Source organism: Cylas formicarius, unplaced genomic scaffold (genome assembly GCF_029955315.1).
Source record: "Cylas formicarius isolate icCylForm1 unplaced genomic scaffold, icCylForm1.1 PGA_scaffold_1__22_contigs__length_36826433, whole genome shotgun sequence".
NCBI classification, from domain to species: Eukaryota; Metazoa; Arthropoda; class Insecta; order Coleoptera; family Brentidae; genus Cylas; species Cylas formicarius.
The window spans coordinates 34,253,843-34,398,021 of NW_026844264.1; the positions used below are offsets into that span (position 1 = coordinate 34,253,843).

At 36.8% G+C, this 144,179-nt stretch overlaps 4 protein-coding genes and 1 long non-coding RNA gene across 12 annotated transcripts; 4 read left to right on the plus strand and 1 right to left on the minus strand.

The window, feature by feature from the left end:
- Positions 1–1,155: 1,155 nt before the first annotated feature.
- Positions 1,156–18,110, plus strand: LOC132696230 (uncharacterized). Its single transcript, XR_009618006.1, has 2 exons — positions 1,156–1,479; positions 12,378–18,110. It is a non-coding gene; the product is annotated as an uncharacterized LOC132696230 (long non-coding RNA).
- Positions 18,111–19,776: 1,666 nt separating this feature from the next.
- On the plus strand, positions 19,777–20,706 carry LOC132696808 (DNA-directed RNA polymerase II subunit RPB7). Of its 2 annotated transcripts, XM_060661849.1 has the most exons (6): positions 19,777–19,868; positions 19,925–20,034; positions 20,094–20,253; positions 20,307–20,357; positions 20,412–20,549; positions 20,607–20,706. In XM_060661849.1, exons 1-6 carry the CDS (start codon positions 19,857–19,859, stop codon positions 20,655–20,657), a joined length of 522 nt encoding a protein of 173 aa, XP_060517832.1. In that variant the 5' UTR covers positions 19,777–19,856; the 3' UTR covers positions 20,658–20,706. The 2 variants fall into 2 exon arrangements, with proteins under 2 accessions (XP_060517832.1, XP_060517831.1); XM_060661848.1 differs by lacking the exon at positions 19,777–19,868 and having other exon boundaries at positions 19,878–20,034.
- Positions 20,707–21,250: 544 nt separating this feature from the next.
- On the minus strand, positions 21,251–46,792 carry LOC132696082 (S phase cyclin A-associated protein in the endoplasmic reticulum). Of its 7 annotated transcripts, XM_060660662.1 has the most exons (9): positions 40,635–40,860; positions 31,548–31,625; positions 29,749–29,933; positions 29,487–29,672; positions 28,823–28,969; positions 28,584–28,724; positions 26,009–26,161; positions 25,765–25,905; positions 21,251–23,109 (listed from the first exon to the last, which is right to left on the minus strand). In XM_060660662.1, the coding sequence occupies exons 1-9, from the start codon at positions 40,708–40,710 to the stop codon at positions 23,032–23,034; spliced, it is 1,185 nt and encodes a 394-aa protein (XP_060516645.1). In that variant the 5' UTR covers positions 40,711–40,860; the 3' UTR covers positions 21,251–23,031. The 7 variants fall into 7 exon arrangements, with proteins under 7 accessions (XP_060516645.1, XP_060516646.1, XP_060516647.1 ...); XM_060660663.1 differs by lacking the exons at positions 31,548–31,625; positions 40,635–40,860 and adding an exon at positions 46,614–46,792; XM_060660664.1 differs by lacking the exon at positions 28,584–28,724.
- Positions 41,105–44,475, plus strand: LOC132696083 (uncharacterized). Its single transcript, XM_060660670.1, has 6 exons — positions 41,105–41,249; positions 41,304–41,363; positions 41,415–41,592; positions 41,648–42,094; positions 43,946–44,325; positions 44,375–44,475. Coding segments are annotated over exons 1-6 (1,152 nt in total). The 5' UTR covers positions 41,105–41,247; the 3' UTR covers positions 44,460–44,475.
- Positions 46,793–47,681: 889 nt separating the features above from the next.
- On the plus strand, positions 47,682–51,120 carry LOC132696481 (zinc finger protein ZFP2-like). The gene is made up of 4 exons (XM_060661320.1): positions 47,682–48,075; positions 48,131–48,887; positions 49,830–50,033; positions 50,711–51,120. The coding sequence occupies exons 1-4, from the start codon at positions 47,962–47,964 to the stop codon at positions 51,064–51,066; spliced, it is 1,431 nt and encodes a 476-aa protein (XP_060517303.1). The 5' UTR covers positions 47,682–47,961; the 3' UTR covers positions 51,067–51,120.
- Positions 51,121–144,179: the final 93,059 nt, after the last annotated feature.

Genomic DNA, 144,179 nt, shown 5'->3' on the forward strand with positions numbered 1-144,179 from the left:
TTTTTCGCAATTGTTACCAACTCCTTTTTTGCAACCATAATATCAAAATTTCTCTGCGTATAATTTTGATACAAAATAAATGTCACTGTTATTATTATATACAATACATGTATAATTTATGTTTCAATTTTTTGATTGTTTTTGAAACGAATTTGTTCCATAGCCCTTTGCTGTATATGAAAAATTCAAAAAAAAATCGCGCAACTTTCCTATGTAACTTTTTTGCTTCTATCCTATCCGGGTTAAGCGGTTACGGTATATTATTTCGAACACACCCTACGGTACGAAAGCGATATTAAATCGGAATAGGGCTATATACTTCGACCAGAAATATAGTGCTTTTACAACCGACCCCGTGATTAACTTTGTCTACTGTGTGCTGTAACCATTCCAGGACCGTCCTAGGAATTTATGTACCCACACTAACAAACATAAGTACGTTTTCAATCTTTTTTGCCGAGCAATTCTTAAAACATGTACATAAAGAATAGTACAATATTACTTTCTATTTCATTGCATTTCACTTAAAAAACCGTCACTATCGCTACTGTCATCACGTTTATTAATTGTTTGGAACTAAAAATCCATTTTCTTCAAAAAAGTACGCAGTTCTTCTTCTCCTTCTGAATTTCTTATAAAATTTTATACATTCAAAACAATTTGTTTAGCATCCGAAGACACATGGATCCGTTTTTTTTATTTGCTGCATTAGTTTCGACTACCATCACCACTTCGTCTTCAAATTCTACGATGTCTTCCATCTGCTTCATTTTAAAAATGTTAAAAAACAGGAACCTCTCTTAACTCTTAAAAATGATATATATCACCTGATGTTAAAATAAAAAAAATTCAAGATTCTACAAATATTCGTAACAGTCCATCTCAGTCATTGCAGAATATATATCTGTTGGGATACTTAAAACGTCAAAGCAATAAATGCACTATATTTTTGGTCGTAGTATACACGTCCGGGAGTGCGGTACCGCGGTACCGTTCCGATCGAGTCGTCGCGACGACCTACGACTATGACTAATAGCGACGAACCGTGGCGATGGTGGCGATGGTGGTGGTGGTACCGGGGCCGCCGCAGGAGGAACTATACACAGGTGCAATGTCCTGGCCCAGGTGAACGCGTCGAGGCAGAGGCGGGGGTATTCCGTAATACCTGTCGAACGTTGGTCGGTCGGTGGTACCTCGCAGTTCGAGTCGATACGCGGCGACGTAAGCACGCGGTACCATCGTACCCATCGTACCGCATTCGCCTGCGAATGGCACTAGAAGAATTCACGGGTCCGTTGTTTGCAATCCCGTGGACTTGTGGTGCCATCCCCAGAGCAAATGGACCCAGCGAGACGTTCCACGCGATTCGGGTTCCGCGAGTACGCATGACGTCACCCTTGTCGGTACCGGTGCGCGAGTGCGAGTGTCCAGAAAGGTCGACGACGACGACGACGGCGACGGTTTTGCGCCTCCCAAAGGGTACGTAGTTGAAATTCACGCGCTATATCGAACGGTATAGTTTGACCAGCGATCTATCGAGCGCCGCCGACGAGAGACACAATTCGGTTATTATGTCACTTATAGTGACGTCATCGAAAACGGTCCGAGTGTCTTGGCGTTTTACTTTAATTCTGTTCGCATAAAATACCGAGTATCCCATTTTGAGCACTTTTATGGGATATCCCGGGTTATTTTTTAACATAGAAAGTTGGGGCTTACGCGACACTGTGTCATTTTTTTGTGAAATGTGAAACGTTTTTGAGATACAGGATTATATAGGAAATTATATATTTTTACATGGCAATTGTTTCGACAACACCGTGTCTTTATCAAATGTAATATTTACAAACTACCTGCTACTATATCTACTATCTGCTACTAATTGATCGTTAAGCACTATATTTGAACGTCTTATTTTGTTAATCTCCATAGCTTCCAATAAATTTAATTTTCTACCTTTTGTGGCTGAATGTAAAATATCAAAATTGTCGTCGAAAATGTGTTTTTCCGTGTTTCGGATAAATAGAGTTTATTGTTGTCTGGATTTGTTTTTTTATTTATAATTTTATCTATAATGGACGGATTGTAGCCGTTGTTGTTGTAATTTTCTGTTGGGAGTGGCGTATTAAGAAGTCTGTGTATAAAAGATTGAACTGCAGCCATTGTGTGTGATTTGAGGTGTTCTGTAGGACTGTGTCCGTGTCCGAAGGTTTATGATAAATTGAAAAATCTAATTTGTTTTGCCCTTTCGTAATAATTAAGTCTAAAAAATTAATAGAGTTATCCTGTTCAATCTCGATAGTGAATTTTATAAGCTTATGTAATGAGTTAAGGTAATATAAAAAAAAATCAATCCACGTATTTATACCAAAATAGAAAATTTTTACGTAAAGATGTTCTAGTATGATATTTTCCAAATTATCCATAAAAATCTCGGCTAACAAAGGACTAAGTGGGTTTCTCATAATCAAACCTTCTTTAGAGATGTAAATCTGTCCATTAAATTCTATTAAGCAATCTAATAAACCTTGTTTCACCAATGGGTTAACCTGTTTCCGAGTTAGGGTGAAATCTACTCAATCTATCACATCCATAGGTGGAATACTGGGAAATAAGTTTTGTACATCAAAAGACAATAGTGTTGCGTTAGAAGGGATTTTGATATGTTTAATTTTGTTGATTAATTCAAAAGAATTTTTTATTGCAAATTTTGGTTTAAAATCTGCGTGGAACTTTAAAATATTTACTAATTTTGTTGAGAGTTTAACTGCTGGAGCTGTTACATAAGACACGACTGGCCTAATGGGCATATCCTATTACGTAATTCAACTAAAGAATATAATTTCGGCGGTTGTGGATTCACATTGTTAAAAAATATTTGTCTTTGTCACTAAATAGTGTGGAGTTAGTAATTACTTCCTTGACTTTTCTTTGATATAACTCGGTAGGATCGTGTTTGATACATTGGAAAAGTTTATGAAATGTAAAAATATATAATTTCGTGAAAATCTGAACTTTTAGTTCTTATTTATTTTGATAAATGGATTTTCATCAAGTAAAAGCCACCTCAGCTCAACTTCACATTAACTAGAAATAAAATCCTATTGTGGAGAATTTTAAATACGTTCATATAGGATTTTTTGCTCTAACCGATTTTTAGTTATAAAGCAAACACATTTTTTTAAAATCGTTTAAGCTTTTCATAGCATATTATGAAAAAAGTGCGGTAAACAGACCGTCGTAGAGAAGGTATAGTATGCAACACGTTCGGTAATAGTATATTATGCAACAAGTACGGTAAACGTCATATGACTCACCAATTTATTTGACACGAGCGGAGCGCAGCGGAGCGAGTTTTTCATAAACGAGTGAGTTAAAAAGTTTACCGAACGTGTTGCATGCTATACTTCTTCTACGACCGTTAGTTTTGGGGTACGCTTTCGCAAAACAACATGAATACATTCACTGATATGACCGTCAGAATTCACTAACGTCAAAATGTCAAAATGTCCGAAGTGACTCAAATTCATGGGAAACGAAACTGACGTAGTAAAGTGACGCTTCCCGCACGCTAGATCGGTGGGTAATTAGGTATTTTCCAGACGGGAGTAGAAAAAATATGTATATATTAGTATAAAGTTTTTTTTTATTCGTATCAGTAGGCCATAGTAAATCGACTAAATAAACTAAAAATGAAAATATATGATTTCGAAATAATCTTAATGAGCTAAATATTATGTAATTATAATTTTGACTATGCCTCGTTTATTAAAAACAAAAAAACAAATGTGTCAAAAATTTACGAGACTGTCAGTTTTTAATTATATTTTTTTACCAATCCATTTCTTCTTTACATCTTTATTTCATTTTAATTATAATTTTTAATAATGGCAGTGTATGAAAATTCTGAAAAATATGATGTTGGTATGTTAATACAATGTATGTTTGTTTTTCACTCGCTTTAACCGTTTTTTAGTTATGAAGTAAACAAAAATCGTTTAAGCTTTTCAATCGACAAGCTCGAAATTCAATTTTTTTTCATTTTTACTTTATTTGCAGCAGTAGGTCATGGTAAATCAACTAAATATAAGATAGATCCAAGCAGTTATTATTCAAGGGACTTAATTTCGAAAAACCAGGATGAAAATATATATTTTGAAAATAATTATGTCTTATCAATATTTAGTTTAATTCAATTATTTAAATGTGCTTTATACGTTATGAACTACTATTTATAATAATTTTCAACTAATTAAAGTTCGTTATGACATTAATTAATACTAAATAAGAATAACATACTACCTAAAACTGTTGTGCAAATTCCATTTTCTCGAAAGCAAAACTGGCACATTTTTCATATTTTTGCAATGGCATTTCGAAGAATCATTGGTCCCCTTGGAAAGTTAAATCAATTGCTCCTCGAAGTTCTACTACAGATTCGTATAGTGTTTTATATACTTCATTTTGCACAGAGCCCCATAAAAAGAAATCTAAAACTGAAGGATTCGGAGATCGCGGACCGTCATCTTACAGGGCCGTTGGTACCCTTCCATTTTCTAGGGAAATCTCGAGAGTTATGGCTCGGGGCACAGTCATTAGTCAATTCGACCATTCGTTTTTAAAATAACAATGCTCCGATATTTTAAACACCAAATTAATAAGACGCGACGAATTGAATTTAAAAACTGATGTACGGACACAGCCTACTAAAATAACAAGAAATAATTATAAAGATTCCAAAAATACAATTACTTAAAACCGTACATCGAATTGAAAAAAATCTAGAAATTAAATTTCTCTAGAAATCATTGGAGATTAAAACAAAACATTATCAATTTTCTGCCATGTAACCCCGCATCATATTTCTTTGAATGGAAAATATCTTATTCCGATTGCAATGATGTAACACACTTAATATTTTAATCCACTCGTTTTTGGAAAAAAGGCAAAAACGGGAAATTTTTACATATTAGTAAACGGCGTTGATGGTTGAATTATTGTCCAAGTCATTATTGTTAACATGATTTTTTTAGTGTGCTTCAAGTAAACTTTCTGAATAATAAAAGTGCAGCTCGTCGCCAGTATATTACACTTTATCCAGAGCGCCTGATATTTTCAAGGCTGACAAAGAAATTTGCAGAAAACGGCAACGTATTAAATGCCCAAAAAAAGTATGCCGCAATCGTAATGTTTTAAATGAAGAAAATAAGGCAAACATATTAGGATTCCATGAAGGACATCCAGTTTCCACTATTACCAGCGTATATGAAGAGACAGGTATTTCTCGAGGATCAATCCACTCGGTTTTGAAGGAATATAATTATAATGCATTTAAATTTCGTCAAACTCAAAAACTAAGTGCAGAACAATGTCAAAGGAGGATGCAGTTTTGTTTGGATTTTTTAAATAGAAATAATGAGAATAATAATTTTTTGAAAAACATTTTGTGGACTGATGAAAGTTCGTTCACTACAAGAAAGGGTTATAATAGACATGTTGGACATGTTGGACAAATACACGAAATAAAAACCCAGGGGTTCCAATCAATTAATGTATGGTGTGGTCCGATATTTATAGATCAAAAGGTAACATTATTTGCAACTCTTAGAGCACCACATAGAACAATCTATAGAAGATTTACCCCTAAATATATCAGCGGTAATTATACGGCAGCAAGGCAGTGCCCCTCCTCACAATGTTATCCCAGGGGTTAGACAGGGAACGGCGGAACACATAAAAAATCACGTGCCCAGAACTCCTTGTATTAGTGGCGTGGAACTTCCGTGTATAAGAAATGTGTGCAGGAGAATGGTGGTCACATGGTGGTATCAAAGAATTTGTTATTTTTAGTGTTTTTGCTCTACTATAATTAGTAAATAATTATTGTTGTTCCAGTCAGTCAAGGCACTCTTTGAAAGTATATCAAAGTTGTTGTCGGTATGTCAAAAACAAGTGGACTCAAATAGAAAGTGTGTTACATCATTGGAATCGGAATAAGATATTCAATTAAATACATATATAATATACAGGGTGTTCCATTAAAAAATATATGATGTAGACTTGTGTGTCAGAAAATTGAGCGTTTTGTTTGCGCTTGCGCTTGGCGACTAACCCTGTTTATTTGTTTACCTTTATATCTCCAAAAACAAAAAAGTTAAAGCCAATTAAAATGTTATCAAGGTAAATTGAACCCACGGTACATGTGTGCCAGATTTCATTAAAATATCTAAATATATTAAAAAAATTATGTTTCATTTTTGAAAACTTGACCACCCTGTATCTCAAAAGGACATACTTTGGGACAAACCATACCATAAGACGTTTCCGTAAGTTGAATCCGTAATATGAGAATTTATTTTAATATTAATTTGAACTCTGAAATGCAGCAATCGGACGTCGATTTTTCCCGGCAGTCTACGAGGTGTGTCAAAAAATACGAATTTTACCTTTAAATCCGACAATATCGAAAAATAGTGAAAAAATTAATTCCGCTTTTTTTTTCTCTATTCCGCTCGGGCGATCGAAACGGCACATTCCGGCAAGAGAGGCTTTTTGTTCGCCATCGTTTCAACTTTCAAGATGACTGCACACTTTTAACGGTTTGTTCACCTGTTCAATGTCCCTATACGACTCTAGTTTGCCCATAAACAGAGTTACGTATAAAACGTATTTAGCATTTTACGAATAAATAATAATAATAATAATATACGAGTAATTTAGTAAAAGCAAGTAAAAAAATAAAAAATTGAACCAGATAAATTTATGCGACAAACAAATTTGTCGTAAAAAAGTTATATTTCTTGCTTGAAAATGATTTCAAGTTTCTCGCCAGGCTAGGCATCTTATCAACCGATACTACCCCACTGAATGAAAAAAAATGCACAAGCATAAGTTTTCTATGAACGTTCGCGACGAGCGTAACGACCAAAAATGATTCCGTGCACTTTTTTTCCACTTGCACGGTCTCTCTAGGGAAAAAAGTTCAACAACATCCCGATATCACCACGTCGGTTCCGTCGATAACTGCGTGAAATGAATAACAAAGCGGCTCCTATCGTCAAATTTGAATTTCGAAAATGGACGATACGCGAGTCCCGATAACTGCACAGCCGGCGTTAAAAATATGTATGTATATTCTCAACTTCTAATAAAATGGAGGATAATGAAAAACAACAAAGAAATTAATGCATTTTTCAATTTAATAAGAAAAAGTTCAGAGGAATTAAATGCGGGGATCGCACAGGCCGGTTCTGCAGTTACGTGAATACGTTAATTGAAATCTGAAACAAACAGTTATGAATACTCCATCAGAAGTGGATTAATATCAAACGCAGTATACCATCAGATGTTACTACCATTTCAATCGCATTAAATTAGCAATGATTAGACGGAAGCCTCAAAACACGATGGCCATTTTAAAATGCTTCTTAAAACATTATATTACTAAACGAGAGACTGCCTGATCGAACATTGATAAGGTATTGCCTTAGCGAGTCCACCTTTTGAAGTAAGAGTTAGTTTTCTCCAAAGTATATCAGTATTGACGAAATGAGAGTTTCCGTAGGCACAAAACTAAAACTTTTCCCATAAATAAGGAATATAAGTAAGACTGCCATTTTTAGAGGCAGCAACAATTATTTCAACACAGATTTACATTACTGATGAGATGAAATTAAAACCAACGAAACTGGCGTTGACAAAATATCTCCCATTTATGCTTAAGTTATACGGTCATTTAGTATTATTCATTCTTCTATAAAAGGAAACTATTTTTCAGATGGCTGGAAAAAGTCAGTTTTAATGACTTAGCAATAATATGTACAGTTACGGATATGTATAATTATGGAAGTTACCTGGGAATAAAGCTCGGGTTCGGTAGGTATTATTGGAAAAAAACATTAAGGACGGACTCTCAAAGGTTCTAGTAGCAATGGCAATTTTTTTGACGTTTACTTGAAGGTGGTAGACACTGATTCAATAGAAATACTAAAAGGATATCGAAGTTCCATTGTCTTTAAGGTCGTTTACTGCACTTGTTGCATAATATACTATTTCTAACAATTTATCCATAACAACACTGTTATTGGGAATATTTTTTAAAATATTGATTTGAAACCAACTTTGAAAAAATTAGACAATTGTATCCAAGTTGGAACCCTTAATATCCTTCAAACAACCCCAAGCAGTTTGGCACAGATCCGTGGTCTGACCCAGCGTGTATTATGGTGATGCGTTCAACCCATCCTTTGGATACGGTGTCGTGTGTATCGAACCATGTTTTATTTCTTGAAAATAATTAAAACTCCATGTATGTGATTGCATTATTTGCAGTTTGTCTATTTTTTTCTTCTAGCTTTTTTTCCAGCTTATCCCAAATATACTTTCCTTCTTGTTAAGTGCTGATCACTTTTGTCTAAACAGTGAGTTTGCAAATCATTCAAGTTTCCCAACGACATCGAAATAATTTTCAAAGAAAACAACCTTTTCCTAATTTAACAAACAAAAAGCCCCCAAGGACGAATGACGCGATTCGCCTGGGCAATTTGGAATCGGCGTGATTGTCGGTTTCCGGCCGTGTAATTTCGTAGGTTCCGAAATATCGGATCCGGTTCGCGGGACGCCATTACGGCGACCTCCAAAAACTGAGGTGGTAGCAAATGGTTAGGTTAGAACCAGCGATATTTTCTATGAATGAACTTACTAGGTTAACATTTTATTACTTTGTTAAACAGGAATTCAGTTAATTGCGGGTAGTAACCTCATAGGGTTTAAAATGCAGGAACACAGCCCCTTGAATAGTTTCCCACGACGACTTTATGTATTATTCACGCAGACGGTGCAACGGATGAGGAAAAGTTGATTTAATATTTTACAGCAGCTCCCAAAAAAGGCATTTTTCCTGTTTAGTGCAAAACCGTCGAATTTGAAGATCTTGCAAAATGCATTTGAGATATAATGCATAGAAACAAAATATCAAGCATCAGGAAAAGTTATTCATCCTAAGGAAACGACAACATAATCATGAACACCTAAAGGACCAAATACAAGACAGAAAAAGGAGACCGAAAGAGTATAGTAGACTTGCGACAAGTTAAAGAAGTTATTACTATTAAAAATATTTGTAGGACTGTAATTTGTAATTTTAGAAACGCCTTACTTCGTTCAACTCAGTATGTACCTCTATACAGAGGTGGAGACCATCGAATATACCTGTAGAACTGGAAGATTTGATTAGAGTTCTGGGAGCAAGCGAGTGATCAAGGTATTAGTCTTGTTATACAGTTTGGCACAAAAGCTTGGCATGAGCCTTTTCTCTCGCCAGCCCCTATATGAAAAGAATCAAAAAATGATTTTACATTCATTGGTGAACTTAGGCAAATTTTTGAACCTACAGTTCATCAAATATGGGCATAAATTTTAATTTTTTCTGGGATTAGCAAATATTTTATATTTATTTTTATATTTTTTCGGTAGGTAACCTCTAGCTTTGTATAAGTTAGTAGACGCCACCGTTAAATGTTGTGTGTGTTCGAAGTGTTTTCGGAGCGCGAGCATTGAAGATGCCAAGTGAAATCTTGGCGAAACATCTGCAGAATTCCAGTGTGAGTTCAACAAACGAACGGATGATATCCCGGAATATATTGTCATCACATTTTCGGAACCAATTCGTTCTTATGCCATTATATTCAGACCTAATGTCAAGTCTAATACTAATTAAAACTGCTCCATATTCGAAGCCCAAGTCCAAATCACTTCGATTTTGAGGCAAATTAGTTTTTTTTTTCAAATAAAAGCGAGTTCTGGCTCCTAAAAAAGAGAAAGGAACGGCCGGTGCGCCAAAAGGCCGACACGATCTAATCCGCAAATCGCAAAGGGGTTTTAGAGAACGTTGTACGCGAAGCCTCATAGAGAAACCATCACGGCGAAAGGTTAACGATCGCAATTGGTCCAGCGGCGCGCCACCCGTTTTCTCCCGTTAACGCGATAAAAAAAACACCACACTTTGACGTATTCATAAAACATCAACCACAGAAGATACTCGCAGATCTTGCTACGTGACGCACCCACGCCGTCAAACTTATCCGGTAACCGTGGCAACCGAATGGAATTATTACTACGCGTTGTAAACTAGTGTTAAAGCGCGCAGAATGCGCGAATTTCGCCATAAACATACGAAATTGCGTCCTGTACGTTAACAAACAAAAATTCATATCTCAGGCACGTTTCGACGGTATTTTTTCGACGATTATTGCGTCGAACTTTGACCCGGCCGACACGCGTCCGTAAAACGAAAAATCCGTGCGCGTATTTACCTGTCCGCATTTCCCACGATTCCGGTTTTCCTCGACCGACGTTTCCTAAAAATTAAACCCGTTCCGCTCGTCCTGTCACCATTACGACGAAATTATGGATGTCGCCTCGCCGGAACTTTACTTAAAATTATTATAACAAACGCGCCGGCGTCGCTTAATCGTCAAATTAACTGAGTCGTTAAAACGGATCGTCGGACTCGAAAGCGACGACATATTTTTGACGTCGGCACCAAGGAACACCAACATTTAACCACGGTTTACCGATCGTCGGAACAGTCAATAACATTTTTGAGGTATAACAGCGCCCTCTTGTAGCTGCAACATCACAATCATTTGTAGGGCGGTTTATTCATTTTTTTTTCAATGTTCAGTTACTCGAGCTTAAATTCAGCGAACTGATGTAAATTTATCGCTTTCACTTTATTTTGAAAGAAATAAAATGCCTAAATTTATACTACCTATTCGTTTTAATGTTTTCATTTAGAAATATCAATAATAGTCCTTACACTACAATAGGAATAATTATCGTAAAATACTTTTGAAAAACTTGTCCCATTATACAAAAATTAATAAAACACACATATGACACAAAGCACAAAAAAATTATGCTCAATTTATTTGCAACCTTTAGAGAAATATGCCTGCCAAACTACGTACGCATATATCATACACGTGATCTGTGCATTTAACCTTATAACCGGCGAATAAAGAAGAAGAAGAAAAAGGAAGGAGTATAGGCACTGTTCGCAGTTTCTGTGGGTAGCATTGCACGAGGCAGGTTAATTCCTGTCCGTTAAATACAGAATCTGAGTTTTTCAACGTATTAAAGTTTAAACATTGTGTAAATTGTTAACACTGCACTGATTAATGTTGAACCATGGTACTAAGTCAGCGAATGATCATAGCAGTAAAGAAGTAAAGGTAAAGAAGAAGAGAAGAGGCGCTGTTTGACAGTTAATTGGTAGACCCGGTACATTATAGGTTATAAACAATGCTCCGGACGTTTCGATTCGGTTTTTTAGATTTAAAGTGATACGGGACAAATAAACGTGTATGTTTCGACATAAATCTATGAAAGAAATTTACTGTGCCCTATTTATTTATATTTTGATACGTCAGTAAACGTTATAAGAAATGCTGGCGGTGTACTTCAGAGTGCGCGGCATTATGAGAAAAAGAGCTGAAGCGTGTATCCTTCAAGGTTTAGGACACTTTCAACGATTTATCTAGTTTCTCTGTTCTACTTTTTTTCAAAAAGGCTAGTATTGATTTTTTAACAGACAATTCTGTTAAAAATTATTAATAGCAGGTAGTGATTTTTTTAAATAAGGACGGTTTATTATTTTTCTTGTTGTTAGGATGTTATGTTATTACAATAAAACTGTAAAAGTAAAAATACCAGTCACAATAAAAAGTAAAAATAACAGCTAATTGGTAACTAAAAATTAGATATTTTGTTTTAGATAGATATTTTTCACAACAAAACATAGTTAATAAAGCTTGAACGGAATAAAATCATCACCGTTACGGTCAAAATGCAAAAAAAAAATCCCAAAATGGTTAACACCATCGAAATGCAATGACGCGATGCTCATTCAGTACGATTTTACTATCATTTGTTGCGACGCTAGCGACAAGCGTGTTACGGTCGTATTTGAAGACTATTTTATGCATAAAAATTTCCTATTTTTTCTATTTTTCATTCCTACAAAATAAATAATGAAAGTTTATTTCTTTAAAAAAAAAATTGGAATAATACTACTTGGTTATCCATCATACCGCAATGGATTGGTTTCGAACAGGTAACGGTACAACTATTGTCGTAATTTCTTCCCATTTCTAAATCTAAAATCAGAAGTAAATAAATAAGTCTAGTCGTGTCTTATGTTGAGAGTTTACAACTCTAATTAATATATTGGTCAATTTTTATTTCACAATTCGCTTCATCTCCCGAAAACATCTTCCGTTGCGTTGTTTGACATTTCGCTAGATTTGCATAGTATTTTTAATGGCCGAGCTGGGTCGCAGAGCTCAAAATACAACAAATTTGTTCTCCCGTTTCAGTTAAACGTCCAGTTCTGTTCTTTATCTATGCTGCCGGTTCGACAGTTGCGGCCCGTCAGCTGGACCTCAACTCCGTAGGCAAGATGCGCGTAACGGAACCCGAGATGACGCGAACGCGGCCGTAACTCTGCGAGACGACAAAGAGCCGTTTCGCAGGAAGCTCTCGCTACGACGCAGGAAGATGACCGGAGCGTAGCGGAAGAAACTACGCCCTCCCCTGCCTAGTATTAATTTTGTTTTTCGTTTTTTAGGCACGGTCTCTTTAATTTTTCGGGCGACATAACGGGTGGCGACAACTCTGTAAGTACACACCTACATTGTCTATTAATATTGAAAAAAAAAATTTGTTTTAGACTGGTTATCGGTCATTATTTTATACGATTTTTTTCTGCAAAACGATCATTTACAACTGTATATTACTTCGAAACGGATCTAGCCTGTCCTATATAAAATTTCAACGACTTTTCGATGAAATCGGCAACGTCGCTTCATTGAAAACCTCCATGCGGTTAATTTTTGCCGAGTGTACCTTCTCCCTGTCTCTCCCATGTATAGTCTGTCTCAATCTTTGTCTAGCCATTAACAACAAATATATTTTTTTCTTTCTGATATATTTCTTAACTTAACTTAACCTCACTTTTTGAAAATTTTACTAAAATTGCAACGATATATGCCCTGTAGTTTTAAGTGGAAGAAGCATTCAGTCCGTCAAGGTTGCCAGGTTTGCGCTGGGCCTCAGACGACAAAAAATAGCGGCTGCTTTGTCCGTCTGATAATATACATATAAAAAAGTAGGTAACATAAAATCAGCCGACCACGATTTCGAGAGACTAAAGTTCCGTTTCAATTCGGGCGATACGCACAATCGATCAACCACCATACTACGTCTGGAAACCGTTAATTGACAGCATGCACGGCCTGCTTTGACGAGATAACCCTCGCGTAAATTTTCAAACGTAACGGGAAAACACGTTATCGGAATAGTATCACGTGTTTCTCGACGCGATTATGTTTCTGTGGTCTGCGATCGCGGCCGACTACCTGCCCGTAGCAGAGAAAAACGAACCCGTAGAGAATCAACGTAGCTCGTCGGGACCTGTGACGTTCGGGCAGCCAGTTTTGGTGAGCGTGATTGAATCGAGAGAAATAGCTTCGTATAATGCTAAAATACACATATAGTAGAACTGACGCGGCGAACCACTGAATAAAATACAAATGATCCGAAAAATGAGTTTTATTTATTTCGTGGCTTGAATCTCTTCAGTCTCTTTGTTCAGTGCACTGAACAACGGCTACAATCCGTCCATTATAGATAAAATTATAAATAAAAAACAAATCCAGACAATAGTAAACTCTATTTATCCGAAACCTAATACAGAATACGAACACTTTAAAACAATTACAAAAATCAGGTGTCTACAGGTTGAAATGCGGATCTTGTCCTAAAATTTATATTGGACAAACAGGTAGATTCTTCAAGAAACGCATTAACGAACATAAAAGAGCGTTTAAAAGCAATAGTCTACACACAATACACACTTAAACACAGAGAAACACATTTTTGACGACAATTTTGATATTTTACATTCAGCCACAAGAAGTAGAAAATTAAATTTATTGGAAGCCTGTACTTTTTAAAAACTTTATCTCTCACTTTAATCATAACTTTCGCAGATTTTGTTAACCATGATGGTCTTTGCCTATTAATTTTGAAAGAAGCTAAAAAGTCAAAGATAGTTTTCTTCTTCGGGTATTGCTCGAGTATTAACAATTTGTTGCAAGAATCAATGCAAGAAATAAAATCCTGAATACTCTTATTTTCCAAATCTGTCAAATTTAAATTGAATTTAAATGAACAGATTTACCAAAACGTATCAAATATTGGGCTTAAACATGCAGCACAAGAATATTTAAGTATTGTAAAAAAAATATCAGTTGCTTATTATATTTTGCAGAGAAAAAATGCTACTATCTCAGAAGCTATAGCGCAGTGGAAACATTTACAACATATCTTCGAGAATGTTGTAAAATTACCTTTATCAAAAATACAAAAAAATCGAGATCAATATAAGCAAGTACTCGCGCCATATCATATTATAGCATATATGTTAAACCCACAAAAGGAAAAATATGAGTTGACACCCCAAGAATCCTTAGCAACAAATTAACAATTTAAAAATTATTTAAAGCCAAAAGTAAATATAAAAATCTACAAGCGTGTGTACTATTTAATTCAATATGTCAACCCAGATTTGTAAACACGCCGAATGTACATTTGGTCAAAGTATAATGCTTCCAGGCCTCGTATAGATGGCGCTCCATCCATTAGTTAGTGGCAGAGACCACTAATTGTATTCCGTGGTTATTAGTTATCTGTGCCGGTCGCTCTCTGACGTTTATTCGTACGTCGATGTGTATCGTGCAGCTTCCCGCTCGAAGGAAACATATTAATTAAGAGCACGTAACTAGGTTTAATTAATCTCAGGCCTATTTAGTAATTGCGTTAGCGGGTTAATTAAGACTTACCGCGGTATATAGTTTCGCGATCGGTATCGAAGGAGAGCGAGCTTTAAGAGATTTATACCCGGTAGCGGACTCGCGGCCGTCGACGTCAAAGACATTAAAGCGAGACGCGGCAACGTCGCGTTCTGCCTGACGTAATCACGCGGTTTACGTATTAAAGGCGGCCACACGCGCGCGCGCTTGTCGTACGTTTTTCTTGCACAGCGTTAAATCGTAATGCAACCCTGAACATCGTCAATTCCAGACGTTTTTTCATTCTGGTCTATTAAATCAAAGATGGCTGTTCTCCGACAAACTCGGAGCTCCTTCGTATCAGATGAAAACATTGGGTACTGACTAGTATTTGGTTTCAAATTTGTGCAGTTTCAGTTTCATTTTTAATCTTATTTTATTTAGTTTAGTTTTTAGAGGAAAAAAAAAATATTTGTTAATAAAACATTTGTTGTCTTTGCAACTTGCATTACGAAGCAGCAACTTTAAAGTATTATATAATTTCCCAATTAAATAGGGGAAACATAACAGTTTGGCAACGCTGTACCGCCGTATTTCATTTGGCGATCACGGGTAAAATTTCCGCATCCGCTATGCTCGAAATATGCCAAATATTTTTCAACAGTTCCTTTACTTATGTTGGGTGCTTCGAAGGGACTGCTAGTAACTGTTTTATGGAACTAAATATTATACATAAAAAAGTTTTATTATAAAACCTGTTCTAAAGTGAACACACAATAATAAAAATGATTTTTTTTTGTTTACTTTGCGTACTTCGGGTAAATGCCAATAGGTTTTGTTCTTATTTAAATTGATTGTGGGAGAACTGACATATTGAAATGTTCGAACTCCAAAATTATTAGAGCTATGCATTTACATTATTATTATTATATTACATTTGTTATTATTATTATATTGCATTATTATATTACATTTACGTAGACCACAAAAATGGAATAATATATGTTTCAATTTAATTCTTTTATGTGTTAAAACTGACGCATACTTTATTTATATAATGTCTCCAAATTTGAGTATCGTCAATAAGGTATCGTCTTTTGTTTTAGTTCAGTTTTTCTAATTATAGTAAGATTATAGTAATTTTAGAAAAACGCTTTAAAATCAATGGTGAGGTGCAAGTGTAAAATTTTCTTGTTTCTCAGCGATATTCATCTATGTTTGGGAACAGTAAATTGTCCCGGCTCCTAACCTCACTTTTATACATTAACTTATAAACTGATGGAAAGTTGGAATTAATTTTAGAATAGGAAATGATATCCACTGGATTTGGCTTTCTCTGTAATTAATTATGGATAATTTGCAAACAAAAACCCGCGGTGTTACTTTCTAGGAGAAAATGCCTGATTACCAATCAGAAGAAACTGCAGTGCTACAGAGAATGAAGTGGGAACATAACTGAAAGAAACATAATGCTTGAAAGGAAATGAAATTTTAAAAAACAAAAAATGCGCTCTGGTTTCGCAAGATTGAATATAGTTTGCTAGCTTGCGTTTTTAAGGAAACCGTGATACTGTTGCATTCAACGTACAACTTATTATTTCAAGTTTGATGAATATGAATTTATAAAATATAAATATTTTTTAATAAAAATGTCCATTGCCAAGTTCTGAAATATGTATTTATTGCCAAAATATTGACTACTTCTCATACATGCTGGTTTTTGTAAGTATACTAGTATAACATTTTTATTACTACATAAACCTACCTAGACATAATATCACAAAAACTAGCGGTCTGATATCCTACATACAACAAAAATAAATAAGTAAGGTAACGATTGTATATCGTTTTCACTAACTGAATTGCCACTTCTCAGCTCACTCTAAAAAGAACAACCAAAACTAAGGGGGTTTGGATAAAGGGATCATTGATACAAAACAACCGACAAAACTTCCATGATGCATGAAGAACGGACGATCACCTGTTCTGACGATTGACAGTTGTGAAAAGTCAGTAGCCGTGGTCCGTGACCGTCACGATCAGAATTTTATTTTATACTTTGTAGTAGGTTATGTTTTATTTACTTATTTATTACGACGATTCTCGAAAAAGATCCTCGAACCAGTCTGATTAACAGGATATTTATGTAAAGACAGTGTATCTTTCGGTTTGAATCAACAATCTCTGTGTTCTGTGGCACGTGACTGTGTGTCACAAACAGCTGTAAGAACAAAACGGTCTATCAAATCCATTGGCGTGTTTAGTTTTACGAAAATAAAAGTTGAAATCTTTCTACGAAGCGTGTTTTATTTTCCCTAACAACGACGGCATAACCGGCAGGGGTTCGCTAACGCAGGCGCACACAAAATACGGCATCGCATCCTTTTACGGTCGCAAACAAAGTAACACGCAGTAAACACGATTTTTAAGCGAACCCGGTCGAGCGATTTCATTATTCGAAACGCCGTGACGTTCCGCTTCCTATTACCTCGCTGTTATTACGTTCCACATTAAAACAAAAAACACGCGATGTTATTGTACGGCTGCAAACTACAAACGTTTCAAGGTAAAAACGAATCTCGGACCGCGGTCGACTCGAAACCGCATTTGTCGCGGCCAATTTGCTTTTCATCGAAAATTTCCCATGACTCGCGACGTCACGCGTAGAAATATGGACCGGACAGCGCGCGCACGCGCAAGACAGATGGCATTGTTTACGACGGGGCGCAAATCTGTCGACGGACGGTGACAATGTTGCCAGTGCCTCGCATCGCTGCCGTTTTAGAACGAGTAAAACATACACACCAAGATTTTTAGGTTTAAAAACGTGTAGATGAATTAGAAACTCTGCTCGATTCGTTAGCAGAGCCAATAAACTTACAAGTGCGTCTTTTTTATGGTTGGTAATTTTATCACGTGACAACGTCGCAATGAACAGACGCTTACTCGATTGTGGGGCGGTGTGCCGTGTTTATAAACTAACCAAAATTCTTTTGGAGCAATAATATTAAAAAGACTGACAGTGAAAATGCCGGGACGATGCGAAATTTGCACTAAACTTGGCGGTTAGGGGTGCAGTGTGTCATTTCGCGCGTACATTTGTTATATCGTATAATAACTGTGCACCGTATTACGTATTGTTTGAGATTTTTCAAAAGTTGGGATTCGATTTTCAAATTAATCATATCAATCAATTAAATCTATCAAAATCAAGTTTTGTTGTCATGTCACAGAAATTATATAGAATATATATTAAAAGTGTGGTTTCATTTAGCTGCTAGTTTTGGTTAGAAATGTTTTTTTATTAATCAACAGAAATTACTTTATTTAAATTTACGATTTGTAATAAGACAGAAAATTTTAATCTGGCATGCGAATGATTGCCGTTGCTCCTCTCGCGAATTATTATTTCCCACCTGACGTGGTTACCATAGCAACCAACCAACATCAAGACCCCTCGTCGCACTCGTCGTTAGCCAAAATGCATACATTGTCATCACAAAAGTAGCAATTTATAAATGACTTGTGCGGTCTTTTTTAGAGGGACTTCTGTGGGGAATACCGATGATATTTAATCAGAGTGAAAAATTAATTATGTAAAAGTCCCGATATGCGGTTATGGGCACAGATAAAGATCTATTTATGTCCATTCTTGCTGTGGGCGAATGCCCTTGGTAAGTGTGCCTAATAAAAAGAAGAAGATATGTAACTGGAACTATCCTTAGCATTCTGTGATTATTTTTTATTAATTTATAAAAAACTTGAGGAAATAAATGTGACAATGTGTTTATACTACTTTTATTCTAGCTTTTCAGGAAAATAGCGATATAAATTGTTAATATTAAACATCCTATGTTTCACAATTTGGTTTTTATTGGTGTTACGCTCTACAAGTATTAAAAATTAATTAAACGTAAGTAAATACTGCACATGCAAGGTTTTTAATTACTTCTGTTACAATCATATACTTTTTTTTCTTCGCCTTGTGGGTATGTTCTTCCTGTTTCCATATTATCAAATAATTGACTAGTCTCTTTATTTAACAACTAAGTCAAATAATAATTTTTAAGAAAGCTATACCGTGTGACAAAAATCTAATTGATTATTTCTATTTCGTTTTAAAAGTACACTGCCTTCTGATTGGCTCGGTACTGTTAGAAAATGTACGTAGACTTGTGTAACCGTACGAAATTGAGAAAGGAAACTGAAAAAATGTTGGATGATGCTCGACATACTGACGAAGAAAACTAATTAGCCGCTTGTGCTTAATTATAATTCGTAAAACTGGGTAGAACACCGTACGTAGGTGCGAAACCGTTTCCATTTTCGGCTGTTTCGCTCAATATTACAGGCGAAAACAAACCCGTATGCCATATGCTAGACAAGCGTCGAAAAAAAAGATAATAACGCACGACGCGTTTTAAGAGACGTAAAAAGGCACTTAAACCCGCTATTAATTTTACAAAACATCACGAAACTACAATGGCGGGGCATTAATGCAAAGTTCTCATTCGGATCCGTGAGAATTTACGGCGGAAGCGGTACCCTGCCGTAATTAAAATCTTCGAAGCGGTCGCTAATCAGTTGCAACCGTACGGGAATACTTTTTACAAATTTACGTGAAAAGTAATACGCCTCCAAATAAATTTTCGGTTCCAAAACCGCATTTTCAATCAATAGAATCCTCAATTACGCGGTATTATGGTAAAACCATTGTTCAAATCGGTCGACGCTGGGTGAAACTCCGTAATAAAAAACCAGATTCCAGTAATTACTTCCGCTCAAATCCGCGCTCAATGCTCAGCGCCACCTACCCGAGTAAATTTAAACTTTAAGCGGAATTAAACGTAGATTTCTTCCACGTTGGCGCTGATGTCGCGATTTAAAATCTTCATGTTCCTAGTAATATACTTTACCTGTGGCCGAATGATCCTTCAGAACTTGGCTAATATGAGTAAAAAAAAAGTATATCAGCCGGCGTTTTAATTTGAAATCCTGGCAAGAATGTTTTACCACGTACGAACATCCGGCGTATTATTCGAATGAGGTTGCTCACCTTTGTAAACTTGCAGATATCGTTGGAACACGAAATTTTACTTCACCCCCAATATTTCGGACCGCAGCTCCTCGAGAAGGTGAAAACCAAGTTGTACACGGAAGTCGAGGGAACGTGTACCGGCAAGTATGTAGAGAATTTTTACCGGTGGTCGGTTCGCAGAAACGTCACTTAAATATTTGCAGGTACGGCTTTGTTATAGCGGTAACCACGATCGATAGTATTGGAGCCGGTTTGATTCTTCCCGGCCAGGGCTTTGTCGTATACCCTGTAAAGTACAAGGCGATCGTTTTTCGGCCATTCAAGGGCGAAGTGTTGGACGCGGTAGTCCGTCAAGTGAACAAGGTAGAATTTATCTTTTTATTCAGCAAGTAAGCTATGTGTCTGTTTTTTTTTAGGTTGGAATGTTCGCTGAAATCGGACCTCTATCCTGTTTCATTTCCCACCACGTAAGTGTGTTTTAATCTAGTGAAAGGGCAAGCTTTTACTTAAACAATTTCCAGTCTATACCCGCAGAAATGGAGTTCTGCCCCAATGTTAACCCTCAGTGTTACAAAACCAAAGATGAAGATGTTGTAATAGCGGCCGAGGCTGAGATAAGACTGAAAATCGTGGGGACGAGAGTTGACGCCAGCGGCATCGTAAGCTTTCTCGACACAGAGCAATCAAGTTGATATTTTTCCTTTGTTTCTTTGCAGTTCGCCATTGGAACCCTAATGGACGACTACTTAGGATTAATCAGTAATTAAGTATATATGTCTTGGTTTATATTTTAATAAAAATTGTAATAAAAGTTCGATATTGTTGTTTAATTTCTAGGGAAGGAGAAATAAACACAAACATTGTTTTACATTTTATTAAACAATATTAACATAGAGGAAAACGATCTCGATTTACAACTGGACAAATACTAAAAACAGCAAGAAACATACCGAGTTTATTTTGTTCTCCAAATATGTGTGTATCAAAACACATTCCAAAAATTTGTTATTGCTGTTTTAATCATTAGTTTTGGAGTTATCTTCTTCTTCCGTTGTGTTGGCCAAATTTGCTTGCATCATCTGACCATAGTACTTAAGGTTAAAAATTTTAAAATATTTTTTTGCGATTACGGCTTTTTCGATGCACGATTTGAGGCTGTTTAAAAACACCTCGACAGCAAAGTTAAATCGAAGCATTTCTTGTGATTTTTTCCGAAACGAAATTTGCTCAACATTGTGCAAACAATTTCTCAGTTTGCGGAATACTCAACGTATGGAGGAAACCATTTTAAAAGACAGTATGTAAATACTATGTGGTTTAATTTCGATGGAAGGGGAAATGAAACACAATCATCGATTGTTTTACATTTTATTAAGCAATATTATGATAAAGGAAAACGAATTTGATTACAACTAGGCAAATATTAAAAACAGCACGAAACGACACGGAAAAACGCGGAATTCAAACAGCCGTAGTATTACGTACCTATTACTTTCCGGTTTCTCGAATATACAGGGTGTATCAAAACACATGCGACAAAAGTATGATTGGGACATTTTTTAAAAAAGTTACTGGTGCTTTGACCATTGGTGTTTATCTTCTTCTTTTTTTCTTACATTGGATAGGTGAGCAAAGACTAATCGCCCAAACTTTTGTTGCGTAAAAATATCAATTAGAATGTGTTTTGAGCCACCCCGCAGAAAAAATCGCGAAAGCGTGAGACGGGGATCATTCGAAAGCAGTTTTCTTGGTTTGAAAAAGGGGCCCTCGAAACACTCCCCGTTTAACAATTATTTTTAACACACACTCACACTTAAAGGCAGCTGCAGCGTTTTAATTTTGATCAACGTTAAAGTAGAATTTTTACAAAAATAACACACACTTAGGATTAATATCTCATGTGGTGCAGACATTTTTTGAATTTATTAAAAAACCTCCGCTGAACGGGATGGTCCAATTTAAGATGGAGAAACTATGGCAGCGTATTCGGCAGATGAAAGATTTTCAATAAAAAGATTTCTCAACTACGTTGCATTAAGGCAAGTGCTGCTGTCACGATTCCAGAACGAATCTTAGGTAATGGTCGAATGATCCTGGTTATAATGGCCACTGGGAGGAAAATACAAGCTCTTTTCAATGGCCGAATGATCGCCGCGTTGAGGCCAAGATCAGTAAATTAACAAAAATATCCTTCGCCTTAATTGCAAAAAAAGTTCTTACATTACGTCCCTAAACACTTCCGTTATGGATATACAGGGAGTCTCCGTATTCTTAAAAAAGCTCTTCAAGAGTTTGCCTTCAAGTTGAGTGGTCACTTGAAAACACATTTATAGCAGATTTTTTTGCTAGGTGCACTTAATTGGATTATTACTTTTTTTATTATCCAAAATAAGCTTACCTAGGATATAAAATTGCATGAAAAAAAAAAAGGAAAAATGATTTTTCCTTCTCTGCATCTTTCAAAACCAAGATATAAGTTTATATGAACTTTTTTTGCGTATTTCTACCTGCCGAATAAGGCGCCAAAGTTTCACCACTATAATTCGTGCCACCCTGTATATGATAAATTTTTCTTGAGCGAATCACGGCAAGCGTTATGCTGCTCCGAAAGCGGCCCGCACAAAGACACACCGACCACCCCTCTAGCTAATAATACTATATAATGGAGTATAACCTATCTAAAGTTATCACCGTTATCGGACGCGGATATAATGCACCCAACGAATTACAAAATACGTTCCCTCGCAATTTCCCAAAATATACCTAGCTAAGAAGTGCCCAACTAATTTCAAAATAATAATATATGGTGGTCATTTTTACACAAGCGAATTCACACCGAGCTGGTCCACCAACATGTTTTAACGTCATACGGAAATCGACAAAAGTGGTTGGGATGGACGCGGAAATCAACAAACCAAAACGGATCCAAAATAAACGTTTAGTGAGTAAATTCAAATTAAAAATATTACAAACGGCAGAGAAAATAAAATAAATAGTTAAAACGGAAAAATCACATCTCTCGCGGTCCAAAAAGAAGCGGGTACCAACAACTCGACTACTGATAAATCCCCCGCGCGTTGTAGACATCCGGGGGACGGGGGGGGGGGGGCGAAAGCGGATAAATACATACAACTTTTTAGCTTAGCCGTACGACGGGTACTCCTCTTCCTGGGCCGCCATTTTAGCTTTGTTCAGGCGTACCGTTTCGGCGTGCTTCTCCTGCATCAAAATAGCAACGGGTCAACGCCGTAAACTCGAAAACATCAAAATCGTCGACATTTGCGCAGTATGCGTTTTGGTTAGAAAGAAGTTTTGAAACACCAAGTTATTTTGCTGATTGTGGGCCGTTACAAGTTAAGAAGAATGAAAATATGACTAAATTTTAAGGGGATAAGAGTCGAATACAAAAACCGGAAACGGGAAAACAGTTTTCCAGGTCGCGTTTCACGAGTTCAAATTATATTTCGAAGTCCGGGAGGATTTTAGAAGCGCTGGAACGCGTAAAAACCCCCACCTGCTGCTTTTGAGCCCTGTATCAATAATTCTTGATAGGTTTTATACTGGAGATATATATCGGATCAGATAATGTGCGTTTTCCATTTGCATGCTGTAAATGCACTGCAAGGCAGAAATAAAAGTGTGAGAAACAAATTGAGAAGGACAGAAGGACCTCGCAATGAATGGAAATTGTTGACGTTACGCCAATCATCGAGATTCGTAAATGGTAAAACTCTCAAACACTGGAGTGTGAAGTAAATTCAGAACATTAAAATAAGTCCTTCTTGTCATACGTCTAACAGGCAGAATCACCCTGTATAATACAATGAAATATGTTTTGAAAAAGCGTCAAAGAGCAAAGGAAAGGCGAAAAGTTCTAACAATTTCAAGTGGCCATCCTTCCCAAATATTTTACGTTTTATAATTTTTAATAAGGAACCAAATATTTTTGAGTTTTGCAAAGTTTAAAAAAAATCGCATTCTCGAACGAGAAGATACAGAAGATTTGGCTGGACAAACGTTTATTCTTGACGTTTTTTAAAAATGTACAGGGTGCAAAAACTGAAAAATCGGTTCCTTTTTCAATGAAAATCGACTACAACTAGAAGTTGTACAGGATGTTGAAGATAATTAAATTTGTTTCCGACGACTTCAGATTGGCCAGTGAAACAAAACTGGGAGTAATCAAAACTCCAAGTATTTATTAAAAAATTTTGAAAATTTTCTTTGGGTTATTTTTGCGAAAGATCCATTACTATAACTTTTATTTCGACCATATACAGGGGTTTTCAATTATAGATAAGACCCTTCAAAAATTATTCTTTTCCAGTGTAAAATACTTGCCGAAAATCCAAATTCGTAAAAAATATGGCGAAATGGTAGTGCACCGTTTCAGAAAAAAATTTTTTTTTCTCGCAAACCATTTGCTCTATCGGATCAGAAAACGTGGAAGGTCCAGGACTGCAAGCCCCACTTGAAATATTTTTTAAATAATATACAGGGTGTGTGACTAATTTATTGCTCGTAAAAGAAAAACAGCAAAACGGATAATATGGTTTAGACAGGATTGTAAACTGTGTCCAGAGTTACAATTTTCTATTTCCATCATCATGAAACGAGTATGTTACGAAGGGGTCCAAGAGAAAAATAGCTTTTTAAAAATGGCCGAAAAAAAAACTGACCGTTTCTTAAAAATGTAAAAATAAAAAAAAAATCACAAAATTAAAAAATAAATTAAACCGTATAAAATGCAGGATGTTTTCTAATTGAATGACGATAATTAAGGTGCGAGTTTTGGGTTCATTTCAAACTTGTAACTTCTCAACTTTTGATATACAGGGTGGTCAAGTTTTCAAAAATAAAACATTGTATTTTAATATCAAGTATCAAGAGGCATTATTTATTGTACCACACTTTTAAAAAAATACACCAGTGGCGGGGATACGGAATTTCGGCAGACATTGATGGAACGCCACAGATTTCTCTTGAAACAAAAATTATTCTTATAAACTCCACTCATTTCTAAAAAAAAAAAATAATTTCTTGATTTTTTTCAATCAAATGTAGGGTGTTCGCTTAAAAAAAATAAAAACCTCTTCTCCGCACGGCCGCAGCATACAGAGAATTACCATTATTATTTCATTAAAACACTTAATAAATAAAAAAAAAAAATAAATGCGAATCGTTTATTATTTATCTTGTTAAAACTGTAAAAGTAAAAAGGACAATCTTCTAATATTTTTTGACAAAAAAGTTCTTGTTTAACCAGTGCACCGGCGACCAAATTAACCAAAATATTATTTGCTCATAGGCGGTGAGTGGTTTCCTTAAAAAAAAAAAAAAACAACGACATTTGCGTTCATTTATGAGCACATTCGGTCTCTTAATTTTTTGGTAACTCCCTCGCGCGGGTTTCACTTAAAAATAAAAACTGATTAATATCTAACGTCTAAATATTATATTTTTGAATATTTTACCATCCTGTATATGTATTCATATGAAGTTTTCTTTTTCAAATGGACCCCCTTATTATTTACATTCAACGAGAAGACACCCTGTATATTCGTTAATTTTGAACACTCTATACCATCTAATTCAAATCTCTAGGCCGAGGACCCCTGCTCCGAGGCAATACATTTAACAGCAATTTTTATCTGATCAAATACGCGCAGAAACGGCCGGACCTACGGGGCTTTAGGGCGACTTTAAATCGGTGACACCCGGCCTCGACCACAGACCACAGAATCCAATAATTTACCATTTCTCGTTTGATTCGCTTGGTTGTGGTTGGTCCGTTGTTAGCGCGTGACGTTATCGGTGTCGGAGACAGAATCTCAGATACCGGCGACGAAAAACAAAAAAAAAAAGTATACGCACGTGTTTTTTGATGTTCTCCAGTTTCTTCTGGATCTCCTGTTCGCGTTTCTGTTCCGCCGCGGTCAGCTTGGTCTCGATTTTCGACACCGTCTCAGTCTTACGATTCTCTAGTTTTTGCTTTACCTCGACCAGCTGCTCGTTCTGGATAGGAGATGAAAACGTGCCCGTGATGAGTGATTATGGAGGAAAAAGTGATTAAAAGTTTCGAAATGAATTTTTCGAAAAAAAAAAAAAAAACCATTACGTGTTTCTTGACGTTTTCGATTTTCCGTTGCATCTCTTTCTCGCGCAGCTGTTCCGCAACGCACAACTTGTTCTCGATCAGGTTGGTCACTTCGGTTCTGCGTCCCTCGATCGTCGACTCGACCGACTTTTGCACCTCCAGCGGTTTCGTATTCTGATGGAACGCAACAAAAAAAAAGAAAAAAAAACGGGAAATGAGAAGCGTGAGAGAAACTGGAAAGGGTGATGGATGCGATGAACCCGTCTACAGACCTCTCAATCGTGAGATGGCGCCACATCCACTTTTTCGAAAAATAAATTTTTACAGGTCTGCGACAACGAGGACGACTCACCTTAGGCGCGATGACGCGACGACGCAGGCTTAAATAACTCGATATATACGGAGTGGCTCATTTTCATCCGCGAAATTTGACCATCGCAAAAAAGAACTTTTTTTTTATTTCGATATTCGAAACGAAACACGGCGTATACTTCGAGCAGCGGCAAAGACTACCTACACGGGGTGTTATTAAAATGACGTCATCTATTTTAATAAGAAAATTTAGCCTCCCCATCATAATGTCGAATCGAATAAGGAGAATACCGTTTTTTCGTAACCTTGCCCTGCCAATGTTGCTAAATTATCAGAAAATGTTTGCAAAAAATATATCTGGTATTTAAATTTTGAATGCCATATAATTATAAACATTCTTTCTCTATATCCGATATTTCAATTCGCATTGTCTTTTACTAGAGACTCACGTCAACTTATTTTCAGAAGTTCTGACTTGTTTTGCAAAAATTCTAACTTGTTTTCAAAAAATTCTTGCTATTCAGGAATTCTGACTTATTTATCAAAAATTATAACTAGTTTTTAAGAAATTCTTACTTGTTTGTCAGAAATTCTACCTCATTTTTCAAAAATTCTGACAATTCGATTCGAAATCAGAAATTCGCCAGTTAGAAATTTTGACTTGCTTTATAGAAGTTCTATCGCAATTCTGAAATTGATTTGTTTTTAATAATTTCTTGTTTTTTAGAAATTCTGCCTTACTTTTTAGAAATTCTACCTTAACTTATAAGTTCTGAAATGATGATTTATTTTCCAGAAATTATAACTTATTTTTCAAAAATTCTGAATTATTTTTTCAGAAATTCTGACAATTTGATTCCCATTGTCGTTTGCGAGAGACTTGTGCCAGAAATTCTGTTTTCTTAACTTATGAATTCAAAAATTATGACATTTCTCGGGAAATATAATTTGTTTTTCTGACCTATTTTTTAACAATCCGAAAATTCTGACTTGTTTTTCAGAAATTCTGACTATGAAATTACGGTCCGCCTCATAAATTCTGCCTTATTATTCATTAATTCTGATTTGCCTCCAAGTTATTCCTCAAAAATTTAACTTATTAAACTAAAACCGATTTCAATAAATTTTTTACTTGTTTTTCATAAATTCTGACTTAACTTACAAATTCCGACTATACTCAGAAATTCTGCCTTATTGTTCAAAAATTCTGACAAGTTCTGACTTGCTTTCAAGAAACGAGTTATTTTTTAGAAATTCTGCATAATTTTTCAAAAATAATAATGCTGTTCTCACTGCTTTTTAGAAGAGACTTGTATCAGAAATCCTGAATTGTTTTTAGAAACTTATTTTTTGGAAATTAACTTATAAATTCAAAAATTATGACTGACCTTTCAAAAATTCTGCCTTATTTTTCGGAAATTGTGACATTCCGATTCCCATTGTTCTTTGTGAGATACTTGTGTAAAAAATTCTGACTTGTTTTCAAAAATTCTATGTTTACTTATAAATTCAAAAATTATTGCTGTTTTTAAAAAATTCTGACTTCTTTTCAGAAATTCTGTCTCATTGTATAAAAATTTTAAGTTAATAAATTCTGATTTGCTTCCAAGACATTTTAAGTCATTCGTCAAAAATTTACTTCATTAAAGTAAAACCCTATGTTTCAATACATTTTTTACATGTTTCTCATAAATTCTGAACCTAACTTACAAATTCCAACTACACTCAGAAATTCTGAAATATTTTTCAGAAATTCTACTTCAGCTTACAAATTCTGAAACGATGACTTATTTTTCAGAAATTGTGACTTGTTTTTCTGACCTATTTTTCAACAATTCTGAATTCTTTTCAGCAAATTCTGACTTCAAAATTTTAAAACTAGAACCAATAATTTTTTTCTTGTTTTTCATAAACTCTTACTAGCTTAGAAATTTCGACTATACTCAGAAATTCGGCCTTATTTTTCAGAAAATTACACCTTAACTTACAAATTCTGAAATGACGACTTGTTTTTCACAAATTTTGACTTAGACTCTTCTTAAAATTCAACCCTATTGTTTAAAAGTTCATAAATTCTGACTTGTTTTCAAGAAACACTGTGTTATTCCTCAAAATTCTATGTAGGTTTTATTTTTGTGGTTGCCTTTCAGCTGAGAAAAATGATACGAAACTGTCCAGCAATAGATAATATACGACGTCATTTCAGAAACCCCCCAGCACATAGAGGGAACGGCACCAAGCGTCGAAAAAAAATTTTGGCGAAGCGAAAGGACGAACTACTCACTTTCTTCTTGAGCCGTTCGAGCTGGTCCTGCTCGAGTTGCTCCTTACGCGTCCTCGCCTGCTCGAGCTTATCCTGAATGGCGGCGTCGAGCTGTCCCAACTTCCGATTATTCGAGTCGCGCACTTTGCGCACCTGATCCTCCTTCAACGAAGCAAAATGACGCACATGCAGAGCTCAAATAAACGTACGACAGCGAAGGCAAACTAAAACGGATGCCGCGATGATTCGGAGGTACTTACGTGCTCCTTAAGACGCTCGAGCATCTTCTTGATGTTGCCGTCGCGTTGAATCGACGCCGTCTTCAGTTTGTCCTCGATAGCGACCCGCACCTCGTCCGTTTGCTGTTCCAGCGACAGCCTCGTTTTTTCCACGTTCTCGATATGGTCCTTCGGGAAAAAAAATACCACATTTCGTTATAAGCAACATCAGAACTAAAACAACACTTTAAGCAAGAGTACGACAGTTACTAACCCAAAGAACCAAACATACATGAAGCTCGTTAAAAAAGCTAAAAGACCAAATGCATGAGAACATTTAAAGACCCGATAAGATGTAAGCAAACGATGAGAGCTGCCTAATGAGGGAACAAATATGTAAACACTGAGACCAAAGAATCTAAGGAAAAACACTATACGAGTGAGACTATAGAGAACAAAGTGGAATCCAAGATGGGACAAAATGGGTTAGAATACGAAAATTCTGGAACAAGCACGTAGAGGCGAGGCTTTACTAACGACAGCCTGCAATATACAGAGAGAGAGAGAGACAGATAGAGGGGGAGGAGAGGGAGAGAGAGGCAGAGCGCTATTATTTTCAGCTGTTAAGAATTTCTTTTTCCCTTATTTATCGACATAACTGCAAAAGAAAATAAATACAGTCGAAGTTCGACGTTTTTTTCGTTACCTTTAGTTTCGTCTTCAAGTCAGTGATGTACGCTTCCCTCTTCTCGGTGACGATGCCCATTTTCTGCTCGAGGGCGTCGCGGGTGGCGCTGATAAACTGACTCGTCTGCTCGTCCTTCTTGCGGCTCGCCTCCTCGATCTTTTGCATTTTCGCCGACAGCGCCGCCATTTTGCTAGTCTCCAATTGCTGGAAAACGTGGTCGCCGTCGGTTACGCCCAGAGATCAAGCAATCAAAAACAAAATAGATGAGAGAGAGACGGACCTGTCTGCGTTCTTCCGCCGCTCTCAGCTTGTCTTCGATATCGCGCGCCGAGACGCCGCCGCCGCTTTTCGGCGTCAGCTGCTGCTCGATCTTTTTCGGGGGCGCCGCCTTGACCTCGGGCTCGCTGAGGATGACCTCGTAGCGAACCCCGCCTCGCGTCTTCTCCTGGCATCGAACCTCGGTCGCTGAGGAAAAGGAGAGTTAATTATGGCGGCACACGACGCCCAACGACGGACATATAAACCGCAGGACGCGAAGAGAAACCGTCGTTACACACCGAGGTTATTCCGTAAGCATTTCTCTAGACTTCTCGGCTATCAGTTCGTAGAGCAAAAATCTTCAAACTTACGTACACTTTTTTTTCAATCTTTCTAAACTGACCCTGCAGGTGGGTGTCAAAATATAAATAAATCGCCCCCATACAGTTAAATTAACTTTAAGTTAGGATTTAATAACAATTTTTGCTCTAAGCACAATTGAAGGACGAGAGTCAATAATTTTTCTGTTTTTTTCCTTACAACTACGATTTAGTTTTTTCTCGTTTTCTCGGGGGATTTCCGCAGTGGCGGACCAACACTCACCGTTGCAACTCCCGCGCAGCACCACGCACTTTTCGGGTCCTGTTTTTTCGGGTAGGATTACTGGTCCACCCACAAAAACACCAAATTACTCGGATTTTTATTAACGCGCGACGCGGCAAAGTCGCCGAAACGTTTTACGCCATTTTGACAGAACGAGCAAGCAATTTCAGCAACAACTTAAAAAAAAAAACGTGCACAAACTGCTGTAACAAGCCCGCAACGTAGACGCTAGGCCGACAAAAGCAACCTAAAAGATTGAGAAAAGGATGGGTGTCATAGTTCAAGCTAACACGAAATGTTACGAGGGTCGTTCTATAAGTTGTTAGAAACAGGAAAGCAGGATGAAACGTTACTGTCGATCTTCGAGAGAAAGATACTGGGAAAAATTTACGGGACTGTCCAAGAGAATAACATCTGGAGATGTAGATATAACTCTGCACATCACGAAACAAACACATAATAACAACAATAAAAATTTCTAGGCAAAAAGGAACTTTGAGGCCATACCAACAGGCAGAGGAATAACAGGGCTAAGATGGAGAAACATAGGGTTTGAAGATGGCGATTGTCGATGGTCCCTAGAGTGCCAAAACTGCCCTCTAGAATTAAGAAAATTATTATTCTCAACATATCCAAAGCTTTTCGCTACCAAAACTCAACATTGGAAGTTTTAAAAATAGTTAAAAAGTATTCTAACAATCTTGCACTAATCTACCTACATTGCTTAATTGAGTGGATAGGAAATAAAACGAAAGTAAGAGAGATATTTAGAGAGGATGTGGTAACAACATCGTACGAAAAGTTGACAGATAGAACAAAAGTGTAAAAAACCTTGGGAAAATAAAAGAAATAGAGAAGAATCTCAAATGACATGGGCGACTGATCCAAAAAACAGACTTGGCGCTAAATTTATTCGTCATCGTTTGACGATCAAAATTTTTCACATCATGGTAGAATTGGTTCCTAGTCATTCGATGGATAAAGGTTTACGTCTAACATACGTACGTATAGATTGTATAGATTGAAGGCGATGTTCAATTTTTTTTTTAATTACAAAAAATAGAGACTTATTCAACGACCCTCGTAAAACAGCATTCAGCGGTTGGTCTCATCCTTTTTGGCCTTCCCTTGTACATACCGCTACAAACGGAACATTCGTGCGATCAACTGCGAGTGATGCGATACAAACTAAGTGTTCCATAACGGCGCAATACTTACTGAGGAACTGAACCCTTTTCGGCTGGTTGGTTCTGGGTTTCGTTTTCACTTTCGTGATCGGTACGTTCCTTCTGTGCACTGCGGAATATATTACGTAAACGCCGTGGCAGCGCATTTTTTTTTATGCCCGTCCAAATTCCAATTTATCCAATTTACATTGCGGACGCGGGGGGGGGGGGGGGGAGAATTAGGGGGAATTAGACAGCTTATTTAAGAAATCGAACGAAGCCTTACGCGACAAAAATTTTATTGTAAAAGTTACGCTCCAATTGCCAACTTCGGACCCGTGATTTTTATCATTTACTTAAACGAACTCCGATCTATTCTTGTAAAGGATCACACAAGAAGCAAGAGTAGAAAACTCAAAAACTTCGATCCTCGGTAGGAAAAACAACAAGATAAGTCATGATTCTTTACATCTAACACCTTGCTTTTAATATGCCCGTTAACTTGGCGTTAAAGTTAAAGGTGAGCCATCCAAATAAGCGCACGTGACGTGATTATTCTTCATATGTAACCATCATTACCTATAAGCACACCCTATAAGCATCCGGGCCCCACATCGGGGGCGGCACCCCCTAGAAGGATCGTGCCCCCCGCGCGGGGCGATTTTAAGTTTTTGGGGTTATGTTGTTGCAGGACCCCCTTGTTTATCTACTACCAAGGACGTAACGTTATTCAACTTGTCCGAGAAGAAGGGTCACTATACCTACTGCGGTTTTCACGAATTTTTTTTATAATATACTAACTACATCGAAATTTATACTGTTCAAGAATAAGATTACAAAGCAGAACCCAAACAACAAAAAGAAATGATAGTCCAAAAAGGAATATAACTCGAAGCTTTAAGGTAATCGCGTTATTTAAAAATCGATAATTGTTATGTGATGTGCCTGTGATTTTTGTTATCTTAAAATACATTACTTTTTGGTGGAGTATTTCCAAGCAAAATGTTTTAGATACGAAGATAGGCACTAAAAGAAATGATAGTAACCACGAACTTAATAATTGCGTTTTAAATTTATTTGCGACACTATACATATTGATGCACGCGCACATTAATATTTCAAATTTACTATTTGTTATACGACTATGACAACTTTAATGTCGCATGCCAATGATTCTATAGTTACCATAGCAACCATTATATTTAGGAAATACGCTTGTCCCCTCAAACCCGCCGAAACTTGGCGCTCGTCAGTCAAATATTAACGAAGACACGACGTTCCGTGTTCGACAACGCGACGCCGGTGACGTCAGTCCGATAAGAGGCGCGCGTGAATCATCGGCGTCGTCGTCGTCGCGGCGCCGATCGTCGAGACGCGGCGGTCAGTCGAGTCGGCGTTCGTTCAACCCGCTTCTTATATAGGGTAAATTAAAAACAGGAAACACCTCCATTACAAGAAGTAAGGTTGCTGATGAAAAAAAGGCAAAAATTAATAACCACAAAAAGTAGAAGTAAAAAAAAATTATTAAGTTTTTTATTATTTTTTGTGGCATTTAACTATCAAATCGATTTATTTTTAATTAAATTTACCCAAATTTTATTATATATATATATATATATATATATATATATATATATATATATATATATATATATATATATATTCTCACGTATTGATTCACGGATGGAAAAATGTGATGACACTATATTCCGGGATATCATCCGTTCGCTCGTTGAACTCCGACTGGAATCCTGCATCCGACTGGAATCCTGCAAATCTTGCATCCGACTGGAATCCTGCAGACGTTTCGCCAAAATCTCACTTGGCATCTTCAATGCTCGCGCTCCGAAAACACTTCGAACACTGGGAGGTTATCGGCGGTGCGTGCGGTATTTATACTCTGCGCCGGAGATGGTAACGGTGCTGCTTGTGCGTGGGGGGAGGTGGCTCCGCCCCCTGAATTGTCGCGTTGTTAATTTCGCCCGATCGTAGTTGCGATGTCCCCGTTGGCTGCTGCGCATCGCTCTGCTGTTTGATTATCGTTCTCCACGTGTTGGATAAATGCAGAGCGTCGTCTCTCGTATTGAGGTGTCCGGACTTTTCTATTTCGATGGCCTCTCGTATAATCCTAGTCCTAAAATCAGGAATATTAGCTATTTGTTTGCAAGTGCCGAAATCAATTTTATGGCCTGTTTGATGTTGGTGCTGAAACAAAGCAGATGTTGTTTGTTTGTTTCTTATGGCTAAACGATGTTCCTCGAGCCTGGCTGAAATCCTTCTGTTGGTCTGTCCCACATACGTCAGGCTGCACGATCCACATGCTACACTGTATACTCCTTGGTTTTCCAGAGTAATTTTTTGTTTTGGGTTTCTTAGTATTGCTCCGATGGTATGATCAGGTTTGTATGCCGTTGATATGTCGTGTGTCCGTAATATTCGGCCGATTTTGTCAGTAACCCCCTTGATGTATGGCAGGACAGCGATCGATCTTCGTTGGGTCTCGTCCTGCACTCTCTGCTGCGGCTGTTGTTGTTTACTGATTGCCTTGCTGATGGTGCGCCTTTGGTATCCGTTTTGTTGAAGACAGGTACTAATTTTCTTCAGTTCTTTATCTCTGTTCCTCTCGTTTGTGAGCCTGAAGGACCGAGCAATTAATGTATTTGCCACTGCCTGTATCTGTGATGGATGGTGATGAGATTTAGCGTTCAGATATCTATTAGTGTGTGTTGGTTTTCTATAGACAGTGTGTTCCAAGTGTCCATCTTCGGTCCTTGTGATGTGCACATCTAAAAAGGGCAGACTGTTATCCTCTTCAAGTTCTATTGTAAATTGAATCCTTGGGTGAATGGAATTCAGATGATCTAGGAATTTCAAAAGCTCCTCCTTGCCAAAAGGCCATACAACAAATACGTCATCAACGTATCTTGTCCATAGTTTTGGCTTCAGATTTGCCTTCACTATTGCTTTCTTTTCGAAGTAAATCATGAAGAGGTTGGCAATCACAGGTGAGAGAGATGATCCCATTGCTGCTCCATCTATTTGTCTGTAAATTTTCCCGTTGTGCATAAAGTAAGCGTTTTTCAGGCAATGCCTTGACAGATCCATTATGTATGGCGGAAGATCTTCGTTTTCTTCTATAAGCAAGAGTGCCTCTTCTACTGGAATATTCGGGTAGAGGGATTTGACATCGAAACTTGCCATAATGTCGTCCTTGTCCATCCTGAGAGAACCTAAAATCTGAGTGAAATGTTCTGAGTTTTTAACATAGGAATCTGCCTTTTCCACTATAGGCTGAAGTGCACTGGCCAGATGTTTTTCCAGCTTGCATAATGGTGAGTTAAAGGCGCTTACGATTGGACGCAGGGGAACCCCGTCCTTATGGATCTTTGGCAGCCCGTAGAATTTTGGGCAACGACTCGATTTTTCCCTCGGAATAAGTTTCTTCTTTGTATCCTCGTTTATTGATGAATCGAGAATTTTGAACTTAGTTGTTTTTTCCAAATATGTCGTGGGATCTCTGGTGACTAGTTTGTATATTGGGTCGTTCAAAATATCCTCCAATTTTGCATTATAATCCGACGTGTTCATGACGACAGTGGCATTTCCTTTGTTCCTAATAATGCCAGCAGACAAAGGAAATGCCACTGTCGTCATGAACACGTCGGATTATAATGCAAAATTGGAGGATATTTTGAACGACCCAATATACAAACTAGTCACCAGAGATCCCACGACATATTTGGAAAAAACAACTAAGTTCAAAATTCTCGATTCATCAATAAACGAGGATACAAAGAAGAAACTTATTCCGAGGGAAAAATCGAGTCGTTGCCCAAAATTCTACGGGCTGCCAAAGATCCATAAGGACGGGGTTCCCCTGCGTCCAATCGTAAGCGCCTTTAACTCACCATTATGCAAGCTGGAAAAACATCTGGCCAGTGCACTTCAGCCTATAGTGGAAAAGGCAGATTCCTATGTTAAAAACTCAGAACATTTCACTCAGATTTTAGGTTCTCTCAGGATGGACAAGGACGACATTATGGCAAGTTTCGATGTCAAATCCCTCTACCCGAATATTCCAGTAGAAGAGGCACTCTTGCTTATAGAAGAAAAACGAAGATCTTCCGCCATACATAATGGATCTGTCAAGGCATTGCCTGAAAAACGCTTACTTTATGCACAACGGGAAAATTTACAGACAAATAGATGGAGCAGCAATGGGATCATCTCTCTCACCTGTGATTGCCAACCTCTTCATGATTTACTTCGAAAAGAAAGCAATAGTGAAGGCAAATCTGAAGCCAAAACTATGGACAAGATACGTTGATGACGTATTTGTTGTATGGCCTTTTGGCAAGGAGGAGCTTTTGAAATTCCTAGATCATCTGAATTCCATTCACCCAAGGATTCAATTTACAATAGAACTTGAAGAGGATAACAGTCTGCCCTTTTTAGATGTGCACATCACAAGGACCGAAGATGGACACTTGGAACACACTGTCTATAGAAAACCAACACACACTAATAGATATCTGAACGCTAAATCTCATCACCATCCATCACAGATACAGGCAGTGGCAAATACATTAATTGCTCGGTCCTTCAGGCTCACAAACGAGAGGAACAGAGATAAAGAACTGAAGAAAATTAGTACCTGTCTTCAACAAAACGGATACCAAAGGCGCACCATCAGCAAGGCAATCAGTAAACAACAACAGCCGCAGCAGAGAGTGCAGGACGAGACCCAACGAAGATCGATCGCTGTCCTGCCATACATCAAGGGGGTTACTGACAAAATCGGCCGAATATTACGGACACACGACATATCAACGGCATACAAACCTGATCATACCATCGGAGCAATACTAAGAAACCCAAAACAAAAAATTACTCTGGAAAACCAAGGAGTATACAGTGTAGCATGTGGATCGTGCAGCCTGACGTATGTGGGACAGACCAACAGAAGGATTTCAGCCAGGCTCGAGGAACATCGTTTAGCCATAAGAAACAAACAAACAACATCTGCTTTGTTTCAGCACCAACATCAAACAGGCCATAAAATTGATTTCGGCACTTGCAAACAAATAGCTAATATTCCTGATTTTAGGACTAGGATTATACGAGAGGCCATCGAAATAGAAAAGTCCGGACACCTCAATACGAGAGACGACGCTCTGCATTTATCCAACACGTGGAGAACGATAATCAAACAGCAGAGCGATGCGCAGCAGCCAACGGGGACATCGCAACTACGATCGGGCGAAATTAACAACGCGACAATTCAGGGGGCGGAGCCACCTCCCCCCACGCACAAGCAGCACCGTTACCATCTCCGGCGCAGAGTATAAATACCGCACGCACCGCCGATAACCTCCCAGTGTTCGAAGTGTTTTCGGAGCGCGAGCATTGAAGATGCCAAGTGAGATTTTGGCGAAACGTCTGCAGGATTCCAGTCGGATGCAAGATTTGCAGGATTCCAGTCGGATGCAGGATTCCAGTCGGAGTTCAACGAGCGAACGGATGATATCCCGGAATATAGTGTCATCATATATATATATATATATATATATATATATATATATATATATATATATATATATATATATATATATATATATATATATATATATATATATATATATATATATATATATATATATATATATATATATATATATATATATATATATATATATATAATATTTTAAAGTGTAACGGGCTACTGGTAACCTGTTGCAAATATTTTATAATTAATATAATTATAATTATTTATTAAAAAGTGTTACAGATTAGTAACGATTTTTATTTATTTTTAAGGCTAAATCTATAGAATTATCCAAAAAATAACACTTTCAATAAATGAATTTTTCTTGGACCGTCGCGTGTATATTTTCTCCAATTTCTCTTGGGTATTCGGTCTCTCGAAGACAATTAATGTGATTCTTCTAAATATTTATTAACGTTTCGATCGTAATTTCGATCTTGTTCAAAATATTCTTATTTTGTATAGGTGACATATATAACAATTAATGACATTTAACGTTGTGTTAATATATTAAAAATAAAAATAATTTGTCAGCGAATATTTTATACGGATTGGAATGGCATGCAAAACAGGTACGGATGTTTTTTATTTTTTATTACATTGGATAATTTAATTTTGTTAGTTTAAAATTGAACGATATATTTTGTTAAGGTTTTTAGAATCGGTTTTGAATTAATTGAATTTTCGTTTTTTTGGATTTCTATACTTTCATAAAGTTCTCTTTTTTTGGTGTTAGGTTCTGTTAGTAGGACTTTAACTTTTTGAAAATTAAATGTGTGTTTGGTGTTTTCGCAATGGGTATGAAGAACTGTTTTCATTGATTCTATTTTTTAAATATTGGTCTATATATACACTGTCGCCAATAGAGCATGGAATTTCATATACTATATTGCTTCTTTTTTCAACAGGAATTTTTGCTTTGAGTTTAGTGAAGCGATATGTCTTTTGTAAATTATAACTTTTGTGTCCTATTTGTATTTTATGTTCCTTGAAAATGGTTTGGAGTTTTTCTGATAATCCAGGTATATATGGTAGCGATATATATTTTCTTTGAGGATTTTGATGTTGATTTATATACATATAAATAATATCAACTGCATTAAATAAAAAAATTAATAAAAAATTCGCGGTATTTTTAAAATTATTTCGGACTGGTCCATTGACACAAAAAAATATCGATTTAAACTGTTTTTTTTTTAATATTTGCTCTAAAATAATTCGAGTTTCATTAGTTTTTCAGCTTCAGTTGCTATTTAGCATTTAATCGACGTTCGATCGGTAGTTTTAAAATTCGTTATTTTGTTAATTGAGTTAAATATTTACTAATACTTAAAAACAAAAGCAAAAAACTGAAGCTATTGTGATTTATGGTGAATCCAATCGCAATTTACATGAAACCGAATTTTTGACGAAAGATATCTGGAAAAAAGAAATAGAAATGTAATAAAACATTTGTAAGCATTCATTTGACTGTCTTGCAAAAACTGACAAATCAAATGTTACGTCTAAAATTTTAGTAATTAAAATTTCATTGAAGCTATGTTTTGTTCGGAGAAATGAAAAAAATTCTTATTTTTTCGAAAACTGGAGGTATGTATTATTTGAAGTAATTATAAAGTATTGGGGCATTTAAAATTTCAATGTTGGTGCTACTTTTTCGAAGAACCGGCAACATCGCAGCATTATGTTATTGCTATACCGTTCGCCGTAACCTTCTAAAGACCATTTCATAATACGACCAAAAATCATTTAACTAAGTGACTACAGGAGCGATAGTGACGATTTTTTAAGTGAATGGTACTTTATTATTACTATATTTATTATTTTGTATATTGATAATGATACCATAGAAGAAATTTAATGAAATAGAACGTAATAAATTGTTACCCTGCATTGGACTGAGGTGGCTTTTACTTGATGAAAATCCATTTAACACAAATTAAATTACAAAATCTAAACATTTTTTTGTTCTAATTTAATTTGTTTTACTCTGCACTAATTTTTTTATGTACATGTTTCAAGAATTGCTCGGCGAAAAAGATTGAAAACATATTTATATTCCTAGGACGGTCCTTGAATGGTTACGGGTAAGCGTTTGCTCGGCTGGGCGTTCTATAATGGGATGCGGTTTTGGAGTAATAAACAGTAGGCAAAGTTAATCGGGGGGTCGGTTGTGAAAGCACTATATTTTTGGTCGAAGTATACCTATTTAATACTACCCATTGTTATCGCTCGTTAAAAAATACATAAATTAATTAATAATTGACAATTGAAATTTGGCGGAACGTGAAAAACAATTTAGAACGTACAAAAATTTACGCGTAACATTAGATTTGACCGTCGCCCTTGTTAAATTTAAAACAAAATAAAAAAGAAAGGCTCGGCGCTCTAGCGAAAGTAGGCCGCGCCCGGTACGAAGATCTAGTAGGCGGCAAACGTCAACGAATGTCACTCTGTGTGAGCGTTTACGAATAGAAAGAAAACCGCAAGCGATCCAAATCACGCCTACCTTCTTCTTCAATCTCTAACGGTTCGTATATTTTTGTGGCCCATACACGAGCAGTTTTTACTGACCGATATTATTGACTACATTAACGATTTTACACCAACTTTTTACAAAATATACCTGATATATGTCAAGTCAATTTTTGTCGTTACGGCTGGTTTCGCCTATCTCTTTGATCTATTCGATTGAACGTGATAAATTGGAATTTGGAATTCGGCAGTACCATCTCCGCAGTCTGAAATACCGGGCGATTTTTCCCAAGCGGAAAAAGGGCAATAAAATTTTCTTTTTGTTTCGTTTTTAATTTTTTTTTTCGGTCAGCCGTAATCACCTTCAAAATTTAAAAATTATGCGAACCACTGTGCACTTTATTCGAAAAGGACGGAATGCTTTCACGTTTTCGAGCACATGGTTTTATAATTTAAAAAAAAAACAGGGCTGAATGTAGCGGAATATTTATTATTAGCTATTAGAGGGTTCAGTCTATTCCATATACTTATATGTAGATGAATTTGAACTGTCAAACTACTTAGTTACACTTCAAACCTTTTTTTAAGTGGGAAAGTGTATTGTCGGTTAATTTAATCAATACCAAATCAAATAAATTAAAAAAAAATATATGACTTGTAGTCTGCTGTTTGGCAAAATTGGTTAAGGCGGAATCAAAAATCAAAATGGCCATTCATTTGTTTATTATTTAAACATGCTAATGGAAGTGCTCAAAACTCAAAATTTTACAAATATGTTATGATTTCACAGACTTTACGGAATAATCATTCCAAATATAACCTTGTGAAATCCAATATTCTCAGATATTTGGACTTTATTCTTTAATTTATTATATACATATTGCCCCGTGTTTCTCCATATTGGCGAAAAAAAAATGACCTCCTGGATCGATTTTTTGTAATAAAATCAAAATCGATCGATTCGGAGATCTGCGGCACAACTCGGAATGACAAAATTTTGAAGGTGACGTCACGTAGAAGCGTTACCCACGGCCAACCTAATAAAATATTTTCAAGAACCGTCCACGCATTTTTCAATTGAAAATTGCCCGGTATCTCATATCGCAGGCGGCATCTTACCGGCTGCGGGCACCGGGGCCCGGCACGTGTGACAGAAGCACTGCAGCACCGACTCCCTAACAAGACCGATCAACATGTTTGCAGATTCGTTTTTCGCTTTTAACACACGATCAAAGCACACGCACCGAACTGTTATACGTTGTCGAAGGAATCACCCGCGATTTGTCATCGATTTCGGCGTCGCGACGGCCCGTCGAAGGCGGAATGGACGAGGGGCGAAACTTCAAAGCGCGCCGCCGCAGATTATTGATTTCCCCATGGCGCCGTCGCCCCAACCGACTCGTTGCGTCATACGTCTTTTTCATCAAGTCGGCCGTTTTCTAGATTTAATTCTCCGTTTCCGCTGTTTCTCTTCGCCATTTTCGATTGATCAGTAAAACAGTTTGACCATTTTACTAACAATCCTTTGTTCCCGTATTAAATTAATTTAACCGTCATTCGCGAGGATTGATTTTCTCACGGACAGGAGGCGCTCGCAAACCAACCAATCATATCGCTCCAACAAAAGGCTAACGACAGACCACAACAACGAACGTTCAACTATCGACGACGAGTGTGGTTATGTTGCGACAACGTAAACAGCAGATTGGAAAATATCCGCAAACGACTTAAAATGTGGGTAATCGCCATAGCGGGAGTACATTCCCGGATTATATCCGTCTGTTTTAGGATATCGATCGATCTCGATTCGGACGACGAGCCCGCGTTCGACATCAGCAATTTACCGGTGTAAGTTTGCATCTTCCTTTTCGCCCTAACTTGAAGCGTTGCTATCGTTAGCGATATCGTGCCGGTGCCGTCATCCAAACCGCCGAACGTGGGCGTATTTGACGCGGCGATTCGAAAACTCCAGGCGAAAAACAAAATAACGTGTTCATTAGCCATGACCGAAACCAAAATCCGGCAGCCCGAGGGCCGCCACTCGATGGATCTCGCGAGCACGGCGACTATCTTTTCGGTAGGTCCAGCCCCCCATTTGGGTACCAACAAACCCTTGCTATAATCCCTTTTAGGTTGTATCTCTCAAGGAGAACTGGTCGTTGCCGGTGGGCCTGTACTTTTTCGACAATCCCACGCTAAAAGACTACGCGGACGGCGTCGCCGAGTGTCTCGCCGCGCTGCGCGACGCCGACGTCGCCATCGTTTCGCTTAACACGAGCGGCGACGCCCCGTTCGCCGGCCTAAGCTTGGCGCAGCAGTTGGGGGCGCCAGTCGCTGTCACGGACGGTGACATCATAATCCTGTCACCGACGTTCCCGAACCCGAGGGACGCGAGTCCCGTTTTTATAGTTTGCGACCTCGAGAGGTCCGCCGCCGCCCTGGAAAGGCACTGGGAAACAAGCACCACATTCCTAGACAGGGCCGGCAACCAAATCGACTACTCTTTCATACTTAAAGTGTGGGAGCTGAACGAAAGCAACCTGCTCGACAATTTCGAATGGACCGTCATCAAAAAAAGGGTAAGTGCCGCGAACGCGACCGTTACGTCCGAGAGGGGCCGAAAGTGAGGTTAGATCTAGAAATAACGCGGACATTTGGTTTTAACGGCATACAGTGTGTCCACAGGAATAAGGATCAATTAATTAATATACAGGGTAGTTTTGAGCTGATTTGATAAAAGTGTTGGGGGTACCTTTATTGCAAAAGACACAGAAAAACGAAATGATGAAATGGATGATGTTGAAGTATTTTTTTCTAATGTAATTAGAGTGCGACGCCACTGGCATTAAGACTTTCATAATAATTGCTTAAAAGAAAAAAAGTCCTCAAGAGAAAACTTGGAAATCATTTTTGAGGTTTTGAAATGGCCACCAGAGGGCGTAGATACGATTTTAAATTTTAAAATCAGTTATTTCAAATATTGATCATACCTAGACTAAATACTGAGACAATTTCAAATCTTTTTTGTTAGATGCTCTTTACTCTATCTCTAACAACATTTCGGGAAATAAATTTCGATAACTTAATTATGCGATGATTGCGATTTATTACCTCGCCACCAGATGGTGCTTTGTGACAATGATATTTTATTTACGTCGTCAGATACTCAAACAAGAGCCCAACAAAATTCTGTGAAAACCGCAATAATCTTTACATGAACACAAAATTTTGGTTTGTTATTAAAATAAAGGTCAGTTGTTCATCTTAGTTTTTTTTACAATACCATGAAAATTGTTAGTGCATTGTGATTTCCTGATCTGTTTTTAAATATTGTTTGTTGTCACTTTATTTTTAAATAAAAAATTCAGGTTGTCATTCATTCATAGACTAAGTAAGTGTATTATTTATTTAGGTTTTAAGTAGTAAGTAGAAAACCATAAAATTAGGCTGGTGCTTTGATAGAAATGTTTTTTCACAACTGACAGTGATAGTTACAGATTTGGCATAACTATAAGAGCGCTAAACAAAACTTAAACTGCATGGTCATAACAATATCGCATTGAAATTAGTTTTTATTTTTAAGTAAAAAATCTGCTCATAAATGAATACAACTGACTCATAAATGACTGGCGGACGGTCTATGAACAAATATATTGGTTAATTAGGTGGTTAAATCGAGAACCATATATCTATATATATCTAGTTTTGGTTAGTGTCCTTCAGAGAAATAAAATATTAGAAGACTGATCTTTTTACTTTTACAGTTTTAATGAAATGACATAAAATCCTAACAACAAGATAAAAATAAATAAATCATCGGAGATTGTATGAATAATTATTATTTTAGAGGAAATCAGTGGCGTACCTTCAATGTCTACCCAAAAAAATAAATACGGGAAATTCCATACGCCCGCCACCGGTCTATTTTGAAAAAAGTGTGGTACACTAAATAATGTGTGGACATGTGTGTCAAATTTTATTAAAATGATATTACATATATTTAAATAAATATCCCAAAATAAGAATTATGTCCATTATTTTTTTAAAAAAGCAAAACTCAACCCTTTTTTCTGGATGCCTTGTATCCTGCTTTTTTGAGAGTAATACCTCTCCTTTATTGAACTTCAATTCTCAGAACATTAATTAAGGTTTTATTGTCATGTTTCAGTATATATAGTAGTATATATGTAATTTCGTGAAAATCTGAACTTTTAGTTCTTATTTATTTTTTTTTAATACATAACTTAAAAACTTAACATAAAAAGATGCATATATTTTCCATACAGCTTACTATTTTTTGTTTTTGATGTGTCGTAAATAGTATCACAGTGGTCTGTGAAAAAAAAAAAAAAAAAAAAAAAACTACCAGACACTTTTGCTTTTTAATATCAAAATGCAATTGATGTTTGCATGTTTTTGCGGTATTCCAGCTGTGCTACGAGGACGAAAACATCTCAAAAACGATGTACGCGGCGCTGACGTACCTCAAAGAGCTACCGCATCCCGATTTCCGGGGTTGCGACGCCACTTTGACGTTTATAAAAACGTTGGACCGGATCCGGGACATCGCGCGGTTCGAAACCGGCCGCGTGGACGTGAACGAATGGGGCCCCGTCGTGTCGGACCTCGTCGGGTACCTCGCGGGTCTGAAATCGGCGGACGGGGCCCCAAGGTTCCGCGCGCTCGCTTTCAACTTGATCGCGTCGCTCACGTCGCTGCGGGAGATTTACAGGGAACGCGAAGACCTGAGGGCGGCGACGCCGCGGCGGTTCTGCCTGAACCGCCCCCGCGAAACCTTGAAAAAGTTGCGGTAAGTGGAAACGACGGTGGAAGCGATTTTCGTTTGATTTTTCCCGCAGCGCGATGGAGGAAAACGGCCGCGGTTTGCCCACCGGATTCGAGGTTTACGCGGAGGTTACCAAGTTTATCGACGCTTTCGAATAAATGCTTTTTTGCAAAACGTGTTTTTCTTTTTTTAATAATCCCAATCACGAATCGTCGAAAAACTGCCGTTGCTCCTATTTGGAATCTTGGTTATTATTTACCAAAATGTGCATTTTTTTTTTAATTCCATTCACGAATTGTCCAAAAACTACCGTTGTTCTTACTCGACACGTTTAAGTTATCTCTTGATGTGGATAAAACGATCATCTTAACCATACCAATAGACTTGACTTTAACGCCATAGAAATGAATGGATTTCAAAAAATCATTTACGGTGGGACAATCATGTTTCACATTTTTACGAGACACTTATTGTGATTCAAAATAGTATTTTTGATGCGGTTTTTAAAAAACTAGAACATATTTAACGATAGAACGCTTTATACAATAGTGTGCGAAAGTAATCTTATTTATTATTTTCGAAGTATAATATACGGGGTGTTCCATTTGATTTTTTCACAAAAATTAATATTTTTCACTTTGACTAACCGTGTATAAACGATTCGAGCTAACTTCAAGACAAGTATAGGATAAATGACTTTACCATTTTATAAGACGCACCGGGTCAGTCGTTTATGTACAGGGTGCTCCATTTAAGACGCCCCTAAACCTTACCTCAATAAGTACGACACCGAGTGAAAAAGTTAAATATGAAAAGTATTTGAAAATCCGGAAGTCTAACGAATTTATTGCCAAATGTAATATAGTAATGGTAAAAATAAGTTTAATCAAAGATATTTAAACCATTTAGCCTCACAATTTTACAATTGCCTTCCCGTGCAATTAAGGACTATAAAAATAAAAATAGTTTTAAAAAGAAGTTGAAGACTATAAAACAGTTCCTTGTTTTTCTGTAGAAAAAAAAAGTTCCTTCGTAATTTTACGTAAATGCAGTAGATCTCTTTAAAAAATCTGGACAAAATTATATACTTTGTCTTTACTCTTTATGTGTGGATTACTTTAAGATAGCTTTCTCTTTTGGAATGTCAAACGCCTAACCTCAAATTTTACCCAACTTGTTTTGTTGCTTTCCGTATAGTGTATAAAACAGTAAAAACGTTTTTTTACTCTCTAGTTTTGAGCGGGTTTTTTTAAATGTAACCGAAGTAAAGTACTATTGTCAAAGGTGATACAACAAACGCCAATATTTGAAAATTTGATTTCATTTTTCACCCAGTCAGATGTATTTGTTTCTACGTTATTACGATCACGGGTAAATAACAATATTCTCTTCCTTTCATCTTAACAATAATAGCCATCAAATAAGACCGTAACCAACCAACGTTGCTAATGCCATTGCAAATTGGTTTTGGAACAAAAGAAGAATCCGACAAAGCGTATGGAACGTAACCTACCATAGTTAACGTACGTCTTCATCGAACTGCATTATAAATATAAAAATAAGGAAAAAGAATATCCATTTTACTGTAGCTCGACTTTCAGCCAACAAAACTGGATGGAGGGAAAATGAAAATTCGCTTTTTCAAAATATCACACCAGGCAGCTAAGAACTAATGTTCAGCAGCAAAAAGCAGGTATTGCAAGAGTATTTTAGTCAGAAGATACCTATACAAAAAAAAACTAATTGAAGTTGTAAGGACCAGAGACACCTTAAAACACAAGGCAGCGATCAAATTGATAGTACGGCCCTGTTAAAATTAAACAAGTTATCCAAAGTGATGGAAAGTACTTAGTACACTTTATCAAACTCAAGCGGTAACCAAAGTACAATTGGGCAGCTATTCCTTTCATCATCACATACACACATGCTGCATTAGCTTCAAAAATTCCTTTTCAAGCTGTTTTGGATGAAGTTAGAGATAGAATTTTAGATTTAGACAGCGCATTTTAACAAAAAAGATCTCTATAGCATACAACATTAGGGCATCAAAATGATGACTTTAGTTTATATTTTTTTTATATTTATTTATTATATATATATATATATTTTTTTATATTTATAAAGTGACGATTTTGTTTTAATCATCGCGAATAGTGGTCACTTAGCTACATTCAAAAAGTTTATCTGGTTAGTTACAATTTAAATAATCATTTCTTTTTTGGCAACTCACAATATATGAAAAAAGACTGACGCAGGTCTGTCCCGAGTCAGGCCCTAGACATAAGAGTTCCAAATATCAAAAAAGTACTCACGTTTTGGAGAAACGGGCATCTGTGCAACAGTCTCCGCCATCTTACACTTTCGAAATGTCTACTACGCTTTTCAAACGCCGATCCAGCTATACCAGCAAAAAGTACGCGATTTTTGCGCTACGTAAAAAAACCCTGGTACTTTAAAACGCGCCCGTCTCGAGAAATTCGGACAATCAAATCGCAAACTGTCAGTTTGGGACAAAGATTTTATAAACACTCGAAGAAAACCGTCGAGATTTGTCACGTGGGGAGTGCGGCGCTCCTATTGGTTGGCCCTCGCTTCCGTGCGTCGCGATTGGCCCGCTAGGACAAAGAACGTTAGGTTCCGAATTTTTTCTTGTTACCGATCGGGAGCAGAGATGCGTCCGTTGTGTTCGTTTTTGTTTACGTAGATTTTAATTAGATCGCGAGGTGACTAACTCTCGTCAATGTCTACTCCTCTAAATTCGTTGTCCTGCGTATATAATTCATTACGGGAACCATAACGGGCTTTTAAACGGACATGTTTATGAGACGTTTTGTTCTCGAGTCGACCGTTTTTAGGTGGGCGAAACCTGACTTTGCCATATCGGGTTTAAACTGGAATTGCGCCTACCATTTCTTTGACCTCGTCGGGCGTGTTTCGGAATATTCAAGGGACTCCATATGCTTATTTTGCAAAATATTGTGTTTTCGCTTGGATATTATCATTTGAATAACAGGCGATTCATTATCACATATCGGAAAATTTATCCAGTATCTACTTTCGCCACTTTTATTGTCGGTAAGAGATACGACCATTAATCATGAAATAATCTTTGATGACACTAAAGAAAGGCTCGTTTTCTTTAAGCTTTGTTAACCCATAAAGTCCGACCCAAGATAAGGCCCCTGCTACCAACGTTAAAACGTACGTAGCATTGCCAATAGTAATACGCTAAACTTCGAACATAGCAAATATTTTGGGTTACAAATTAAAAGCAACAGATTTGCTTTTATTTCTTTGTTACTTATCATTGACTAATCCGTCACTACTCATAATTCAGGAATATATAAGGAGCCTAACAATGTTTGTAAATAAAAAGTCTGTCTGGGACTTCGTTAGAGGGGCTTGGGGCATCATTTTTGATTCGATTGTGATTCCCGCAATGTGCTCTTTAGCAAATGCAATATTTTGGTTCTTAATTTCATTTACAAAATATTGGCCGAATGGTCTTAGCAAAATAAAGAAAACCTTGCACGCTTGTTACTGACAATTGTAGCAGAGTTCTGTGCATCGCGTGCGTGATATAATTTTCATCTGTGGTGAACTATTTGTTTATGATTATGGCTTGAAACGATCGTAAATATCTTTTTATAAGCGACTAAAATGATGGCGCTTGATTTTTCAAAAATCTGCCGGGTTTGCCTAGGCGAAGGGGTCATGATGTCGTTGTTCAAAGTTAATGTTTCGAAAAAATTAATGTCTTGCGCCTCGATACAGGTTTGTTTGGAAATTACGTTACAATTCGTGTAGGTGTAGCTTCGTATTGTGCTAGGTCTGGCAGAACGATAGACTGCCGTCCCAGATATGCAACAGGTGCAGCGCAAAGCTGCACATCGCGTTCCAGTTCAAAAAGCAGTGCCAAAAGTCGGACGCCACTCTGAGGCAGTATCTGGTCAATTCGGAAGCGCAAGGTAACAAAGTGCCCGAAGGGCAGATCGCAACCCAAAACGACGACGTCAACAAGCTACCGAACGTTCAAATCGGTAACCTGCCTGCTATTACGCAGGCGCCTTGTATTTTTATAGAGAACGCAAACGAGGCCCCAAGTGACATGCATTTCATGCACGTACCCCAAAACCACGCCGCGAATCAGGCGAATTTTATAATTTCCGGCCAGAGCGGCTTGCAACTGTCCAGTTACAATGTGCAAGGGGTGGGACAAATCGTTTACGACAATCAGTACGATGCGTCGGCGGTGCAGCAGCCCGCGGAAGTTCACGCGGAGATGTTGCCGGCCGAAGGTCCCCTCTCGAAACTAAACGATAGCTCGGGGCAGCAGAAAGGGGGGAAAACGTGCCCGACTTGCAACAAAACTTTCGGCACGTCCACCAAGTTGAGCCGCCACGTGAAGACCCATTCCGGGGACAAGCCTTACAAGTGCACAAGTTGCCCCAAACAGTTCACCCACAGCGGCAATTTCAAGATCCACATGCGGATGCATACGGGGGAGCGGCCTTTCAAGTGTCCCGTGTGCGATCGGGGGTGCAGGCAGGCGCAGGACCTAGAAAAACACATGCGTACCCATACAGGTAAAAAAAAAGAAGTGAGGTTATGTGAGTTATTTTTGTTTACTTTATAGTTTCTTTATATTTACGATTTGGTTTCCTTCTTAATGCTTTTGCACCAGATTTTGTTTGGTTATGTGCGTTTTAAATTGGGCAGATCTACATCACAAGGCCGTACAAGATTAAATTATGACTCATCATATTAGAGTAGGAAGAATTGATCTAAAAATTCACACATAGGTGGTGCATAGGTATTAAAAAAAATATATATTTTTTTGTACCTTCCTTGGATTTCAGGAATGAATAAGAACAAAAAAATCTTAGGAAAAAATGTCAAGAAACAAGGAGCTTGTCTTTTAAGTTGCCAAAAAATATATAAGGGTTTCAAACAAGTCAGTAGAGTACATTTTCTAACCTTAACAATGTTTTCGGAGACGCCAGTTAACTCATACAGGATTATTATATTTCTATATTTTTTTGCAAAAAAATCAAGATTACGCCATCATTTGACCTCGTTATAACCATGAAACTTAATAATTCAAAACCCAAAGGGCGTTTTTTAACCAAAATTATGCTCTCAAGTTTGTTGAAACCCGTCGAGCCTAACCGAAGGAAACTTAGTTTAGAAAAGCACACTAGATCAATTGATAGAAAAAAAAACACAACAAAGCAAGGTTAAATTTACGATCAATATGTTTGACAGTCGTCAAAAAATTTGTTCTGGTTAGTTTAATACAGTGATAATATGACATAATATTTATTTTTCGACATTGCTTTGAGCTTAAATTAAAAAAAAAATCAATATAATTTACTACTCTAATGTAATGTGATAATCACACCTTATCTTTGTAAAGCTGGTTTGGCTTAATTGCCCTCTGAGCGCACTTAATAGGGTCTTTAAAGTCATGTTGTTCAAATGTGACGTCAAAAATTGCGAAACACAAAAAAAACACGTCGCTATTGCAGGCGAGAGGCCTCACAAGTGTCCGATATGTCCCAAGGCCTTCTCGACCAGTTCCAATCTGATCGCTCACATCAGAACGCACACGGGAGAGAGACCGTACGTCTGTTGCGTGTGTCAAAAGGCGTTCTGCCAGTCCAACGAGCTCACTAAACACATGAGAACTCACACGGGGGAGAAGTCTCACATTTGCGACGTCTGCCACAGAGGTTAGTAATCCAAGTTACGGTAATCCTGCGTATTTAGTAGATGGGGAATTTTTAACTGTTTTCGCCGAATGTCATCCCACTGCGCGGCGTTGCCACAATGCTATATTAAATCGATTTAACCAGGAAATTATACAAAATAGAAAAATTGGTATATAAAATTGGCCTTTTTTATTGTAACGACGTAAGAGCAGCAATGTGATATGTCAAAACTATGTGTTTATTTTAGTTACAGGGTGACCGGTTTAAGAGGGGCCTAAACCTTGTATTATGAAAAAAGTTTTAATACAAAAGTTGTTTCCACTAAAATAACTTTTTTTTTGTATTATTTCAATTGTTACCCAATTACATGCAGGGTGTTATTTATTTTTATGTTTATTACTATCTTTGGGATTCGGTCAGATTTTTGCGAAACATTGCAACACCGCGCATTTGATAAAAACATTTCAACATAACCTGAATCCTGAAGGTATTCGCTAATAACGGGGCAATAGAGATCGATGCATAGATATTTGTATATATCCTTGGATTCATCTTTTAAAGAGTTATTTAAAAATGTAATAAAATATAAGCCATTTCAATTTTGAATGCTTTGCACCTGGCAACAGTGGGTTAACTATATCATTATATATAGCTATATAATTAGCTCTTGTAGCCATTTAATAGAAATGCGGTTTAAGGTTTCAATGGATCGAGCACCCTCATAGTGCACAAGCGGTCGCACACCGGCGAACGGCCGTACGTTTGCAAGGTGTGCGACAAGGGATTCACGCAGTCGAGTTGTCTCGCGGTTCACCTCAGGAAACACAAAAACGTCATGTGTTGCGCGCACTGCAAGAGTCACTTTACGGACGAGAGCGAGTTTAGGGAACACCTCGTCGAGCGGCACCGTTTGAGCGACTCGGACGCGTACGACGTCTTCCGGCACGTGACGGACCGCAGCGAGCACGCGTGCAACCTGTGTTCCCAGAAGTTCACCAAAGCGAGCGAGTACAAAAAACACCTTTCTCAACATTTGAACCTCCAAGAGGCTTAGATCGTTTTTTTTTTATCGTAATTAGTTTGATGACCTGTGAAAGTATTAAATCATCCGTTCTTTTTTGCAATTTATTTTTTTTTAAATCCATCCCAGATTCTATAACGTCTATGCTAATGATTACGAGTGCTATGGTTGGAGTAAGAGTCTTTGGAAAACTGGCAATGGGCGATTGTCCCGAGTGGACTTGCCCAATGAAGTTGAAGGAGTAGATTCTGTGGTCGGCATTGATTGTGTTTGGGTAGTGTGGTTTGATGTGTTTTCTTTAAACGGTTCAAGGTATATTATTGTAAAGTTATAATAAATGGGTTGTTAGTAAGCTGGCCGAATTTCCTCGTGTAGATGTGGCCAAATAAAGCATATTGGCTCCCAGACCTGGCTGGCCAGTTCCGTGGACCTCCTCGTCCTATCCATCTATTTGAATATTGTCTATGTAACTCGTTGCTAACAAATCTATCAAATCGAGTAGTAGTTATCTTAACATGGTGCCGTTTAAGTGAAAAAGTATGGCCCCACCATTCGGCTGCTTTCAATTAACCACACACGTTAACAGACCAGATCATCTATGCTGGTAATCAACGGTTCTAAAACAATAAGTTGGTTCGTCATTCTGGCAGGTGGTATTATAGTAGTTACTTTTTAGATCCTCCTGTATGGGCGAGTGGCCTTTGTTCTTTTTGCTTTAGGCATATAGTCTTAATTTGTTTCCTTAAAGAAACTGTCTCTCTCCCTCTCCCTGTCCGACAGGTAATGGATTCACACGAAGTACTTGGCAATTTTTAAAATAAAATCTCAAGAAAGAAATAACGTATTTTTTTGAAAATAAAATTGTTGCGTGTCTATAAAAATACTTTATTACTATACTTTCCGAAGTATCTGCTAAAAAAATTCGTATCCAAATTAACACACCCAGTTACAAGTGGAAAAAAGAAAACAAATAACGTTTCCGCTAAATAGGTCCTAGTTTCAATGTAAGTTGGGAATTGGAACTTAAAAACAGCAGTAATGACCAGAGTTCGCTTAACCACTACACATAAAAAACACATAAAAATCGTCAATAGCACAGAGTGAAAATTCTTTTGTTATGTGTCTTCGATTCGAGATGGAGCCGGTGAAATTAGACGGGATTCCCACTACTATCTAATTCTGTATTTCTCACGTAAACTGTTTTCTATGCTTTTACCATCTTTGGCAAAAATAAATGAAAATATGTCAATTGCGATCCGGACGATTTCGATTTCTACCTTGCGGACGTTTCCGTAATCTGCGCTTACTTCACAGAGATTCCTGTACCTTCGTTTGTAACAGCGTAATACGGAATTCTTACGATACGGGGCGCTGGCATTCTATGGGCTTTTATTATGTACTGCAATCTCACCGATGACTTCTTTCCTATTCGCCTCATACTGGTTAATCATCTATTGTTATCTAAAAAGGATGGAAAATGGCTAAATTTATTTAAAAGATGCAGCGCTAATTTACGTTTACGTTAGTTACATATCTTGTGCGCCATTTATATTGTAAATAAATAAAAAGTAGAAACTAGAATTTTCATTAATTTATTTTCGCTATCGAAGAGTCAAAAAAGAAGAGCCGGGTTTTTCAACATTCTTCCACGGATATAACCTCAAAATTTAAAACGAATAAAAAAAATGGCGCATCCACCTGTGTCAAGAATTTGGCATTTTTGAGGTTTTTCGCGCCCGTCCCCCACCCTTTTTTTTCGGAAATCACTTAAAACCGAACTATTTCCCGCGAGTGGTTGAAAACGCGCTTGCCGACGACGGTCTATTGATTAGTGTGCATGCTAATGCCGGCAGACGGCGGTGTGTCACACGGTGGCAGTTTGATCGCGGTACCCCCCGGGACTCTGCTGTCCGTGGAATCGCTACGAAAAAAAATTGCCTCGCCCCACCTCCGCCGACGGTTTAGTTCGCGTTGATCGCCGTCATAATCGCCCGGCCGGAGAATATAACCTCAAAAGTGGTCAGCATCCCCCCTCCGCACCCCATCGTGCTGCAGCGGTCGGCTTCTTCTTCGGACACCGTAAGTACAAGCGTGGACGGCGGTAGAAGGGAGGGGAGGGCTTCACGTCGTTATGGGTTCTCCAATGACGATATACAATATGATATGAGCCTCACGTGGGTATTGATCGTTGGGCGGCGTTGCCGCCGTCGCCTCGTCCGTCTCTGGGGTCGGGGATTTCCGCGGAAACGCGTTTATCGTTAAAATTATCGGCTTTAAATTTGCTGTCATATCGTAGGAGGCCGGTGTCGGCTTGTGTGCACAGACCACAGACGCGTGCGTAAGTTCAGGCACAGTCAAAATGTGATTCGAGCGATTTGTGCTGACGCCACGTTTCTATCGGATTGACATTTTTTAGCGAGAGGTAATAAATAAGTATTTATTCGACTTTTATTCCTTCCAAAATCAAATGAAAAGCTTACTCGTCGTAGTTAGGAAAAAATGCGAGATCACACCGGGGATGGCCTGGACGGTTATTAAATTCCGCAAATCGATAAAATCTCACTACACATTTGGCAACGTCTTGGAACGGGCGCCGACGCTGAGGCGTCGCCGGCGTCCCTGCCCCCCGGGACATATTATTTCATATTTCGGCCGGATTGGCGGCTTCCGTCGGCCAATGGGGCGGCGCATATCAAAATTCATATGGCAAATATGATTGGTGGTGGGGTATCGCCCGCCGGGAGCGTCTTGACGCCGACGTCGTTCCGCGCCATTGTTGTTGTTTTTGCCGCCCGTCTTTTACCTCGGAACGAGATAAAATGCGTTTCATCTACGCGTGGAATGTTCGGGGCGTCGCCCGGGCGTCGTTATTTAAATTATTAATCGCATCAGTGGTGCGCGTCCTCTATAAACCCCCTCGTAACGAACCTGACGATGTGTCACTTCTTAAAACTTACCTGTGAAAATTGAGGTTAGGAATATATGAAAATAAATTCCGACCAGTTGTTAATAATTAATAAATGAAACCCCAACATTCGATTTACTATTAAAATGTAATGTAAACGTAAATTGAAACCGAGTAAGATTGACGCGGTGGCGCACACTCCACTAGATTAAAAAGAAGAAGACTGACGTTGTACATTGTTTTCAATTAAGCATTTTGGGGTACTAAATACTATAAGTTAAATACAATAGTTATTATATTGTTTAGCGCGATTGTTGTTAAATTGTAACCCGATTTTCACGTTGCAGATAACTTTTGGAAGTTACTAAATGTCGGTATAACGAAAAAAATAACCTAACCTCACTTTGCGCACGTCGAACACTGATATGGACACCGATTTTGATCTGGTACCAACTATTTAATTAATATTGTAGCAACATACCAAGAAAGGAGCACCAGAGATTAAAAACGCTTGTTAGATTAAACTTGCCTAAGTTGTTGCAAACTGAGATTATCAGTGGGGAGTTTTCAACATACAAAGAAGATTTAAATTATTACATTTACAAAAACAATGTCGCGAACAAGTTGGCCTAGGTTGTCATTCAAGAAAATTCAGTCTCTTTACAAATACGGATTTTTTAATCCTTCTTTTGTAATTGGGAGAATCAAATTTCCAAAAATCTTTCTGGATGGGGTATAATATTATTATCATATTGTCTCAAGCCAAAGGGAAATCTGAAACATGTGTTCTGAATATTTTGGGGTCCCACGCTGTTCTAGAACGTGACGTTTATTCACGTCCCTAAATTTTTTACTTCAAATTTAATTTTTCAATAGATATCGTTTATATTAAATATTAATTTTAATTTCATTCGCCTCTTTAATTTTATATATGACTACGAAAGAATTGTCGACTTATTTGCTGAAACTTAAAAAAAAAAATCCTTTTTAATTTTACATGTTTTGTTGAAACTATGGAAAAGAAATAATGGGGGCCATATACCTTTTAACTCTTAAAGTTTTCTCGATGCACGGCTATGGACTTAAAGTATACAGGGTGTTTTCTAATTGAATGTCAATAATTAAATGGTCGATTTTTGGGTCCATTTTAAAAAGAAAAAATTTTCAAATATAAAATATATTTTTAAATATGTCTTTTCTCTTAAAGTATAAATTATTGTTACAACCTCCAATCATTTCTAAATATCTTTATTATTTATATTGTTGTTAGCATGTTCTTTTATTTCATTAAAACTGTAAAAGTAAAAAGAAGAGTCTTCTAAGATTTTTTTACTGAAGGACACAAGTTCTCTTTTTAATCAGCGCAGTGACGACTAATTAGCCAAAATATTATTTGTTCGTAGACATTCAGCGGCACGCCACTGATTTCCTTAAAAACATAATGACATTTGCATTCATTTTCACTTAAAAATAAAAACCAGTTTTACTGCATGCTGTCAGATTAACGACATTGTTAATTTGTTTCATTCATTTTTATTTATTAATCACCCGTTTCCGTCGAAACACATTTTTATTAGCGAATTTTCGACTACGTCAAACAAAAGAGTCGTTCGAGCGGCACGAAACCCTTGCGGGGCACGCCACTGGCCTCGCCGACCGTCCCCGTGCCCGCCCGCGCCCCCCTCTCGGACGCAAAATCCATTTTCTCATTTTATCTCCTGATGAACAATAGTCCAGAATCCGTTATAGTTGCTTTGTTGGCACTCCGGTGGTAGACCTGAGTATTGATCAGGAGTTCTCCCTTTGCTGCCGCTGCCGCCGCCGTCCGCCCCCCCGCCTCCCGGCCCCCCGGGGGGCCCCCCGATGACCGCTGCCGGCCACCGTCCGGCTGCCACACTATGACAAATGCTCCGGCACCCGGAATCGATAAATAACAACTATTGACATCCGTACTATCGCGCGTATCTGGTTGCTCGCAATTAAATTATACGGGGTGTTTCGCTTGTGCGAAACGGTCGATATTTGTTCACGTAAAACTTAAAACTGAATACATTAAAAATTCACTCGTCTAGCTTCAATTTAAGATATATGTACCCGTAAGTAGTTTTTGCCTTGACCTCCAGCAGAAGATTAAAATAATTTATTGTTCCCTTTTGAAACAGCAACAAATGTCAAAATTCTCATCTGCTAGATTATTATCTTCTCTTGCTATTACTTGTTTTTTTTTTACCTTCTCGAAATATAATACAGGGTGTTTTCTAATCGAATGGCCATAATCAAGGTTGCGATTTTTGGGTTCCTTTTAAAAAGAAAAGTGCCTATGAACATATGTCCTAAATCGTCCTAATTTTTGGCAAAGTTTTCAAAAATAAAATATATTTTTTTAATATCTGTAATACCGTTTTAGATATTTTAATGAAATCTAAATTTTTGATTTTTTGCAATCTGATGCAGAAAATTATTATCATTTTTATTTCTTATTTAAGTAATTGTCTATCTGGTTTATTAAAATACTTTGTACGAATACGAATTTCGTAAACTCTGCGTCCATTTTTGAAGTTTTTGTAATTATTTCTTATCATTGTAGGCTGTATCTGTAAGAATTATTAATTCTGTTGTCAAGGTGTTTAGAATATTCGAACATTGTTATTTTAAAAAAGAATGGTCTATTTTAACAATAAATACACATAGAAGGTTGACTGACACAGGTGCTTTGAGGGCAAATAATCACCATCAAAGGGATAGGACTATAAGAACTCCAGAAATTCAAGAAGCAGTTTTAAATTCTATTGATGAAAATCCTGAACTTAGAAGTAGATTTTCTATTATATCCATATCATATTAAACGAGACCAAGCGTTACTGGGCGTGCATTATGCCTTGTTTGTCCGAGAAATACTATTTACAGAACTTTTCCAGAAAAACCTCCGTGCAGCTGTAGAATTTAAACAGCATGAACAGTTTTCGGAAAATGTTTGGAATAGAATCGCTGGAAATTACTTAATTGGACCCTTTTTTCTACCAGAATGGCTAAATGGCCATAATTATCGCCGGTTGTTAGAAGATATGGCCCCCTAGGTCCCCAGATTTATATAGTTTGAATTTTTTCTTATGGGGACATCTTAAAAGTCTGGTTCATCGCACCCCAGTTAACATTGTAGAAGAGCTGAATGATCGTATAAGGGCTTCATGCCTTTAAATAAGAAACCCTGGAGGTATACTTCAAGGAATACGCTGCAATATGAGAAAAAGAGCTGAAGCGTGTATCCTTCAAGGTGGAGGGCACCTTCAACAACTTGTCTACTTTCTATGTTCTACGCCACTGATTTCTTTAAAAATAATGCTGACATTTGCATTCATTTATGAGCAGATTTGATCCCTTATTTTTTTTAGTCCGTCCCACGGTTTTCACTTAAAAATAAAAACATACATCGGGTTTGAAAAAATCAAGAAATTAAAGTTCTTTGGAAATGATTGGGGATTGTAAGATTATTTTTTATTTTAAAATGTTTGCCAAAATAGACAGGTGAAATTTCGTACGCACACCACTGGTGTATTTTAAAAAAATCGTTTTTCATAGAATGAATTTCATTAAAGTATCTAAAAAGGTATTACAAATATTAAAAAAATGAATTTTATTTTTGGACTCTCAGAAGTTAAGACGTTTAGTACACATGTCAATAAGAAGTTTTCTTTTTAAAATGGACCCAAAAATCGCTCCCTTAATTACTAACATTCAATTAGAAAACCGCATTTATATAATACACATTTAAATTGTCCGAATTAATTTAAATTTATAATTATAAAATGCGTTTTCATATAATTATATAATGCGTTTCAAAAATCAAAAGTGCTTTTTAAAGTTTCAAACTTCTATTTTTTGAGCAAAATATCAAAGTCAACGTCAAAGTGATTTTGAAATAAAAATAATGGAGTCCAAAGTTCGCTTCATAAGCAGGCAAAGTTTTATGAATATCCCTGCGTTTTCGAAAATCGATGTTTGAAAGAAACGTTTCGAATGGGGAAAGAGGAAAGAACCTTTCGTATTTGCCCAGGCTACGATAACAATAAAATAAATCGGGAGAGGGGGGTATTCTTTTTTTTATAGTCAACGGTTCTTGTTTTGGATTTTAAATAACGCTTTTTCATTCTTTCCTGTCTTAAAGACGCCTTGATTTGTTGGGGAGGTTCCCCACATGGGGAGCAAGTCAAATGCGTGATTAAAATATTCTCTTATGCTGTTCCTAATTAAATATGGTACTTCAAGCAGTATTGGCAAATAATCTTCTAAACTGCCGATAATTGTGGCCATTTAGCATTTTTGGAAGGAAAAAGGGTTCAATCGAAAGGGTAATTTCCAATAATTCCACCCCAAACAGTTACCGAAAACTGTTTTTGACAAGGGATAATGCTCAATTTTGTCCAAAATCCAAAAAAATCCAAACCAAGACATGCACCACATTCAGATTATTTCCAATTTTTCTAGTACTAAGATCAGAATTTTTAAATAATTATTTCCCCACAAAGTACCTGTTTCAGTCGTTCATTTGAAAATGTTCGACTATCTAGTATGAATCTATTAGGAAAGTGCCATTAGGCCCACCATATATAAAATTTCCAACTTCTCGTTAGTAAAGACGACCATTCCTTTTTAAGATAACATTTCAAACACCAAATTTATAAGTTGCGAAGAACTCAATTCAAAAACTGATGTCAAACAATTGTCAAATAACCGCCTTGACAACAGAATTAATAATTCTTACAGGCACAGCATAAGAAATAATTATAAAAATTTCAAAAATACACCTCAGAGTTTACGTACTTCGATTTTTTGAAGTATTTTATTAAAACAGATGTATAGCTACTCAAAGAAGAAATCATCGTTATAATAATTTTCTGCTTGCTGTTATATTAACGATATTGTTATGACCATGGACAGAAGAGGTTTTTATTTTTATAAACGAAAACCGGACATCACATTGAAAAAATCAAGAAATTAAATTTCTTCAGTCGCGTACCATCAATGTCTGCCAAAATAGGCAGGTCAAATTCCGCACGCCCGCCACTGGTGTGTAATATTAAAACAATATATTTTATTTCTTAAAACTTTACCACCCCTATACCTCAAAAGTAAAGACGCTTAGGACATAGGTTTATATGAAAGTTTCTTTTTAAAATGGACCCAAAAATCGCACTTGTGATTGACATTTAACTAGAAAACACTCTGTATATATTATGCAAATACGATACTCCCTTCGGTGTAATCGTGGCTAACATTTCTCCTAAATCGAAAGTGCAACCATTGACTACATATTGTCAAAAACCTCTTATTTGTTTGGAAATAAAAGGGAAGATATTGCAAAAAACGCCTCTTTTTAGATTACACTAAATGATGGGATTATCTCTGCTTCTTCAATGGTTTGACCGGGACTTGCGGTTTTCTAAGCATGTTGGCTTGGTCTTACAAAAATCTTTCTATAAGTTGAGGACAACTTAAACTCTGTGATATGTTAGTTTTATTTCATGTCGCTTATTGCAGTATCGTCTATTGGCCAGCTATACTTAATCGAGATAAGGAGAGGCTCCAACGACTTCCTCTGATTCGGGTTGGCTCAAGCTGGAGGACCGATATAAAGTTCAGTTAGCCACTTTTATTTTTTTTTTATTAAACTCCAATAAGACCCCCGTCGTACTAATTTGATAAACGATGTGCGTCTATTTCTTGTATTTATTACGATGTATATACTGGTGTGTATTTTCTTGACAATTATGGTGCAACGGTGCTACATAGAAGAGCGCAAATTGCGAATGTCGTCACTCTTGTATTGTTACTAATATTTTAATTTTCAATAATAACAATAATAACAATACGCAGAAGACAACTTAGGGGACTACCAATGCGGGTTTCGACCCAAGAGATCAACAACAGATCAAATATTCACCATAAGACAGCTCCTAGAGAAAAGCTGGGAGTTTAACAGAGAGGTTCACCAACTGTTCGTAGATTTCCGCCAAGCATATGATAGCATCACCAGGGAAAGTGTCTGGCGAGCGTTGGAAGGCATAGGGGTACCAAAAAAGATCATAAGGCTAACCAAGATATGCATAGAAAACTCTAAAGCCAAAGTTAGGGTAGGAAAGAACAACACCGAGGCATTCTCCATTAATAATGGCCTAAAACAGGGCGATGGACTTTCACCATTGCTTTTCAACATAGTGCTGGACATGGCCATCAAAGAAGCGAATATTGGCTTGGAAATATTTACAAATAAGGGCCCAGAAATGATTTTGGCATATGCCGATGATATTGATACGGTAAGAAGCAGTACGATTAAAACAAAAGAAATGTTCATGAACATAGAGAAGGAGACCAAGAAGGTAGGACTCATGATCAACGAGGACAAGACCAAATATATATGGGCCGGACGGAGAGCAGGAAGGGGCAGAATAGGACAGAACATAACCATGGACACCCACAATTTTGAATGCGTAAACCAATTTCAGTACCTAGGAGCAGTTATAACTTCGGATAACGATATCACCAGCGAAATAAAAGCAAGAATACAAAAGGGCAATAAATGTTTTTTCGCCTTGCAGAACCTGTTTAAGTCCCGACTGATATCTAGGAACTCAAAACTACGGATATATTCGGCAGTAATCAAGCCAACCGTAATGTATGGCTCGGAAACATGGACAATGACAAAGCAGAACGAACTAGTGTTAAGACGCTTTGAACGAAGGATGTTGCGGAAAATCTTTGGACCAACAATAGATGAGAGAACGGGTCAATATCGAATAAGAACGAATGCGGAGCTTAACGACATGTACAAAAGACCGAGTTTAGTAAACGAAATAAAAGCACAAAGGCTCAGGTGGGCTGGACACGTGCAGAGATCGCCGAATGAACGTCTTGTAAAGATGATATGGGAAGAAAACCCAGCAGGAAAGAGACCCTTAGGAAGACCAAGGCTCAGATGGAGGGACAATATCGAAGAGGAAGTAAAAATCTTGGGAGTACGGAACTGGAAGGAGGTTGTGTTGGACAGGGACAGATGGAGACGAGTCGTAGATGCAGCTAAGACCCACGAAGGGTTGTGACGCTACGGAAAAAAAAAATAATAACAATTTTGCATAATCTGAGCAAACAATGTAAGTGTCAAAAATACATATTTTCAAATCATTTAGTGGTGGTGAAATAAACTTAAAGAAGAAAATTCGGAAAAGTATATTTTTGATGCGCTTCGACGTCATCCCCTACTATGCGACTTGACCGCCAAATGGCGATTTATAAGGGTACGGCGGCTATCATGCAAGGGGAGATCTCGCGTCCTTATTATATTAACTACATTTATCTGGTGTGCGAAATTAACCCCGACTTGTTCGGATGGGCCATATGTCAACCTGCACACTTAATGAAATTGAAAATCGCCTGTAGCGGGGGAAAATGGCCAATTAAAATCCCCTCCCTTATTAATTTCTGGGTTTTTTTTCAAATAAACACTAAAACTGGCGATTCCGATTGTTATTTCTTATTGTCTCTTAGTTGTGTGAGATATGGTGTAGATAATGATAATATCCTCTAAAAACAACCTTTATAACAGTGATTATTAAACTTATTTCTTTTACCCTGCGAGAAATTCAATTATTTTTCAGCGGCTCCCCTTTTTTTATACACTCGTAAAACTTAAAAACTACAATTTAGTTGAAGCGCGCAATTTTAATCTATTCTGGTGTTTTAACTTTTTATTATTTAAATAATTCTTGTTTTCGTAAATAATCTGCAAATTGAAGTAAGCTTTTTGAAGGCATTCAGATATGTGATTTGAAATCCGCAGTTCACTGTCCAATAGCAGACGTAAATTATATTAAATTGGTTAAGGCTTTCGCGGCCCGTTGATAAGGTATTATCTTCATTCGGGTTTAAAGGCCGTCGTCGATTGGAATTACTTCCTAACGTTTCGCTAGCACGAGTGGCGAGCTTCTTCAGAGGTCCTTCCATCTCCAATGTTGGACGTAGACTGACGATTTCTCCTGCGCAGGTTGTATTTATGCCGATTGGTGGAGGGCGGGGCTTGTTCCGCTTCGGTTGGTCTCGGGATATCGATCGGTACTGCTCGGGCGTTCCTAAGGATCGGGTTCCAGATTTGGTTGAGTCTAAGGGTCTCCTCCTTTCGGTTGAAATTGTGTGGGTGTTTTTGAATCTCAATGGCTTGCCTGACTAGTCTGTTGTGATAGCCGTTGACCGATGCTAGTAACTTACAGCTCTCAAAGTGTATCCTGTGTTCCCCGCTGCCCACTGCAGACTTCTCTGTATGTCCTAGCCTGCAGCTTGCTTTATGCTTCTTAAGTCTCGTTCCCATTGATCTCTTGGTAGTTCCGATGTAGACCTTTCCGCATGAACACGGAATGCGGTAGACTCCCGCAGCTGAAAGTGAGCCCCTCTTGTCCTTCGCTGACCTGATGGTCTGCTGGATCTTCTTTGTAGGCTTAAAGATTGTTTTGATGTCGTGTCTTTTCAATACTCTGCCAATCCTGTCGGTGACACTCGGAATATACGGCAGATATGCGTGGGAGGTGGAGGGTCGTTATTCGGTATCCCGTGATCTTGATGATCTTGAGTTCATTGATCTCTCGATCTCCCTCTTACTGTAGCCATTTGCCTCGAACGCAGTTTTTAGGTGTTCAAGTTCCATCTGGAGGTTCTCCGGTTCGCAAATCCTTCGGGCTCGTTCTGTCAGTGTTCTGATAACCCCATACTTTTGACTTGGGTGATGGTTGGATAGAGCATGCAGGTATCTGTCCGTATGGGTTGGTTTTCTGTAAACTGTGTGCCCCAGCTTGTTACCTCGCTTCCTCACTAGTACGTCCAAGAATGCAAGTTGTTGGTCATTTTCAGTCTCCACGCCCGAGCAGTACCGATCGATATCCCGAGACCAACCGAAGCGGAACAAGCCCCGCCCTCCACCAATCGGCATAAATACAACCTGCGCAGGAGAAATCGTCAGTCTACGTCCAACATTGGAGATGGAAGGACCTCTGAAGAAGCTCGCCACTCGTGCTAGCGAAACGTTAGGAAGTAATTCCAATCGACGACGGCCTTTAAACCCGAATGAAGATAATACCGTAAATTATATTATACTGAATTACTTTGTCATTTATAAAAATTCTTTCTTTAAATATAAGTAGGACTTTGTCTTTCTTACGTCCAATAATGTGTATGCCATCGGCATAACAATTACTTAGAGTCTATCTAAGTCTTAGATACGAAACACGCTAATAAATTTGAAATATATATGGAGAAAAGGATCGGGCCTAATATAGATCCCTGTGTAACGCCTTCATTGAGATAGAAGAAAGAAGACACTTTGGAGTTGTTTGTTACTGCTTGAACCTCGAGATAACTATAAAGTAGATTTACTGTTAATTTTTCAAAGAAACTTTCACAGGCTACTGTAATGCTTTTTGCAAAACTTCTGGATTCCTCCTGCGTCGGATTTTGGTTAGTCGAAATTGCTGACGTTTCGCCAATCATCCTGAAGAAGCCAACAGGGTGATTGGCGAAACGTCAGAACTTTCGACTGAGCAAAAACCGACGCAGGAGGAATCCAGAAGTTTTGTAAAAAGTAGATTTACTGTTTTTAGAGAAAAAGTTGGAAATAATGGTAAAATGGTAAAAATGGTAATGGAAAATTGCACCTAGAGTTTTAAAATTATCATCGGTAATTTTCAAAAGTCAGTTGTGCAACTGTATAAAACTTTAAAACCCAATTGATTTACCGGTATAATGGAGTCGTTCTACAATAGTATATTATGCAACAAGTGCGGTAAACGGCCTTTGACTCACGAGTTTATTTGGTGCCAGCGGGATCCTTCCGTGTTGTAAATCCATCCGACATGCTTCCCCTAGAAATGTGAGGTTATAGTGTCACTTCTTCGTCGGTTTGGGTTTGCGACCTCGAAACACGTCGTTTTACATCCAGAATTGACGTTTGATGCGATTGTTGTATTGCTCCCAACCCTGACTTCAAGCAGGGCCGCGCGTATCGCTCCAGCGGCTTCAATTATTCACCGGATTCCGGAGTCACGATTTCGTTAAATGTTAACGGCGATTGTAAAACTCACCGGTCACAAATCTTCCTTGTGTCGTTTCCGCGAAAAAATGTTCTTTTGTTTATATTCGGCAGGTCGAGCGGATCCAATAATGAAAACGCGGGGATCGTTAAGTCGTACATAATCCAAGATGGCGGGCCCGTTTCCCGACATCTCTCGATTAGGAACATTTATCAGCGTTAACTCCGGGCCCCGTTTTATATTGCCACAGAATCATAATTCCTGGTTAGTCGAGACAAGAGGGCCGGGCCGGGGGAAAAAAAAACGAGCTTCGCGGGCGGGGTGCGACCTCCATTTTGTATTTTGTTTAGCGCAGACGCTCGTACGTTGAAGGTATAGTGCGGCACGCGATAAATAAACAATAAACCTAGCGAAAAATCAATAGAAAAAGAGTTCAAAATGCGTTCGTCTTAGAATTGCCAAAATAATTCGTGCTTTATGGTTTTACTTTGAAATTTTCCAGAAATTTTTTCGTGGTCGTTTCAATCGTTACGTTCATGGGTTCCTTAAGTTTAGGCAACACGAAAAAGTCACGGGAGGTCATATCCGGTGAATATTGTGGCTGAAGCATGATTGTGGTTAGAAAAAAGCAACGACGAGTGAGCATAAGAGTTTTTCGGCGAGCAGAATTCAGAAATGCTAACAGCGACGTTGTCAGACTTACCACCACATATCGTAGTTAATTTCGAGGCAGCGGCGTAGCCCAATGAATTTTTTTGGGGTTAGTGATTTCGAAAGGGTTAAGTAAAAAATTAAACAATTTTAAAATATATATCGTTCTCTCCTCGAAACTGGTAGTGAAGCAAAAAGTATTATGTTCCCATCAGGTGTCAATGTTCCTCTATAACTAGCAGAAATTTGTAGACGGTTTTTGTTCTTATCCTGCAGGTGATATAACCTTTGATACTATCAGTTTTCCCTAGAAAGAACTTAGATATTTTGGAAAACGATATGGTGAAGACAATATTAGGTCTGATTTTATATCGAAAACAACATCTAAGAATGGGAGATGTTAGCTTCTAATTTAATTGCAAAACGTATGTAAGGGTGTTTAACCCATATCATACCCAGCATAAAAAAAATAACAACAAGGGAGGCTCTGTTCAGCATTCAAGTTCTAACTCAAAGATGTCGATGTATTCACGTGCCTTATTGACTGGGCGAAAGCGTTTGATAGAGGGCAATATGAAAAATTGATTCGAATACTAAAAACAACAAAAACTGATGACAAGGACTTGAAAATCATTGCCAACCTCTACTGGCATCAAAATATGACTGAAATTAAAGAGACAGGGTTGCATTCTGTCACCACATTCCAAGAAGCTTTAGAAAATTTCGAAGAAGGAATAAAAATAAATGGGTAATAAACAACTTAGATATGCGGATTGGCAGATAATATTGAACGTCTTCAAAAACTCTTAGATCAAGAAGTAGTTTCATGCAACCCTTACGGCCTTAAACTTGACATCAAAAAGACCGAACTTATGGCTGTAACTAAAGAACGGAATATTCATGCAGAACTGTGAATCGGTCAAAGTAAACTTGAAAGGCTCAAGAAAATTAAATATACAGTGAATGTGAATGGGCCGATGTTACGTTTTCTCAATACTTTTGTATGGAGTAGAACCTTGGACCCTCGCAGTTTACATTAAAAAAGCTGTAAGCTTTTGAAATGTGGGTGTACCGGCGCATGTCGAGGATAAGTTGGATAGATCGGGTCATTAATATAGAAGTCATGAACAGAATGAAGAAAAATAAAGAAATCATTGCTAACATCAAGATTAAGAGACTCTCCTGTTATATTATTAGACATCCTGAAACATACAACGTCCAGCGTTTGTTCATTCGGGGCAAAATTGGGGGAAGACGAGGCCCAGGAAGAAGAAGAACATCTTGGCTGAAAAACTTGCGACAGTGGTTTGGATAATCGTAAGAAAACAAAGAAGAAGAAGAAATGTTTTTGATGTAAACACTAGATATTTTGCTAAAGAATATATTGGAACTTGGGCAGTTTTGGAGATATTTAACCCTTACGGTACTTTTTACCGAAAAAGCGGTGGTGCCGCACTTCTCACTGACCACGTATGTTCTGTGCATGTCCACAGTTAAGTTAGCGTTACGTTCGCGTAATCGTAACGTTGCAGAAAGTCCTGACCGGGGGTGGGGGGCGTTCTTGCGTCTTACCTCGTCCCCCCACTACCCTCCTCCCGTTAAGTGTCCGTCGCTGTCCGGTAGAGATCGCTGGCGCGCGCGCACACCGACTTTATCGCACAACACGCAAAAATTCGATATTAATATCAACGAAGGGGGACGACGGGAGAAAGGGAGGCGGGAAATATCGCGTCTCCCATCTCTCCCGTGCGCGCGGCCAATGGAGCCGCCGCCGAGGAGTCGGACCGCCACAGAGTCCCCCCCGCCGCCGCGTGCGGTTATGATGAATTTATGGAAGTAATAAACGTGACGCTATTGGCCGCCGCCGCCGTCCGGCGTCGATTTTCATTTTTTAATTCAGCCCCGCCTCCCCCGGACAACATTTTGCTTCTTCTTCTTCTTTCGGTTCTCTCGGTTCGGTCTTATTATTGCAATAATAATAATAATATCACACACAAAATGGAGAGAAGGTTCGAAAAGTTTACTTTAAATCCACAAAGCCGCCATTCTGTCAAAAATTGACTATGGAAGAATAACAAAAACTTCCGATCCAGCTTGTAACGCTGAATTTGACAAACTTGAAAGAAAGACGATTACGTGGCGATCTAATTGAGACTTACAAGATGATGCAAAACTATTACTCATCTGAACTGAACATTTTTCAAAAGATCCCGAACATCCATCTACGAGGTCACAAAAGATTAACCAAAGAAAAGACTGCCAAATTGCAGAGAACAACTTCCTGTGCAACAGAGTGGTGTATACCCGCAACTTTGAAAAACAAATTGGACAGATAATTGCACCATCTAGTGAGAGTACATAATCATTACAATCAATAACTTTTTCTTCGTTTTTCTCTCTTGTAGAAATCTTTTTCTTTTTTGTGACATCACTATATACATACATATATGTGTTTTTTTAAACAAGGATTATTCTTATTACTTTTTAAATGTAATTTGTACATACAGTACATTAGACATTGTAAATTTTATTCATCAGCATCATCTAGTTAACCGCTTGCTGTTGTAAATAAATAAATAAATAAAATAGCAGTTATAGGAAAGAAATTTTGATCATTTTTGTTACAACTGGACACAACTTAGACGTTGCCCGTTATCGTTTACATACTTAAAAACGAAATTTCGTCGGAATTGTTTGAAAAACGCGTATCTAGAAGTCCACCTGACATTTGCCAAAACGTTGGCACCTCTGCTAGTGGTATGGAGATCGATCAAATGGCGAATGTATTGGGCGAAATTCTTCCACGCTGTCCACTCGCGGCGAGCTGAGAGAACGCCAGAGGCAGGTTTAAAAATCGATATCATCTTCGAACAAACACTTGGCAGGACACACACGCACCCCTTCGCAAATGGCGGTGGGGGGGGCGGAGGTCTCTGAGGGTCCACAATGATTAACGCGATCCGTCAATGTTTTGATGCGAGAATTATAATAAAATAAATAAAATATCATAATATAATAAATAACTGTGTTTCGTCACGTATAGTGACGCAATCAAAAATGATCCGTATGTCTTAGCTATATTGCTACTATTTTTAGATGCGTTCCGATTTTAATTGGTCCATTAGTGGGTACGTTCGGATATGCCGTTCTAAAAACCAAATTAAAATGATATTTTGTAAGAGTATTTGCAACGTGGACGTGTATGGAATAATATAAGTATGAAATAAAACAAATGTCAATTAGATCATTTCTCAAAGAAAATTCCACAGGCTACTGTAATAATTTTTAACTTCTGGATTCCTCCTGCCTGAAAAAATACACTTCACCACAACCTTCCAATAGCAATGAGGCCGAAAGCAATCCTACACTTGCCACTGTGATCCTTTCCTTACATTCAAAATATCACTGACCACATATCAAAAGTTCTAAAGAAGTCTAATGTCAAAACCAGATTTACCACTTGTCCAAAAATTTCTCAACATGTTCGGTCCGTCAAAGACAAAATTTGAGATGGCAGAAGTTTACAGCATTCCATGCATATGCGGCCAATAATATATTGGAGAGACCGGACTAAAGGTTCAAAGAACACGAAAGAGCCTCAGGACTAAGACAAATAAACAGCTGTTCAATTCTTCTACCATCGAAAAATCCGAGAGCCTAAAGAAGTCTATAAACAACCTAACATTCTTAACAGCGACGCAGGTCTTTACCTGTCACCAACATGGGAATCAGTCATCCGAGACGGTGTTTAGCTCCGCCCCCCTCAAACAATATATAAGCAGGTACAGAGTGAAATCATTTGTCGTATTCTTGTTTGTACATTTTTTAAAAATACAATGGTCAGTCTAAGCAGCTCCCTGGTCCGAGGGAGAGCGGGCCCATCCATCATAAGCATCGCCTGCCTCATTCCCGGAGCAACTCTCCATCCCACCGCGGTCCGTTCTCTCACCCAGGCTTCGAGAGCTCCCCGTCTCACGCACGGGGCGATCCCAAGCGGGGCTTTGGTCCCATATGCCTGTGTGAGGAGCCCTCCCTGGCTAAGGCGTTCGCTGCCTTATTGCCCCGGATCCCGGTGTGACCCAGACCAACATTCCTCGACTCAGCCACTTTCCTCAGTTCCCCTTTGCACTCGGAGCGCGTGCGCACTGACTTCAGCGCCATAAGTGTAGCCCTACTATCACAGCAGGTGGTTGATTTCAAGCACCTCTCTAGCCGCCATCAATACAGCGAAAATTTCGGCCTGAAACACTATGCCGTATTCACCCAGAGGGACCGACAAGCTCGATCCCATTGTTTCGCAGTACGGCCAAATCTCCCCATTCTGGCCCCTTCCGTGTAAAAAACAAGTCTCTCCCAGGAGCCAACTCTGCCCTCTCTCTACTCTTCCCTTGATTGCAAGAGAAAAGTTGAGGGAGAGCAAACCCAGCTTCCAGTGCCCTCGTGGGTGCCGTCCTCATGGCGCCCGTTATGCAGAAGCAAGCCAATCTCTGCAGTTTGTCAAGAATTAGCCTTGCTCCTGCTCTTTGGTCCCCGGCCACCATGCCACTACCCCATGCGTGAACATAGGCTCCACCATGATCCCGTAGATCCACTGCATGATCTTTGGCCCCAAGCTCCAAGTGCCCCCTACCGCGCTCCGGCACGCCCACAGAGCTCCAAAGGCCGATCTGCGAGTATTTGTTCCCAAATCTTTTTTGTATCGGATCAAAACCTTCATGCATGCATTCAGCCGTATTTCTTCGTATCAGCATACACGAATATATACAAGGTGTCCCATTTAACCTGTCGTCCGGCCTTTGTAAGAGTTTCGATTGATGTTATTTCATCGGAACTCGGATTAAAACTCCCGATAATAAATTTATTTGATCCCACTAAATTACGACAGGATCCGCGTTTTCCGCGATAATTTATCGGTAGGCGGGTTTGATAGAAACGAAAGAAAAACCTGCCCGCTCGCCGCCCCCGGGATTTTCAATTCGACGGGAATAAGAGAAAAAGCGACAGACAAAACAAACACATCTTATTGATTCCGGGAGAGAGGATCCCGGAGCGCGGGTCCGGCAATAGAAATTCTCCTGTTGCATTATAAAGAATGAGAAATGCAATATCAACATCTTATCCGGGGGTCCATCTCTCGGACAATTCCTTTTACCGGATTTTTCAAACCTCCCCCCACCCCCCTCCGCCGTAGGTTCTCTAAAGCGGTCTATTTTTCTCTGCTTTGTCGGATTCCCATAGGGGAAGAGGTGCTCGCACAGGACAACGTTAAGTGCTTTCGACGACTTAACTCCATTACTATTTTCTTATTTCTGACGTCCCGGGCCCGGTCGGATGGAGTTTCGTTTTTTTCTCCTTCTTCGCGTTTCTTTTCGGCATTTTTTTTCGATCTTCCGGTGATGGTGTCTGAAAAATGTAAAAATGTAAGGATAATTTGATGATAAATTAAGGGGGTGATTACTGTGTCCATTTTAAAAAGAAAACATCGTGTGAACATACGTACTAAACGCTTTAACTTTTGACGTACATAGTAGTAAAATTTTCAAAAATAAAGTACATTTTTTTAATATTTATAAGACCACTTTAGATCACCATCAGACATCGATGGTACGCAATGACTTCTCTTAAAATTAAAATTATTCCTGCAAGGAGTGTAGGCTACGCCTATTCTGCTTATTCAACCACTTAGCAGCCTGTAGTTTGTGTGAGACTGGATCATATTTTCTTATATCATAAATTAACCGCAAACAGTTCTTTTGTATTCTCTCAATTCTATATGTGTCAGTTTTATCTAGGCATGGGCCATATAACAGACAATAAATGGCGATGATGATAAAGCAACTTTAAATAAAAGCCAACTTGCTCTCCAAAACTAATCTGTTAGTTCTTTTAAATCTGTATTGATCAATTTTTGAGCCTTATACCAAGTACTGGGGTCAAATATAATACCTTTTTTTCATACACGACACAAAATTGCTGGTGTAAATTGTAAATAAAAGTGGCCCCGGTATGGAACCTTGCGGCACACCGCAACTAACAGTTTCTCTAGCTGATTGACCTAAACTTGTTTCAACATACTGCATGCGATTATCAAGATAACTTTTAATTAGCTTTATCGCACCGCCCGAAAACATAATTTAAAATAACAAAATTAAAATCGCCAGTGGAAAAAATCCGAAACGCGGCCTTCCCCCATTCAAATGAGCAGCCCAAAGGCACAGTTAAGGTAAAACTCTTCCTCCGCAACACGAGTAAGAATTATATCGTTACAAGATACACAGTAAAAAAATACAGCGAACCCGGAGTATTAAGAAGCTCCGCAAAGGGGGGTGGGGGGAACGAGCCACTCAGATTTTTCCACAAATTAACCTCCGATAGTGTCCTCGGCGGGCATATAAAAACCGGGGGTAATTACACTTTCAGCTGCAGACCTCGAATGCGTTTAAATGGAAATGCGGATATATTGCCGATGACGTTACGGCTTTGGGGGGCCCCCCAGAGCACTGGCGACCCGAAATTGGCCCGCGTCGGCTTCCTTTCTACTTTGTTAATTTTTGCGAGATCTTTTATATTTTTTGCCTATAAATGACGCACCTTATATACAATTCAAGCAAAATAAATAAGAACTGAAAGTTCAGATTTTCACCGTGTCTTTATCAAATCACATTTGAGTTTTATCAAATTCCATAATCTGATATGTACCAATATTGAATCTAACCTATGGCAAATATCATTCGGACTTCGATTTTAGGTTTGACCTGACGATAACAGGACAAGTTCTGTCAAGAAGGCGCTGCTGGAAATTCTCCAATGTGGAGTTTGTTTTGGGTGAGTTTATTTATTAATTTATGTCAACTTGCAAGTTGGATACCTGTCAAGACTGACTTCTAAAGTTAACTTGATTAAAAGTATTGGGATCTCAAGAATTAAGAGTCTTTATCTCCCCTGAACTAGCACGTAGCAATTATAGCAACAAACGGCAATTCACTCACGAGTTTATTGGTGTTTAATAAACGAGTGAGTTAAACCGTTAGTTTTTGGGTACATTTTCGCAAAACAACACGAATACATTCACTGACATGACTGTCAGACTTGACAAATGTCAAAACTTAAACCATGCGGGAAAATCTCCGAAAACACCCGATTGCTCCCAAACCCGTGCGGTAAAATCCCGGAAATGTCCGAAGTGGCGCGGATTCGTGGGAAACGAAACTGACGTGGTAAAGTGACGCTTCCCGCACGCTAGATCGGTGGGTAAGTAAGTATTTTACAATCGGGATTAGAAAAACATTTTTTTGCCGCCAGATTTTATTATAGTTTGACAAAAATTTGACAAATCGGAAAATATCTTAATTACACAAAATTTAACAACACAAAATTTGATTTTAAAGCATAAAATTTAAAAATAAAATGTCATTAAAAAATTTTTGTATCTAAGTAAATATGTTTTTGAGTTTCATAATCAAAGTAACTTACAAAAAAGTGGAAAATAATTCAAAAGTGTACGATTTTTTTATTTGGGGATATTGAAAAAATTACGTCCAGAGAGACTGAGGATCGACTGAGAAAACTAGTTCTTGACGTCTTTCAAAACACACATAGTTACATGAAAATTATTTGTAATTTAATTTTTTTCAAAGTAATTTGTTAATTTCAACATCTCATTTTTATTTCTTTTTTTAATTTTATCTTGATGGCGCCTACAACAACTAAACATTGAAAATGTGATAAAAACAATTCAGCATATTCGTAATAAAAAGCGTTATTTAATTAAACTTCAAGTTTTTCTACTTTTTTCTAATTTAATCACCTTCGTATCCCTTATGGCTTCCAACATCCCCATCGTAGATGTACTTATGTTGACCACACTGTATATACCGGTTGCGAAACTGAAAAAATCGCGTAATGAGAATCCCGACGGTTTCGCACAAACAATTTGTTATCAGCTGGTTATTTTTAAATCTAATTCCCGTCTCGTGACGTCACGTTCGGATCGACCGCCGCTGGGGGCCGGGGGGAATCGACGGGGTGGGCCGGGGAGGTCGAAAAATGCCGAAACTACGTAGAAAGAGGATCACGCCCGCGCGGTGTCAACTGTAAATTAAAAAAGTTGGAGCTTGCGAAGCAAAAACGTCGTAAATTCATGAAAATAAATGAAATTTAGTAAGCGGCGGCGGCGGAGTTTCGCAGACTAATGTAATTCCCTCCTCAGTGGCAAAAATGCGGCCATAAATCGTTACGAAATCCAATTAGACATTATTCACTGTAACGGGACAAAAGTAACGCGACGTTACGTGGCGGCGGCCGGCCGCCCCCGGAAAATAAATTGCCCCTCCCCTCCCGTGCAATTTTTCATAGATGCGGACGAATCCAAAACGCGTGTGTATAAGTAGATGCTTCTTCTGCTGTCTTCTTTTTTCCGTTCGTTTCAACGTGTTCCTCCCTTTCGCCTATACTGCTGGGATTTAGATGCAGATAGATAATATAGGAAAATATTAAAAACAATACAAAATAATACAACAAAAGAGTCAATTAAACCATATTTAGTTTGTATTTACGATGAAACATCTTCGTCATGAGAGCCAAAATTAGAAAATGATCCTTCGTCTACATTAATAATTGTAATTTTAGTCAGTTTTTTAATAAATTAGAAAATGCATAACGAACCTACTGGAATATCAAGAATGAAAATAGAGTCACCAATATAATATGTCTTCCGTGCGCTAGACGTTAATATATCTTATGAAATAATCAATAACTTACCCAGAAATAACTATATGCATGAATATAAATGCACTCAAAACGGCTCTTCTTTTAAATTTTAATCAGTTTAGGGACACTATCGATACCTTAAAACATTAATGTCACTAAAAAATCATTAAATATATCCAACTTAATTAAAGAAATATTCGATATTGGTGTACTTAAACTCCCCTATGCTATACAAAGGTGCAGAATTTCACCGAACAATTGCCAACCTATATCTTCGTATCTTCGTTCGTTATTGATCAATAAGTTGAAAAAAAATGATTTAACCTTGTATGGTCATACTTGAGAGGAGGAACTTTGGAAATTCTGACGAGTTTTTTCGCCATGTGGCGGATATTTTCATAATAAGCAGGTAACGCGATTGTCGTTTTTAAGTCCCCCCCCCCTAACCTCTCGTCATCGACCGGGAATTTCAAATGACGGTCGGCGCCCCCCCCCCCCCCCCATCTCGGGGAATTAAAACTTTTGTAACATTAAACTCAGCGTCACTTCCATAAATGATTGAGTGTTCGGGACCGACACAAAGTAAACCCGACCGAGGAGAAAATAATTTCGTTTTCTTCTTCTGCTTCTGCTTCTTCTGCCGCGGACCGAGATTGCTACAACGACCGGCCCCCGCCGCCGCCCCCGCCGTGCCAAGGAAAATTAATTTTAGAATTGGAAATGTAATCGTCAGAGATGAGAAGAGATGTAAATATTTTAATCCTCGAAGAGATGCGGGGGGAGGGGGTGATGGGGTGGGGCGAGAATAGAAAAAAACATCGCTTCGGTGTTCCAGCGGCGGGTAGGTGCGGGGTATTAATTGAATGTCAATGGTACTATGTATACCAGGATGCATTATTTAATGTACCACATTTTTTTTAAATACAGTTTCTTGATTTGATGAATTGATTCTTAAGAAATTGCTATTCGAAATTTGCATAGTTTAAGTAAAAAGTGCGGCTGTGTGTTTTTTTTTTCATCTTTTGATTGCTCCACATAAAATTGTGTTGTGACGCTACTGAACCAGGTATTGCAACGAAAATTTAAGCACAGACTAATGAGATGATGCACTGCTCAATCAGTTTGACGAATGTCTCTCAGCTTATACAAGGTGTCCCAAATAGGTGGTGCCGTTTTTGAGAATTCAATTAACAAAATCTCAAAATTTTCAAATAGGACACCCAATATTTATATTCAGATATCGGTTCGAGGACAAAAAATAAGGTATGTTTGTAATTTATCTTATATTTAATTTTACTTACTTTGTGAGATATTGGAGGTTTAAGATGACACCAATATATATTCTTGTTCAATTTAAAGCTGCCCTCATTAGGTCAATTGTTGGCTATATTATGTATTTTTTAAGTTTTTTTTTAAGTTTTATTAAAGTGCGTAGTATAGAGAGTATAGAGAAAGTATAGGGTATTAATGGACACCCTGTATTATTAGTAATATGTTTTATTCGTATATCTGCAGTATCATATCTTTAAAAGAAGTAGTATCATGTCTTTGCTATTTAAAAAATACCCAATATTGCCAACAAGTGCAAACAGCTTTAAATTCAACAAGAATTTAAACCTCGAATATCTCAAAAAGTAAGTAAAATTTAAATATAAGATAAATATAACAAACTTACCTTATTTTTTGTTCTAGATTGATATCTGAATAAAAATATTGGGTGTTCTATTTGAAAATTTGGACCCTTTGTTTTAAGCAAGAATTCAAAAAATGGCGAAATATGCAGCGTGTTCGAGAGAACACTTTCTGGGCACCCTGTATTCACGAAATTATAATATATTAAGTCTTCAGGGGAGTCCGAGAAACTTTTGTACGGAACTTTTTTTCGCATCTCCTGCGGGTTTCCAGATCGTATAGCGGATTTTTTTATTTAGCTGACAGTGTACGTAAAAGGTTGACTGAAACAGGTACTTTGAAGGCAAAACATCATTTAAATTGAAAAAAATTGAAGAAGCAGTTTTAAATACTATTGATGAAAATCCTGAACGTAGTACTAGAAAAATTGGAGAGATTCCTGCGATTTAATGAGAATCACTATATGTGTGGCAATATGAGGAAAAGTATCCTTCAACACCTTCAACAACTTATCTAATTTCTATGTTCTCCTTTTTTTTCAAGAAGTTGTCATTAATTTATTTAGAGACAGTTTTGTTAAAAATTATTAATAGTGTGTTTTTTAAATAAGAATCGTTCGTTATTTATCTTGTTGTTAGGGTGTTATGTTATTTCATAAAAACTGTAAAAGTAAAAAGAACAGTTTTCTATTTTTCTAGTTGGCAACTATAAACTAGATATTTAGTTTTAGATAAAGTCTGTTCATAGATATAACAAAGTGACTAACTGATACGAATTAAGGCAAGCTATAAGAATGGCCGAACAGGTCCGTGGTTTGCTTAGAATTCAATTATTTGGGGTTTTGTTAGGAAATATATTAAACCATATTTATTTATTTTTATGTTTAAAATAAAATTGCAAATTATTTTTATTATCTACTTAAATTACTTAAAATTAATCTTTAATATCATTTGGAATCCAACCATTTTTAGAGCCAGCATGCAAAAATAGTTATTCTTTTACCTCTTTTTGATGGCGCGTTTGTTTAGTGTCGAACCAGGTGTCATCCAAGTAAATAATTGATCTTTGTTGTTCTCTGTAGATCCTAATTTTTTCTAGATATTCCAGTCGCCATTTCCGAATTCTAAAAGATTCTATAAGGTAGTTCTGCCACACTTAACACCGGTTTCATCTTTTTCAAGCCGCCTAATTAAGATATCTAATGTAGGCGCGCTTTGTTCCTCGTATAACTGGTAAATTTTACGCCGTATTATATCTTGATCACTTTCATCTACACTCGAGAAAATGTCAGCATCGCTTCTTTTTTTCCACGCTGAAACGGGATTATTGCTGATGCTGCAATGTGGCCTTTTCTTCTAAAGATGTTTGCTTGCTGGCACCACGTTCAATGAGAGTCAAATAAACATTGTTTATAACTTCCTTAGTCTCAATAGAATAGTGTTTTCTACATTTGGGCGGGAGCATCTCTTGAGATACAATAGACTCGCACATATTTCGCATAATTAGCACACGAAATTATTTTCTATTAAGGACCACCATTTTTTTTAGGTAATCATCTTGTTGCATTGTATGTTAATGACCACCCTTGGATAATCCAATTCAAAAGCAATTGGTCACTTTCTTATATCTATGAACAGACCATGGATACTTTATTTTTCACAAAACAAGTTATAGTGCCGTGGTGATTTAATTAACCAAAATATTATTTGTTCGTAGACACTCAGTGGCACGCCACTGATTTCCTTAAAAAATCATGATATTTGCGTTCATTTATGAGCAGATTTGGTTTCTCAAATTTTTTTTAGTCCTAGGTTTTCACTTAGAAATAAGAAGTTATTTCTCTCATATTAACGATATTTTTATGACCACGCAGAGAGGAGGTTTTTAGTTTTTTAAGTTAAAATCGTACATGGGGTTGAAGTAAATGAAGAAGTGGTATTACAAATATTAAAAAAATATATTTTATTTTTAAAAATTTTACTACCCTGTATCTCAAAAGTTAAGACGTTTGAGACATATGAATCGCCGGCTTAATTATTAACGTTCTCTTAGAAAACACCCTGTATACTTTTTTGTTATTTTGTCTCCCGGTATTATCCGCATATTCCGACTCGATACGATTCGCGTTTTATTTTAATTACTTAATTAAGGCGTCTGACTTTTTCGGGCCGCCACTGCTTTATTCTCATCCCCCCCCCCCCCAAGCACCCGCGCTTGGCGAAAAACTAATCAATATGCAAATGCACGACAGAGACCCGTAAATTTAATAAATGTTACGGCCAATAAATGTCGTCCGAGCGGAATGAAAATTAAAATACATTTCTCACCGGCGATTTTAGAAAGATCGGCGTGTTTTTTCGAGAAGGACCCCGCCGCCCCACTTCTCAGCCCAATCGAAGAGTGAAGACTTTAAAGTTCAAAAAGAGTTTTTTAGAGCAGATGAATTTTTGATTTACATGTAGGAGAATATTGTCATTTTTGTAAAAATAGATAAATAGATAGATAGATAGATATTAACTCTGCTCAGTGTAATGCATACAGTTAAATAATACAATACATTACAATACAAACTGATGTAACGAACAAAAATATTTAAAAAAAACAAACATATACTTAAGCGAAGTTTTATACGTTCAAGCCTCACAAGCTGGAGATCTCCTATCGTTGAAAAATTCGGCACTTTTGGTGCTTCTTGAATATTTTTTTTACTTACATTTTTTCTCTTAAAGTTATATTTAGGGTTTTAAGGAAAAAGTCGCAGGGAGCCATATCCGGTGAATATTGTGCCTCAGGATGATTCTGGTTTTGTTTTTTGCCAAAAGGCATAGACAAAAGCAACGATGAGTTAGCAGGTCCATTATCGTGATGTAAAATCTATGAATTGTTTTCCGGACGTTTTCTTCGTATTGCTTCTCGCAACTTGCGCATAACTTAAAGGTAATACTCTTTATTGACCGTACGACCTTGTGGTAAGAACTCGTGATGCACTACGTCACGATAATCAAGGAAAACAGTGGTTTCGACATCATAACTATATACCTATGATTCGCCACCTATTTGAGCATATCATGATCATCATTGATCTCATTTCACAGCTCTTGAGCGATGCTCCTTCGACTGTCCTTTTGTTCAAAATTAAGCAGTTTCGAAACAAATTTTGCTGCTACACGTTTTATGCCCGAAACTTCAAAAAAAATTGCATGGCACCAGCCAATAGAGATGCCGACGTCTTCGGCCACTTCCCTAATAGTGATTAGACGATTTTTCAACACCATTTGTTTCGCTTCTTCAACGCTTTCATCAGTTATTGACGCAATGGGACGCCATCGGCTTCCTCCTCGGCCATCTTGGAACAGCTTGTACCACTTATAAACGTTTTTTTTGCTCAAAGCGGATTCACTACATGCCATTGTCAACAACACTGAATTCCATTTTTTACACAACATTTTATGCAAATTCTTTGTCCACCTTACGTTTTGAACACACCACGTATAATATGATTTTTTCACAACAATTCGGGTTATTTTTTTAATTTTTTTTAGTGTGCATGATAAGACGGTACCCGCAAAGAGACGTCTACGTCAAAATTTGTAAGGACCCAAAGCTTGATGTGCGTCATATGCTCTTCCTCAGAAAATTTAACCGTAAGACACTGTCTCTTATAATTTTTATTAAGTAATGATCAGCCCATAAAAGTTTTTGATCAACATGCATACAAATACAGATAACATAATTTGATTGAGTCATCCCCGTTGTACTCTCAGTGGCTAGTTCTTTAGTGTTTTTAGCGTTAATACTGTAATGCTACTGGACCGTAATTTTTAACCTCCCTTGGATCACCCTTGCCCTTTTGGATAGGTATGACTCTAGATCGTTTCAGTGGGGATGGTTCAGTGCCCTAAGATAATATATAATAATATAATATATATATACTGAATTTCACCCGTCGATTTTCGCAGACGTTGATGGTACGCCACTGATTTCTCTTAAAATAATAAGTATCCCTACAATTTCTAAATAAATTTAATTTAATTGTTTTTTTTTCAATCGGACGTATGGTTTTCTCTGCACGTTCATATCAATGTCGTTAATATGACTGCAATTTTTAATTGGCAATTTTTTTATGGCAGATGCGATGCCATTTTTTCGAGCACAATGCTTATTTCGTTTTTCAAACTTGTTTTTTAAATTGTAATACAATAAAATACTTTCTGGAAACAAGTTTTTACCTTGCATACATATGTTTGGAGGGCGTATAAGAAACATACGCAATCCCCATACTAGAACCGAGAAAAATGAAGATGTTTCTTTGAACTGCTTAATAAGATTTACTAATTCTCCAAAAGTAACTTGTTTTATAATAGTTTTCAATTTTCTTGGTCAGGTTTTTCAACACCTGCAATGTTTTAAATAAATTGCCCATTGGCACTTTTCATAATTAAATATTTATTAGTCTGACGATTTGCCAGCGGCCATATTGGTTGTTGAATTTGCAATTAGAGCTCCCATTGATTAAAAACGAAATTTCAATTCTCGCGCATACGCATATTGAACAGACAGTCTCAAAATTTTGTTCATGTAGCTTCACGAGTTCCTGTACTATTAGTATAGGCAGGGCCTCTATATGTCTAGTAGCTATAAGGTTACATCGCAACAAAACGAAAGGATGAATAAATAAAAATCGAGTCGGCGATGCGCGTCAGTCAGGTGCGGAGGGTGGCGTCCTCGCGTGACCGGAAACGACGACTTGACGTTGATATTGACAGGCGTCACGCCAACTCTGTTTATACAATAAACCATAACCCTCTCGATATTTCTATTCGGACGCGATCGTGTCCGGTAATTGGAGCGACACGCGCCGTCAGTTGCCTCGTTTTCAAATTTTATGAATGTGGAAAATTGTTTGAATTTGTTATCGGCCGCGATTAAATCTTTAATCAGTGGCGCACGCGACGCCGCGCCCCATTGATTTATTGAAATAAATAAAAACTATTGAAGAAAGCGTAGTGTGTGGTGCGATACACGTTATTCTAAACAACGGCGGAACTATTCCTTTATAATTAAACTCGTTCTTCGGAAATCCTATAATTTTTTGTCCATGCCACACCACTTATTCGAATAAATATAAATTAAGCAAAAAAAAAAAATCGTAATAAAAGGTTTTTATTCGCTGCAAAACGTAAAATCGGAAACAATCTTACAGTGACAAATTGACAAAATATATATAATACATTAATTAATCCAACAATAAAATTAATTAATTGCTGATTGTTTTTCAACAAGATAGTGTTCCATATTATGCCATGGATTGGCCAGCAGCACCGACTTAACACTTTTTTTATGTGGCCTGCAAGTACTACTTTTTTGCCAAAGATGAATGTGTGTATGTAAGGGAGGGAGGCAGGAATTAACCAAAATATTTTTTCTTTATTATAATTATAAATTTGTACATTTTTAGCGCTTTGCGTAATACCAGGGGTGTCTTGCCCCCCTGCAGTATAGTAGGCATGCGTAAACGAAGCACTTAAAAATGTTTGCTCTCCAAAAACGTTTTTTTTTATCTAGAAAAGAAGTGGTCCATTAATATAATATAAAGGAACAGTTGTTCTCTAAATTTTATTTCACCGCAGCCTCTTTTAGAACATCCGGGCGAGCAGATAATTTTTATTACTCGTTTTTCACAGTTTGACACTTGGAGCTTTGTACTGATATTTTAGCTAACTCTTGCCTTTTATGGTATTGTCACTAAATTTTGGTGCAGTGTTATTTCTTCTTATATGCGCTTTCAACTCAGATCAAATCACCTCAATAGGGTTAAATATACAATTATACGGGGGTAATCTCAGTCTTAAACCGTTTGACAAGAAACAAATCATGAGCATATTCAACAGTTACTAACAATTCACGTGGTCAAAAAAGTCTGGAGTTCTATTCGCTGCCGAGAGATATACAGGACGCAAAATCTTTTCAAAGGTTTAAATTAAAGATCGAATCTTATTAACACAAGCAGACAAGTATGATCGCCATAATCGTTTCTTATTTCTAAAGAAATTTAATTTCTGGAGTTTTTTCAATCCATGGAGACAATTACTATCAATACTATTTCTTAATTAAGTATCCAGCAGAAATGGAACATGACATTTACGGAGGTCAGAGGAAGATTTGGAACATGCTAAGGAATAGGAAAATGAAAAAGTGACATTCAATTACTGTAAACAATACTGCTGTCAACTCTGCCGTCCTGACACCGCAGTACATAATAAGGAAGAACACCTTAGCATCCCTCAGGCACCATGGACCGTGCCTAAGAAGAGAATCGAACGAACAACCATTAAACTAAAAAACCGCAAGTCTGCTGGAGAAGATGAAATATCTAACGAGTTGCTGAAGTACGGAGGAGATGAACTATCAAAGGAGCTGCACGTATTCTTTAACAAAATAATTAAGACCAACAAAGTACCAACTGAATGGAAGAAAAGCATAACCATCCCTATATTTAAGAAAGGAAGCAGAAAAGACTCAGCAAACTATCGGGAAATCAGCATGTAGATTTACCAGGAGGTAGAGGAATCTAGCTAGCTATGTTGCTTGCAACTCCTACCCTGCGAGTTAAAGAATCTTTTTGGTTTCGTTATTTCTGTTGCAATTATCATTAAGCTCAATACTGAAGTTATTCACCAAAATCCTGTCCGATGAAATATCTTCTCGTGGGCTGTGTGAAGAGCAACACGGCTTTACAATCAGGCAGATTGTTGAAAAGACTATGGAATACAATAAAACAGTGTATATGTGTTTTATATGATGAGATCGTAGTTGAGTTAAAGAGATAGATAGATGGTTTATTGCTTACATATGCTAACATAAAATTGTATATCACGTCATAATATACTAAATCTAGATATACAATGTATATAACTTCACGTTAAAACCTAACAGGACAACAAATAAAAAATAAACTTTTATGTATATAGTATGCAATCAATCACAACGCCCCGCAACATGTCATTACCGATATTTTCTTGGAAAAATTCACCAACCCTATAATAGCCCTTACCTAGAAGAAAACTTTTTTTATTTTTTTATATTTATATTTAAAATGTTTTTCGTTTAAATGTTTAAAAGATTATGGCTATGCGTTATAAAGTTTCATATAAGGAGAGTATTGTTTTGCACACAGTGTATCTCAAGAACACTTTGAAATATACATGACACCGCCATTATTTTATGTTTAATAAACAATGGCTTGCAGTGTTCGTTAAAATTTGAATTTGTAATTATCTGTAGTGCCTTTTTTTGCATCCTACATATTTTAATGGCATAAGAGGAATTATCCCACAGTATGGTGGCATAGCTTATACGCGAGTGAAATAAACCAAAGCAAGTTGACTTCAATACATCAAAACTCACCATTCTGCGAAGTTGACCCAAAATAAAATGAATATTCGAAAGCTCGCCAATGTGTTCTGACCAATTCAGAGTGTCATCCATGTCAACCTACTGCTACTGCTACTAGACACTAATAAATTCTTCGTTTTAGCTTCATTAAGTTGTAGATTATTTGCTGAAAACCATGCTTTGGCCTTAGATAAAGTATATGATGCAATATTACTCAGGGTAGTGATGTCCCTGTTTGAATTAATAAACGTTGTGTCGTCAACAAACAGCACAATGTCAGTACCAGGAATCATGTACTGGCACATATCATTTATGTATATAATAAAAAGGGGGGTCCCAGAACGTAGCCCTGGGGTACTCCAAACTCAACGCAAGGCAAATCGGACTGATTGTTCTTTAAGCTCACAAACTGCTGTCTATCTGTTAAATAGGACTTAAAAAGTTTGAGCGGAACACCACGCACTCCATAAAATTGAAGCTTGCTCGAGGGAATCTGATGAGAAACCCAGTCGAAAGGCTTTGAAAGGTCGCACTGTGAAATCATTAAGTGTTCTCCTCTTTCCACGCCCTCGACTATATCCTCCACCTCCCTCCTCAAAACTCTAGTTGTGGAGAACTTGCTTCTGAACCCAAACTGCGTAGAGTCAAGTAATTGATTTTTATATAGCCTCTCTTTTAACAGGATTTCAGAAACTTTGAGGGTCCCGGTTTTTAAATATTGGCGTTACTTTAGGAATTTTAAAAATACTTGGGAATATTCCTTCAGTAAAACAACAATTTATCAAACTGGTCAAAGGTTCCAGCAAAAATATATCTGTGCAGTTATAATGTCATAATAGGTACTTCTTCAGATGTCCGGCTGTTAACTCTTATAGCAGCTGTCTGGTTCTAGTGTAAGTTGGCTATTATCCGAATTTTCCGAATTCCAGGCATATATTATTCAGTATAGCTATTAATTTATCAAGTTCAACAGTGTCAAATGCCTTTTCGTGATCTAAGTGTGAAAGCGCCCAGCGTTTTCAGGACCTCTATCAATATTTCGTCCGGTCCTGCTGCTACACTTGATATGGTGCGTATAAGTCCTGATATTGGCAACTCGGGCGGCAAATTTATTTCCCTCCGGAAACTTTAAAAATCAAAACATTATTAGGCGACGACGACAGCGGCGATACGTCAAGCTAACAGGCGTCGTCGTATATTTTTCGGGCCCTTTAACGCCGCCCATGCCTCTTCAACCCCTGCACACATTCAGAACTGACATTTATATAGAAACCATTAATTCGGTCCCAATTTCCTCGTCCGGCCACGAATATGGCCGGTCTGCACTCGTCGAGATAAATTGCGAACCATAACTGGAGAAAATTAATCAATGGTCACCTCTCTAGGGCCGTAATTTCTGGCATGACGAGGCCTGCAAAACCGGACAGTTGTAAATTGGACTCGGCGAAAGCGCCCCCCCACCCCCCCTCGGTGAACGGGTTTATTTTGTTTCCATCTGCTTTTTTTCCAAAGAATTTTTTCCACTTCAGTAGATATTATACGACGATTCAGTGACCGCACTCCGAATGGTGACGTCATATTCGAATGACACCTCGCGCGGGTACTTATCATAATTATCATCATTTTACTCGTAATTTTTATACAGCGGACGCTCTCTATAAGCAACTTTTTTCAGTTCAGTTTTGTTTAAGCTAAATATTTAAGTTAAGTTTAGGCCATTTCAGTAGGAAAATCATCCGTTCACACAAACATAACCTCAAATTGTAAAAAACTCCTTATTTAGTGATTGTAATTTAGCAGGTACTGGAATTATGGAGTGGGACAATTTTACCCTGAATAAAATCCTGAACTAAAAAGTGACTCCAATAAAAACATCAATGATGTTATACATTTTTTTAATTTGGTGATATACGAGGCAAAAGAAAAGAAATAAGTAAAAATATTTTCTAGACGGTAAGTGTTTTTATGCTCACTTTTTCCTTATAAGCAAATGGTCCCAATAATATTTTTTTATTGGTCCAAATGAGTATTATCATTCTGGAATACAACAAGGACTTTTGAAATTGTCACAAAATGGTACTTGTCATTCCCAAAAGACGCGTTTTTAGTGGCAACAAAACAATGTAATTCAAAAGTAGTGAAACAAACATGGTCAGGAAATACTTGAGACTAACTTTTATTAATTCGTTGTTATTTATGCAGTCATTTATGTTTTACTTATTAATTTATTTAATAATCTGTCTTTGCTGCAAACAGATGGAGCTGTCCAATAAAAGCACAGCACAAAATATCACAAAAAGGTAATAGTAAGTATACTGTAAACTACTCCTTGCAAGCAAAACCCAATTAAAAAATAAATTACAATTTTTTATTGCAATACGTTCATTTTTACACCATCTTACGTGTGGTTTAAAGGCTTCAAAGCGCAGAGCAAATAAGCCAAGATTCAGAAACTCGTTCTCAACTCTTATTATTGGTTATTATATTATTATTATATGGTTATTGCTAGGGATCTCAGAAGTTCCCTTTGGTTAGTCTCCTATTTCACACTTCCGATGCATACCCAAGCGTTAGGAGCGATAAGGGTAACAAAATCAAGACTTCAAATGCACTGGTTAACAAAGCGTTCCAGTTTACTGTCAAGTATGACTCTGGTGATCCACTTCATTGTTTGCGTTGCTAATTTTACTCCGAAATCCTACTAGCTCGACCAAATAATGTTAGCTAGACTTAGCTAGAACCCTTACGATTGTCTTATAAAATATTTAGTGTTCTAGATGACGCGGCAACAGCGCTGGGAAGTTTTCCCGATGTTTCCGGGTGAGTTATGCAACCCGACGTCCGTTCGACGGGAGGAGAACCGTCATGTTTTATAGCCGGGGCCTGGCGGCGGCGGCGGCGGCGGTGCGGTTTCTTTCGCTCTGACAGCGCCACGGCGGCATTATTGGATGCTGCTCAAACCGACCAATACAGAACATCATATAAATTCCGGGGTACGGGCGCAGAACACCCGTCAATATTCCGGGGGCGGGAGGGGAACGAGAGGCGGCGCGGGCGGCCGGACGAGAAGAGAGGACCGAAAGTGGACAATCCATTTCTCGGAGAACGGCCTGAATATACCCCGGTTACGCCCTTTGACCCCTTGGACGGCGCTTCGATGACGCGACGCTCGCTCCCCACCCCCGGACGGCAATTGTCGTGGACGATTGCGGACCAAGACTGCTTTTTGTCGCTGACACGAATTGCGAAAATTACGCATTAAATAAATATCCCATGAACTGAGGAAGCCTCAACATAATTTTACACAGGCAACTTCAGAGCTTATCTGAAACTGACTGGTACGACGAATTGTTTCTCGAAGTAAAACAAAACTAGATTTTCGGAGAATTTTATAAGCGGATGAGGTTTTGACATCATGAGATATTTTCAGAAAATTACGAGTTAACTTTATGATCTCTAGAATGTAACAGAAAGGTCAGTGGACAGATTAATTTTACCAGTTCCAGTAGGTGATCTTCTAACGTGCTCATTTTGCGCTTGATGTCCTCTCCATAAAAGCTTGTTAATAGTTGAAAGAGATTTCTATAAGCAACCACAATACTATTTACAAAATTTCTCAACAATCATCTTGTTCCTCTGGGAGCAATTGCAAATACATTATCCCATTAAGCGATCCGTTAAGGAAAGGAGGTCCTATAGGATTATCTCCTATAGTGCCTGCCCACACATTTAAATAAAACCACCGCTAATGTTTTTCTTGTTTTTGCATGTGGGTTTTCAATGTTCCACGGATCCATATTTCGAACATTTACAATACCATCACAGCTAACTTGAGCCTGGTTAATGAACAAAATGATATTTAAGGATTCCTGGTATGTAATAATATATAATTTCGTGAAAATCTGAACTTTTAGTTCTTATTGCATAAAATTACTCTCGATTGCCCTCGTACACTGCTTGAATCCTTTGAACATGAAATGGACGATGATCATGGAAAACTTGCCAAACTCTCGATCAAGCAATTCTTTCCTGAGCAGCAAATTTTCTCGTACTGGTTGAAGTAAGTATTCTTTCTTCTCTGGCAGCGGTTCTTTTATACCTTGGTCTCCCTTTATTCATATTATCATGTTTGAATGATTCTCTTTCGCCAAGTCTCCTGTGAATGTTGATGAGTATCTTAGTAGATTGAACGTTTCTATTGGCAGTGGCAGTGGCAGTTGAATAGTAAGCTCTTATAATAGAAACTAATTATTAACGGATTGTGACAATGACTTTTTCAAATTTCATTAAGTTCTGTTAAGGTGAAATCACATTTAGATGTAAAATTCGATAAAAAATCGATTTGTGGCCAAACGATTTATCGACTTTATCTGCTTATCTGTTCTGTTTTGCAATATCATTCTAAATAAATAAAATATACAGGGAAGAAATGTTCTAGGTACAGTGTTTATCGCGTTGAATCTTTCCTCTAAGTTTCCGAGCCCAATTTTTGAGCAGCCTGTATAAGCAGGGCCAGATTGTAATCACGAACGTTCACAACTGATATCCGTTGTCGCTTTTTTAAGATTTGCCAATCGAACCTGGCAACCGATCAACCGTACGGTCCTCATAACGGACTCTTCCGGTCATGGTTTCGCCGCTAGGAACTACAAAAAAAAGTTCGACAAGAATGAATAAAGTTTTGTTTTAGTAATTTCTCCTTTTCTCGATAAAGTTGAGGCGGAGGAGAGTCGGCCCCGGGGCAGCGGTCATCAAAGTTTGATAAGTTTAACTGTGTGTAGGAATGAAGCGCCCGGAGCGAATGGACGCCCGGTCATTTTTCTCTCGTTTTCAATCTACGTCCGCCCCGTAGCCCCCCTTCCACCCTCCCCCGGCCCCGTCCGAGGGGTTTTCTTGTTTTCTTTGTTTCCTCGCGGAATTAGAGAGGGAGAGAGTTGCGTCGCGTATCTACGGTTCAAAATTTTCGATATATAACTGGATTCCTCCTGCGTCGGTTTTTGTTGAGTCGAACTATATAACGTTTCGCCAATCATCGTGTTGGCTTCTTCAGGATTTGATTGAAACGGTTTCAGTACAAGGTCTGAAGAAGCCAACAGGATGATAATAAAAACCGACGCAGGAGGAATCCGAAAGTTTTAGGAAAAAGTATTACAGTAACCTGTGGACGTTTCTTTGAAAAATTATTAAAGAGACTATTAAAAATGTATCCTGTCTCGTATTTGTTACTTCTGTTAGCTCCCTTATTCAGAGCTTAACTAAAAGTTTATTGCTTATTTATCGTCCGGTCTCTCAAAGATGCCGCGTATGCATGAATTGCTGTAAACTCCTCAGTTATTTCGGATATATTGTTTAAAAATAGTCAAGTCTGCTTTGATAGCAACCATATTGTCTATGTTGGCAATTGTTTTAACTTTTGACAACTAATCAAAACAAAAGATCTGCAGTGTAAGTTAAATAACGTAAGATATTTCAATTATACTGAGGAAGAAAAACGCCAAATAATAAAATCATATTATTTAAACAATTAAAATATCAGGGTTTTCCCTGTTTTGTAAAAAGGTATTAAGTCTTTCTCTTATCACTTGTAAACTTTCCTACTATAATAATTATGTGGGAGCGCGCCATCTTGATGCCAAATTAAATTTTCTAACAACTGTTCTTCGTATATAATTGGTCCGACCACCATATTGATCAACATACAAAAACCAGACATTAACTGACGTCATTCCTTGTATTTTCATTGCCTGCATTTTTTGTGGAATATTAGTGGACCAAAAATATTTACCCTTACCCCTGCTGTTGTGAACAAAGCCTTATCTGTCAGTGTCATTGACATTTAATTTTTAATTGCATTTTAATGTATTTGTTTAATTGTATTTAATTGTATTTTTATGTATTTAATTACATTTTTAATTGTATTTGCAACATTATGTCCGTTTGAGTAATATAATTTTATTATTTGGTGGTTTTCTTCCTCAGTACAACCCATTTGAAATATCTCAAATTATTAAACTGACGCTGCAAATCTTTAATTTTGACTAATTGTCAAATGTAGAACATAGATAATATGGTTGCTATCAAGGCAGACTTGCCCGTTTTTAAACAATATGGCTATTGTCCAAAAATCGAATGATAATTATTTTTAAGCTGAAACCTCTCAAAAAGGGCAAAATGATAAACTATATGTTTTCGAAATCAGGAAAAAAATATCTACGATTTAAGCTGATAATACATAGGGCATTCTGTTTAAAAAAAAATTGCTCTTATTTTGACAGCTTGCGATCATCGTTTGTTTTTTAAGAAAATAAAGCATACTTTTGTATCTACACTTTTTTTTCTTCCAAAATAACCCTGTAGGTGGGTGTCAAAATATAACCAATAACCCAGTACACATTGTATGGTATTGTCGCTTCGGATGTCAGTGTGACCATCGAGGAAGGAAAGTTTTCCCATAAATGATTCATAAGAACAATAACATAACTTGCCCTTGCGAAATAACAAAAACCAAAACCATGAGACAGCTTACGACGGAGCTAGCGAAAACAGTTGCAATTATAAGACCCGGATAAATTGCTCCGTCGGTCTTTTGGAAGAAGACGAGCCGCGTCATCTTTCGTGACAAACGCCGAACGGAAAACTTTCGCTCGTAGGCCGCCATTTTATCGCAGCCGGAAACGTCGACGTGCAGGTTCGTATGAGCGTCGCGATTTGCATAGAGCGAGATCGGAGTAGAATTTATCCCGACGATAAATCCGAGTGACTTTACAAAAACCAGACATTAACTGACGTCATTCCTTGTATTTTCATTGCCTGCATTTTTTGTGGAATATTAGTGGACCAAAAATATTTACCCTTACCCCTGCTGTTGTGAACAAAGCCTTATCTGTCAGTGTCATTGACATTTAATTTTTAATTGCATTTTAATGTATTTGTTTAATTGTATTTAATTGTATTTTTATGTATTTAATTACATTTTTAATTGTATTTGCAACATTATGTCCGTTTGAGTAATATAATTTTATTATTTGGTGGTTTTCTTCCTCAGTACAACCCATTTGAAATATCTCAAATTATTAAACTGACGCTGCAAATCTTTAATTTTGACTAATTGTCAAATGTAGAACATAGATAATATGGTTGCTATCAGGGCAGACTTGCCCGTTTTTAAACAATATGGCTATTGTCCAAAAATCGAATGATAATTATTTTTAAGCTGAAACCTCTCAAAAAGGGCAAAATGATAAACTATATGTTTTCGAAATCAGGAAAAAAATATCTACGATTTAAGCTGATAATACATAGGGCATTCTGTTTAAAAAAAAATTGCTCTTATTTTGACAGCTTGCGATCATCGTTTGTTTTTTAAGAAAATAAAGCATACTTTTGTATCTACACTTTTTTTTCTTCCAAAATAACCCTGTAGGTGGGTGTCAAAATATAACCAATAACCCAGTACACATTGTATGGTATTGTCGCTTCGGATGTCAGTGTGACCATCGAGGAAGGAAAGTTTTCCCATAAATGATTCATAAGAACAATAACATAACTTGCCCTTGCGAAATAACAAAAACCAAAACCATGAGACAGCTTACGACGGAGCTAGCGAAAACAGTTGCAATTATAAGACCCGGATAAATTGCTCCGTCGGTCTTTTGGAAGAAGACGAGCCGCGTCATCTTTCGTGACAAACGCCGAACGGAAAACTTTCGCTCGTAGGCCGCCATTTTATCGCAGCCGGAAACGTCGACGTGCAGGTTCGTATGAGCGTCGCGATTTGCATAGAGCGAGATCGGAGTAGAATTTATCCCGACGATAAATCCGAGTGACTTTATTAGATATAGGCTAATTTATGGCCGTTGTCTCGATCTGCCAACGAGATCGAACATCGGCTATAATATATCGAGGTACAAAGTGGAAGTGTTCGGAGGCAATATTGTGTGTCAACCCGGAATCGGGTCGATGTTGCCGGCTGTTTTGCATCTGCCCGGAAATCCCAATGTTTACCGGGCACCTTAAATTTAATCGGGAATCGTTGCGTCTACAGGGTGGCTCAAATTCGACGCTGAGATGCAGGGTCGGTGAAAATGCCGTATTGCTTTTCTAAAAATTCCGAATACCGAATACTTGAAAAAACAAGAATTTTCAATTTGGGTTTCTAAGAAAACTTAAGATAACTTGGAACGAAAAATACATTTTCATCTCCACTATTTCTGTCCTATAACTGTGTGATTACATATCGAATCTGACTTTTTTTCAAATTAATTAAATCCTTTAATCCTTACAGAAAATTCCCTCAGCAGAACATTTTATATGTATTTAAACAACATCAAGTTGAAAAGGTAAACAAAAATAAACTTTTTTACAACTCGTTGATATTTAACAGCGAAAATTATTTTATTAATATGAAATTAAACATAAGATACAAGAATAGTAGACAACAAATCAGTTTACATAAACAATTTGTGCTATACTATCTTATATTGAAAATAAGCATAAGCTTTTAAAAAAATAACCAGCTGGATGAATTATTCTCGCAGAATTTGCAGCGATTTTCCTTATCAACTTTTGTCGTACTACTTGGAGGTTCTTTATATATCCCCAAAGGAAACAATGACTGAGATCTGGGCCTAGAAACCATTTTTTCCTATCCATTTATTAGGAAATACACGGTTAAGAAGTTGAGTTACTTTCCTTCCATTGTGGCCAGGAGCTCCGTCTTGATGCCACCATAATTCTTGTAATACCGCCAAAGGGTGATCGTCTAGGGCATCTAAGATAACTAAGGAAATCTATGGTTTCATCTATATTTTTACACAACCAGTTACAAAACTCTGGCCTGAGTGTTTCTCTAACGGGTGTTTTAAAAGCTTTGTGGTTATGAGTGCCTTGTATATGTCTTCTGGGTTTGTTAAGTTCTTGAGCAAATTGTGTAGTTTATTTCCTATGGTTGTTGTTTACTTTATAAATATATTTTAGATGTATAATTTTTCAAAGAAACTCCTGCGTCGGTTTTTGCTGATTCGAAATTGCTGACGTTTCGCCAATCATCCTGTTGGCATATTGACTGAAACTGGTTTCAGTTCAGTTTCAGTTTCAGTCAAGCTCTGAAGAAGGACGATTGGCGAAACGTCGCGCATTTCAGCAAAAACCGACGCAGGAGGAATCCAGAAGTTTTGTAAAAAGTATTACAGTAGCCTCTGGATGTTTCTTTGAAAAATTAAAGTTAAATATTTTTGCGAGTTTTACAAAATGCAACGGTTTCAGCCATCCTGTGCCTGAGTCAACGATGGAGATATTGATAAATGGTACCATTTTTCTTTAATGGGAAAGTTAATGGCCAAATTTATATGAACTTTTTAATAAACCACCAGGCCAGACTCGTCCAACCGTTTTATAGGACTTTTGATTTGATAGATTAATTTATATGATAAGGTAAGATATTGAGATGCGGTTTTCACTGGGCTGATAGTCTCTTGTTCTACTATCTAATTTCACCTTCTGTATATATTAAGAATCGAAAATCAATCAAAATAATTATTTGGATTGGGGCTATCTTTATTTACGAAACTTACAAGTTCCAGTCGCATTTCATTACTCCCTTTCGCAAACGAACAGACCATATCGTCGTAATTCTGTTCATCAGCGATTCCATTTTTTCGCCCCACGTAAGCGACGATGCCGATTACATTTTCTGACAAATCGAGCCGCCTCCTCCGCCCCCCCCCCTGCCCCCGCGCCGGTGTCGTCGGCGGCGGCGGCACGGCAACGAAAGAAGATGGATGAGGTTAGTTATAAATGTGAAGCTTTTGCTCGATCTTCGGGAGATTCGCCGATTTCTTTTATATATATATATATATATGTTTCCGGAGTATTCCGGGACATCCGCCAGACGTTTTTTGCGAGACGCCACTTATCAGAAATGCTGTAGCGGCTCGGTTCCATCATCTCGTCCCGTCTCGTCTCTCTGGATCTACTTGATGGATGTACGTTCGTCCTACGGCCTCCCTCCAGGGAGGACCCACCTACTATAGCGCTCCCGGATCCTCGGAAATATGATTCGTCAACCGGGATTTTGCAGCCAAAGAAGCGTCGGGAGATAAAGCCGACAGTAAAAAGATGCGCTGAGCTATGGGCAGGAGTCTTATCGCGAGGGAGACGCGTAATAGTTTTTCCTTTTTTTTTTAATAACATCGTCCTTCCTTGCTTCCTTCGACAGGCAAATGTCGCTCCTTCTTGTTATTTAAGTTTTGAGGAAACCGTTAGTTTGCTTTACCTTTCGTAGGCCGGTTGTATATTATCCTGCGCAAAAAGAGACTCTACAAAAAGAAAACAGATTTACCCACAAACAAAACGACACGTTTTAAGTAATTTTTAACAACAATCAACCCGATTAAGGTTCTTTATTTAAGTTTTCAGACAACCGTCAGCAAGTCATACCCTTCGCAGTAGTTAACATGGCCGGTTATATGCTATCCTGGGCAAAAAGGGACTCTACCAAAAGAAAAGAGATTTACGCACAAACAAAACTACAAGTTTTAAGTAATTTTTAACAACGTCTAACACTATCCTGCGCACGAGAGGAGTCTACAAAAAGAAAACAAATTTAAGGTTATTTATTTGAGTTTTGAGGAAATCGTTAGTAAGCCCAACTTTTCGTAGTAGTTAACATAGGCCGGTTCTACGCTCACCAGTGCAAGAAACGGAAAACTACAAAAAATAATGTTTAATAATATTTTATTGATCTACTGTCTTACGCACAAAATTTTAGCAACACCCAACAGTATATTTGGAAGGGAAAACTCTTTGTTTACTACAGAACGAAAACTTCACAGCGTGCCCTTCATTCTTCTTTCTTCTGTATGTATCCGAAGAAAATTACCTCTAACAACATTTTGAGTTACTGTTACATAAATGATAGAATTCTGACGATGAAAACAAACAGTTATAGTGCTTTATGTCCCAGCAGATGGAAAAGAGGAACAAGCTATGAAATTTTATGATGCCCTATAATAAATCTTAGATAAAATAAATAAAAACTCCATTATCGTGACCGAAGATTGGAATTCTAGGGTTGGCAATGCTTAATTATAATATTGTAGCCACAGAGGACTGAACAATGAATGAAACTAGGGAAAGAATTAAGAAATTTTCCAACTTTTCATAATCCTAAAATCCCTAACACAGTCCATTGTGAACAATTGAATGAGATCCATTAAAAACTTATATAAGACAATAAAAATAAACTTATCAAGCGCACCGGGAATTTGGTATTAGATATATGTATCAAACAACGTTAATGGAATAGTTACAGGGTAAACCAACTGGCGATAACTTTGAAGCATTTGGACAACGAAGGACAAAAAAGAGTTGTAAATAGGGAACGAATAATCCAAACTGGCACTCCCAAGGAAAACTAAGATCCTACCATAACTTTTCACCAACCTCACGCAAATGAAGAAGAACGGGATATGGTTAGTAAAATAAGAAATATCTCACAAGCTACTGAAACGGGGTTTCTAGGGGTAATCAAGGAATGTACAAGGCTGGATTACACATATTAAAGGCTTCGCTACTGATTAGTTATCGTGGAACGCACCAAATATAACTGTTCCTCGTATATATGGATGGGCCATTCTGGGAAAAGCAGTCATGTAATGAATAATGGCGGCGTTTACTCCATACAATCGGCGTAGATTTTTTCCAATGTTGCCGTTGCCTCGGGGTATAGAAAAGAATTTCAGAAAGTTCACTGTTACGGTTACTCGACACCTCTTTGTTTTCCAATTACCACGTAAATCTCCCTGTACATATCGATGGTACGCGCGCGTGTGTGTTATCGTTATTTAATATCCGACTGCCTCTCTAACTTTTAGTCACGTTCGAGAAGAACAAGCGGCTTCGAATGAGGTCCGAGAGGAGAGCCTAATGAGAAAACTTCCTCAATATAAAAATCCCAATTACCTCGTCGCACGGGCGCGATACAAAAGGTCTTAGTCGAAGGTATCCCCCCCAAACCCCAGCCGCCGGTGAAGCGGGAGGGGGACGACGAGTCGCCGTCACGGCGGGGGCGGCATATTAACCTTAGGATTACAAGCCGATCCGCACTGATTAGAAGCCGTCATTAACTGGGGAAATGTCGACGAATTGACTTGTAAATATTCATGGACCGACCGATCTCGATGCCATTTCTGCGAGGCAGAAAACAAATGAAAAATCGTGCTCCCCCGGGGGCGGAGGAGGGGCGTGGGACGAGGGTCAGTCGCCAATTTCACGGTTCTTTGTGGCTGTGAGTCCAAACAACTGCTGATTTCACAGAAAAAAAAACAACAAAATTTAAGCGTTGAATTTTTTAGAAGATTTTAAGAATTTACAGTCAGAATCGTTTTTAATAATTTTATTACAGGATTGTATATAGTGACAAAAATTGCTTGAATTAATTTACACTTTTAAAATATTGTATTATCATATCCACAAGGTGTTTGAGTTTTTCAGGGCTAAGAACAACCTTCTTATTTTAACTAGACAGCCCCGCATATGTAAGAACTTTTGAATTCCACAGAACCTTACGAGTATATTTTATATACACTGGCCACCAAAATTAACGCATACACATTTCGAAAAAAATTTTGATTCACAAAACTCATCACATATTTTCATGTCTTAAGTACATTCTTATTGTAACTAGTGCCCTGCATATTAAGGCATTTTTCAATTTCGCGGGACTTTGTAGGTAAATTTTTTATACACTGGCCAGCAGTATTAACACAGTATCACTACATTTCGAAAATTTTTTTGTGTCACAATACTGATCATATATTTTCATGTCTTAATTGAGTACATTCTTATTCTAACTTATTACCCCGCATATTAAGGCATTTTTGAATTCTACTGAACTGTTTAAGTACATTTTTTTATACACTAGCCAGCAAAATGAACTACCATAATGGTCCGTTTTTTTTTTTATTTCACAATACTCATATTTTGCTGATTAGGGCATTTTTGAAATATATTTTATATACACTGGCCAACAAAATTAACGTACCGTCTTAAATATTTTTTATTTTTACCCTGCATATTAAGCCATGTTTGAATTGCATGGAACCTTCTAGGTATATGCCAAACAGCCAGCCAAGAACATGAAGCTCGTACTATTTACTGCCGTTTGATATTTTTTTATAAATCTTACGAATTCTTCCTCGTAATTAATTAATATCAACACTAAAATTTTTAGATTTGTTCGATGCCTAAAGAAAACTTATGAATAATATGCAAATGGACGAAAACCCACCAAAAACACAATTTTAAATAATAAATTGAAACACGTGTAAACACTTGTTTAATTTTAAAATATCAAACCACACCGCAATAAGGAAATCAATCGCAAATATTGGTTGCAGAAATCGAGAGATATATTTAGGCCCGCAAGTGTTATAGTTAAAATAATGAAGTTGTTAGTTTTCCAACCCGTATAAATAGCAACACATTATCTTAAAGGATACACCAATCCAAACAACTGTGTCTACATTTTTTTATATGCTTCGCAGTTTCTGACAAAAAGGTATCGTCCCATAATAGGCGGGTCAGGGTGTATCAAAAAACGTCCGCAACCATTCCTAAAATATAATAGCGATATTGCAAATAAAAACAACTTTAACAATAACAATAAAAATATTTGATCCAAAAAAAAACATATAAAATGTTCAGTTTTATTAGGAGTTGACTTATAATCTGGACAGCAAAATCATATTATTTATAAAGGAGAATAACGATAAGGTATGTGAAATTTATAGATGTATAGTTAATAAACATCCCTAATAAACACATTGAGAAAGAACAGATAAATACTGATAATTTGAAGAATGGTATGTGAACACAGTAATAATCTTAGAAATATTACTACGATTTATGATATAGATTGTTAAATGGAATATTAAATTTTAAACAATCCTTTTTTTTTAAGTTCATTTATGTATCATGTATTACTCGCAAAAAAAAGCGAAAAATTTCATATTCAACATAAACAGATCATATTTTAGGATCTAGTATAGAACCCTCTGGGAATTCCTGTTTCAAATTCAAGAATTGGGAAGTTTGATTGATAAAATTGATGAATGATTGATTGAAAAAATAAACACCAAAACCTGACTTTAGCAATGCAACTAATTGATTAAAACAAAATCAAACTTTTTTTATTATTATTGAAATATAAAGCCAGTATTATATCTAAACATTTATTGAAAACTAATTCAAAAATATTTCTCCGTTTTTGACAGATAAATTGGCCAACATTTAACGCGATACGAAGCTGAATCCCACACCCGAATTAACTCGAATGAGCGGCCTTACGGCCGCCAAAGGTAAACGAATCTGTCGGAAACAGACTGCACCGGGAGTCACGGTATTATTAATAAAAGATGGCGACAGGTACAAAGCGAACGGCTGTTCTGTTGCCCGTCCCTTGCAGGGTATTCAATTTTTGAGTTTATTCTGGTGAGTGGATCGTCAATGAAAGGCTTTTTTAAACCTGAGGATTGAAATCGAATAACAAATATCCCACCCTTATGTCTGTATAGTTTGATTCGAATTACATCGCTACTTTCCGCTCCCGATTCATATTTTTTCTCTCTTTCTTTATTTTTTTGATATGTGAGCTGTTCTTTTGCAGAAATGCATAAAGAAATTTTGGGGAAATTTCTATAGAAAAAAATTTAAAAATTTTTATAAAGAAAATATATAAAACCATTTCGATCAGAAATAGATATCAAACACAACAGCGCGAGCCGCCGATGTTGGTAACGTTGGTAAAAAAAATCCCACCTCAACATTTACAAAATCAATTAGCACGCCCATAAAATATGCATGATCAGCGACTATTATAACACCATTTTCGTATCGGAACGATGGCGTCGCGAATAATCGGATGCTATCACATTTTCCGTTGTTGTAGCGAAATTAAATTGGCAAACTTTCGTGCTATTTTATTCGCGATTTTCATGCCCGCCCGAAGTCGTTCCCCCGTTTATTTTCCACTTTCGTCCTGGCACGGATAACCCCCGATTTTTTTCCGTCGCCGTTTCACAATGACATCGAAAATTTTTAAATACCAAAGTTGTTTGTGCGAATAAGCTGCGGGAAAGTAGTTTGTATTATACGGGGATTGTCGAAGTATTTCACGGCTCGCAGTAATAAATATAAATATAAAACGCCAGGCATATTATTTTGATTTTTTTATTTATGTGCCTGGTCATCATTTGCAATATACGCCCCACTTGTGCCAACGTTTTTTCCAATTGTCGAAGCACTTCTGGTAAGCACTTTCTGGTACAGCCTTGAGTTCTTCTTTATCTCCTCAATCGTTCCAAATCTTCTCCCCAAGTCGCAGGGGGCTATATCCGGTTAATATGGTGGCCGAGGCATGATTGTGGCTTTGTTTTTGGTGCATTATTGTGATGTAAAATCCATGAATTGTTTTCCGGACGTTACGTTGCGGTAAGAACTTTTGATGTACTACGACACCATAATCAAAGTCAATATTAAGCAAAACAGTGATATTTGATCGAACTTGACGTATTGTTTTCGGTCTAGGCGATTCTAAAATAAATATCGAAGATCGAATATACGTAGGTCGCCCAATTACAGAAGTCACCTTATTTTTTGAACACACCTTGTAGATGTTGCATAAATCGTCCACAGATAAAGGTTATATGTTTTTTAACGGAACGTCCTGTATATTATACGCTTAATTAAATCCCTTGAAAATTCTGCACATTTCTTGTATAATAACATAAAATAACATTTAAAAATGAAAAAATATTCTAGAATTTTTAATTTGTATTTTAGGGGGCGAAACTTACATTCATTTTATTATGAAAATTATTATGTAATAAAATAAATATATTATGAAATATACTGTTTTGTTATAAAAATTATAAAATTTATTGTAAATTGTAAAATCTGAAAGAGAAAAACAATTAATTGTGAAAACGCTTATTAAAGCAATTAAAAGGGCTAAATTAGCTCAAAGAGAACTACGCGTAATCTATGAAAAATTTCCACAAAAATCCAGCCTAGCCAGAAAGAACAGGGCATATAGTATAGATAGTATTAGCCATATACATACGCAATGCAGGATCACAATGCACAGTTAATATTCCGATTTACTTATGCAATCTAGTAGGTCAAGAATGTGTGACGTCAAACGTTTCTTGATTCTTCCTCGTAGTTCACTTCAAGTCACAGCACTGTGGGCATCGTGGGCAGGCAAGTTATGGGTCTATGTTTTGCTGGGTCCGCTGCTGGGATCTCCGCCTTTGGGATAATGCAGGATTTGCCCTTGGTTCAGAAGGATACTTGGAGTTGACGGTGGTAAATCGCTTATACTAGAAGTTCTGGAAGCATACCTTATTATTATTATTATTATATTTATTATTCTAATAGACCACCCGAAAATAACGACCTTTTAGTAAAGATTTCAGGGATTTAATATTAAGAGAGACCAGATATAATTATTATTATTCACCAAACTTATAGATTGCTCTTACGTCGGGTTGTTGTTGAATCGAACTTGCTGACGTTTCACCAACACCATCAAGTGTCATCAACGTAGTGTTTCCAAAATTTTGGTTTTAAATTGAGGGCTTTTTTCGGAAAGGTTTCTATAAATATATTCGCGACGAAGGAAAACCCATGGCCGTTCCCGGCTAGAAAAATATGTTCCAAACAAGCATTTTTCAGATTTTTTGATTTTTATATATCTGAAATAACGTTGAGAGTTTTAGGGGCTTTAGTAAAGGGAGATTTTACGTCGAAATTAAATGTTCAATGTTCGAAATTTTAAATGTTCAATGAAATGATTGGAATTAAGTACGAAACTATCGGTTTTCCCTGTAAATGGTTTTAATGCAGAAGCTAGATGTTTGGCTACAGAAGATAAGGAGTACTTAGAGACGATTAGTTTTAGTCGTGATGAGTGACAGATTTTGCAGGGATTCCGGTGACGTAGGATCTTTTTTAAGTTGACGATATGATCCGACTGTAAGAATATCTTGAATCTTCTCCTCATATTAATTTGTGACTTTTCCCTTATCTGCTTTTAGAATTTCTACTCCGGAATTAGATTTTAGAGGTTTTAGAGCAAAGCTTTTGCAATATTAGATTTAACAGGTTTTAATTTTTTAAGAATTTTTGCAGTCTCAGATCGAATTACGTTAGCAGTTTGAGGTGGCAGTTCGCTTGGGATTTACTCTACATTTGAAATGATTTTCTCTTCTGGGATAATACGTGGGGCAAGGAGTATTTAGTAGCTGACAAGAGTTTATGGTTTCACTAGTGTTGGCGTCAGTTTTTCAAATCTTTGATTCTGGGCGGAAGGCAAACGAAGATTCTCAGTTTGTTATGTTTGAAAGGGCATCGAACTCTTGAAGGTCACAAAAAAAAATCAGTGTACAGAGTAATCTTTCTAATTTCTTCTTTTGCGCTTGGTATCCTCTCCAAAAAGGCTTGTTAATTTTTCAAAGAAACTTCCATGGGATACTTTGATACTATTTACAAATCAAATTTACAAATATTTGCATCAATCGAACATTTTTTGACTGAATATCTATTATTATATTTATTTGATGCAAACAATTTCAGTATACACACTTCAAATTACCTTCGAATATATTTTGAAAGTGATTTCTCTTGACCTGTAATTGAAATCGGGATTTTACGATGACATACATCTCTTAAAAAGGTTATAAATTGAAAGGGGAAACAATTTAATATTTTGGATAATAAATATCCTTATTTTCAATTTCGTAATGTTTTTATGCGACTGCAAATCCTCTGGGTTCCTGCTGCATCTGTTGTTAATGATTCGAACTTGCTGACGTTTCGCCAATCATCACGTTGACTTGTTCAGATATAATTAAGTTGGTGTCTATCTGGCAACGTCCCAATGTCGGGTCGTCAATGATCCATCTACGGTAAATCAACGGCTCCGACCCAAACGAGATTACCGAAAATAATTCGCCAGATGCCAATTTTCGGTGCAGAAATCTCCTGAAGTAAACTGCGTAGAAATGACCATCGACCCATTACGGCCCCCCCACCGGACATCGCGGAAACAATAATAATACTCGGGCAGATATTGTACTGACCGATGTCCGAGCTCCCTGCCTCATCCGGCTGCCCTATTTAACGGCTCTCCCCCCCTGAAGTTATTGCTTAATCTCCCGGGCTTACGGACTAATAACGCCGCCAAATTGGCCGTATATATACGCGGAATACACGTCGTTAACAAATATCCCATTTTTGGCGCAGACTGCCTGCAGTTTGTTATTGAAAGTTTGACGTTTACCACGTGATTAATGACGTCAGAAAGTGACGGATCGTTCGGTGAGCGGGCCACGTTCGCGCAGCCGATTCCTAAATATTTTTTTCCTTAACCGTTGATCCTTCGTAAAAATGGAAACTGACTGTTCGAAGTGTTTTCGGAGCGCGAGCATTGAAGATGCCAAGTGAGATTTTGGCGAAACGTCTGCAGGATTCCAGTCGGAGTTCAACAAGCGAACGGATGATATCCCGGAATATAATGTCATCATATATATATATATATATATATATATATATATATATATATATATATATATATATATATATATATATATATATATATGTATATATATATATATATATATATATATATATATATATATATATATATATATATATATATATATATATGTATATATATATATATATATATATATATATATATATATATATATATATATATATATATATATATATATATATATATATATATATATATATATATATATATATATATATATATATATATATATATATATATATATATATATATATATATATATATATATATATATATATATATATATATAGTAATTTAGTTTTATTGTTTTTCAAAAAAACGTCCTATGGCGTTTTAAATTTGAAAAGCAATATGAAAAGCAAATTTAGATAGATGTTTTCTTGCTAGGTTCTTCTATGTATTTTATTGTTTTATATTTTTTTTTATCAATTTGAAAATCACTACATTCAGGATTTCAGTATTAATTTAAATTACTCAAATATCAATAAAGAGTGAAATTGTTTGACGACAATATCGTAAACACAGACGTATTAGCTAATTTAAGAAACCGATAAAATCAATTAAAAATAAGGGTTCCCAAAATAATTTAGTATTTACGAGAGCAAATAAAGGAAAGACAGTCGTTACTATCGATTCTCTAGAATATATTACAAAAACCAAAGAGTTTCTTAGGCCATATTACAAAGCATACAGTAATTTAACGTAATCATATATATTGAAAGGTATCGTAGCTTTTTTATTGGGTGCACCTTTTAGAGTCTCACCCAGTGCCCTTAAATCTATTGGTCTAATCCAATATTGCAGTTTGTAACTAGGGAGAACGCAAGTTTCATAAATTAATTGCAATTTAAAAAAAATGCATTTTCCTTTTACTGTTTTTTGCTTATGTGAATGTTTCTCAAATAATGTCAATTAATAAATCATCAAAAAGAAATAACAGCCTTCAATGAGAGAAAGAGAAATACCCTAAACACCAGTTTGTCAATGATGGTTTACTAACATTTCAAGTCAAGATTATCAAATCGTGTCATCCAAGCCAGCACATCCTAAAATATTATCCTTTGGAGTGTTTTTAATAATATTGTGGTATGAAATAAAACAAGTCTGCAGTGATTTTGATGTCTGAACGCTGTTTGCTTATTTGCATATTATTGCGATGCTTTTTCCAAAAAACTCCTTATTTTTGCTCTATCACGTGATTATTTTTATAGCGTTCTATATCTTAATTGATTTGCTACTGTACTTGTATTTCTAACGTTTTTTTTTCTTTATTTATGAGTGGGATAGAGATAGACATTGGACTCAAATAGAATGGCCCTTTGGAACACAGTCTGACACGTGGTAGCAAAAAGGTATTAAGAAATAGCTTAGTTGGCCCCAAAAAAGTTTTACTGCCTCATTTTCATATCAAATTTGGCTTGATAAAGAAGTTTGTTAAAGCCCTAGACAAGAATGATCAATATCGAGAAAACCGTCTGAGTTTCATTTAAAGAAGTAATGTATAAGTTTCTTGGGAGCAACTAGGACGAAAATAACGAAAATATGAATTTGAAAGTGATCAAAAGGTGATATGCCCTTAAAAACACACAGCCGAATTTCCGGACAGCTTTCTGGCAAAAAGACGCAAATTTCACTCGACACGTCTGAGAACAGTTTTTTTTTTAACTAGGATTCCACTGAATAGAAAAATAAATTATTTTATAAATATCGTTTTTTTGCTTTTAATATTTCCAAAAAAACCTTACGTGACTCCAATAAATGCACAGAATTTTTGAAATGGATCAAACATCTGTCAAAAAGTTTAATTTTGTAGACCTGTGCAATTTATTTTAAAGGTTTTTTATGTAAATTGATGTAACTAACTGCTCACAGAAAACGATTTCAAAGTGAAAACAAAAAAATACCTTTTGCAACTCATTTAATCGAACAAAGTCTTCTGAAATACTCGATGGGGGCCAATGAGGGGTAGTCCTTTTTTCATACTAGCCGGAAGACCAATTATAAGCGAAACTAAGCGACGAACCTGGAGGATATATGGTAATCCGTAAATCCCCCTGATGAATGTTTAACTTTATCTCTATTATTTGAGTGTTAAAACTGAATTAATTATTTGCGAGACGGCAATGCCGCCTATCGGACTGAATATATATAACTTAATTTATTTGCCAGGCTTTAATACCGCCCATGTTTAATTTTAATATAAGTCGCTCTCGTCGAAATTTATTTTCTTCGGTATATATATACGGCGCTCTGTTTCGCTCCCCCCCCCCCTTCCATTTGAAGTTCGAAATCTTACACGGAAGTAATTAAAATTTTAAAGGGCTTGATAATTGAACTTTATACGGGGTCCACCTAATTCAATTATTGAAGTTTAAAAGCGAGTCTATCGGTGATCATTCTACTTATTATTTCAACAAATACTTTTTGAGAGAACTATCCAACAAAAAAACGTTATCAAAATCAAATATATGAAAATAGAACCACAAACAAAGATTTCACAAGGGTTTACAGTTCTTAAGCGCGACACAGTCCCTCCCAGATCCACTTTGAATTCGCAAATTTTCCTTGGTATGTGATTTATGGGAAAAAAATTTCGATTGTGAGGCAGAGAGGTCAAATTTTATGGCTTTATTTGAGGCTTTGACCTTTTCATTAATTTGTTTCGTATTAACGCGAGTGGGTCAGGCTCAAATTACAAATTACTACTGCGCCCATCTTTTCTAACGAACTAAAGAATACGCACAAAAGCACTCTCAATAAGCAGATTCCAAAACGTAGTTAAAGACTTCTTAACAAAGCACACCTTGAACTGAGGTGGCTTTTACTTCATGAAAATCCATTTATCAAAATAAATAAGAACTAAAAGTTCAGATTTTCACGAAATTATATATTTTGACATGACAATTGTTTCGACAACACCGTGTCTTTATCCCCATTTGATAAAGACACGGTGTTGCCTGAAATTTTAGTTCTTATTTATTTTGATTTTAAAACAAACCTTCTACAGCTTGTACCTGTGATTGTACCTTATCGACTCTCTGCGTTCTGTGATATGATTTTGTCATGTGTTTCGTTTAATTTTAATGTACGTTCAGATGCTCACAGATGCTCTTTTAACTAATTCATTACTATGTACATTTACTGTTACATAATAAAATTAATAAAATTAAATGCAATAATTTGAAATCGACACTATAACAAAGTTACAGAATTAAAATATAAGTTCCCGCACTCTCTGTCGGACTTTTGATGTGTTGAGATATAAGCGGGCCGCGACTGCTCCACCTCAACGTCTAGTAGTTCGTTATTCTACGGGGTTACGAGGGATCTTTGATTGTATGTTTGTTCCGGTGTAGCATATACGCGAGAGTTTCCAAAAGTGTGATGTATTTATAAATACATAATATGATGCACTTAATAAGGTTATTTTTATTTTTACATAGTTTAAAATGTTTTTTTTTTTTTAACAAATAAATGATTATAAGCTACAAGCCGAATGAAAAATTGAAGAATTTGACAATATATTTTTTTTATCTTTATCAGTAAATTCCACAGAATGTACTTCATCAAATTCGTATTTTTTCCATGTTTAATAGTAATTTGAAAATTTAAGACATTCCGGGATTTATTCAGTGCTAAAAATAGAACTTTTCTATTGTCTAACCTCTCAAGCCTTGTTCTTTTTTAATGGTTTAATATTTCGCTCGGCTTGGTAGTTTATTTTTTAAACGTGTTTTTGAAAGGAATTAATAAGCTTTATTGTAGAATATGGTTATAAGATTATTAGTATATTATATTATATATATTATTATATTATATGATCATTTCTGTTTACACTGACACTGAACTGAAACTGTATCAGATAAGCTTGAAGAAGACAACAGTTTCTTTGAAAGATTATTTATATTTAAAGATAAATTTCAAAAATTATTATATTAGAATGCGCATCCGACAATCAACAATTGTGAATTAGAAAGAAGAAGTCAAAACTAAGGAACTGCTTATTTAAAAAAGGATTTTACACAATTGAAGAGTTTTTATAATAACGTGGCATATAATATACACTTTGATAAATTGGTTAAGGCTTTCGCGGCCCGTTGATAAGCTATTATCTTGATTCGGATGAGGGTATCATCATACTCCCAGCGGACAAAGGAAACGCAACCGTTCTTCTGAAGACCGAGGACTACGAAAGGAAGATTGAGGAACTCTTGGACCCGGGAAGCTACAAACCCCTGAAAAAGGATCCGACGCAAGCTAGACTACGTCTTACCAACCGGCTCATCAAGTCATCATCACTGTCAGAAGAAATCAAGAAGCGCATTGTGAGGGCGGAGACTGTTCCACCAAGCCTCTATGGACTACCTAAGATACACAAAGTAGATGTCCCGTTAAGACCAATAGTTAGCGCACCCGGATCACCAACGTATTACTTGGCTAAACACTTGGCATTGCTGCTCCAACCACACATAGGACACGTCACCAGTTACATCAAGGACTCCATCGACTTCGTGCGCAAGATTCAAGATATCAATATTGAACAAAGCGACATCCTTGTGAGCTTCGACGTCGTCTCACTGTTTACCAAAGTACCTCTGAAGAGTTGCTTGGACCTGGTGAACAGGATATTTCCTGTCGATATTTGCAAACTTTTTTAAGTTTGTCTGACCGGTAGCTATTTCGTGTGGAGGAGAAACTTCTACGAACAGGTGGACGGAGTGGCAATGGGAAGTCCATTAAGCCCGGTTATAGCCAACTTATTTATTGAACACTTTGAGGAAAAAGCGATCGACACTTCAGAGTACAAGCCAGCAACGTGGTTCCGGTACGTGGATGACACCTTCGTGATTTGGAAACATGGTATGGACAAGCTCAACAACTTTCTGCAGCATCTCAACAGTCAGCATCCCAGCATCCAGTTTACTATGGAAACTGAAAATGACCAACAACTTGCATTCTTAGACGTACTAGTGAGGAAGCGAGGTAACAAGCTGGCCCACACAGTGTACAGAAAACCAACCCATACGGACAGATACCTGCATGCTCTATCCAACCATCACCCAAGTCAAAAGTATGAACCCTGACACAACGAGCCCGTAGGATTTGCGAACCGGAGAACCTCCAGATGAAACTTGAACACCTGAAAACTGCGTTCGAGGCAAATGGCTACAGCAAGAGGGAGATCGAGAGATCAATGAACTCAAGATCATCAAGATCACGGGATACCGAACAACGACCCTCCACCTCCCACGCGTATCTGCCGTATATTCCGAGTGTCACCGACAGGATTGGCAGAGTATTGAAAAGACACGACATCAAAACAATCTTTAAGCCTACAAAGAAGATCCAGCAGACCATCAGGTCAGCGAAGGACAAGAGGGACTCACATTCAGCTGCAGGAGTCTACCGCATTCCGTGTTCATGCGGAAAGATCTACATCGGAACTACCAAGAGATCAATGGGAACGAGACTTAAGGAGCATAAAGCAAGCTGCAGGCTAGGACAGACAGAGAAGTCTGCAGTAGCTGAACACGCACTGGGCAGCGGGGAACACAGGATACACTTTGAGAGCTGTAAGTTACTAGCATCGGTCAACGGCTATCACAACAGACTAGTCAGGGAAGCCATTGAGATACAAAAACACCCACACAAATTCAACAGAAAGGAGGAGACCCTTAGAGTCAACCAAATCTGGAACCCGATCCTTAGGAACGCCCGAGCAGTACCGATCGATATCCCGAGACCAACCGAAGCGGAACAAGTCCCGCCCACCACCAATCGGCATAAATACAACCTGCGCAGGAGAAATCGTCAGTCTACCTCCAACGTCGGAGATGGAAGGACCTCTGAAGAAGCTCGCCACTCGTGCTAGCGAAACATTAGGAAGTAATTCCAACCGACGACGGCCTTTAAACGCGAATCAAGATAATAGCTTAATATACACTTTGTTTGGTGTTTTAGCTTTAAGTATTTTATACCTTTTTTATCTGATTAACAAGTGGTAGGTTGTAGTACAAATTAGAGTACATAGTTACAGAGGCATTGGATAGAATAATTATATTACGAAACTTAACCTATAATCTAACCTAACATAATTATTAGCTCTAATAAAACTACGAGACAAAAGGCACATTGTTGATTTTCTCTAAATTACGTTGGAAAGCGAGACAATCCTTCAAACATTGGAGTTTAAAACAAAAATCAGTATGTAACAGAAAACCGACATCAAGAACTTTACCCTATGTCATTAATGAAAATTTCTCAAAGAAACTTCCACAGGCTACTGTAAGATTATTTACAAAACTTTTGGATTCCTCCCGAGTCGGTTTTTGCTTAGTCGCAAGCAAAAACCGACGCAGAAGGAATCCAGAAGTTTTGTAAAAAGCATTAATGAAAATGTTGAATCATAATGTATTGAGCTTTGAGCAACGCCCGATAAGGCAACATATTCACCCTGTGACCATGTGACCATAGAGACAATTCTATTAGGATTTTGTGATCCAACGCTTTTGAAAAATCAAGATATGTCTGTCGATGTATGATATTGTGATGGGCTCATTGCTTCGTTGGACTAGAACTCCTAAAAATGGCCTTTATCCATTGACGTCCTGCTTCATCGTAACGTTCATTGGTTGTTATTGAATCTGAAATTTAAATATTATAATAAAAATAGTCAAGAATTTTCCACAGTTTGTCCATCCACGATAGTCATGTCATCGTTACAACGCCGAAAAGACGTTTCCTTGCAATAATGGCGGTCCCCCCAAAAATTCGCCGATACCCATCTAGGAGTCGTAAATTCTTAGGGAGCGAGTGTCGGGGGGTCGTAATATTCGATGGGGGGGCCAGTTCCTCCGAACGGTCCGATAGTAGCGGGCAGGTGGGGCCTCGCAATTGTATATATATCTCCCGCTGCTGCTGCTGCTACTGCTGTACTCGGAAGAAAAGCACTTTCATAAATCTGGCCGGAGATATATGTGCTCACAATTTCCCGGATCCGGCCATTAAGCTACGGCTACGGGAGCGACGCAGCTCCAGTGTTAGATCCGATGTTTTCCGATTGCTTTATTTGCCGTTTAATTTTATCCGTTGCTGTATATATACGGGGGGCGGGGGGGCACGAGTGGAGATGGTATCTATTTTTTTTATCGCCGCGGAAAGTGCCTCGGTTGTGGAACGCGGGGAGTGCTGGGGGGGGGGGGGCGTTGTGGGTAAACCTTTGAAGTCAGCAATAAAAAATCAGCCAGTCTCTAATGATCTAAATAATCTAATACACTCTTCAAATTCTTGTATTCGCACGAGGTCAGCCTACCCACCTACCAGAGCCGTGGTCAGGGGGTCAACTTTAAGGTTATATCGCATAAATTGCAATGATAGTGGTAGAGAATCTGAATAAAACAAGTTAAATCAAAGTTTTAAGTTCTAGATTTAGAGATTGCAACAAATAATATTGTGCTATATTTTTAATAATTCAAGAAGAAATACTTGCCAAGTGTAAAGCAGTATCAACGACAACACCCTGTAAGACTGTAAGACAAAAACATGGGAAAAAGAAACAATAAATCGTCAATGTTAGAAAAAGGTTTGCTAACTCTTCAGTTATGCTGCCACAACAGTGCCTTCACTCAATAAAAAGAAAAATTTTGCAAACCAAAATTCATCTCTGACCACTCAAAATCAGGCGTTTCCATTTATTCCTTACAGCTTCATATAATTATATATAAACAGGGTTTTCTTATTTAAAATAAATAGTAAATGTGTGATCAAAATCCAAAAATTTATTCTAATCTTAAAAGAGGACAAGATTAATTAATGTTAATATATATAGATAAATAATTAATAATAGTATATAAATAAACAATATAAAAATACTTTCTGTACATTTCTAAATCGGCAATAATTTATTTGTTTTGTTTTTTGTTTATTCAGAAACTTTTTAAAAAAGGCATCATCCTCTTAAGTTTTTTGTATTTGTTTTGAAACACCCTGTATATCAATAATTCATTCTGTGGTCAAAAAATTGCTTTAGCAAAATGTATATTTTCGAATCATACCGAGAATCCGACTTTTTGAGTGCTACTGAAAAATAAAAAATTCGCGAAGTCTCGACTAAGTTTTAAGTTGAAAAGTCTCAGAAAAACTAGCTACGTCATCGCGCGAACCTAATTTTCCCTCGCGGCGTGTTTTACTGTCAGATTAATGTCCAATACCGCGAGCGACGACCCCTTTTCCTTAGTCTTCCGAACGATCTATCATAAAAACATTACGACACTAGAGGCCTTGTTTTTTTTGTCTCTATCGGGATCTGTCAAGACGCGATGACGTCATTGATTATTACGGCGCACCGCATGGTTTCAGAAAAAACTTATTTTCTCGAAAACCATTTACTATTTTCAAAATATTGTCGAACCAGGAAACGTGAAAAATCTAGGGCTAGAACCTCTACTTCGAACAATGATTTACGGACAAAAAATCTAAAATATCCTAAAAATTTCCGTTTTTGTGGGTAAATTATTGGCGATAAATGAAAAACCGCTAAAGATGGGATAATTTTATTTGAACAGCATTGTAAACCGTGTCTGACTTTTTGAGTGTTACTGAAAAAAAGGAATTCGCGAAGCCTCGACTATGTTTCATTTAAGTCGCGCGAACCTAATTTTCTCTCGCAGCGTGTTTTACTGTCAGATTAATGTCCAATACCGCGAGCGACGACCCCTTTTCCTTAGTCTTCCGAACGATCTATCATAAAAACATTACGACACTAGAGGCCTTGTTTTTTTTGTCTCTATCGGGATCTGTCAAGACGCGATGACGTCATTGATTATTACGGCGCACCGCATGGTTTCAGAAAAAACTTATTTTCTCGAAAACCATTTACTATTTTCAAAATATTGTCGAACCAGGAAACGTGAAAAATCTAGGGCTAGAACCTCTACTTCGAACAATGATTTACGGACAAAAAATCTAAAATATCCTAAAAATTTCCGTTTTTGTGGGTAAATTATTGGCGATAAATGAAAAACCGCTAAAGATGGGATAATTTTATTTGAACAGCATTGTAAACCGTGTCTGACTTTTTGAGTGTTACTGAAAAAAAGGAATTCGCGAAGCCTCGACTATGTTTCATTTAAGTCGCGCGAACCTAATTTTCTCTCGCAGCGTGTTTTACTGTCAGATTAATGTCTAATACCGCGAGCGACGACCCCTTTTCCTTAGTCTTCCGAACGATCTATCATAAAAAAATAACGACGCCAGAGGCTTTGTTTTTTTTTGTCTCTACCGGAGAAATTCATTTTTCCGACCCCGTCGCTTCTAATATTAACCCTCCCTTCGTGCGGTGTTATTTATTTTAGAGCCACTTTTGTCGGAAACCATTTATTACCCTCCCTTACGTAAACGCATTAGAGTCGTCGATTTGAATACGGGCGTCGGAGAGTCGATTGTAAGAAATCACAAACCGATACGGATTGCTGCCGATAATGGTGCAGGTATTTACCCCCCCGCCGTCGCCGCCGCCCCATCAAAGTCGATTCACTTTTGGCGGGAAACAAATTACCGACAGCGGTTCGTACTTTGGGTCGCGGCGCCTCCGTAGATGATTAACGGCGACTAACCTCCCCCCCCCTCCCCTGCTGCTCTCATATACGCGGGGGCGGTCCCCTTGGCGCGCACCCTTTGGTCCGAAGGCTCTCGTTATAAGTGCATATCAATGTAGGTGATTTTTATTCGCGGCTAGGATTAATCGCGATATAATTCACTCCCTTCTTGAAATTTTATTCCGGGAGAGTGTAAAGCTTTCGGCAGCTCCTGGAAAGAAATATTACTACTAAAAAAAGGTATCAAAAGACTTGCAGCATTGGTTGGACACCATAAATGAGCATGACTTGTCCGGAAGGTAAGTGTAATTTGAATATGTGCTTCAAGAGTATTGTTTTAAAAGCATATGAAGGTAAAGGGTTCTATATTCGAGTTTGATTCTTTAAGCGTAGAGTCGTTTGCAAAATTAAAAGCAGCCTCAGGGTCCATATGGTGCAAGAGATCCACACTGGAACATTGTGAAACTAAGTGCATTAGCATTCATAGACTTCACGTTTCATTATTGCAAGAAAACTGCTTCCTTTCAATATCAAAGCACCCAGTGCAATGGGTCCTATAACGTAAATATCTTGTTTTTCCAGTAGAACTGAGTGACAGAGCCTACATAACATTAAATTACCATGCTCCCCCAATTATACCCGAAATAATGAGACAGTAGACGGTAGATTGGGATAATGGAACCTTTGACCTTTTCAGTGGGTTGGTACAACTTTAGATACTGTAAAAACCTCTCCATATGCTCCAGTAAGAAAACACTTGTTAATGCTTCTACTATTCAAACAACAAAAGTCTTGGAGCTTTTGAATTATTCAGGGCCATTATAACCTCCAGGACCTCCGTATTGGATATTGGATTGGATTGGATAACTGTAAATAGTTTATACGAGTTTGGATTTTTTTTTTGTTTTTTTAAACTTTTTGGTTAAATTTGTTAAGCATTTTTCTTTATTACGTAAAATTTTTATTCAATATAAATATAAGCCCTCCATAGAATTCTTTCTAACATGGGATTTAAGTACCGCAAAACAGACAAAACTTGGATATTTAATTACCTTCACACTGTATCCAAGGCAAATGTTGCGTGAGACCAAACTCCACAAATATTATCGAACGAGTTTGCACAACCATTGGCCGCTCTGATGGGTTCCCGAATGCCAGGCTAGATTCAAAGTTGACGTATCAGCGACAAAGAACCATCCAATCGACAGCTAGAATTATTAGAATATATTTCTCTGACTTGTTGATGAAATTGGTGTGTGGACAGCATAGGCTCCTCGGAATTACAATAAACCAGAATCTAAATTATAGAAACCGCTTTTAACATCTACAGTATTGAAAAACTCATCATCGTGTTCTCTTTTATATAATTAAAATCAGTTTTCAAATTCAACGCTTAAGAATTTTAAAGTCAAACCACAGCATGTTACGGGCTAGCTCAGGAGTTGTCAGGACCTGCGACTTTTAGTTCGTGAGATCCAACACCTTTAACCATGTCGATAACCAAAACACTCTAGAAGTCAAAATCAAAGTCTAAAAGTGAATGGATAGGCTGGGATAGGCTAGATTGAATATTGGTATATTTGGACCAGAAATATAGTGCTTTTACAAACGACCCCGTGATTAAGCGGGATATAAGATGTTTTTAATCTTTTTCGCCGAGCAATTCTTGAAACATGTACATAAAAAAATTGGTACAAATTACAAATTGCGAAATTCTTTGGCACAACTATTGCTTAAGTCTGTCCGTACTTTTTTATGCAGTTCTACTAGGATCAAAACAGTATTCACTTTATAAGCTTGGTAGATTATACGCCTAATTAGATCTGCTATAGAAGTACCAGCATTTTCTCTCATTTTCCTCTTTACTATCCCGTTTGCAACCTATAGCCTTACAAATCGAAGAACTATGTAGAAGTCACAGAAATAAAAGAAGAAGAATGTTGTTCATCGACAGGCACATAAGACAAAATGACAAAAATTATTTTCAAACTTACCTGTAAGATAAATAGTAAGTAAATAAATACTCTTACCCTTGAACTATCCAGTTCTCTTATTGCAATTTAGATTAAACTCTTAAGAACGATACATATACCTGGTGTTAAAATAAATGCTTTTACTAATTCCAAAATACCCCGCAGCATGAATGCTTAATTAAATCTACGTTTGAGTCACGGCCCATATCAGGCAAGACCTACTTAAGGTACTGCAAAATACTTAAAACATTATACGTATTATACGTATCAGACCACGAAATTTTGATAAAACTCGAATAACCAACCTTTGTTTTACTTTGCCTGCCGATAACTAATCCTTAAAAATACTATGCAAATCTAGCGAAATGTCAAACAACATAACCAAAGATGTTTTGGTTAGTTGAAATGAAAATTGAGAAATATATTAATTGGATCGTCTTAAAAAAATTCACTCAGCTCCAAGGGATATACGAGATATACCTGTTTCAAGCCAATCCATTGCGGTATGATTAATTCCATGAGTAACCAAGTAGTACTATTCCAATTTTTTAAAAGAAATAAACTTTTATTATTTATTTTGTAGGAATTAAAAATAGACAAACAGGAATACTTTTTACAACACTTCTGGATTCATCCTACGTCGGTTTTTGTTGATTCCAACTGGCTAACATTTCGCCAATCATCCTGTTGGCTTCTACAGAGCTTGACTGAAACTCTGTTCCACTCAACAAAAAAGTTTTGTAAAAAGTAGCCTGGGAAAGTTTCTTTGAAAAATAAAATAGGAAACATCAAAAAGTTTTGAAATACAACCGTAACAAACAGCCCGTGGGTTTTTTGACAATAGAAAATGGCGCAGCTGTCTCTATACGTCAGTTATTGTTATCCATTTCGCCGTGTATGAAGAAATAAATGTAATTCAATTCCCCGTTTATCACGTGCGCCGGTGAAAAGATACAAATCTCCGGCGCGGTGTGGAAAGAAGAAAATTAACAAAGTTTAATTTAGTTTGAGAGCAGAGCCGAGGCGTGTAAAAAAACGGGAGCTCGGGAGAAGAGAAAGGGATATATATGGGCGTCCGTCTTTCCGGCAGCGTGAATTTTACGCAAACGGTCATGATAATAAGTAGGCACAAATTTATACCGGAGGCTTTTAAGGCCCGGATTAAACCGGAAACAAAATTTTTGTTGGATAGGTTCGCAGAACACCGTCATTTCGAACACAAGATTTCGAACAAAAGAATGATGCTTTTGGTATTTTTTGGTTCGGGCATTTTGCAATTGAGTAGAAATCATTCTTTTGACTATAAATGCCTCCGAGATAATCTTATCGGGTTTGTCGCTTTGGACTTTCTTGGTTATGTTCTTGCCGAATATCCTTTGATATAATGGAAAATATTAGACCAGATTACATCTTGAGAAACTAAACAAAACAATATTAGTTTCTCTATAAATTACGTAATTTATAAAGGCAAGATAAAGTGTCTGTGTGTGAGTCAAAATCTCTTTTCTACTTCTACTAATAATCCGATACCATCATAATTCAAATATTTCCTTTTTCATTTTGAAAATTGAAAGTGAACATCTGACAGAGCCTAGGTTTCTTTGCCTTAGAAGCCTATAATTTATAAAACATAATATAATTAATACACACAAAACCCAAATAACCAGGCGACCATTTTTTATTTTTTATTTATGTCAAAATAAAACTTCTTGAATGCTTCACCTGCTTGAATGTGGAAATAAAGTAAGGAAAATAAAAACTATAACATATACGTTAGTCTCGTCGTTTGTCGTATTCTTGTTGGTATATTTTATTAAAACAAAAGTTGGTATTCCTGATTATTTACAGATTTATTTGGAAAACGAAAAACGCTATTTTAAATGTCTTATCAATATTGTAGTTTGTAATAGCTTCTATTCTATTTATTTTACAATGGCTTTGACAGTCCATTTTGTGTCGGATGAGCGAAAACACTAGCTGGTTTTGAAAGTACATATTTGCTTTCACATTATATTTATTAGTTCAGCAAACAAAAAAAAAGTGCTTTTACATAAAAATCCTTAGATATAGTTAGTTGAATTCCTTATTCCTATAATATCACATACAAACAAATATATTTAATTTAATTAAGTTAGTTAATTTAATTTAAAAAATTTGCCATTCAACCGCTCCCATAGGCACGTTCTTTAAGTTTCGCATCTGTATTGTTAGTTGTTCTATGGTTTATGAAAATTATAATTTTCGCGCATCCGCCAGATGTCAAGAAGTGCGTTATAATTTATTGTATTCTCTTATATATTATTATATTTACCATTAAGAAATGTAGCTGGGTTCATTTTATTCATTTTAATGAAATAAATGAATAATTAGAAAAGGTACTGTGAAAGTAAATAAATAATACACGACTGCAATAATTGTTTATAACAACTTGTTTTGTGCTATGTAGCTATGTGTTAATTAAGTAATTGCACAAAGTTTGAAACATGAATCTTGTATTAATTTTAATATAAAAAGTCTATATGAACAACTCGTTCAAGTTAACTGTTTTATTTGTTTCTTAATTTTGATTTAAATTGATTTAATTTAATTAAACAAACGTTTTTAATATTTTTTAAATATTTTCAAATATTTCAGTTTTTGGCAATGAATATACCGAGTATCTTGAGTTTCGTCTTTATGTTGCTGAGCCAAATATAATCAAAAAACCAAATAAAATGTGATGCCTTATTCATTCGATCTTTTTGTCTTAAAATTAGTCAAAGATTTACCCTTCATAGTTTGTACAAATACTTAATTATAATCATGTGTGTATAATTTTGGAAATAAATTTTTTGGGTTTAAATTTGGATATTTTTTTATGTTTTTTTATTAATTTTATACGTAGACCGAAACACTAGAACAATCATGCTATGTATATAGAAACAAAGAAAACCGATGTTATGGCCTTTTTCACCGCCTTGCTGTGACGCCAACATTAAATAATTTAAATTAAAAAAAAATCGTCAGACTTACTAATAAAAAAACCTTTTAACGAAAATTTAAAAGTTCCGTGTGTGAAAGAGTTAATATGTTATTGTGTTATATTATAACAGCATAATACACAAACGCACAATAAAAGAGCATTATTCTTAATGTTTTAAAATAATTGTTGCGCTATATTGTTCGATCTATTTTAGCTATACGTCTAATATCCAACGAACGAATCCAAACTATAGCAACTGTAGAGTATTTTCTAACACATCGCGAATATTCATTTTTAAATAGATACTTGAGCTAAGTTTAGATGCAACGCTTTCAACATGGGCGTGCAACATAACTTCAGCCCTAATATCGCACAGTTAAAAACTGCTCTTTATTTAAATTCAACAGCTCAGGGAAAATGAGTGATAGGTCAGTTAATTACAAGGATAATCAAAAAAAAACCTGTTCGGGAGTATAAGAAACTCAGTAGATTTTTCTTCTTTTCATTTAGGTATTTTAGAGCTACGCTTTCTGAGGATGATAGACATCAGACGTCAGTTAAATAAAAATCTTACAAAAAAACGAAGAAATTACAAGGGAAATAAAATAACTCTGTACACGAGTGTATGTACATATGAACCTGAAACTTACTACTCGAACTGCTACCAATTGTTTTAACTTAAAAAAAAACTGCTTTTGAGTATGGTAGACGTCTAGCTCTGGGGACGCAAGCATTAATTTGACTCTCTGCGACAGGAATTTCGTAAAATGGCCGTTCGATGTATATACGATTTAATACAAAATCCAAAACGCAAAACAAATACAAAAACGATATCCTTCGCAGGGCACGTGGTACCTCCGCCTCCACTACCCCTGGGGGCTGCCGCCCTACGCCCACGGGTATACACCAACCCCCCCGATGACAAACGTGAGGTGCCGGTGGTGGTGGCGGCGGCGGCGGCGGCGGCGGCGGTGACCAAAGATGGCCGGGGTCGGCTCGGCGGTTATGATAAGGCGATGGTTTAATGACGAGAGGTGGTTGCTATGGAAACGGCGGGCACTGGGCAGGGCCGGTCAGCAGGTGGCGGCGGCGGAGGGGGCCGACGGGAGACGGCCATCACGCAATCTCAAGCGTCCGCCGCCGGCGGCGGGTCCGCGACCGCCGCTGCCTGCCACGCTTCCCTTCGCCGTCAACACTATCTCTGGTTGCACATTTTCTTAAATTTTTATCGACGCCTTCGAAGAGGCTATCCTGGACGAGGGAGGGGGGGACTGCCCGAGGGGGCGGTGACGCCTTAAAAATCCGTTGGAAAATTGTATCAAAGACATTGAAGTCCTGTTTAGTCCTGTTGAAATGGTAATAGTCGGGTTACAGGCGACTCATACCATAGGGCAAAGTGTTAACCAAAATTTTAATGCAAGAGCCCAAAACCCTCAACATCAATACAATAATTTTTAATTTTTTTCAAATTTTCAGAAACATCCATTTCCCCAATACTGCACCCCTTACAGAAACACGTATACACTGTACAGCATGCAGCGATTTAAACGATGTAAATGAACAACTACTACAGGAAAAATCAGACCGGATGTGATTACATCATATCCTAATGAAACCCTCCCACTTTTTTTTTACAATCTCATAATCATAAAAAACATATTAAACATTTGTCGTGAAGGTGCCTCTTTTCCTGATCTGCGAAACAAGCAATAGTTTGACTTGTTCACAGAGACAATAATCACCAAGAAATTGAAGCTCTTCGACCAGTGTGCACTACATCCAAATTGCTTGAACACCAAAGTAGATTCGGACCGAACTATGGCAGAAGGGCCTTCTGCATTTAGATGATGGTAGATGAGAGTGGTAAGTGGTTTTGTAATAGTTAAAGAATTTTATCTAGGTTCGATAGTGATTCGTTGGTCTGGTTACGATGAAAATAAAGTAAAGAAATCAGCAATCTACTTAATAGTAGCAACAGAACAAGGAACTCTATTTCAGTGTTAATGGAATCATGAAAACAGAGGTAGTCCCACTTAATTTAATGCAGAGATTTTGATGTTGCTGATCCTTTAACATATCTTCTATCAAATATCGTTTCAGTATATAGACTTTGTACCTCAAATCTGTCGTTAACAATTATCTTCAAGAATGCCTATATACATGTAGACATTTTGAATTTAGCCCTGAACTTTCTACCTTAATACTGTCTCCTCATTTTAAATTGGTATTAAATATACTTCTGAGAGTAAATTGGATTTCATTTGATGCCCTAAGTTAGGTTGAAAAGTAGAAAACTAAAAATCGATACTCTTAACCATAGACTGGTAAGATAAAAGTGAAGTAATGGGTTAAGACCAGTGATGACACCGAATTGTGAAGATGGCTAGAGCTTTGCTTTCAACCTTGATGCTGTGTTCTTAGGTATGTATGGTAAAAATGAGACAGGTTGATAAAACCAGTATTGAATTTCACACGTGGAGGGCATCAGTAAATTTTCAAAATTGTAGTGCAAACTCTATAACATCGCTCCCAATTCATCTTAGATGAAACAAAACTAACCAAAACACAAGACAAGACATGAAATAACGTTTTCAATTAAGTGTTCAAGAAAATCGATAAAAGTAGATATGCAGAAAGTGTAGGCTTATAGCGGGGCTTTCCACCTCGATGCTGGTGTCTCGTTTTAGATCCACATCCTTCATAATCTTAACCGTAGGTGTAAGGTAACATGAAAATTAAGTTAAGAGGTGACCCAGTAATTCTCAAAATTATAGTGGTAACTCTGAAACATCACTGGTGTTATAGAACAATGGCACAAATGGAACGAAGTTTCACGAAACTTCGAATGCCAATACCGTTGTTATGTGTTTCAGAAGATCTACACAAGTAGACATGTAGAGGGTTTGTTTAATTTCAAATACTTTATAATCTTAATAATGAACTCAAGGCGGTTAAGATCAGTGGTGATATCAGTTTTTGAAGGTGTTATACAATACTTCCACCTCATGTCAGATGGAAGGGGGGATCAAAAAAGACACCCCCAACACCAATAGTTGATTTTAATCAGCTCCATTTGAATATATTTATATTCATTCACCTTTCGCCGGTTCCCTTCGGTCTCGACATTCACATTGGTGACGTTGGAGGTCTTGGTCTTGGCCGAAAACAACCTCCCTCTCCAAATGTCGTCTCAGTTTTTGCCGAGGGTGAAATCTGGGCAAGACTCTGCCAAGACATTTCGCGGATGTATGGACCTCTCGTATCCAATTATAACTTCTCGGGCGGATTTCTCATTTCGAGACAATTAAGCGGGCATATTAAACGCAGCCAAGCGTCCTCGGGATACAGGCTGGCAGAGCAGCCGCCTCGTCTACACAAATTATACTTTGGGGAACATTAATTTTCATGATGGAACGCTCTGTATCCGACACTTTTATACCGACGGGGCGGCGCAGTCAAAACTTTAATTAATCGCGTCGCGTGGATTATTTGTCTTCGTCGAGATTTCGCGTTGTCAATTTGTCGGTTATTGGGCTGGGGAGGGGGGAGCGGCGGGCGCTGAGAGAGAGAGAGAGAGAGGGTAGTGTCCCAAATATGTTTTTTGTTCCGCATTGATACGGTTTTTCTGGAAATTTTGACGAATTTCATAAGGATACAAAATTGTTCATGTTTCCATACATCTATTTTTAATACAATGTTTACAATGTTTATTTTGTTTTCTGCTTAACACTATTAATAACATAACATAACATCATAACATAACTAGGCAATCCTTTCAGTATTTAATGGAACAGTTTGGTGCTAGTGATGGTATTGAATATTTTCACCAAAACTGCTAATAACTATGCTAGTAGCTAAGATTTCGGAAAATAGGGTTAGGTATTCAGCGGTTTCGTGCTCCCTCGTTCGCCGGACCTCAATCCACTCGACTTTTTTATATTGCAAAATTTATGTTTTTGAGACTGATGGTCTACTGAGAAAAACTTTTTTTAAGCAATGTAGAATCATATTGTGTCGTACATCGTAGTATTCGTAATAAAAATGAAATTGATGATGATTTCGCAGAAACTAAACAAGAGCTCAACAAGTGCCATCCAAAAAGTGACCCTTAAATTTTTGTGAATGCCTAATTGTACAGAACTAAGTAAACTTGTAGATACGAGGGCAGCGCCAATATTTCCCGGCCTTAATATGAAATAAACAAAGCAGAGTAACAATTTTTTATTATTTTTCAATATAATCCCCCTTAACTTCAATACACTTATTACATCTCATTATTAACAACTCAATCCCTTTAAAAAATATTCTTCCACGTAAGTCGTTTTTCAAATGTTCAAACAAATAATAGTCGCTGGGGGCCATATCTGTACTATGGGGAGGATGATCTATCTGTTGGAACACTGTTGCGCAACACCAGCAGTACGGACAGGTGCATTATCACGCAAAAGGCGCATGCCTCTGGCCAGTTTTCTTCGACGTTTTTCACATATGCAGTCTCGCAATTTATGTTATAATGTTGCGTAATATTTACCAATGACAGTGGTATTAGTTTCTTTAAAATGCATCAAAAGAAATCCTTCATAATCCCAAAAGATCGTGGCCATCACCTTTTTTCTTGGAGGTGCTTTACCCTTACGACTCCACTCCATTGATTCTCCATAGTTTCACAGGCTTCGGTTTCGACCCAACAATATCTTCCGTTATGACCTCCACTGGTCGATCAGTTCTTGAATCATCTTCGAGGGACTCATGCCCGACTCGAAAATGTTTTGCCCATTCCTTCACTACAGAATACGAAGGAGAACTTTAGCCGTACACACTATCCAGCCTTTCTTGAATAATTTTAGGTGCTAACCCTTCTTTTGTCAAAAACTTTATGACTGCTCTATACTCAATTAGCGTTATTTGCGACATTTTTTCGGACACGTCTTGTATTAAAATTCTGTCAATAAAAAACTATTTGACGTAAGACTTCAATTTTTTTTTCGCAGCCTACTAAGATATATATTTAAAAGAAGACGAAGTTTTATCGTGATACTGGAGCTGCATCTGTGTCAGGCCGAGAAATTTGGGCGCTAACCTCGTAGATACAAACTATCTACGTTATTCACATTAGGATGACGGAAGAATTATTTTTGGAGATAATAAAATTCGAGGTGTGTTCAAAAAGTAATGTTGCTTTTAAGTGTTATCAAAAAGTGTTTATTTATTTATCAAAATTAATGTTCCCACCTTCTAAGTAATCACTCCAGATATATAGCCTTGAGATTTTCCAGCGATTTTTTCTTTACCTCCTCAATCGTTATAAACCTCATTCCTTTCATAAGTTTCTTGAGTTTCGGTAAAAGGAAAAAGTCACAAGGCGCCATATCCGGTGAATATGATGGCTGAGGCATGATTGTTGGTTTGTTTCAGAAAAACAGTTAGATCCAAGCGACGATGCATTGTGGTGACGCAAAATCCATGAATTCTTTTTTCACAATTAAATTATTGATTCTAGCAAGCGGCGCAGAACTTCAACTATCTTAAAATTTTTGTATAAGCATCATAATGATGCCAGAATTATTTCTGGAGATAAAAATATGTTTAAATGACATCTAAAATATCGAATAGCCTTTGTAAAAAATCCCACTAGGCAATACGACGTTAGTACTCTGAAGTAGTGAAGTAGCTGAAGTCATAAAAATCGGAACAAATGGCAAAGGGGAGAAAAGGAACGGAATTCTATTGTTTTTCAAAAGTAGCATGGATGTGACCATCCTTAGTAGATAAGCAAAGCCGGTTCCAGAGCAATGTTCCTTACCAAACCTCAGACCTTAAAACCTCGCCTAGTTTAAATGGTATTTTAATACCTTTTAGGGTTATTTACACATGTTAGGCATTATTACGTGACTCTCATGTTTTTTTTTTGTTGCAAAAAATAATTTGTGATAAAAGTAGAAACGCCTTTATTTTGTCCTTAATAATTTTAGTAAAAATTTAAGTTTTCTCTCCTTCTAAAGCAAAATGTTGGTCATGGTTTTTCAGTTTCCTTTTTTATAATTTTTTACAACCTTTTCGATTATATATAATAATTCTTCAAGCGACGGCCGGTCGCTTTAATGAAAGCCGTTTCGATTTGTTTGCGGGCCCGTCTTCAGGAAACGTAAACAATTCCAATTCGCCGTTCGAGTTAAAACACGAGAAGGGGGCAAAATTCAATAAAATATTTACGAAATTGACGGGAAAGGAAACAGCGTTTTAAGTAATCCCAAGGAGGAACGAGAGGACCACGGCAAACAAGGACGAGAGACCCTTGAAAGCCCGCCGCCCGCGTCAAAACAATGTGAAGCGTTCCTTTTCCGCATTCTATATCCGTTCGTTAAAAATAATATTGGCCGAGGAGGATCGTTTCTCCTTTACTTTTGCCGTTCTAGTCGGTTTTTTGCACCTGCCAGGAATATTCGCTTGTAATGAGGAAAATGTTTTTAAAAAATATAGAGAAGGAAAAAAGCAATGGTGTTGTGTAATGTGAAATTTTTTTACGAGTAATAACAATTTTTAAAATTTTCTTTATATTAGCGATCAACTTAGCTTAAACGCCCTTTTGAGTCTTTCCATTGGAGAGCAGGTTATAAGGGGGCGCTATTTATTTTTGTTCCTCTTAATTATGTCCAGTTTTCTTCTCTTGATAGCGGTCATTATTTATAAATGGTTCTGCATTCGTTTTCGTACTTGTTTGGTGATTAATTTGTCCACTCAGCAATCCCTTAATATTCTCCCTGTATATGGCTTCTAAGGAGTCGGATTTTGATGTCTGTGTTGCGCCGTGACATTTGCTTGTATTCTAATTTTGTGAATGATTCAACTCTTCATTAATGATGGTCTAATGTGAGACGCCATTGCGCAAGTATAAAAAAAATAATATAAATAATTATTATTATGCTTTTCGTCTTATTGCGTTTATAAGCAACAGTGTATTTTATTCCTTTCCAAGCCAAATAAAGTATAGCTAAGTTGTTGCGTGAATTGATAACTATTTTACATGTATTTCTGCATGTCTTTTTAGTATAAAATTGCTGTTGAAAATGTATGTAAAGTAAAGTTGGAAACGTTGGAAGAGTTGTTCTTCGCAAACCCCGTCATATATTTCTTCACGATCTTGGTGATTTTGGTCTTGGCTTTTGTTTCGACATCATAACCGTATATCCATGATGACCTTTATGAGCATATCGAGATCATCATTGATGTTGTTTAACGATACATTAACCAGTTTCGGAACAAATTTTGCTGCTACACGTTTCATTCCCAAAATTTCGCCCAATAGAGATGCCCACGTGTTCAGCCACTTCGGTAGTAGTGATTCGACGATTTTTTGACACTACTTGTTTTACTTCTTCAAAGCTTTTATGAGTTATTAACGTGTTGGGATTTTTTGAAAAAATACAGGCGTAAAAATGTCGCACCCAAAAATTGATGGTCTGTCAGCGGCCATGTTGGTCCGAAATTGCTTTTAGAACTGCCAAAGGAAATGAAAGATAATAAGATTAAAGAATGTAAACGAAAACTTGATGTTTTGTTAGTTTTGGCTAGACAAAGTGCTCGATATAAACAGGAACACGAAGTTGTTAAGAGAAAATACGATAATCTTTTAAAAACTGTGCTAAAGCTTTATGATTATAAAACTAAATGCAGTATGAAGGGTGACATTGGAATAAGTGGGGGTCCAGATGAAATTTAAAATCATTTTAAGGAATATATGTTGAACATTATGCCCGAATTATTAGAAAACCAAAAAAAAAAAAAAAATCCAGTCCAATCCAATGAAATTCCTCTAAATGTGTCTATTGATTAATGATTCCTTTGAAAATGGCGTTTTCCCAGACCAACTTAATAGAACCGCTCTACAAAAAGGAGGACACAGAAGTAATTACCAATTAAAGGCCGATTAGCGTTTTGCCCGGATTTTTTAAATGTTTAAGAGGGCTATTTGCGAAAGACTAGTAGAGTTTCTTAATAAGTATAAACTGACATCAGCATGTAGCAAATAATCAACAGAAACCGCTACATTTCAATTTATAAAAACAATTTTAAAACACTTAGAGGGAGGAAGGATAGCTTTGGGCACGTGTTTAGATATTTCTAGAGCATACCGATTGTATAGATAGGTATTTATTGCTCGAAAAATTGGATTTATACGGTGTAAGAGGCGATGTGCGATTGTTTGAGTCATACTTATTGGGAAGGAAACAACAAGTAAAAATAACCCAAAATGGCTCTCGGTTATTAAGGAAAATAGTATGGGTAGCTGAAGGCAGTATTCTTAAATACTTGTATTTGAATGACTTGTACTTTGTAACAAAGTCAGAAAAGAGGATAATATGCTGATGACAACAACCTGATTGTATGTGTTAGTGATAAAGGTAACGATAGGGCTTAAGGCTGGTTTCTAGGAAATAAATTCATATTAAATTTTAATTTAATCGTCTTTAGAACTAGATCAGGTATGTCAATTGATATCAATGATCAATGATTGAGGAATTTAGATCGACTTTACTGCCCATACATTTGTTTTTTTTTTTGCTTCTCTTTCGATTCACTAATTAAAGACTATATTTCTCAAGTGCCTCGGTTTGGCTTTGGGGATGTATATAGCATATAATCCAAGCATTCATTTATCGAAATCACAAAAGAGCAACGTCGAAACTTTAAAAAGAAAAACGAAAATGTCCATCGAAAAAATATAATTCGATCAATCTAGGCGACAAATAATCCGGCGGGTCCGCGCGTGGGCACGGAAAGTTGTACAAATAATAGTTTTTAATTAACCCATCTATTGATATTGCCGATTTTTCGACGGGGAGGGACCCGCCTATTTAATCAGCTGTCGGCGTATCAAATTTTTATTTGTCCCACGACCACATCACTACGCTTTCACGTTTCATAGATGGCTGCCCGTGTATCAGATTACCGTTTCTGGTTTACTACAAAAGCGCCACCACTGTCCAATTACACGCCCAAGCGGAATCGTACAAATATTAATCCCCGTAGAAAAAAGGGGACCGGGGAGACTACGGTCTAAGGCGCAATCGAAGTCTAACGGAGTGTGAGAACACCCTGTCTTATCGTAATAGGGAAATAATATCGAGCAGCGGTGGTATCGATGCCCCCCCCTTCCCCAAAGGCGTTGCGTCGGAAAAAGGACCCCTCTTCCCCCTAACCGAGAATTACACGACTCAGCAAAAGTTTTCGTTCATTGTCCGATTTTTTTTAATGATTTTTCTGTTAATTATCGACAATAACGGATATAAATTATATTTTTTTTTATACAATAGTCCAGTCGAATTAGCGCTTAAAGTAAAAGTAAGGTTACAAAAATTCCCGTGGAGCCTTCTGTTTCTCCGTTTTCCTTGGAACGGTTTTTAATTCAATAACTCTGGAGCCGTTCGATCCAGGCGGCTCAAATTTTGATCCTTTTTTACGGTCCACCAGGCGCACGAGTTATTTGAAAATGGCGGCGATCGGACATTGGAGGTCATGTTTTTTCGACGATTTTCTGTTCCAAGTTTGAAGAAACCCAATGTTAATGGGATGGTGGCGGCGGGGGGAGGTCGTTAAGTATTTTAAAAAAATTAAAAATCGCGTTTGCAAGGACCCGAGAAAAATATCGTTTTTCGAAAAACGTTTACATGACCGAAAAATGTCTTCGACGAGAAGATAGAGAAGATTCCGGACAATTTTTAAAAAATGTACAGGGTATATTAAAAAAATCTGGAAAATGGCTATAACTCAAAGACCGTTGTACAGGGTGTTGAATGTATTAATTTTGCAGTTATCTACTTCAGACTTGGCTGAAAGGTAGAAGTCGACGCCGATATTTAAATCGGTGGAACTAGGCGTCATTAAATTTTGCGACGTATTTGGAAACAGTTTGTGAAAAAATTTGTTAAGATATTTTTTGGCTTCCAGAAAAAAATTATTCTCTCGGAAACTGTTAACCCCATCCTCAAAATCTGTACAGGGTTTTTCAATTATAGACGAAAATGTAAAAGACCCTGAAAATTGTTGTTTTCGCCATTAAATTGTTAGGCGTAATTAAAAAATCGTGAAAAATTTGATTATTTGGTGTGCACAGTGATGGAGGCCGCATCGAGGCCTACAATTTTTATATTTACGGTTCTCGAGGTATTTTTTGGATTATGTACTGGGTTATTCATTATATTTTTGACGCCCACCTTCAGGGTTAATTTTGAAAGACAGAAAAAACAGGCCTTAATACAAATTTTTGAGTATTTTTTGCTCTATTATCTTATGTAAATGTCAGAAAAAACAAACGACGATCGCGAGCTGTCAAAATGTCGAAATGTCAAAAGGCGTCAAAGTGGTATGCCCTATATATTATACACATAGTTTAGTGAGTGACATTTCATTCACCCGTTTTTGAGATATTTCTGTTTAAAAGTAATTGTCATTCTATTTCTAGACAAAGCTATATTGTTTAAAAATGGTTAAGTCTGTCTTGATAACAACCATATTATCTATGTTTGCAATGTTGAAAAATGTTTCAAATGTTCAAATTTGGCATAAAGATGCTCACCTCCACATAATGGTCCAACCAGTTACCGATTATCTAAATGACAAATAGAGACCTGAATTCTCGTGACATATTTTTATTTTAAAAAATAAAATTTATTATAATAGGTCTCAAAGTTTAAGTGATAAGAGGAAGACTTAATATTGTTTTACAAGATCTAAATAGAGAATACTCTGATTTTATTGAGAGTTGTATTGTTTGATTAATATAATTTTTTTATTTGCCGATTTTCTTCCTCAGTATGAATTCGAAATATGTTAAGTTAGTTGTCAACCATTTTTAAACAATATGGCTATTGTCCAGATATCGAATGATAATTATTTTTAACTGAAATATCTCAAAAACGGCTAACGACCAAGAAAAAAAAAAGGGTATTGCATTAAAAGAAAATGTTGCTGTCATTTTGACAGCTTGTGATCGTCGTTTGTTTTTTCTGACATTTGCATAAAATAATGGAGCAAAAATCCTCAAACTTTTATATTTACACTTGTTTTGCTACCTAAAAATTAACTCTGTAGGTGGGTGTCAAAATATAATGGATAACCTTGTACAGGGTGTGTCGATTACGGGTAAAGAATATTAAAAGGATGCCAAAAATTGCCGTTTTTATGAGTAAATTATTAACAGTAACTGCAAAATATAAAATGTGGGTTAATATGGCCTAAACAGTATCGTAAATTGCGTAAAAGTGAATAAAAAGCAAAAATATGCCTTTTTAAAGAAATAAAATTTATTATAATAGGTCTGAAAGTTTACAAGTGACAAGAGAAAGACTTTTAATATTGTTTTACAAGATCTAAACAAAGAAAACTCTGATTTTATTGATATTTTTATTGTTTGAATAATATTTTTTTTTATTTGACGATTTTCTTCACCAGTATAAATGAATTCGAAATATGTTAAGTTAGTTGTCAACCATTTTTACACAATATGGCTATTGTCCAGAAATCGAATGATAATTATTTGTAACTGAAATATCTCAAAAACGGCTAACGACCAAGAAAAAAAAAAGGGTATTGCATTAAAAGAAAATGTTGCTGTCATTTTGACAGCTTGTGATCGTCGTTTGTTTTTTCTGACATTTGCATAAAATAATGGAGCAAAAATCCTCAAACTTTTATATTTACACTTGTTTTGCTACCTAAAAATTAACTCTGTAGGTGGGTGTCAAAATATAATGGATAACCTTGTACAGGGTGTGTCGATTACGGGTAAAGAATATTAAAAGGATGCCAAAAATTGCCGTTTTTATGAGTAAATTATTAACAGTAACTGCAAAATATAAAATGTGGGTTAATATGGCCTAAACAGTATCGTAAATTGCGTAAAAGTGAATAAAAAGCAAAAATATGCCTTTTTAAAGAAATAAAATTTATTATAATAGGTCTGAAAGTTTACAAGTGACAAGAGAAAGACTTTTAATATTGTTTTACAAGATCTAAACAAAGAAAACTCTGATTTTATTGATATTTTTATTGTTTGAATAATATTTTTTTTTATTTGACGATTTTCTTCACCAGTATAAATGAATTCGAAATATGTTAAGTTAGTTGTCAACCATTTTTACACAATATGGCTATTGTCCAGAAATCGAATGATAATTATTTGTAACTGAAATATCTCAAAAACGGTTAAATGAAATGTCCATAAAGTATGTGTTTTTGAAATCAGGAAAAAAGATCTACCATTTAAGCGAGTAATATATAGGGGATTCCGGTAAAAAAAATGTTCCTGTCATTTTGACAGCTTGAGATAGTCGTTTGTTTTTCTGACATTTGCGAAAGATAATAGAGCAAAAATCCTCAAACTTTTATATTTACACTTGTTTTTTTATCTTAACCCTGTAGGTGGGTGTCAAAATATAATGAACAACCCTGTATAGGGTGTGTCGATTATGGGTAAAGAATATTAAAAGGATGCCGAAAATTGCCGTTTTCAGTAACTGAAAAACTATAAATTGAGGGATAATTTGGCCTGAACAGTATCGTAAATTGCGTAAAAGAGAAAAAAAAATGCTAAAATATGCGTGTCGGATTTTCTCCGCTCCGCAAGAAGCGAAACCTTTTCATCCATTTTTTTTTTGTTTCATTTTCAGATCTCGGACCGCCCACCGCTGCAGGGCAAATCCCGATTCTTTTATGATATTACTCAACTCCAGAAAGTTGGCCGATGCCAAAGCTCGAACTCAACGTTTCGGCGCACGTGTCCGGCATTTCTATCGGCCACAATCAGCAGCCGCCCGTGACTTCAATGATAACAAAGGACAATTTGACTACGGGGACGTGACTCAAGCTTCGCTAGGATTACCGACTTCGCTAGTAGTCGAGAGATCAAAATATGTACCTCCCACAGTAACAGACTTTAACAACCAATGTTCCTGCAGCCTAAAATCTCCTTTCCTGGTTCAAATAGTTGCCTTTTCCTGTCGATTTCCATCAAATTCAAGTTAAAATCGGCTTTCGATACTTATTGTAACGAAATCCACAATAAACCGCCAGTTATGAACTTAAAACTTGCATTTCTAGGACAAATGGTTGGTTTTTCTTCATGATTACGGTAAAAAGGGCTTATTGTCAAATATCATCCTAAAACATCACTTTCTGGGTCAGATACTTGCTTTTCCTTGTCGAGTTCGATCAAATTCCAATTAAAATCGGCTTTTTCGCCACTTATTGTAACGAAATCCACAATAAATCGCCAGTTATGAACCTAAAACTGCACTTTCTGTGACAAATGTCAGATATAAGCCTAAAACAGATAGATAGTTGCCCTTCATTGCCGATTGTGATCAAATTCTTGTCGTCTTATTGTACCGAAATCCACAATAAACCGCCACTTATAAACTTAAAGCTCCACTTTCTGTAACAAGTTGTTGGTTCTTCGGAAAACTGCATCACACCTGCAGATGCCAGACTATTCTGGTCGATTTTGATTATTTTCCAGTCAAAATTGACTTTTTCGACATTCATTGTAGCGAAATAGCTAAAAATAGCTAAAACGGAGTCAAAATTGCAGATATCATCTTCAACCTTCATTTTTTGTTCCAAACAGTTACCTTGCCTTGACAACTCCACTCAAAATCGGCGTCTCGGGCCCTTTTGATACAAAAACGTCTACAAACCGGCAAATAACAACTTAAAACCGCCCTATTTGACCCAGGAAGACAGGTTTTAGGCTAATATCTGCAGGTTTGCATTACGGTTTGAGGCAGATAATCCATTTTTGACTGTAATCTGTTCGATATCAAGAAGAAAAACCAACCATTTGTTGACGTTTTCGTAACAATGAGGGTAATATTTGTAATAAGTTGGCGAAAAGCTGATTTTTTGATTTTTAAAGAAAGAAGGGTGTTAAGTTAATATGTGCAGGTTTATTTTGGATTTGTGAGGAGGAAATGTGATCACTAACCACCATTGTCGTGGTCACATTTGGGAGACAGCAGTTACCTTCACCTGACTGAAATACCCATTTTTTTTTATTTAAATATACATGTTTTGCTATTATTAAAATTATTTTATACTATTTAGGAATATTCTCGATTCCTCCTGCTTCAGATCTTAACTGAAACTGGTTGGCATGCTCTTCTCTATCTGTTTGTATATTGTTTGAAGGGGTTGAAGCTAAAGAAGGCTTATAGATTTCTATAGATTCTCCTAATTGTGCTTGGCCACTGCTGATGCTTTTATTGGTTTCTCCAATGCTGTAAACTCCTGGCGTCTTTGACGGATCGAAGATGTTGAGAGATTTCTGGACAAGTGCTAAATCTGATTTTGACGTTATATTTCTTCAGAAATTTTGATATGTGGTCATTGATGTTTGAAATGTGGCAAGTTTGTGATTGCTTTCGGTTTCATTGCTATTTGAAGGTTGTGGTGACGTGTATTTTGTGATGGAACGCTTAATATCCTTAATGTGGAAATTATTAGAGAGAAGAGCAGAGGTAAGGTGTTTTAATTCTGGGTTCAGTCACTCGAGCTGAGACAGTTTTACGGGTCTGTAAACAGGAGAGATGATAAAAATATTGACCCCCCTTCCTGTTACAGCATTGAGGTTATTTGTTTTGCTGAAAATGGCCTAGCAAAGGCGTTATTTGTTTTGAGGACATTATTTATTTTACGGATACTATTAAACGGGCAAGTCTAGCGAAAATCATTTCACCCCCGACTTCCTTAAATATATCCGAAAGGGAAATATACGCGAGGGAGTAGCCGGGTTTCGGTTCCGCCATATGCATATCATTTGAACGTCAAATATACGTAGAAACGACACATTAATAATAGATGACGCTCTCTGCGCCTACGTGTTCGTAGCCGGTCTATGAATCATAGGATTCGGTTAAATCGGCAGCAGGAGGAGCAGCAGGAACGGAGAACGCGAGATTTGTTTGTTTTCGACCGTACTGCGACGAAACTCAATTCCGCATTCTCTGTTGACTAACCAAAACCATAAGGATGTTCTTAATAAGTCCTGTCTGGTCTACTGTTTTAACAGAGAAACTTATTTCTGAACTATATACTTTATATACTATATGCGTTATTCATTTAATTTCGACAAGGAAAATTGCAAGAAAAGGCAAGAGTGCAGCGCCTTATCTGCTATATACTTATAAACTATATACTTTATATACTATATACTTTATTCATTTAATTTCGACAAGGAAAATTGCAAGGAAGGGCAAGAGTGCAGCGCCTTATCCTTACACATAACATCACACAGTCGTAACTGAAGGAATTATGACCCCTTTCAATGTTAGATTTAAGTTATTCACGTCTGTTCTAAAATATATTCGGAATATTTTGTCTTAATTATTCTTAAATAAAGACAACAGAGATGTATCAACCGCCGCGTCTTCATATTCGTCCAACCCGCTTCCTTCAGCTTGTAGCTGATAGGTCTTCCGCGACGGATGCCGTAAAAAAACCTCAGGCAGCTTTTTTGAATCTTTCCAATACGTCGTGTGACGAATTAGCTGTCAAACGAGGCTTCTACACGACATCACAATGATTAAACACGGAGAGAACAAGATTGCTTTCCAAAAATCGTCACAGCTTTTTATTTTAATGAGAAGGCGCTTCGTTTATTCTTGTCCTAGAGCGACGCATTGTTTTTCTATCGTACACCCTGTATAGAGTTTCCTTCACCACACCTACACCATCGGTAAATATTAAAATTTGCACAAATAACAGCGGTGTCGGATGATATTTCTTCAAATATCTCGCGCCCTGTATAATTGACGAAACCTGAAGCTCTCTCTCGACACAGTTTACGATACTGTTAATATCGCACGGAATATCGCGAACACCCTGTACAATACTTAAAAACACTAAATACAAAAGTTTAAGCTGTCCATATGGGCTATATCGTCATCTAAAAGAAACTGACATCTAAAACACAGATCTGAAGTTATTGCCAATTTTCAACAATATGGGGACCCAATTTTCGTCAATCGTTGGGTAGGCTGTTCCACCGATCTCGTAGCCAAATTATCCCAAAAACTGGAACACGTTCCCTTCGATGATAATTCAATAACCTCAACGTTGCAGCTATATCTTCGTTAAAGTTTCACGAACGTGTCCCTTCAGCCCCCGACCTCTAGTCGGGGGACAACGCGACTCCGTAACCGGAAACAAAAGCCAATTTCGCGGAATGCACTCCGGGGCCGTTATTTTCAATCAGGGCGCCGCGCCGTCTTGGGGACCCAACGCGAAATAATGAGGGTAATTAATTCAATTAACCGTTAATTAATGGGTCCGTGTCCCTGTATCTGCACGACTGCCGGTCCTGGAGTAATGGACTTTTGAGCCTGGCAATCAATATCTCAAAGATCCGGTCTATCGGAAAAGTAGGAGATGGGCGGCGGGGGACGGGGGCTCTCGCCTTGTTAAAGCCGGCGGTCAGCTGGAGCCGTCCGGACTCTCTGAGCACCGCCCTCAAAAGCATCTCTGCAATCGGAACTGGTAACTAATTAACCGGAGATAATGGATCTCTTTTGTTTTAAAAAATAAACGTTTTTCTTCTTGGTTGATCGGGTGAAAATTCCGGTTGATATAGGTATCTTAATTTTAACTCAATGAGTATCCATTTTCATCCGATTGTTAATGAGGATACGTCTTTCTTTACGGATGTTTATGCTTCGTTGAAGCTATCTTTAAAAAAAACACGCACAGAACATCCTTTAAACAATAACAACAGGAAATTTATAGAATCTAAGCTTCAAATTGTCCAACTGTCAGATCCAGATTTAAGTTTTTCATTAATTTTATTTCAATTTGGAATTCAACATTACCAGCAGCCTGCTATAAGAACTCTTCGTACCCACCAGACAAATTGCAGTTGTCTGTAGTGCAGAATCGCAAATTGCGCAAATCTCTCACTCACAATAAACTAGGCGACTTTGAAGATAACCCGAATTCTGATGATGATTCTATTAAAAAAAAAAAAACTTTGTTTTACCACCCTGTATATAAAAAAGTAAAGTTCAACACCAAAAACCAAAAGCTTACTAATCTATCTGCCTATCGTTAAGGTTCATTGGCAGTTCATTAATAATTCTTGTGATTAGATAAGGCTCAGCTGAGCAAAGCCAAAGTATGAGGTCACCTTTGTACCGATAGTAATATTATTAAGACAACTTCTATTTATTTTTAACGCCGATAGCGTTGACGAAGATGAATCGCAAGCTCCTCTTCACGAGTGAAACGCCCCCGTGTAACAAACAGCTATCACAATAATTAATAAGGATACCATCTAGCGGGTCGCACCTAATAATTTGTCACCGAGTTTCCGGCTAAACGAGCAAATATTATCAAAAAAGAAATGCAAATAGTGTCGAGCAATACAAATAGACCGTAAATTACACCCTGCAGAGGGGGTCGCCGCTAGGGTCGCCGAATGTATACGGAAAGGTTATGTTTATGCATAAGCACACAGCTGGCTCATTCCATAATTGACTGGTAGGGGTTACTTTACTGGCGAATTATGTAATTTAATTTAAAATTTGCTTAATGGTTCAGATGATTGCCAGGATGTTGCCTCTGCCCTTCGATGAGCTTCCGAAATGATCGACGTATATTATACCGGGTGTCGATGATTTTGCTAGCTGAGCAATAACTCAAAAAAAAAAATTGAAATTTAAAGGTATTTTATTGATAAAACGTGGCTACATTTTGACATATAAAATAACTGAATAGCATTTCCGGTTTGGAGTGTTTATTTTAAAGGAAACACCCTACATATACCTTTTTGCTATTGTTTTTGAGCTAATGGACTTTTCCTCAGTCAATTTAAGTAAGAAAAAAACATTTTTCCTACGTATTTACCGAAAGGACTTTTTGGACAAGTGGTAAATCTGGTTTTGATATAATATTTTCAACGTTTTAAATGTAATTGTAATGTAACATTGACAAATGTGGCGTTACTTTCCGACTCATTATCTTTGGAAAGTTATGGTGAAGTGTACTTTGTGATGAAACGCTTAAAATTTTCAATGAAGAAATTATTAGAGAGGAAAACACCTTTTGTTAGTCCAACAATCTTTTAACATCTTCGATGCATTAAAGACAAAATTCCGTCTGAAATACCAAGAGTTTAAACTCATGAGCAGTTGCTGCACACTATCACGAAGAAGCCAGCAGGAAATTTAAAAAAATCCTTAATGTTTTTTTGTTGTGCAGGTTTGGTATGTCGGATAGTGGAAACCATAATGGATACAAAGATGGTTGAATGAGAAAGGAGGTGCAATAAAATGAAATATGCAGATAACCAACAATTTGTGCCAAAAAGAGGGACTTTATGTTCATATCTGCAGGGTTATTGCGGATTTCGGTAGGACAATAAGTAGCCAAAAAGCCGATTTTAACTGGAATTTGGTGCAAATCGACAAGGAAAGGCAAAACAGCCGGAAAGTGATGTTTTAGGCTGATATCTAACAATATGTGGCACAAAAGTCCTTTTTACCGTAATCTGTTCGAAATTATGAAGAAAGCGGAGTTTTAAGTTTATAAGTATTTTCTCAAACCATCATCAACTTCACTTTTTCTTATGGTCGCCATGTTGGATTTTTGCATTGCCCCTTTTTAATGATGTATCATATGTTGTGTTTGTGGTCCCTTAAATCTGAAATATCGTTAAAAATGGACTTAACCAATCAAGAAAAACTGATAAAAAAATGGTAAAACCTTATTTTAAAAATGATACGCCAAGAACTGATGCCGTTGAAAAAATGAGGACCCAAATCACTTTTCTAGGAAATCTGGAAAATCGGGTCTCCTTTGGAGTCAATTACTAAATAGTAATCGCCTGGATGTAATTTTTGGTAGATATGAATTTTGTAGCATTTAGATATTAAAATGCCTTTGACAGATTTTAAAATTCATAGCTTACTAAGATGTAATTTTGTTTTCAATATTTCGAATTTCAGGGAATACAACTTGTGACACATCAATAAAAAGGGGCTATTCGCCACTGCTAAAATCCAATATGGCGGCCATTGGAACAAATAAAGATGATGATGGTGTGAGAAAAACGAAAAGAATTTTAAATTCATCTCCAGATACTGTAAATCAGATAATTGCGACATCATCATCCAATGCAAAGTTGGGATCAATCATCACAGAATACAAAACGTAAAATATAGTTCTTCTGTAAGTCAACTAGAGTTTGGAAGAGGAAGCGCGGAGTCTGTCTATTCAAGTGACCGAAAAGATACCACAGAACTGTCAGGAAGCAGTAAAATTATTGAGGTGAATCAAGGCGTCCGACCTCCTTTAATATTAGTCATTTTGCATTAAAGCAATAATTATGATCATAAACTCTACAAGAATTGATGGATACCATAAGAGTACATCCTAGCCTAAATTTCTCAAAACAAATGACCATAAATAAATACAAAAAACACATTACGAAAAAATATTCTCTTAAACAGTGCTTTATTAAAGAAACTATTTTAAATTGAAAGTTTCCATTGTCGATTTTTCAGTATTATACAATGGTTTCCTTTAAAAAAATAATCTATCAGTATTTTTTCGATGAAAATATGTTTCTTCTGGCTTACATGGACTGAGTAACTGTTAGATATCGAAATTTTTGAATTCTATTATCTACAATGCTGTCGAAAAATGATAAAGGACATTTCTGGCGTGGATTTACTCCTAGAATACGTAAATATACCTGGTTTCCGCTTCAAATAACCGGAAGCGCTATCCAACTCTGTCATATGTCATGTCACAAAATAAATTTAGTTTGACAGCCATGGCTTGCTTGGTAATTTAATTGACAGCCCTTGTACCTAAGAATAGAAACTAGAAGGCTGGTTTATTTCTAAGTTTCCCTCGCGAGTTATTTTCGTCCAAGGCTTGTTCGATTTCCTCGGAAAACTTTGATCGATGACTTTGTTCCGTCGCCGTGGCGGTTAAACTCACCTGAAAGATTGTTATTTGGATTGATGATCGGAAATCGACCATCGCCTTGTGTTTCTCAAAATACTTTTGACGGTATAGTTCGTTAGTTCTCAACTATCAACTTTTTCAATTAAAAAAATTATATATATATATATATATATATATATATATATATATATATATATATATATATATATATATATATATATATATATATATATATATATATATATATATATATATATATATATATATATATGTTGAAGGTAAAAACGGAAAACTACTTTTATTAGAGATGTGTGGTTCAATGAAAACGGATTGCAGATTATCATGAACACGTGAATTCTGATGTGACTGAAGATGACTTATTGCCCCTCTTTTTTCAGATGTCCTCGCTTTTATTGTATGTTCGGATCTGTCTTTGTTTCTTGCGGTGTTTATGAACCTATAGCCTTTAGACCTGTCCATATTGATGTTTCTTGCCCATGATAGATGTATTCTATCCATTTCCCCCTTGCCTTTTATTGTTGCTTCGAGTATGAGCTACAGGATGTTATATTTTTCGTTACAAATTATATATCATCCGCTTTTTAATAGTACCAAATAGTCCTCTCCCGGTCTGCATGATATCGAGTACTCCTTCATTTGCTGTTCTGTACATCGAGGGTATTCTCAGCTGACCTCAGTTTCAAAAGCTCTCTATTTGTACTGCTGGTTTTCAGATATTATATTATATATTATATTATGCTGCAAGAATAATAAATATCTGTACTCCATTAATAAACACTGTCTATATCTATAACATTTGGCACACACCTCAAGCCATCAATAGTAATGTTTTATTATATGATTATCTATAATTCCAGCTACTGGCATCTGTTGACAAGTTTTTATGTCGCAGTCTGAAGGCACTTTCATGATCGTTTAGCCCAAATTGTGGGACAAGTGATAGATCTAGGACTTTTGATGTGTGGTCAGTGATGCTTTGAATGTAACACCAAGTTTTACCGTTAATGTTATGTTTATGAGAAAAGGACATTACACTGTATTTTTTAGCATTAAGTTGAAGATAGAAATAAATTGTGCAAATTCAAATTGATATATATTGAACCAATATCAAATAATTTAGGATCGAAGGAGTAAAAAATAGCTGAGTGTCATCAGCAAATGAATGCAAATTCAAATATTCGATGGATGTATGAATATCAGAAATATAAATGCAGAACAATATAGGTCCAAGGACAGAACCTTGCGGTACACCTGATGAAACAGGGAGAAAAATGGTGTTCAGACCTCAAAATGTGAAAATCATTGCAATTTATCGATGATAAAAAGTTTTTTGTAAAATAATCGTTTTCGATGTTTCGTATAGTCTGAAAAATCCCCCGTATATGTGGGATTACGGGAGCCGGACGTTGGTTATGGCGGCTCGCAACCCCTAGAAACTTTTCCCGACGCTTCGGGACACATTTATAAGTCCCCCCCGCCCTTCGGCGGGGTCCGAGACCTGAAGAAAGAAAAAGGTATTGTCGAGACTTATGGGATCTTCGATAAGATTCATTTTGGGCCGCTTCCCGCCTAAACTAAATGACTGGAGCGGGGGTGTTTTTATAACCGGTCGAGGCTGCCCCGCCCGCCATTTTCCCCGGTTCGAATTTATTACGGAAAATAAAACACCGCGGATTAAAACCGGCGAATTTTCGCTGCGGAGCGAATTGAAACCGGCTGCTCCGTATTATAAATGTGTTTTTTTCTTCCTCCGGCGCACTTTGTCATACGCTTTTTTGCGACCTCGAGGGCGAGCCTGTGGCGATTCGCCGAAAATTGAAACACCCACCACCCGCCAAGCTACACTCGAGAAAGAGATTTTATGTATTACTATCATTATATATACGAGGTGTATTCAAAAAGTAAGGTATCTGAGGCACCGTTAGCAACCGGTAAACCGGCCAAGAGAAAAGACTGGAAATTATTTTCAGGGTCATCAAATGGTCGCTAGGGGGCGTAACCTCTACTGCAATTTTTTTTTTTTAAGTTAATTTTTTTAATCATATTTTAGGTTATGTATTGGGTTGAGGGGCCCTTGTTTACCCATCTGACGACGTAAGATATGTCGTTGCATTTATTATTTATTCGGAAATTGCTTTCTTCTGTCCTTACGTCAGGAAACTCAACCTAGTGACAAAGTAACCACTGTCCCGTCACTTTAGGTGTTCTGTGAATCTTAATTTGCTGTCTAAGATAATTCCCAGATTCAGGGCGCAATCTTCAAAAGTTAATTTTGAATTGCTGATCGCTATATTTCTATATGTTCTTTAGGAAGTTAACATTCTTATCGTTTGCAGTTGTGGTCTGGAGACATCATCATTAATGTATGTTTCAAATTCCTTATAATTGTCAGGGCTGAAGCTGGGTCATCCGCAAAGGCTTGAAAAAAGTTATTTAAATCTAAACGTTAAGAATGATCTGCCAAGAATTAAGAAGAATTAAGCATCGAAACCGTAGTATCGTAGTTTCGCTACCAACAACGCGTGATTAATTGCGTCGAATGCCTATTGATATTTAAATGTTTCAGCGTTGCAACATAAAATTCGCGTTTCTCTAAAAAATTAAAAATATTTAATTTAATTTTACAAAGAATATGGAATGGGAACAAAAGTTTGCTTTGATTTTGAACAATTTGCGATCGTCTTTAAAATTATCGAAAAAAAAAAAAGAAAGGAATAATTATAATTATTAGAATTAGAAGAATTATTAGAATTTAGTTAAAGTCAAAAATAAAATATACTTGATGGTTAAAAGCCACAAAAAATATTAAAAGCCGCTACGTTCAAAGACGTTTTGTTGGCGAAATCTTGGTTTAATGGTTTGATATTCAAAGCCTTGGATCATAGGCGATTTAAGGCTAGTGTAATATTTTATATAGATGATTGTATGACCGATGAACTTACTTACCTACTTTAAATTTCGGGTTTCGAGAGCATCACAACAACATTAATTAATTAAGGTTTTATTGTCATTTTTCGGCATATATATAGTAGTAGTTAGGGGGCGTAACCTCTACTGCAAATTTTTTTTTGAAAGTTAATTTTTTTAGTCATATTTTAGGTTATGTATTGGGTTGAGCGGCCCTTGTTTACCCATCTGACGACGTAAGATATGTCGTTGCATTTATTATTTATTCGGAAATTGCTTTCTTCTGTCCTTACGTCAGGAAACTCAACCTAGTGACAAAGTAACCACTGTCCCGTCACTTTAGGTGTTCTGTGAATCTTAATTTGCTGTCTAAGATAATTCCCAGATTCAGGGCGCAATCTTCAAAAGTTAATTTTGAATTGCTGATCGCTATATTTCTATATGTTCTTTAGGAAGTTAACATTCTTATCGTTTGCAGTTGTGGTCTGGAGACATCATCATTAATGTATGTTTCAAATTCCTTATAATTGTCAGGGCTGAAGCTGGGTCATCCGCAAAGGCTTGAAAAAAGTTATTTAAATCTAAACGTTAAGAATGATCTGCCAAGAATTAAGAAGAATTAAGCATTGAAACCGTAGTATCGTAGTTTTGCTGCCAACAACGCGTGATTAATTGCGTCGAATGCCTTTTGATATTTAAATGTTTCAGCGTTGCAACATAAAATTCGCGTTTCTCTAAAAAATTAAAAATATTTAATTTAATTTTACGAATAATACGGAATGGGAACAAAAGTTTGCTTTGATTTTGAACAATTTGCGATCGTCTTTAAAATTATCGAAAAAAAAAAAAAGAAAGGAATAATTATAATTATTAGAATTAGAAGAATTATTAGAATTTAGTTAAAGTCAAAAATAAAATATACTTGATGGTTAAAAGCCACAAAAAATATTAAAAGCCGCTACGTTCAAAGACGTTTTGTTGATGGCGAAATCTTGGTTTAGTGGTTTGATATTCAAAGCCTTGGATCATAGGCGATTTAAGGCTAGTGTAATATTTTATATAGATGATTGTATGACCGATGAACTTACTTGCCTACTTTAAATTTCGGGTTTCGAGAGCATCACAACAACATTAATTAATTAAGGTTTTATTGGCATTTTTCGGCATATATTATTTATTTTTTTATATTTATTTAATTCAACTTATTATTATTATTTTCTTCGGATTTGGTGTCGATCAAAAATTGACAAAAAAATATATTTCTCGGGCGTCGTAAAAAAAGAGCTATGCACCTTATTGATAACCGCTGCTGACCTTAATAGAACCTCTCGATTTGCTTTATTTAGCCACGTCGGCAATTAACGTTCCTTTAAAATTCTAAACGATACGTCATAATACCATTCGCATAAGTGATTAAAGTAACGTTGTCTTAATGTCGGGGCCGTTAGTGCCGCACTTTGTCGGTAAGTTTTAATGAGCTGACTGATTTTCCCCGACGGCCATTGTTTTAATCGTTTGCGCGAAAAATATTTCTCAATATTATGTCGATCCTATTTTTTTGCCTTTTATATACGGCAAGTATAGGCTAATAAAAGTAATAATATCCTTAATTGCCGCGATGACTTACGCGAGGTGAACTTTTTAATCTTTACTTAAAAAGGATTAATTGTCGTTATAAAAATACAAATATAATGGTAAAAATATACCGGTTGTCCCTGTGAATGAGTAAATCGGCCAATAGGAAATGCTGGAAAATTAACATTTATAAATTTGATTCGCCCTGTGTACAAAATTTGCACTAACTTGAAAGCAAATATAGGATACTTTATAAAATTGTTGCCATAATAAAATTATAGCTGTCAAAATAGCGTCAAAAATATAAGCGAGGCATTCTTGACGAAAAAATGTCCATAAATCCGAAAACACATCTACAATAACAATCCTACGTTGGGTGATCGTGTTTAAAATGAAGCATCTGCTAATGTGATAATATACAGGGTGTTTTATTTAAAATATAAGTTTATGGATCATCCTGTATATTTGAAAATAATAAACTGTTTCCTTTAGTCTCATCTATAACTCTTGTATTTTGTAGGACAAATAATAAACATTACTTTGCCGCACTATTTGGACATACTGTATATAGACAAGAGTATAGAAATTTTGTTTCCCGCATATTTATGAATCACACTAAATGTTTGAAGATAATTTTAAACTGTTTCTTTTAGTGTATAACTTTTGTTTTTAACATTGTTTTCTAAAACAAATAATAAATGATATACAATACACACTATTTGGACACCTTGTATATAGACAAGTATTTATGGGATCATTTAAAAAACAAAATTTATTTGACAATGACAGAAAACTGTAATGTAATAAAATAAGAAATTAGGACTGAGATAAATAATATAAATATCAAACATTCCAAAGGAATTGTTGAAGCTATAGCACAACTAATGCGTAGAAATGGTTGGTTAGTTTCAACATTTGGCCGAATACAATATATAAATAATAAAATAAATATTGTAGTTAACCACGTCTAGGTGCATTTTATAATTTGTGCCAAAGTAGTTTTTCTATTATATTAATTTTTGCAGAAAAATACTAGTTTTCACATTCCTAATAAAATTACCATATCGTTATTGTTTTAGATCATATTTGATATTAAAAATGTCGGTTTTCTTAAATGACAAGCCATATATATTATTATTTTTCCGGGAATACTTTAAAAACTAACCAAAATTTTTATCAAGTATGTCATATACCTATTTTTAATAATATATTTATAATTTTGTTTGGAGCCCACTGTCTACGTAAACGAAGCACAGTTGTACAGGGTGGTAAATTTAGGATGGCCCTATACTTTATCCCAATAAGTAGCACCCTGACAAAAAAAAGTTAAATACAAAAAGGGTTTTGTTTTATTTATAGTATTTCGTTGTGCAGGACAGTAACCAACTTTTTTATTGAACCTTTCTCTTTTTTTTTGTTTTTTACACTTGAAAACAAAAATTGTGAATTTTTATTATGACTGCTTTGTTCTATACGGTTTAATTTAATTTAATTACTTAAATTACATATAAACTCAACCAGACTGATTTCGAAAAATCGTGGCCGAGCGAAGCGTCTGCTCCGTTCTAGATACTTCGCAGTCTACAAAGTCACTACGCAGCTTTGAACTTTAAATGTTTTTTTCTTCTAGTTATAGTCAATTGTCTTTGAAAGAAGAATCACTTTTTTACTTTTTTGCGAATTGCCAGCGCACTCTGTATATTTTCAAAAAATATTACTCCTAACTATTTTTTGATCCTCATCTCCTGCGTAATTTGGTTCAATTTTTTTTTCGATATTTGTCATCGTGCTTTCTTAGACCGTTGCAAAAGCGATTTTTAATTTTTTCACAATACTCCCCGTTCCGTTAGGGAAGTAAACTTAATATCTGTGCCAGGTTTGAAAATAGAATACACAAGTTGTTCCAGAAAATTGGCCATAACTGCGGAACTACCAATTTTTGAAATTAACGCTGTATATATATGAAATGATCCCGAATTAAATCCAAAACCCGATAAAAGTGCTAAATACAGAGAGTTGTTTTAATTAGAAAATATATTTTTTGATGGTTATTTATGTATAATATATTTTCGCAGTAACATTAAATATTAACCACTTCGATGGATCCTTAATAAAAAGAAAGTTGAACCATACTCGTAGCATTCAATAAAAAAAAAATATAATGTATAATTTTATTATAATAATTATTGTATATATGATATCATTATAATTAAAAGTACAATATATAATTAATTATTATATAATATATAATAATTAACAAGTTCGTACCCTAAGACTTTTGTATGAAACTTGTCTTTTTAAAATATGAAGAAAAGAAGCTGAAGGGGCCGAGGGGTGGACATTTATAGTCGATCATTAGACCATGTGACCGAAAAAGGACAGCTGCGATTTAAATTAACCGCTACATTGCCACGTGTGATATCCGGACATAAAGGGCCATCGTAGCGCGAGCCGCCCCGTATAATTGCTAGCAGCGATGTCGTCTGTCAAAATAGCTTTCGAAAAAAAAAAAAAAGCAGCACTCGCGCAAATTTATGCGGACGTTCGGAAAATGGCCGGGGCTTATATTTACGCTGCGAAACTTACCATAAAATAAGCATTTTAAAAGATGAAGATGCTTATCGCAATAACATAAACGGGGGGATACCCGGCTTCCATTATATGAATCGGGCGCGAAAGTGCAAATTTATTCATGGGCTCGTATAATGAGAGAGCGTAAATATGAGCATTTTCCGTACAGCCTGCAACTTTCCGACTTTCCGATATACAGGGCGTTTTCAAATTGAATGAAATCTGGCACACATGGTATTAAGGGGCATTATTTCTATAGAAATTCAATTTCTTCATTTTTTTCAATCCGATGTACGCTTTAATATGACAGCACGCGCATTATCCCTCGTTTGTCCAAGATAATATTTACAGATGAAGCTAACTTTTCCAGAAATGCAATCAGAAATATGTCTCTATATTTTTGTAAATTGCAAATTCTGCGACTGGACATGAACTTCCTGAGAGATTTTTAGGTTTTTCAGCAGCTTTAAAATGTAAGCTAGGCTAATTTCACTGGTCTGCAAAAAAAAATCTCTCCTTCTTGTTTTCAGGCATGAATTCATCTTATTTTATGCTCTAAACACGGAATCTGATATACAAATAAGTACCACACGTAGGTTTTTAATTTAATATTTATTTCATCAAAAAACAATAAATAAAAGTAAATGAGGTTCTGTAGATGGACATGAAGATCCAGATAAAGTGTATGAAGATGAAGATGTACTACCAGAAAGAAAACTCGACTGAGATTGTAGACCTGAAATATTTTTATTTTCAGCCTCCTCATTAACTGGTGGAACTGGAGGTGGAGTGTCTATCACGAGGAATTGGTCTCTTTGCAGATAGGATGTTCGAATAAACGATCTTATCCCTATTTTTTTTTTCGAGAATCCTCGTGTAGATGCAGAAATAACAACCATTCTCATGATTTTGAGGCTCACTCCAAATCATTGGCATTGAAAACGGCATGGATTTGCAGCATACTTTTGGCAACCAACATTCATCTCGCTCATCGATAGAAAATCCAAAATATAGCTTATTAGCTGTTTTAACCAGATCGGCCATGACATGCCGCTGTGTTTTTAGTATGTATTCCCCACAAATGTAGCAAAAACAATCTAAGGAATTTTTACAAGCCCGTGGTATTTTGTAACCTAAAATCACATAAAATTAATTTTAAAACAAATTTCAAACTTCTATTTATTGACTTACTTAAAAAAAAAACTCAAACTACACATCAAATACTTAAATCCAATGTAGAGAACATGAACTTTATGCAAAACTTACCAAAATATTTGTTGTAAAAGGTAAACAATTAAACGACAAGTTTTCACTGAACTGTTGTAGTGTCACAATGAATACTGTGCATGCGCGTATTGGTTACCATAAAAACCACCTTCGGTACTTCGCTCCTTTCTCTTACAACTCTCTGAAACTCATTTTGAAAGGATATTTACTTTTTGTAATGTTGACGAATGAAAAAATTGAAAAATCGAAAAATCGAAAAATCTAGACGTGATAGAAAAAATCGGCCAACGGGGATAGATTCAAAACGTTTGAATCAATATATTTATCATAAAATTTTTTGAAAGGAGGATTTCATTGCCAACCAGTGTTTTTAAAGT

What these genes read in the sequence shown, in the direction of transcription:
- LOC132696808 (XM_060661848.1), top strand. Translation starts at nt 19,895, where the DNA reads ATGAGGTTGCTCACCTTTGTAAACTTGCAGATATCGTTGGAACACGAA. An exon ending in GAGGGAACGTGTACCGGCAA is followed by an intron (nt 20,035 to 20,093) that starts GTATGTAGAGAA and finishes AAATATTTGCAG; the next exon opens with GTACGGCTTTGTTATAGCGG. An exon ending in TAGTCCGTCAAGTGAACAAG is followed by an intron (nt 20,254 to 20,306) that starts GTAGAATTTATC and finishes GTTTTTTTTTAG; the next exon opens with GTTGGAATGTTCGCTGAAAT.
- LOC132696082 (XM_060660662.1), bottom strand. Translation starts at nt 40,710, where the DNA reads ATGTTGATCGGTCTTGTTAGGGAGTCGGTGCTGCAGTGCTTCTGTCAC. An exon ending in TCGAGCGTCTTAAGGAGCAC is followed by an intron (nt 28,725 to 28,822) that starts GTAAGTACCTCC and finishes GCTTCGTTGAAG; the next exon opens with GAGGATCAGGTGCGCAAAGT. An exon ending in TCGAACGGCTCAAGAAGAAA is followed by an intron (nt 26,162 to 28,583) that starts GTGAGTAGTTCG and finishes GCGTTCCATCAG; the next exon opens with AATACGAAACCGCTGGAGGT.
- LOC132696083 (XM_060660670.1), top strand. An exon ending in GACATCAGCAATTTACCGGT is followed by an intron (nt 41,364 to 41,414) that starts GTAAGTTTGCAT and finishes TGCTATCGTTAG; the next exon opens with CGATATCGTGCCGGTGCCGT. An exon ending in GCACGGCGACTATCTTTTCG is followed by an intron (nt 41,593 to 41,647) that starts GTAGGTCCAGCC and finishes AATCCCTTTTAG; the next exon opens with GTTGTATCTCTCAAGGAGAA.
- LOC132696481 (XM_060661320.1), top strand. Translation starts at nt 47,962, where the DNA reads ATGATGGCGCTTGATTTTTCAAAAATCTGCCGGGTTTGCCTAGGCGAA. An exon ending in ACACATGCGTACCCATACAG is followed by an intron (nt 48,888 to 49,829) that starts GTAAAAAAAAAG and finishes TCGCTATTGCAG; the next exon opens with GCGAGAGGCCTCACAAGTGT. An exon ending in TTGCGACGTCTGCCACAGAG is followed by an intron (nt 50,034 to 50,710) that starts GTTAGTAATCCA and finishes ATGCGGTTTAAG; the next exon opens with GTTTCAATGGATCGAGCACC.